Source organism: Phacochoerus africanus, chromosome 10, assembly GCF_016906955.1.
Source record: "Phacochoerus africanus isolate WHEZ1 chromosome 10, ROS_Pafr_v1, whole genome shotgun sequence".
In the NCBI taxonomy this organism is placed as follows: Eukaryota; Metazoa; Chordata; class Mammalia; order Artiodactyla; family Suidae; genus Phacochoerus; species Phacochoerus africanus.
This window is the reverse complement of record NC_062553.1, coordinates 134,372,601-134,516,779: the sequence shown is the minus strand read 5'-3', so window position 1 is coordinate 134,516,779 and position 144,179 is coordinate 134,372,601.

Below are 144,179 nucleotides of genomic sequence, written 5' to 3'. Positions count from 1 at the left end.
GTCCTGCAACTTTTTTGTTTGTTTGTTTGTTTTTTGTTTTTTGTTTTTGCTATTCTTATATTTCAGTGTCCGAGTTGCTGAAACCTGTGGACAGGAAGATGGTCTCCCACCCTGGTTTCAACTACCAGCTTCAAAAAAATTTCCAGGAAAGCCAGAGCTGAAAATCATAAGGATTCTTAAATCAACATGACCAGGATCTTCCTGAATTGCTTTCCTAGTCAGTCTTCTATGAAATGACTGGCCTGCTGTAATAGGTAGGCCTCCCACCAGTTAGTTCACAAGGTCTGTGCAAGGAAGCTGTACCAGCTCGCTATGAGTAATGACCTTGCTGTCCAAGGGTTTTCTGGGGTGATGTCCAGGAGTGCCCTATTTGAGGTTCTGGATTCTCCCTGGATGAGTAGGTGCAAGATCCCAACCTCCTCAGTTCTTCTAGTCGATCCTTCCCTACTGGACAGGATCAAAGATGGCCAGTTTCTGAGCCAGGAAGCAAGTGTTAAAGTGGCTGGAGAATGAAACCATGCCCTTTACACTGCAAGGAGACATTCTCCACCTTCCAGAAAAGCCCACATCTTTTGGACCTCACTACCTCACACACACACCAAAAAAACCTTCTGTTTGCTAAGTAATGAACCCTGGTTCTGTCTCTGTGAAACTAGTCAATCATCTTTGCACAGTTTGGAGGGGGATATGAAGTCAACCCACCTTCACCTTGAAAACTACAGCAACCATAGGGTCTACCTGCAGGCAATGATCAACGTGTGGAAAATCTACCGTTCGCAGAGATCGCCATAAATCTCCAAGGGACACTTTTAGGAGGAAAGGGTGAGTGTGTTATATACCCACAGACTTAATGTCCAAATGGGGATGTCTTCATCTGTAGGACAAGGACCTTCACTGCACTACCTCAAAGTAGGAAGGCTCCAGCTGAACCGTGTCACTAGCTTGGTGTGATTCGGGGGATGGACAGGGCCAGAAACCAGAGTGGGGGGATTCAGTACTAACCAAGCATGTCCAGTGACAACTGGCTTGGTCTGAGATCTGAGGAAGAGCAATGGGGCTTGTTAGCCACCACGAGTTAAGGAAATCTACAATTAAATGCTACAGCTGGGAGGGCAGGCGCCAAATGTTAAACCGCAGTGTTATCAGGAACTAGAGAGATGAGCCGTGGTTGGGTCACTGGGTAACCCCAGTGAATTCTGTTGGAGAGCATCCTCCTTGCTTAGAGATGTTCTTAGCAGGTCACTTACATGAGCTGCACTCTTCTGACTGTGACAGTGTAGTACACTCATGAACAAATCACCATTCAAAGTCAAATTCAAGACATTTTCTTTGAAATGCCAGGCCCTGAGCCCGATGCTGAAGAATACCAGTCACATGCAGTCATATTCCCCATCCTGCGATAACTCATGGTCAGCTGAGAATTATGTTCATTTAGGAAGTACTTTTAACAAGCCACTGATCCAAGGGCAGAGGATATAAAGAGGTAAGAGGCCCTGTCTCCCCTAGGCTTAGGCGGCTGCATTAGATAGAGAGGGGCAAATGAGATGAAGAAGCTGAGCTGTGAAGAACTGCATGCACGAGAGGGAAACAACTACTCTTTGAAACCTTGCCTTTGTTGAAGGGGTCTGGTTAGAGAAACATCCAGGTAACTGCCCGCATTTTGTGCCCCCAAAAGGCAGAGAGCCCTAGTGTTCAGCTGAGCACCTGGGCATAGTTCTGATACGAAACAGTGGTGGAAGATCTGGAAAAAAATGAAATTCTCTTCATCATGGGGTGACCAGCATGTGGAATTCAGAGGGCAGTTAGGAGAGAGCAGATGAGAAGAGAGCAGGTGGGAGAAGGAGTGATCAAGAGGCAAGAACCTGGACGCCTTTCAGAATAGCCTGGCCTGAGGTAGAGCAGGCCGAAGGTGTGTTAGAGACACAGTGCCTACTACTTTATTTGTAGTTGTATTCCCTGTCTGTCTGTCTGTCTGTCTGTCTGTCTATCTATCATCTACCTGTCTATCTAGTGAAGAGAGAGATTTTTTTCTCTTCCGTTTTAGAAAAATACAGTGCTTCAGATGTGGGGTGATGCTTTGTGCAACAAAGTCCATTGGCAGGATGGCAAAAAAGTCCACACATTAGTGACTGGAAGCAGAATCTCAAAGCCAGAAGGGATCATGAGAACAGAAGCCTTTTCATTCTCCCTCTTCTTCCCTCTCGCTCTGAATGCGGAGAGGGTGGTACTTTATAAAACATGTGGAATAGGTTCTGAACCAGTCTCATCAAGGTCTTAGGAGTTCACGTTGTGGCTCAGCAGGTTAAGGACCCGACAGTGTCTTTGAGGATGAGGGTTTGATCCCGGCCTCGCTCAGTAGGTTAAGGATCTGGCTTGCCATGAGTTATGGCATAGGTCCCAGATACAGCTCAGATCCCATGTTGCTGTGGCTGTCGCATAGGCCTCAGCTGTAGCTCCGATTTGACTCCCAGTCTGGGAACTTCCATATGCTGCAGGTGCAACCCTAAAACAAGAATAAACAAACAAATAAATGATGTAGTACATATATACAATGAAAATTATACAGCCATAAAAAAGAATGAAACATGTCATTTGCAGCAACATGGATGGACCTAGAGATTAGCATATTAAGTGAAGTTAGATAATGAAAGACAAACATCATATTATATCACTTATGTGTGGAATCTAGAAAAAGGATATGAACGAACTTATTTGCAGAACAGAAACAAACTCACAGACTTTGCCAACAAAGTTATGGCTTCTAAAGCAGGCGGGGCGGGGGGGAGGGATGGACTGGGGGTTGGGGATTGGCATATGCACATTGTGGTACTTGGCACGACTGGCCAACGGGAACTTGCTCTATAGCAGAGGGAACTTTACCCAATAGTCTGTGATAATCTGTATGGGAAAAGAATCTGGAAGAGAATGGATGTGTACATGTTTAACGGAATCACTTTGTTGTACAGCAGAAATTATTACAACCTTTAAAATCAACTATACGTCAATAAAATTTTCAAAAATAAAAAAATTTAAAAATAAAGTTTATTTGTATCACCTAAAAAAAAAAAAAAAGACCCCTGTTGATATTTTGGTTATCTTTAAAATTGAAGCCAAGAAGGCTTTCTTTTATATTCAGAGTCAGACTATGGAAAGATTTCAACCTGAACAATAATTTATTTGAACACTGATAATAATTATCTTACAACTTTGGCTAAAACACTTTTAGAGGAATTTTGTTTTTATGTAGTAGACACTTTTTAATTTGATTCATTTTAAGCTGGGTCAGAATTTGGGGTAAATATAGTGAATCTGTGACTTTTTAAAAATGGTATGACCGACTCAGGAAAACATTCTTTCACAGAGTTGGTTGGTTAAAGAATATGTTGTCCAGATACTGGCTCTGCAGATTTTTTTTTTCTTTCTCACAATAATCTTGTGTAAGTGTGTAGGTGTTTTAATTTATGGTCAGTAGTAGACGTTTGAGCCAGAAAAACTGCACTTAATTTTTGTTGCTGAATGTAAAACATCTGACCGTATTTGCCAAGAAAACCCAATTGCCTTGCTTTGTTTGCACAAGCAAAAGCAAAAGTCCAGGGTATATCCATCTGCAAATCCACATCAAAGGCTTTCCACAAAATACAGAGAGGGTGACATGTATTTGGAGAAACAGTATGAGATCCTTCTGTTACTAGGGCAGTGCTGGCTGCGGCTTTCTGCATGAACTAATCACGGCCAAGGGCAACTGAGGTTTCTGTGTCTTTCTTGCTGAGGTAGCTGGTCTTTGAGAACTGAAGTTCACAGCCCTCTGTCCTTGGCCCACTCCCCCACCCTTTAACATCTGTTACTGATGGAGAGTCAGAGCACATTTTCTATGAAATGAAGCCATGCTACAAAACTTTCATAAAGTCAAAGATTTTGGGAAAAAAAGGAGGAAAAAGTTATTAAGTAAACACATCTTTTCTGAGACCTGATGCTAAACATGCCATCACCTCGTAGGAGTTTATGCAGCGCATGTGAAATTTACTCTGTAGAATTATGGCCTCAATGCTTGACCCAAAAGTCTCTATTTCTTTCCCATTATTAATTGGATCCGGTTTTCTTTTCTTATAAGAGGCAGCCACAGTCGTGCTTTTTAGAGGCAAGGGTGTAATTTGGATCCCCCATGCATTCCAAATTGCTCAGATTCTAAGTTAGGTATTCTAAACAAGGGATATGTCTTTGCAAGCATTGCAAATCCAGAATCATCTAATATTTTGAAGGACGTGATTCACACTGCCCCAAAACTGCGACTCTATTATAAGTTGTAAAGTTGCTTCCCTTCCTTCTCTTCTTCCTTTCCCCTTCTTTCTTTTCCCTTCCCTCATTCTTTCTTCCCTCTCTTTAGCCCTTTCCTTTTCTTTTCTTTCCTTCGCTCTCCGTCTCTCTCTCTTCCACCTCCTCCTCCTCCTTTCCCTCTCTCATCTTTTCCACAACATCACTTTAAAAGTTTTATCGAAATGGAACATAATGCAGAAAATTGAATAAATCAAATCATACGGGTGTAGCTTGGCAAATTTTTACAAAGTGAACAACCCCGTGTAACCAGCATCCAGAGCAAGAAATAGAACTATGGTGTCCCGGAAATCTTCTTCGGGTCTTTTGCAAATTATTCAGCATCCTTCCCCAAAAAAGCCTCATCACTGTTCTGATCTGTAACACATTTCTAAACTTTATATAATTGGTTCATATAGTACGTACTCTGTGTGTGACTGCCTTATTTTATTCAACATTATGTGAAATGTATCAATGTTATTGCTTATAGCTTATTCATTTTCTTTGATGTGTGATTAGAAAAAACTCAGAACATTTCGAAAAACATTTTTTTCATGCAATTTGGTTTTTAAAAAATCTGTAAATAAGAATATGGCATGACTTATTCATCCATTCAATTGTTGATGGACATTTGTTTCAGTTTGGGGTTTTTTTTTTTTTAAGCTGCTGAGAACATTCTTGTACATGTTTTGATTTCCATTGCGTATATAACTATGAGTAGAGTTGCTGGGGCATCTAGAATATGAGTATGTTAAGTTTCTTTAGATGCTTCCCGAGTTGTCCCAAGTGGTTATTCCAAGAATTCCAGTTACTCTACAACTTTGCCAACACTTCATATTATCAGATTATATTTTGCTTTGTTTTAGCAATTCTGATGGATTAGCAGTGATTTCTTAGTGTAGTTTTCGTTTGCCCTCCCTGATAATAAGGATGAGTGCCTATTCATTTGTTTATAGGCCATCTAAATATCCTTTTTTTGTGTGAGAAGTATCTATTTAATACTAAAGAGACAAAGAAAACCCTAAAAACAAAACTGTTTTCTCCTTAGAACACTTCTGAATGAAATGTGTGGGTTTTTCAGACATTACAGTCCTCTGGTTCTCTGCAGACACAGTCTGGGTGGCCTGCAATTTCATGCTGGCCCTGTCTACCCGGAGTTCCGCAAGTTAAATGGCTCCATCCTACAAGACTGCCCCCACTTAAGATGTCAAGTGCAAGTCCTAGGTTGTTACCTGTACTGATGACTGACTGGCTGTAAATTGGAGATTCTCAAACTCCTCCTTACATTCAGTAATTTGCTGTAACAACTTTACTTACTATTACTGGCTTATTATAAAGGATACAACTCAGGAACAATGGAATGAAAGAGATACTATGGGAAGGGATGTAGGAAGGTGTCACCAACCCGAAGCTCTCTGAGCCCCATAATTTGGAGTTTTTATGGAGGTTGCATTACTTAAGCATGATTGATTCAATCACTGGCCATTGGTGACTGAACAATCTCTAGCCCCCTTTTCCCTCCCTGGAGGTTGGGAGTGAGACTAAATGTTCCAACCCTCTAATCATGTGGTTAGTTTCTCTGGTAACCAACCCTAATCCTCTAAGAGTCACCTCAAGGCATAAAGGTATGATGGAAAAGGGATTTTTTATGAAAACAAAAGATGCACCTCTCATCCCAATCAGGAATTTTTAAAGGTTTTAGGAGCATTGTGCCAGGAACCAGGGATAAAGACCAAAATATTTTTCTTATTATGTCACAATGTCACAAGTCTTTTGCCCATTTTTAGTTTGTCCATCAGTTCTTATTGATTTGCAGGAATTCATAATATAATTTGCATAGGAATCACTTGGCAGATGTTTGTTGCAAATATCTTCTGCCATTCTGTGGTTTGCCTTTTCACTGCATCTTTAATAAAGTTCAGTGTATCAATATTTTATTTCTATGATTAGTTCTTTTTTGTCCTATGTGGGAAATTATTCTTTACTCAGAGTTCATGAAGATATCCTCCTTTGTAAACTTCTAGAAATTTTATCGTTTTTTACATTTCACATTTAGTCCTTCCTTTCACTTTGGAATGACATTTTGGATATGGTGTAAGGTATAGATCAAGATTTATTTGTTCAGATGTGGATGACCCACTGACCCAGCATTACTTTTTGACCATTTTTACCCACTGCAGTGTAGTTTGACTTCATCACAAGTCAAGTTTTCATATATGTGATTTATTATCTGTTTTACTGGTCTTTTGTTTGCTGTTTGTCCTTGTACCAGTACTACTCTGTCTCAATTGCCTTAGCTTTTTTTTTTTTTTTTTTGCTGCACTAGTGGCATATGGGAGTTCCCAGCCCAGGGACTGAACCCACACCACAGCAATGACCTGAGCTGCTGCAGTTAATCACTGTAGCTTTGTAAATAAAATAATACTAGATAACTCATAGTGTAAGCTCTCCAAATTGGATTTTCCTCAATATTGTCTTGGATTTTCATGGCATTTGCATTTCCATATAAACTTTAAAGTAATCTGGTCAATACACCACCTCCCACGCACACTTTCTGAAGTATCAGTTGATGTGAAATTGGATCTGTAAATCAGTTTGGGAGGACGGTATTCACTTTGATTCCTTTCCTCAGCTTAAGATATAAACATATAGGCACAAATACAAATGTTTGTATAAATACGAGGTTGAAAGTAGTGTTGTAATGTTGGCTCATTAATGCACAGTGCCTTAAATATGGTATTTAAAGACACTTTTTTTTTCCAGAATGACTTTTTGGTCAATTTGTCATTCATCCTCCTTCCTGCTCTCAAATGTCATTGTGTAAGTGACCTGCAGGAAAGTGTGTGTGGCCGGGGGTGGGGTGGGGGGGTAGGTAGAGGGAGGAGACACAGTGTCCACTGGGGGTTGTTCTGCCTACCTGTCGCTGCATACCAGTCAATCCAGAACTTAGTAGCTTAAAACAGAAACAATTATGCCATTTCTCATGGTTTTATGTGGGTTGAGCTGCCCTTCTGTCCTTTATTTGAGGCGACTCAGATAAATTGTGACAAGGTTGCAATTAGACTGTGCCAGAAGCTGAAGTTCCTCTATCAAGGAACAACTGGGACCCTGGGACAGCTGGCATTTGTCTTACCATGTTGCCTCTCCATGTGGCCTCACAAGCAAGAGAGCTGGACTTTAACATGACAGTCTTAGGCTTCCAAAAATAAAAGCTCATGAATTACCTGCCTTCCCAGATATAGTATGGGAGGGGTCTCTACAAGGCTGTAACTACTTGGAAGCATGGCGCATTAGAGACCACCTTTGGAGATGAATTGCCTCAAGGAGCATGTCAGAACCCCTGGGAAAGTAAATGCATTGTTTGACTTGGAGATATTTTAAATATTATAATAAAATACAAGGGAAATGAGTAAAGCTATTAGTTTTGTAATTAAAAAGGAAAATTAAACCTTGATCACTTTTTTTTTGTTCAGGGGAAATAAACAAATTACAGCCCATAATTATCAACTGAGAGGTATGACCCCTAATTAGTCATATTAGAATCTTGGGGAAGGATGTCATGAGTTTTTGTTTGTTTATTTGTTGTTGTTTGAGGAGAAGCAGCACATCAGAGAATAGAATGACATGTTTAGCTCTTAGCAATTAGGCTATCAAAACAAAACTCTATAAGCTGATTTTCTCAGCTCCAACTGGAGTCTGCATTCACATCAACTTTCTGCTAAGGCAGAGTCTTTTACTATGTATTTTTATTAGATTAAAATAACAGAGCAACCTCAGGACTAAGCATATTTGCTTTCAGAAGTTCTTTCTCCAACACGTCCCCCTCATCCCCACAAACATGTTCAAAGTTGAAATTTTTGCATTACTTTACAAAAGAACACACAATTTTTTTAATTCAAATGAACCTACTTTCTCTTTATGACCATCCAACTTATTCCCTGGACACAGAATTAAAACAATGAAACTCTCATTAGTTTTCACTTTCATTAGTGATAACATCTAAAATTTCAGACTTTTCTTTAGCTGGGAAATTTTCAAGACCACTCCCCAGAGAAATTGCACAAGGTCACTGAGCCTCTCATTAAAGAGCCTGACCCTTGGGAAGGTGTGAAGAGGCATTTTTCCAAAGACGATATTTTCACTACCCCACATGGAGTTCTACTTCCATAAATAAAACAGCCTAATTTGAGTAAGTTAGGTCATTTAAAGCCAATGTCCCGACACTGCAGGCTGTTCTAAACAGTACAGGGTGATATATGTACGATGCAGCCAACATTTTGACTGAAAGAGACTTTTCAATAGCACCTTAATAAGCCAAAGAATAATGGAGCGAAACATTTATTTGAGAATGACTATCTTTTTTGAATAACACATACTGGGTCAGTTGATTCACACTCTAGTCAAAGTAGGACATAAATACTCTTCGTCTCCAAATCTCAAAAGCCTAACTCATTGCCTGGCATTCAGAGAGTGTTTAATCAACATTTGATGAATGAAATAATCAATCAATCAATTAGAGAATACATCATATACCCTCTAACCTTCCTATTATCCCTCAATTGGAATGCTCAATGCTCTGTGTCAGCTAGTCTTTAACTATGTCTTGATTTGCTAGAGCATGATATTGGAAATTAGAATTGTGACTTGGCTCAATGACTGAGTTTTGAAAAGCCCATGTTTTCTTTTGCCCCTAGCTTCTAAACTGTGATAGCCTGGATACTGTTAAATGTTAGTGAATCATGTTCCTGAAGGATAAATGGAAAGATACTCCATTCTGTAATCATCATTTGGCTCCTATCATGTTTTTCCACATTCAAGATAGATAATGGCCAAGAATGTTCATGAACTGATGGAATACATGAACTCTTAGACTGTAGAAGCACAGAGAGTTTGGAGAAATCTAAGTAAAAATAAATCCAAAAAGCTGAGAAATTTTAAACCATTCAAGTTCGGTAGAAAAAACTACACTAACTCTGTAAGAGAGAAAAGTCAGCTTACTTTTAAAAAATAATAAACTTCCCATTAGCAACACTAGAGGCCAAAGAACAATGAGATACCATTTCCAAGTGTTAAATTATTAGTTAGGTAGGAGAGGAAAATAAAGATATTTTTAAACACATACTGAGAGAATTGACCACACAGACAATCGCCGTAAGAAGTACTAAAGGATATGCTTTAATAAGAAGGGACTGAATCTAAGAGGAAAGAGTGGATTGTGTGAAACAGTGTAAACAAACTTATTAAACATGATTTAAAATTTTAATAAGCATTGAGTTTTTATTTTTATTTATCTTTATTTTTCTTGGTCTTTTTTTTTTTGTCTTTTCTAGGGCTGCATCCATGGCATATGGAGGTTCCCAGGCTAGGGGTCTAATTGGAGCTGTAGCCACTGGTCTACGCCACAGCCACAGCAACATGGGATCCGAGCCGCGTCTGTGACCTACACCCACAGCCAACAGCAACGCCGGATCCTTAACCCACTGAGCGAGGCCAGGGATCGAACCCATAACCTCTTGGTTCCTAGTTGGATTCGTTAACCACTGAGCCATGACAAGAACTCCAGCATTGAGTTTTCAAAATAGAAATTATAAAAAGATACATGTACCTCAATGTTCCTGCAGAACTATTTATAATAACAAGACATGGAAGCAACCTACATGTCCAATGACAGAAGAATGGATAAAGACACATACCTACAATGAAATATTATTCAGCCACAAAAAGAATGAAATAATGCCATTTGCAGCAACCTGGATGGACATAGAGATTCTCATACTGAATGAGTACGTCAGACGGAGAAGGACCAACACCATGTGCTCTCAGTGATATGTGGAATCTAATGAAAAATGATACAATAAAACTTATTTATAAAACAGAAACAAACTCACAGATTTCAAAACCAATCTTCGGGTTACCATAGGTGAAACCATTGGGGGGAGGAAAGAATTGGGAGGGTGGGAATAACATATATACACTATTGTATAAAATAGGTGATTAATGAGAACCTACTGTATAGCACCGGAAAATCTACTCAATAGTCTATAATAACCTATGTGGGAAAAAAGAATGGATATATGTATATGTATAACTGACTCATTTGCTGTATACCTGAAACTAACACAACATTGTAAGTCAAGTATACTCTCATAAAATTTTAAAATAACTAAATAAAGCATGGCCACTAAAAATAGAAAAAAATAAAATTATATATAGTCATTCAAAAAATAAAAATGAGGAAAGACAAAAATGCATGCACGTTTGAAACAAGAGAAGATAAAAATGTTAGAAAACAATAACGTGGTTACAGGAGTTGGTGTCCTGAGTTAAGTTAATATAAGGGTTTTCACCTCTTTGAAAGGAGTATAGAGATGTTAACTTCAGACTTTGTTAAAGCAAATACATGTGCTAATATTTTAGGGAAACCCATGAAAAGAACAGAAATATAAGAGAAATTCCAAGCCAGTAGAGGATGGGAAAAGAAGATTAAAAAAAATAAATTTTCTAATGATTCATGGAAATTGTAAATAAAAAGAAAACACAAAATAAAATAACAGCAATCAGGCCTATTAAGTCAGTTATAATAATACATATAAACAAGTTAGACTCAATAGTTTAAGAAAGACACTCAAGACAGGATTTTTTTAAGTCCAGTAATACGCTATTTACAAGTGACAATGGGTTTTAAAAAGAAATCCACAGAAATGACGTTTATAACAGAAAACATGTTGACACTGAAATTTTGAAAATAAAGTAATAAAAACAGAGTTATTGGGGAGTTCCTGTCATGGCACAGCAGAAACAAAACTGACTAGGAACCATGAAGTTTCAGGTTCGATTCCTGGCCTCGCTCAGTGGGTTAAGGATCCAGCGTTTCTGTGAGCTGTGGTGTTGTAAGTTGTAGATGCGGCTTGGATCTGGCATTGCTGTGGCTGTGGTGTAGGCTGGCAGCTATAGCTCCGATTCGACCCATAGCCTGGGAACCTCCATATGCCGCGGGTGTGGCCCCAAAAAGACAATAAATAAATAAATAAATAAATAAAATAGAGTTGCCAGGAAAAAAGAACTAAAAGTGAGATAATGTAGCCATATTAATACTAGAAGATTATAATTTAAAGTAAAAGCATTATTAGAGATGAAAAGAGTCTCAATTTCATGATGAGAGAAAGTTACCAGGGAGATCTAAAAATTCATAGCCTGTATGCATCTAACACTATAACCTTGAACTATTTAAGCAAAAAATTAACATTATTACAAGTAGAAACAGAAACTTACATAATCAAATAGGGATATTTGAACATATTTCTCTTAGAAATTAAAAATACAGCAACCAAAAGGTAGTAAACATATAAAAGGTTCAAATAACACACAAGGAAAATCCTATTTATCAAGAAAGATTATATCTATAGACATATACAGCTGCATCTGGAAAAATTCTCTAAGAAATTTTTCTAAGCCACTAAGGAAGTCTCAAAAATTACCAAATAAATAATATGTCTGAACAATGTTCTTTCAATACAGTAAACTAAAAATTAATAAAAGGAAAATATCAAGTAACCCATGAGTCAAAAATAAACTAAAAATGATATTAACAACAGACACACAATTAAAAACCCTATGACTCAAAATTTGTGGGATACAGCTAAAATGATATTTAAAGGATACATTTATAACTTTAAATGTACATTAGAAGAAAATTGAGAATTAATGAGCAAAGTACAAATTCAAGAAGTAAAAATATTCACAGCAAACTAAACCTAAAGAAGTTATTATAAGAGGAAATGGTGAAAATAAAAACATTAAGTAATATTGTAGAAGACAAGAATCACTAAAAAGAATCGACCAAATCAAAAGCCAATTATTTGGGAAGACAAAATAGTCAAATTTTAATAAATGTAACCCAAGTGAGGGTGGTAGGGAAAGGACTCAATATTAGGGATAAAAAAGAGAATGTGCCTACAGATAAAAATAAAAGTGATAATATCAGACGTGATTAGGACTAATTTTATGCTAATACATTTGAAAATGTGTACAATATGAATAAATTTGTGGAAAAAAGCATAAATTACAAAATTTATTCAGCAAGAAACTGAAACACTGAACAGACCTACAGTCATTAAAGAAACAGGAATAATCATCAAAATTTATTGATCCCGGGGTTACTGTTGTGGCTCAGTAGGTTAAGAACCTGATGTAGTGCCCCTGAGGATGCAGGTTCGATCCCTGGCCTTGCTCCATGGATTAAGGATCCAGCATTGCCACCAGCTTTGGCAGAGGTCACAGATGTGGCTTGGATCTGGTGTTGCGGTGGCTGTGGTTACAGCTGGCAGCTGCAGCTTCGATCTGACCCCTAGCTGGGAACTTCTACATGCTGCAGGTGCAGCTGTAAAAAGAAAACAAACAAACAAACAAAACTTGATCCCAAATAGAAGCAAAGGGCCCATACAATTTCACAAACTTTTCAGGCATGTTTTACCAAACTTCCAAGGCAGGGGGAGAAACTCCAATTATATCAATTGTTTTGTGAACTAGAGAAACAGGAAAGGCTCTGTAACTTATTTTGTGAATGCTAATACATACTTCATAGGTAACCTGGATTAGGAAAGTACAAGAAAGAAAATGTATGAGCTATTCTCAATTATAGAAGCAGAAGTCCTAAATAATGTACTAAATATTTCAGTAATATACATTTAAATTAATTATGACCAAAGAAGACTCATCTTGGGACTTAATGAATGATTTAACATTAAGTAATCTATTAAGTAACTTAACACATGGAATCTCTAAAGGTGAATTTATTGTCTTAAGTGTAAAAAAAAAAAACAATCATTACCCAAAATTCAACAACCATTAATCATCTAAAAAACCTTATACTAACAAGAAATTTAAGGGAGATTCCCAAACCTGTGAAAGATGTCTAACAAAAGCCTCAGATATAAATACCCTTCAGCAGTGAACTGTAAAGATCATACCTTTCAAGGTCAAAGAGAAATATGCCCATTACCATTACTGCTATTCAATCTTGTATTAAATGTCCTAGCCAGTGCAATAAAGCAAGAAAAATAAAAGATATACAAGAATTTTATGAAGAAGAATATTCATTATTGTTAAAGGAGATAAACAAGAGCCTAAACAAAAAATATACCATGGACTACATAAAATACATAATATCATCATACATCAAATATATAAATATAGATGATGGAATGGAAAAGTCAATATCATAAACATGTCAACAGTCCCACAAGGAATGTAAATCAATTGCATTTTCAGAAATATTCAACACTTTTTTCCTAAAGAAGTTGATAAGTTGAATTATAAATAAAATAGAGGAATAAATGGCTGAGAACATAAAATTAGATGCAGCATGAGGATTAGCCTACCAAATGTCTGAACTCTGATAATAATTAGTACTAAATAACTAAAACAGTCTGATAAGGTGTGAGGACAGATAAGGAGACTAGAGGAACAGAACACAGCATCTATAAGAAGCCTCATGGAGATACTGGACTTTGATGTTTATGATAGAGCTGGCATTACAATTGGAAAATAAAATAAACTATTCCATAAGACATAATGAGACATTTGGTCATCCCTATGGGGAAAAAAAAAGTTCTGTCTCTTCCATACATGATATACAAAATAAATTCCAATGTGCTTAAAAAGTAAAACTTGAAAGCATAAAGTGATAGCATCTTAAAATACAAAAAAGGCATAACCCTTAAAAGACTAATAAATATAAGTAATTCTGTATTCCAAACTTCATTTCTTTTCAGTCCTCTAAAGACATTCACAGTGCATGTAACAGACAATAGAGTTCAATCTAAAATATATGAAGAATATATGAAGAATCCATATAAAATAAAACGTGTGTATGTGTGTGTGTGTTCGAGAGAGAGGGAGAAGGAAAGAAAAGAAGATGAGGGAGGAAGGAAGGAAGGGAGGGAGGAAGGGAAGGAGGAAGAGAGGGAAAGAGGGAGGAAGGAAGAAACCCAACAAAGAGAAAAGCTGACACTGATCACACAGGCAACAGAAGAGCTAAGAGGCATAAAAAAAGATGTTCATCCTTAATTACCTGGAAAATACAAATGAAGACAATATTGGATATGCGAGCAGATTTTTAAAAAATCTAGTTTTCTATTTAATACCTTCTAGAACTCAAATGAAATTCTGGGAAGTGCAGAAACATTACAGTGCATATGAGACTTTAACAGAGAAGAAATATTCCATTTTTTGACAAACTATCAAGTATCCAAAACCAAATGTATGCTAAGGGCAAGGAAGGACAGCTCTTTAAAATATTTTCTGAGAGAGTTCCTGTTGTTGTACAGCAGAAATGAATCCAACTAGGAACTATGAGGTTTCGGGTTCAATCCCTGGCCTCACTCAGTGGGTTAAGGATCCGGTGTTGCTGTGAGCTGTGGTGCAGGCCGGCAGCTGTAGCTCTGATTCCACCCCTGGCCTGGGAACCTTCATATGCTGTAGGCGTGGCCCTACGAAGAAAAAAAATGTTTCTGAGAAACTTCCATTCTGGTTCACCCTCCCTCTCCTTTTCTGGTGTGATTGCTTTTTTCGAGGCCAAAGATCAAACCTGTGCCATAGCACTAACCAGAGCCATAGCAGTGAAAACACCAGGTCCTTAACCTGCTGAGCTACCAAGGAACTCTTGTGATTGTTTTTAAGCAAACAGGGAGACCCACTCCATCACCACTTTTTGCACTGAGTGGAAGATTTTCAAGAATAAAAAACATGAATGTAGACTAAAATTTGTGCTCCCATTGGATTAGAATGTACTTCAAATCTCTATGATACAGGTTTGTGCAATTTAAGCTTTTTATTATTATTTTAATGTTGAAACTGAATTTTTATTGCTCAGTTTGTAAGGTAGGTCTAAATGTTAGTCATATAACATCCTCAGTTATTAAAAAGAATTTAATATAGCTCTTCAGTTTCACAGTATCAGCATTGAACTCTAAAATTCGTATTAACACCAGAATGGGACTGTACTATAAAGTAAATGACATTTCTATACCAACTTACATTGGATAAACTAGGGAAATGAACCCGACTGTTGTGCTGCAGGGGAAATGAATCCGACTAGTACCCATGAGGATGGGGGTTCGATCCCTGGCCTCCTTCAGTGGGTTGTGGATCTGACATTACTGTGAGCTGTGATGTAGGTCACAGACGTGCCTGGGATCCCACATTGCTGTGACTGTGGCACAGGCCAGAAGCTGTAGTTCCTATTCAATCCCTAGCCTGGGAACTTTCATATGCCATGGGTATGGCTCTAAAAAGAAAAAAAAAAAAAAAAGATAAACGACTGTGTGCCAAATATTCTATTTTATTTTATTTTTTTTTTACCTTCCAAACTTCCTGTAGGTTGACTAGGACTATGTATTCTTTTCCCATTCCATATAAGAAATTAAAAGGGCATTAAACCTATGGTCTACTTATTGCTGAATCAGGTAAAGCATTTTAGTACGTTTTTATGACATGAAAGCCCGAAGAATAGTGTAAAATAGTAACGTCCTTAGGATGAGATGACAATCAGTGAGAAGAGTAAAGGGAAATGTGTGCTTGTCATGTGCTATTTTTACGAACATGGTATATCAGAAATGTCACTCTGCCCAGTGACTACTGGACTCCGACTAACGCCTCTAATCTTTAACCTACCATCCTCCTCATATCCATACCTACTTATTGAAAAGCTTAAGGCCAATCCATAAGTGAAATCATTCCTCTGCACAAAAGCCTTGGCCCCGTACTACCTCAATCTTTGTTTTTAATTTTTTTGGCCACACCTGTGACATTTGGAAGTTGCCAGGCCAGGGATTCAACCTGTGCCACAGCACCCACCTGAGCCACTGCAGTGACAACACTGGATCCTTAACCCACTGCGCCACAAGCTAATGCCCACCTAACTTTTATTGATAAAATCCCAACAATAGTTCATCTACACTTAAAAGTTGAACATGGTTATCATGTCTATTCCCACTTTGAACTCATAGCCGATGCTCCAAAAATGTCTGTTCTGCAAAGCAGGTAAGTAGGAGCTGCCAATTCATGTGGGCAAAGCGGTAGCAATGGACCAACTTTCTGTTTAGCACAGATAATATTTGTTCGGCCACTCTCATCCCCAATACACTTGGAAAATTCTAGATCTTATAGTCAACTGAAGGAAACCACCCTGCTCCTGCTCCAGGACAGGCTATGTGGACGTCTGAGTAGAACCCAGAAATAAGTGTTCTTCAGGAGCCCCTCCAGGTGCACCATCACACAGACTGTCACTAAAGCCAGCCTAGAGTCCAATACTGTTTTGCTCCCTGAAGCACCCAGCGAGCCAGAAGCCACTGCTATGTAGCAGCTCAGATCAGCAACCCACCCACAGTGGCAGGGAAAGTTCCACTCAGAACCGTGGAGCTGACAAGGCTGGTTTTGATACCTGCTATGGTTCATCCCTCTGTCTTTCCCCTTTTCTGTCCAGATCACCTCTTCACTCTACTAGTATCTGCTACAGGAAAAGAAGATGGTATTGCTTAGTCTCATTCCCTTTAAATCAATTAAAAAATTAAAATATTTAAAAAATTTTTAAATCATTAGGATATTAGGAGACAGATGAGGGAAATTTGAAGGGGAAATGGCTTCCCCCTCTGTCTGTAATGTGCCCAGGATGGGTTGAGTCTCCTAGATCCACTTTGTACATGATACAGATGGGCATTTTCCGCTATACTAATTAACTCAGCACAAACATCTGAAAGGTGACAATCCACTCACATAGTCAATTTCACCATTGGTCACTAATTTAATGCTGTAGCTCTTCTGGGAGTATATTCAGTTTTTATTCATTAATTAACCCACATAATCAATATAGATTGAGAATCTACAACATTGGAGGCCCTGTGCTAGGTGCTAGATGGAAGATGAGAAACAAACATTCCTTACCTAGTTATCACAGGAAGATAAGTAATGATTATAGTCAAGCACTCTACAGAGGAATGATTTCAGTGAAGAGTGTTGAGATTGTTATTTATAAATGAGAGTCTCACTCTTCAACATATTTAAAGCACCTGAGAAGAGGATGCTAATTATACAGGCGTTATTACAGTCTTTCTCTGAAGACCTCAAAACATTTGTAAATATTTTCACAAATTGTGCCTGAGAAATAAGAGAAAAAAAAAACCATGGAGGTCAATAATTTAGAAGCTATAGAATTTAAGAGCTGAAAAGCACGTCAAAATTCAACTCATCAAGCCTTCTGGTTTTACCTCGTAAATGTAGAAAGCTGCAAAGAGCATTACTCCAGTGCTTAAAATAAGAAAAAATCCAGACAAGTGGCAAATTAACAGCTTTTCTTAAATCCATTTGAGAGCTAAGGATTCAACAACTAAACTGCATTCTGGAAAGATAGGCACCTGTTGGTACAAACAGTCCTGAGCACGTGCTTACCTGAGGCAAAAGCCACTGGATTATATATAAGCCAGAAAACTGATTTGGTGGAAAATTGTTGACAAATTGCTGGAGGTGTGAAGTCCCTGGGAGATGGAGATGGGGGATTTTTGGCCCTCTCCCAGGATTTTCTCCTCCACAGATTCCTCAAGATGCTCACGGGAGCGTCAGGGAGACATTAAGTTTCCTTCCTGGTGTCTCTACTAAAACTCTTCTCAGATCCATCTTCCCTCCCTCCTTGGTAAAAAAAAGTCTTAATCTGAAGAGGAAAGGGCAGCAAAACTGTCACCTTAGTCTGCCCCTTGAAATCCACTGCATGTGGAATAAGGAAACAGGAGAAATAAAAATGTCCTGACTCTTTGGAAAACAAGTACATGCTAAGACCAGCTGGAGGAGGAGCAGGAGGACTTGGAAAGTCCCCAGATTCTGAATATCTTCCTTGGACTCAAGTTTAATCATAACATCAGAGAACAAACACTTCCTGCCTCATACTTCCTACCATGACACTAGCAAGTGCTGAGCAAAATTAGCAGGGAAATACTTCTGAAAGAGCTGCAAGGGTAGGTTCCCTCTGGGGAGGATACCTGGAGAAAAACTCTAGTATGCAAGTCTACTCCCTGAACACAAGACATCACCAGAAGAATCTGAGCCCAGTGGAGGAACCATAGCAACAACACACTTCAAACCCAGCTGAACTTCTGACCGTATTAACACAGACCACCACATTAAAGACCCAGCTGAGGGAAAGGTGTGCTCATCTCCAAGCATAAAATATACTTCTCTCAGTGTGTGCTGTCATATACAACATATCTTTCATGAGTAAATTAAGAGGCATAGGGCAAGGCAAGAAAAAATAACCTGAAGAGAAAAAGCGATCCTCAGAATCAGACTCAAACTATGCTTCTGTCTTACAAGTTTAGACAAAGACCAAATTAAACCCAAAGAAAGTAGAAGGAAAGGAGATAATCAAATCACTGACTATTGTGTTAAAGGATGGAAAAGGTAGATAACAGGCACTAAGATAGGTAATTTCATCAGAGGGATGCAACTGAGATTCAGATGGAAACACTAGAGATCAAAAGCACAGTAACAGAGATAAAGAATGACTTCAAAAGTTCCTGTCACGGCTCAGTGGAAATGAATCTGACTAGCATCCATGAGGATTCGGGTTCAATCCCTGGCCTCACTCAGTGGGTTGAGGATCTGGCACTGCTGTGGCTGTGGTGTAGGCTGGCAGCTATAGCTCTGATTCAACCCCTAGCCTGGGAACCTCCATATGCCATGGGTGCGGCCCTAAAAAGACAAAAAATAAAATTAAAAAAAAAAAGAATGACTTCAATAGGCTTCTTGGTGGACTCAACATGGCTGAGAAAATAACCTGTAAACTTGAAGACAGGTCAATAAGAATTATCCAAACTGAAATGAAAACTGAAAAACGCAGAGCATCCGTGAGATGTAGAGCAATATCAAACAGTCTGACATACACATCACTGGAATCCCAGGAGAAGAGAAGGAAAGAATGATGTGTAAGTAATATTTTTTCAAGTTTTTTGAGGTATAGTAATAATAATGTAAGAGAATTTTCCAAAATGGATGACAAACACGAAACAGATCCGAGGAGCTCAGAGAACAGGCCACATAAATACCTAAACACACCAAGACATATATTCAGACAACAAAAATGCAAAAATATTTCTAATTATAAGTAAAGAAAATCCACACCAATTTTCCTCATGAACATAGATACCAAAATCTTCAACAAAATACTATAAAATTGAGTCAAAGGATATATTAAAAAGATAATGGACCATGACTAAGCAAGCTTCATCCCAAGAATGCAAGGCTGGTTCAACATTTAAAAATCAATCAATGTAATCCATCATATTAGTAGACTAAATACAAAGATCTAGGTAATCACGACAATATATGCGCAAAAAGCATTTGACAAGGAGTTCCTGTCGTGGCTCATAGTATTAAGGACCCAACACTGTCTCCCTGAGGATGCAGGTTCAATCTCTAGCCTCGCACAGTGGGTGAAGGAACTGGCATTGCTGCAAGCTGTGGTGTAGGTCACAGATGCGGCTCAGATCTGGTGTTGCTATGGCTGTGGTGTAGGCTGCAGCTACAGCTCCAATTCAACCCCCATCCCAGAAACTTCTCTATGCCATGGTGTGGCCATTAAAGAAAAAAGAAAAAGCATTTGACAAAATTTAAATTTCATCCTTATCAAAAAAATTTTTTAAAAACCTCTTGGTAAAGTAGGAATGGAAAGAAATTTCCTTAACCTAAAAAGAGACACTTTCAAAAAACTCACAGCTAACATCACGTGCAATGATGGGAGGCTGAACGTTTTTCCCCCTAAGACAGAGAACAAGGCAAGATGTCTTTTTTCATCACTGCTCAGCATCGTGCTGGGAGCCTTACCTAGTGCAAAAAGGAAAAGGGGGCTAGGACTGGAAAGGAAGACATAAACTGTCTCTATCTGAAGATAACACAATCGTCTACATTGAAAATCCCCAAGAATCTATAAAACGTCTTATAGAAATAGAGTTTAGCAAGAAAACTGGGTACAAAGTCATTATAGATATCAATTACATTCCTGTATACTAGCAATGACAAATTGAAATTTGAAATTTACAAAGCAAAACTATTTACAGTAGGATCAAAACAATAAAGTACCTAGGAATAAATTAAAGAAATGTGTGCAGTTTGTAGTTTCCATGTGTACAAAACATAATGAAAGAAATCAAAGAAGAACTAAGTAACTAAGAGAAATGAAATGTATCCATGAACTTTAAACTCAATATTGTTTAGACTGGAGATCTATAGATACGATGCATTGCTAATCAAAATCTCAGGAAGCTCTTTGGAGATATTGATAAGCTGATTCCAGAATCTACGTGGAAAGGGAAAGGAATTAAAAGAGAAAATGTGATTCTGAAAAAGAAGAGCAAGCTCTTTAATTAATATGAGACTACTTTCGCTTTCTTAGTGTTGATAACAGCACCATGGCCACGTAACATGTTAACATTAGAAGAAACTGAGTGCAAAGGATGTGGAACCCTGAATACCATCTTTGGAATTTTTCTATAAAGTTAAAATTATTTCAAAATGAAAGTTAAAAAATTTCAGTTCCACTTCCAATTCACCAAATTGGTGAATTCTTAGAAACCAAAATTGGGACTCCTGAGCCTGATGTCCTGGTTAAGCCACGAAACTGTATTTTGCAGATGGAGGTTTTGCAGATGGGCTCAGGCAGCATCCTGCATCCTGCTGACCGGTTTTCTCCCCTCTCCACCCCCGCATCAGCCCTGCGATGGCTCCGCCGAGGACACTGGCGATCAAAAGAAGACAGCACTTGTGCCATTGCTCATGCTTTCCATGTAAACAATTTCCCCCTCATCCTGTTTTCCTTAAAACTTTGACCTAATTTCTTTCACATGCTGAGCTAATTCTCGTGACTGTTTAAAGGCAGCTAAATATATCAGGAAGGTCTGCTCAAGTTCAGAAACGGAGACCCCATTCATTCAAGTGCTGCACTTTTGAATCATTATTTCTTCAAATGCATGACACAAATACGTTCTTGTCTCTCTTCTATTGATAATTTTATATTAAGACGTCGTTAGAAAACAGCATCTGGGCTACTTTTCAAACCACAAACAGCTGAACTCATTTTTTTTTTTTCCTGTCATGAAATGGATTTTCGATGAGCAATAATAGCAAAGAGCAATGTGTGGCGTTTAGAAGACTGAACGGGCTGCTTTCAATGAAGTCTGATGACCAAGTTGTTTCTGACACTATACCAAAAGCACACATTTATTCCTTCAGAAAGTTAGTGAGTTTCTGGGTTCATTGTTCAATAATCTTGACTCCTGGGTATTTCTTCCTACATGGGAACCTTTGCTTCTGGAGAGGCTCCTTCCCAGCAGGCCGGAGAAGCAGAATGTTGGGAAGACAACATAGGTTTACTAAGCTGGAGACACCCTCGCTATCTTTCTTCCAGTTTTCTTCTAGCAGCTCTTTTACCCATATTCTGTTTCTACCAACAGAGAGGCAACAGTCCCGATGCCTTGGACAGAGAGTAAAGGCGTGGGAAAAGACCTAGACACCTTCATTCACTAGCAGAAACTATGAAAACAAATGAGACTTCTCATTGATCTGAAGATCAAATAAGTGAGCTTTGGCAAAAGCCAAAGCAGGCAAGCTCCTTGCTCAGAAAACTTCCAGTCTCCCCTCTTTAATGATCTTTCCCCTCTCCATGTAGCATCTTTCTAGATTTCAGAGACAGAGCACCTTCCAGCTCTGTACTCTCTATCAAAACTTATTTTCAGGCAATATCTACTATCATTCATGCACACTTTAGTGTGAGTGAAAGCATTACATCATCACCTCCAGGAATACCTCTATTTAGAACTGGAGTCCTAATTGAGGAATAAGTGATATGTTTCCAAAAATTTATAGATATTGGTGATCCTAAAAGAGGAGTGGACAGAAGCTAGACAGAAAGGAAACTTACTGCAGTCTCGGAAATCCATCTGCCCCAAGGCTGGCACAAATGAAAACACCCAAAGGTGTTGTTTAATACTTATTCAGGGGAGTTCCCGTCGTGGTGCAGTGGTTAACGAATCCGACTAGGGACCATGAGGTTGCAGGTTCGATCCCTGGCCTTGCTCGGTGGGTTAAGGATCTGGCATTGCTGTGAGCTGTGGTGTAGGTCGCAGAAGCAGCTTGGATCCCGTGTTGCTATGGCTGTGGTGTAGGCCAGCGGCTACAGCTCTGATTCAACCCCTAGCCTGGGAACTTCCATATGCCGCAGGAGCGGCCCAAGAAATGGCAAAAAGACAAAAAAAATTAAATTAAATTAAAAAATAACTTATTCAGGTTAAATATCAGGGCAAGTATTTTTTTTTTTCCTTCTCTCATTACTCACCTTGTTGTTGCTTTAATCTTGGTTCAGTTTGACAAATGGGGATTTTGCCAGGGGATTAAAGAAGGAATGAACTGAATTCTACCCATCCTCAAGGCCTGTGCTGATGCCCTTCCCAGTTTAATGTGCCATATGGTTTGGCACAGTGGCACTTCCCCCTCCCTCCTAAAACACCCCTTCGCTTGTGTGGCATCCATCATTTTGCTTGTTGACTTAGTTTCATTTTCTGTTTTTCTGGCCTGCTCAACTGCCTGTAACAGCATTAAATTATTCTTCTGATCTTTCTGTTTCCCTGAGTTTGCAAACTGGAATTTATGGAAGTCTTTAAACCTAAAGGGCTTTCTGATAAAGGCAGATGCCAATGAAATGATCAAGGTCAAAGGAAAATTGTACACTTTAGGGAGGCCACACCCTTGATAGAAATGCTACGTCTTCATTTTTATATGAGAAGGAAATGTTATAACCAGTAGAGAAGTCAGTATCGACATTTAGAAATGGAGTGGACCTCAGAGATTGTCCAGCCCAACTTCATTTTACAGCGGCAGACACTGAAGCTTTGAAAGGCTGAGTTACAGAGGTATCCAAGGGAAGAACTGGAACTTGAACTTGGCACACTCAACTCAACTCACTATGTGTCCACTGCCATGTACTGACTTTTTAAACGACATATTCTAAATGACAAAAGAAGTAGAAAATCGGGAATACCCACTCCAGAAAAAAATGCACCCAACACTTCCTCGCTTCCTCTTAAAACCAAAGTCTTACTTTAGAGAATCTGTCTAACATTGAAATGACCATCTGATCCTGAAAGGCGCGGTGTGATGTGCGGGAAGCATTTGATTTCTCCATCTCTCCCATCCCTGCCTATGCGCCGTCTCCAAGTCCTCCTGCTACACCCTCGGGGCGTCCTTGTCTCCATCCTTTTCTTTCATTCATATGCCACTCCTGTAGCCCAGAATGTTCCAAAGTTACACTGAAATTTTTGGACTCGGTTTCTTAACTGTTAGTCGGGTTGGAGTTCCTCTCTCCCCCCTCCAGTCCACGATGATAGAAAGAGTCTCTCAATTAAAAACAGGAGGAGATGGTAGCGCAACGCATCCTGCAGAACAACACTGAAGACTGGTCTTCTGTTGATCTAAGATGATTACTTCGTAAAAGACTTTCTAGCATACAAGACACAGCTGTGTCCAACTCAACGTGGATTTGTGTTTATTCAGATTTTCCTTGTACAATTTCAAGTTAAATCTCAAATAAATGGTTCCTTATGTGAAAAAAATTAATTAATTAATCTTCCTGAAACATCACCTTCACTATAATGTTATCATCAATGGAACCTCTGCTTTGTGTGTTTGTTTTGTCCTGTGTTTTGCCGGCCCATATAACTTCTCTGGAGGAGAGTAACTACAAGACTTGAGGGGTACAGAAGAATGACTAGAACTTCAGGAATTGTCACAAACCAAAGGCACGCCCATTCTACTTCTGTTTAAATTACTTTCCTTTCTGTTCACACTTCCCCAGGGAGAAAGGTTAAACGGTGCCACATCACCTACCACCGTTTTCCTTCTAGCCCTCTGCCTTGACATTGTCATGAGTTACCTGCACTTGCCACGCAAGTAAGTCACATGATCCAGCAATGCTCCTGGGGGTTTCCATGCTTTGGCTTGGGTTATGACTGTGTCCTTTCAGGAAAAAAATCTTCCTGTCTACACAGGGAGGCAGCATAAAGGATTTGCCTTCCCATTTCGGGAAATTGTAGTTATCTTTGCAAAGCACTTCCTTCGGGTCTTTGTCACTTTGACTCACATCAGAGAAAATGAGGCCCGGATGTTGGACGTTCTTCCAAAGACCAGTTTTTGCCACTCACGCTGCAAAAGCTCCTCCATAGTTAACCACCACGTCTTACCTTCCTACAGACATCATGTCTCCTGAGAAAAAACCCGTGATTGTTCCCACAGAAGATCCCGCCCTGCTTTACTCTTAAGGTGAACGTTATCTTCAAAGACTGGGAGTTTTTTTCTTCCTGAAATTAGTAGAACGTGGAAGCAAATGAAACAATGTATATAAAACCAGCTTCCAACATGTAAATGTTAAGTAAATATTTTAAATGTTTTCCTATGTTATCAGCAGCATGATTCAGCTCAGTACTTTCGAGTGAGTCTGATGGACCTCAGGGCCCTCGGTACGACCTTACGCACACAAGGATGTCAGAGCCCCATCATCCAAGGCCTCATCTCGCAGGAGAGACCGTTGTGTAAAACATCCACTGTAATGAGACAAGGACACCGCAGTTAGATATGACAAGTGCTAAACGGGTGGATGACTAAATTGTCACATCAGTTTTCTCACAGTAAGTGTAGGCTCTCAAGCTACATATTTTTTGAAGTTTTGTCAATCTACCTCCTTATAAAATAGAAAGAAGATGAAAAATAAGCATTTTGTCAACTTGATCTGTTTTGTTTTTGTTTGTTTGTCTTTTCTAGGGCCGCACCGTGGCACATGGAGGTTCCCAGGCTACGGGTCTCATCGGAGCTGTAGTCGCTGGCCTACAGCACAGCCACAGCAATTTGGGATCCGAGCCTTGTCTGTGACCTACACCACAGCTCACACCGGATCCTTAACCCACTGAGCGGGGCCAGGGATCAAACCCACAACCTCATGGTTCCTAGTCAGATTTGCTAACCACTGCACCCCGAGAGGAGCTCCCAATGTGATCTATTGATAGTGGCTCTCAAAGAACTGGCTTGGGAAGGATTCTAGCCTAGTACTGAGCTCAATTAAAAAACATTTTTTTTGATTAATTGCTGATGGCAGCCTTCAGCCTAGGAGTAGGAAAAGGAGAGCTGCATGTCATATATTTAAAATAGCCACCTCAAAGGGAACCCTCCTACAGTGTTGGCGGGAATGTAAACTGGTACAGCCACTATGGAGAACAGTTTGGAGATACCTTAGAAATCTATACATAGAACTTCCATATGACCCCGCAATCCCACTCTTGGGCATCTATCCGGACAAAACTCTACTTAAAAGAGACATGTGCACCCGCGTGTTCATTGCAGCACTATTCACAATAGCCAAGACATGGAAACAACCCAAATGTCCATCGACAGATGATTGGATTCGGAAGATGTGGTATATAGACACAATGGAATACTACTCAGCCATAAAAAAGAATGACATCATGCCATTTGCAGCAACATGGATGGAGCTAGAGAATCTCATCCTGAGTGAAATGAGCCAGAAAGACAAAGACAAATACCATATGATATCACTCATAACTGGACTCTAATATCCAGCACAAATGAACATCTCCTTAGAAAAGAAAATCATGGACTTGGAGAAGAGACTTGTGGCTGCCTGATGGGAGGGGTAGGAGGAGGGATCGGGAGCTTGGGCTTATCAGACACAACTTAGAATAGATTTACAAGGAGATCCTGCTGAATAGCATTGAGAACTTTGTCTAGATACTCATGTTGCAACAGAAGAAAGGGTGGGGGAAAAATGTAATTGTAATGTATACATGTAAGGATAACCTGACCCCCTTGCTGTACAGTGGGAAAATAAAAAAATTTAAAAAAAAACCTAAAAAATAAATAAATAAATAAATAAAATAAAATAGCCACCTCTAGTCTGTAATACACAGCTACGATGCCAAGCTTTCACTACCTTATCATAGATTCTAAGACATCATGGTCACTTTTGCTGAAATTCTATCATTTACAATTCACGAAGCAACTCTTTACAGGGGATAGTTAAGAAGAGTGGCCCCTTCATTATGTCCTTTATGATCTGAGAAATGAAACTGGTAGCGAGGCAAGTCAAGGATGGACTTGATTCTCTGCTTTAAGGACATGAGTCTTCCAGCCGATATCTGATCCCATCTCTATGTATTTGTCTCTCTGCCAGTACTATGACTTGCATTAGAACGTACTGCCCACCAAATAAAGAGAATGCGCTGTCTAATCTGAAAATAGTTAGATATGTTAAAGCCCAATGGTGATTGAAGAAATCGCAAATGAAAAATTCAAAAGATTTAAATTCATAAATATTTAAATTATTTTTTTGCTTTTTGGGACCACATTTGTGGCACATGGAAATTCCCAGGCTAGGGGTTAAATCAGAGCTGCAGCCTATAGCCTACACCACAGCCACAGCAATATCAGATCCGAGCCGCGTCTGCGAGCTACACCACAGCTCATGGCAACACCAGATCCTTAACCCACTGAGGGAGGCCAGGGATCAAAGCTGGGTTCTCATGGATCCTAGTTGGGTTGTTTCTACTGAGCCACGAGGAGAACTCCCTAAAATGTATTTAAATATGTCAAAATCACACACACACAAAAGCAAACAACCCGGTGGGCAAGGAAGACCATTCTCTAAAAATATGACAAAGAATTGATATATTTAAGTTGTATGACCTCATCTGCCAAGTTAGAGGCTTAAACCTGCAGAGCTAAACGGTCATTTATAGTCATGCTCTCTCCCCCAAACTACCCATGAATGAAAGCGATTCACTTATTTCAAAGAATAGCACCTGTTTGCAAGTGCCTTATGGGGGAAAGAGTGGCTAATACTATCAGTGCGGTAACAGTACCGACAACAGGTCCTATGCCTTCTGGTGTATCCTCCGCCAGGATCCCACGACCACCCAGAGTGGTTTAGCACGTACAAACATGGCTAAAGCAATGAGTGTGTGCCAGGCAATCTTCTAAAGACCTTACAAATATTAATTTATTTGATCCTAATTACAACCCACTGTGGCAGGGACTACTACAAGGTCCACTTTGTATGTGAGAAAACAGAGGCAGAGCGGTTAAGTCACTTGTCCCAAGCCACACAGCTAGTGAAGTGGAAGATCTGTACTGGAATTCAGGCAGCCTGGCTCTTTACGCACCCCTCAGAGGTACCCGCCGTCAAAGACGCAGCTTGCCGGGACTCCCAAAGAGAAGACTCTTTCATCTGTGTGCAAAGTCCCATCCATTTACCTTTGGTTTTATTTGCCAACCTTGCTGTGCAGTAACTGAGTCCACACAGGAACATATGACAGATAGAAAGGGCGCTCGGCGTTCTGGGGGCAAGAAAGCTCATTCTCTGGGAAGATAACACATGAAAAAGGAGAAAGTACTGATAATTCTGAAAGAGGAAAAAAATAAATCACCAATATATTTGTTACAGAATGAATTGTCTCCTCCAAAATCTATATGTTGCAGCCCCCCCACCCCATGACTGTACTCAGAGACAGGGACTTTAAAGAGGTAAGTAAGGTTAACTGAGGCACAGGAGTGGGCCCTGATTTAATAGGACTGATCCCTTACAGGAAGAGGGAGAGACAGCAAGGGTGCAGGCGCAGAGAAAGGCCACTGAAGACGCAGGGAGAAGATGACCATATAGAAGTCAAGGAGAGGAGTTCCCATCGTGGCTCAGTGCTTAACGAATCCGACTAGGAACCATGGGGTTTTGGGTTCGATCCCTGGCCTTGCTCAATGGGGTAAGGATCCAGCGTTGCTGTGAGCTGTGGTGTAGGTCAAAGACATGGCTTGGATCCCGCATGTCTGTGGCTCTGGCGTAGGCCAGTGGCTATATCTCCGATTCAACCCCTAGCCTGGGAATCTCCATATGCCATGAGAGCGTCCCTAGAAAAAGTAAAAAGATGAAAAAAAAAAAAAAAAAAGCCAAGGAGAGAGGCCCGCTGACAAACCAACCCTGCCTGCACCTTAATTTCGGCTTCCAGCCTCCAGAACTTCGAGAAGTAAAGTTTTGTTGTTTAAGCCTCCCCATCTGTGGTATTTTGTCATAGCCTTAGCAGACCATGACAATATCAAGGAGAAAACGTGGTTAACTTTCAATAGAGTAAATCAAGAAAATGATAAGAAAATACAGATCACCTAAGGCTAATAAAATTTAAATCTTCTGGGAGTTCCCACTGTGGTGCAGTGTGCTAGGAATCCAACTGCTGTGCCTTGGGTTGCTGTGGAGGCATGGGTTTGATTCCTGCAGTAGGTTAAAGGATCTGGTGTTGCTGCAGCTGCAGCATAGGGGATTCACTCCCTGGCCTGGGAACTTCCATATGCTGTGAGTGTGGCCATTCAAAAAAAAAAAAAAAAGCAAAATTTTCTGCAAGTATGTAAAGTTGTATAAATCACCTTAATACTGATACAGTATCCATTCTTGGAAATCAGGAAATCAGTCATCCCTGGTACAATTTCTTGGGAAATAATAAAATATTAAAATATACTTCTTTAATGTGGTTTAAAAAAAAAAAAAAAAACACCTGTCTGGAACCATCTGCCAATATTGTGCTCATTAGTAGAACTGCAGCCAGGGGACAGGTCCCAAGCTTGTGGCCCAAGGGCCAGATAAGACCTACAAATAAGCTTGCTAGGCTGCTTCATTGTTTTGTTTTTAACTTGCCCTAGTTTCCAGCATTCGAAAGTCGTATTTTAAAACTTCCTCATTTTTGGCAAATGGGGCCCACATGACAACAATTCACTGTCGCTAATCAGGGCTTCCCACTGCAAACCAGCCATGCACACTCAGGTTAGCCAGTTTCCAGGACAGTCTCCTGTTTCCTCTGCATGAAGAACAGGTGACATGGTTTCATGCTGCTTGAGTTGTTCCTTTTTACCTTGGCCTGTGTCCCTTGTCTCCTGTGAGGCTTTTGTAGGTATTTGAGTTTACGTCACTTCTTTTTCTTTTCCTTCTTTGAATTTTACTGGAATATAGTTGACTTACAAAGTTGTGTTAATTTCAGGCATACAGCAAAGTAAATCGGTTATACATGTACCTATATCCATTCCTTTGCAGATTCCATTCCCACGTAGGTTATTACACAGTATTAAGTAAATCTTCCTGTGCTATGCAGTGGTCCTTGTTACCCAACTATTTTATATATAGGGGTGTGTCTATATGAATCCCAACCCCTAGTTTATCTCCCCCCCTGCCCCCTCACCACATTTCCCCTTTGGTAAACATAAGTTTGGTTTTGAAATCTTTGAGTCTGTTTCTGTTTTGTCAGTTCTCGAGCATCATTTTTATTAGCTTATAGTCTCATATGGCATTGGTCTTTCTGTCTGACTTACTTCACTTAGTGTGATAATCTCTAGATCCATCCATGCTCATTACTTTTTTTTTTGTCTTTTTTTGCCATTTCTTGGGCTGCTCCTACAGCATATGGTGGTTCCCAGGCTAGGGGTCGAATTGGAGCCGTAGCCGCCGGCCTACGCCAGAGCCACAGCAACGCGGGAGCCAAGCCGCATCTGCAACCCACACCACAGCTCACGGCAACGCTGGATCCTTAACCCACTGAGCAAGGCCAGGAATCGAACCTGCAACCTCATGGTTCCTAGTTGGATTTGTTAACCACTGCGCCACGACGGGAACTCCTATGCTCATTACTTCTTTAAAGTCTCATCAAAGTTAGGAATTAGAAGGTCCGTGATCACCATTATTATTCAACCTTATTGTGAAAATTTTAACCAAGACATGAAATCAAAATCAAAGACATAAATATTGGAACGAAGAAGACATATTTGTAACCATCTGGAAATTATATGATCATGTGTCTGGCTAAACTAATTTGAATACTATTAGAAATAATAATGTCCAAGATGGTATATTACAAAATAAACACACGTCTAGCAATAGCTCCCCTAGTTAATACTAATAGTCAGAGAATACCACGAATTTTAAAAATTGTGTTCATAATGATAAATCACTTGGGACATAAGAATTAATCCAATGGGAAATGTTTTGTACTTGTATGAATAAAACCGTGAAATTTAAAGTCCAAACAGGAGTTCCTGTGGTGGCGCAGTGGAAACGAATCTGACTAGGAACCAAGAGGTTTCAGGTTCGATTCCTGGACTTGCTCAGTGGGTTAAAGATCCGGCTTTGCCATGAGCTGTGGTGTAGGTTATAGACACAGCTCGGATCCCACATTGCTGTGGCTGTGGTGCAGGCTGGCAGCTACAGCTCTGATTGGACCCCTAGCCTGGGAACTTCCATATGCTGCAGGTGCAGCCCTAAAAAAGAAAAAATAATAATAAGAAAGAAAGAAAGAAAACAAAGTCTAAGATGATGTAAGAATTTAGTACATAACAATAGTGACATTTTGAACCAAGGGAAAAAAGTGTGGATTATTCCATAAATCATGATAGGCTAATGAGCTAAGTCTAATTGCAGAAAAAAAGTTCTAGCTACAACTTAAGTATACAGAAATCAAACGCCATAACAAAGAAGAAAATCAAAGTTAAAGTCATATTTATTTTCAGAGAAGAACTTTCTGAGCAGTGTGAAAATAAGAAAATGACAAAATATGTTGATATGGTAGATATGGAAACAAAATTTAAATCTTCTATATATTAAAAAGATAGCATAAGTAAAATACCATTATGAAGGACAAACTAAAAACAAAATTTGCATCATATCCTAACCAAAGGGTGCATATTTTTATTACATCAAGAGTATTTGCAAAGTGATAATAAAAGGAAAACATTAATAAAAATAAGCTAAGGCATGAATAATAATTTGTAGTAAAAGGAAAAGAAATGGCAAACAATATATTTTTATACATCTAACATCACTGGAATACAGCAAATATCAGTCACAATTTTTGTTATATCAATACTATTATATATAATATCAATATTATTACGGCTATAAAGTATCATTCACTCTAGAACCATTAGTGTTTTGGGATTACATTTCTTTTCTTACATACATTTCTATTTTCCTGAAATAATCTTTGCTTCCTACTTAGATGTTTGATCTTTTGAATGGTTCCTAAATTTCTATTTTCCTGAAATAATCTTTGCTTCCTAGTTAGATGTTTGATCTTTTGAATGGTTCCTAATTATCTAGTCTCTTCCACTTTCCAGCTGCATTATTTTCTCATTTTTTGAGTCTTAATTTTAACTTTCAATCTTTTCCCAAATGTGTTGTTTTGGCCATACCTGGTATTATTTTCTGCATCCATTTCTTAGTCCATGAATGTTTCTTTTTACCTCTCTTATTGTTTCACCATCTAATATCTTCTCTCATCTCTTAGAAAACAATATTGATATTTTTCTTTTACGCTTTCTTCTACTTTCTGTATTGTTTTCAAATCCCCTGACTTCCTTCTTCTCTGCTGGTTTGGATCTTGGGCTTTCATAGTAGAGCCTTTTCTCACAGGTTTCAAGATCCCCGTCTATCTGTTCATTCTGTTTCAAGAACTAAAAAGCTGATCAGACACGCTGAGGCATGGGGAGGTCTGCCAGTTGGTGGTTAGTGAGTCAGAAACCGGGCTATCTTGCTAGGGCGCTCTAAATGATCAGTGTTAAGTCTTTTTTTTTTTTTTTTTTTTGAGTCTTTAATTTCTTTAGATACTATCCCTCCAGTCTCCTCGTGGTTTGCCAGTGTGCTGGGAGTCAAGGGAAAAGGGTCTGGGCCAGAAGGATCCCCCCGGTAGGTCTCTTGGTGCCTCACCCTTGCCAGCTCAGGGTCTGGGTCTGGGGCTTCTGGAGTTCAATTTTCCAGAGAGTAAACCTTTGGTTATCTGGTTCCTTGGGGATGGGAGCTGAGTGTTTATGAGAGATGTGACCAGAAATCTGAGCTTCTCACAGCTCCTTATGAAGTCTCGCAACCAACATCATGTTTTCAACCTTTTCATGCACCCTCTGCACAAATAACCAGCGCTTCTAAGTGCTGAGCCTTTCAGGGCTTCTGTGGCTAGAGGGGCTCTCTTCCTAGTGGCCTCTTTAGACTGAGATTTGCCCTCCTCTGCTCTGCCAGGTCTGCTATCATTTGTCCATCAGCTCTCCCACTTCGGGCATTTTACTGGCATCTCTCACTGGCTGACTTTCCAACTCCGTTATTTTCATTTTTTTAATTCTTGGGAGCTTGTGCCCCTCCTGTTCTTCATTATTACTTTAGTGGGAGTTTAGAGGGAACTGGGATAAACTTTTGGATTCAGCTTGATGTATTTAACAGAAGTTACAGTTGCAATTGAAAAAAGAGTAGATAAGTCATAGGATGTATTCACAGCATTTTACAGTTGAACGAGAGCTTAAGTATCATCTACTTCAAATTATTGCTTTAAATGTGGGCTTTAAAAGGTTATGGAGAATAGGAATGAAGTACGGGGAGTATTTATGTTATTAGGAGCAAAGTCAGGATTCTCTTCATGTTCATCTGTGGCCAATGCCTTTTGCTTGAGGGTCAGAACTGCCAAGGAACTGCGACCCACTGGGAACTGCCCTCACTCATAATGTGCATGAATAGGCTTTTGTACCTGTTTTCTCTCCCTGGGCTCCATTCCTTGGTCATAACTACTGGAACAAGGGTGATGATCAGATCCAGTCTGCGCCCAAAATTCTCTCCCATAGAAATTTCAACTGAAGACCCAGAGATACTCGCTACACTGAGACGGTCTTCTTGGTGGGGAGCAGGAAGAGCAGATGGGGGGGGTCCTTCTGGACCTCCTGCACCGCATGCCTCTACTAGTTTCTTAACCCTACATACACTGAAAGGACAAAAAAGGGGTGTGTGTGTGATCTTCTACCATCTACCATTTACCATTTAGACTGGGTTTGTCACTAGGCAGTACGTTTGCCACTCTTACTTCTTTTCCTTGGATGAAGTCTTAATGGCTTCAGCCTTAGTAGAGACAAGATCTTACAGATAAGATCTGTGTTTCTCAGAGTGGACTCAGTCTTGAGTTGCATCTTATGATGCTCCCAGTCCCTGAAGATGACAATTCTCCCACGTTTATGCTGCTGTGGCTTTAAGTAATTGTCGAAGGACAAAAAGTGTTATAAGGAAAGTTGACAAGACTGAGTACAGACACAGAGAGAGAGAGAGAGAGGAGCGCACATAGGAATGTATGTGAAAATAAGGAAATAAGCTACTAACATGCCTGTGTAATTGTGTTTGGAGAATGGAGGATGATTGATGAAGACGTGTCTATGACATGTACTTTTTTAAGGGAAGTAACAACGAAAACAAAAGACACCCAGTGCAGCTGGCCCCCTACTGCTGTCCTTTCCCCAGCTCTTTCTGGGGTGGATATATGGCTTCAGTTCCTTTAAAGTGTCAGCTGGCGGCTGCTGGGGCTCTCTGTAACTCTCCAGGACTCTTTGGTTTCTTAGAGCCTTAAAAACTTTCCCAGCGGCTTAAAGAAACCACACACATACACGTACTCGAAGCCCATCGCGAAAGCGGTTCCAGTGTGTTGGTTTTTTTTCTCTCTCGCTTTTGGAAGCTGATTGTTTTTATCTCCCAAGACTTGCATGCTTCTACGGTGTGAATCTGGTTAAAGAGGCGGTCATGACAGAAGCAGAGAAGGCTGCTGGTGAGTGGAACAAGGGAAGGCGAGTTCTCCAGTCCTGACTTAACGATTCACACTGGGGAGACGGTGCTCCCTGGGTCCACTGTTCCTTTTTCCTAAGCAGCCGGAAGCAGGTACATCTGCCCCTTCCAAAGACCTAGGTCACATTTCCATGACTTCCAGTAAAGCAAATACGGATCATGAAAAAATGAAGGCACAGAATTCATAAAATGTAAGCAGGACAAAACAAATGCAATATATTCATTTTTATGCTTTCCGGTTCTTGAAACAGAAATCATGAATAAGTATTTCCAAATCCATGGTCTCATTTCCCCGTGCTTCTCTGAAAGCCCTCCTTACACCCACCCTGCTCCCAGGCAGAAGTGACCACTCGGTCCCTTGACCACCCATGATGGCATGATAGTGACCTACTGTGGGTCACAGGACATTGCATTTATTTGTATACATACTCATGTCACTGCCACTCCCCGCAGACAATAAGCCTCTTTTTTTTTCCGTTTTATTGAGATACCATTGACATTAGACTGTGTAAGTGAAAGGTGTACAGTATAATGATTCGACTTACATATATTTTGTAGTGATTAGTATAATACATTTAGTTAACATCCATTTTCTCATATAGATACCTCCAAAAAAGAAAAAAAAAATCCTTGAGATGAGAATTCCTAAGATTTACCCCCTAACAACTTTCCTATCAACCACACCACAGTGTTATAGTCGTCCTATGACACATGACATCCCTAGTTCTTATTTATCTTACAACTGGAAGTTTATATCTTTTGACCACTTCCCTCTAATGCCCCCCTCCTCCCATTCTCCCACTCCCTGTCTCTGGTGACTACAAATCTGAGCTCTTTTTCTATGAGTTTGGCTTTTCGTTTGTTTTAAATTCCACATATAAGTGAGACAATGTAATATTTGTTGTCCTCTAGCTTAATGTTCTGCAGGTCCACCCATATGTCACAAATGGAAGGATGTCTTCATTTTCATGGGTGAATAACATTCCACTGCGTGTGTGTGTATGTATATACATGTCTTGGTTATTATAAACAATAAGGAGCATTTTAAGAGAATGAAATTTCTTATTTATCCTTGAATTAACACATAGTACAGACCGACACAATTAAAGCATTTAATATTGAAAAATAATATTGGAGGATTTTAACGTATAGAACCATTTAATTTTAGTCACGTTTTCCACCCCAATCACCACACATATCCCCAGCCTACCATCTAGAAGAGACATCATCGCAATGCACGGAGCCATCTGATCACCATTCCCGCTCGGTTACCCCAAGACTTGGTGCTGGACAAAGAGGAAGTTGGGGCTTATTAGACCTGAGTTCTGACTCTGTCACTTTGAACTAGTGGTTATGAAAAAGTTACTCAACCCTTTGAGCCTCTATATGCCTATCCGTAAAATGGTAGAGTATCTTGGAGGATGACAAGAGCAATTAAATGAAACAGTCAAGTACTTAACATGTTACCTAGCTCATAGCAGGAGCTCAGAAAACATTAAAGCCTCTATAATAAGCAACAACTTTCTCTACGAGGAAATTTTGGGGTGAGAGGCAGACTCCTAATGAATTCCCTCCTCCTTTGAAAAAATAATTGATAGGGTTTTGTGGGATAGGCTTTTTGAAATGAAGAGTACCTGCTGTATGCCAACTACTTTAACTTTATAATTGGGGGTACTGAACTAAATTTTAGTTGTTTGAGAATATGTCTTCTATTGAGACTATGACTTTCTTAAAGAAAGGACTTCCAAGGAAGTCAGAGAGAGGAAGAAAAATATGACGATGTCATTTATATGTGGCATCTAATAAAAATGACAAAAGAACTTATTTAGAAAACAGAAACAAACTCAGATTTCAGAACCAATCTCATGATTACCGCAGATGAAACTGCTGCTGGGGAGTGAGGAATTGGGAGAGTGGGAATAGCGCATACCCATGACTGTGTAAGACACATGATTAACGAGAACCTACTGTATAGCACAGGGAAATCTACTCAATAGTTTGTAATAATCTACATGGGAGCAAAAGAATGGATATATTTATATGTAGGACTGATTCACTCTGTTGTTCACCTGAAACTAATACAACACTGTAAGCCAACTATACCCCAATAAAATTAAATTTAAAAAAAGGGGGGGGGAAGGGACCTCCATAATTTAGGAACTTAAACAAGGACTCCATAAGTATGTACTGGATGCCTGAATTAATACAGGAATAATCAATGCAGCTAATAATGTTTACAGGAGAGAAAAGGGTTTTTTTCCCACCAGAAAATATAAAAATTCCTCTTTAAATGTCCACTGTTGGAAAGACTAGAACGTTGGGGAAGATAAAGCAATTCTTTTCAGTTTAGATGTATAATTTTGGTATTGTGATCCTGGTCTAGACCCCAGCAAAGAAACCTGGATTGCACTTAAAATCTTAACTGCATGAGCTATTTTGCTCGTTGGGGGGTTTCCTGCTTATGACTCTATCAACCTCACGAAAGCGCGCCTCCAATAATGTGGCTCTAATAGCTAAATTGCCCAGGCTTGAGAGTTAAGAGACCCTGCCACAAGTCAGCTTTGTACAGCTGAGCATCTTACGAAAGAATTGGAGTCTTTGCAGTCTTACCTTTACAAAGAGGTTAACAATGGTGTCCCTCATACCTGTTAGAATGGCCATCATCAAAAAGACGAGAGAGAAAGAACTCCGGCAAGGATGGAGAGAAAAGGGAACCCTGGGGAGAATGTGAACTGGTGCAGCCACTAAGGAACAGTACAGGAAGGGTCCTCAAAACATTAAAAGTGAAACTACCATATGATCCAGCAATTCCACTGCTGGGACTACATGCAAAGGACATGAAAACACTAACTCAAAACGTCTGGCGTTCTCATTGCGCCTCAGCAGGTTAAAAACCCGACATGGTCTCTGTGAAGATGTGGGTTTGATCCCTGGCCTCGCTCAGTGGGTTAAGGATGTGGTGTTGCCATAAGCTGCAGCTTAGGTCACAGATGAGGCTTGGATCTTGTGTTGCTGGGGCTGTGGTGTAGGTGGGCAGCTGCAGCTCTGATTCAACCCCAACCTAGCCTGGGAACTTCCATGTGCCCTGGGTGCAGCCCTAAAAAGAAAAAACTTATCTGCACTCCTGTGTTCATAGCAGCATTAGTTACAATAGCAAAGACACGAAAACTACCTAAATGTCCAAACAAGTTGTGGTGTATGTATATACAATAGAGTATTATTGGGCCATAAAAAAATGAGGAAATCTTGCTTTTTGAGACAAGATGGACAAACTTTGAGGGTGTTATGCTAAGTGACATAAATCAGGCCGAGAAGGGCAAATGCTGTATGATCTCCCTAATGTGTGGAATCTAAAAAAAAAAGCCAAAGTCATTAAAAAAGAGATCAGATTTGTGGTTACCAGAGGTGGAGGGTAGAAGGGGGGGGGGGGGGCGGAGAGAGGAACTGGAGGAAGGTGGCCAAAAGGCACAAACTTCCAGTTTTGAGATAAGTACGTTCCAGGGATGTCACACACAACAGGATGACTGTAATTGGCACTGCTGCGCTCTGCGGGGAAAGTTCAGCGAGGTAATCCTCAGAGTTCCCATGGTGATCATTTCACAAAGCACGTATGCCAAACCACCGTGCTGTACACTTTATCACACTGCACGTCAATTACATCGCCCTAAAGCTGCGCAAGAAATTTTACGAAGAGATGGTAGAAATTGACAATTATGAACAACCCTTCTGACTCGAAAATTGGAAGATTATCCCACAATAATGTTTATCCAGGGGGAGGCTGAAATATTAGGCCATTCAGAAGCGCTGGGCGGAGCTCCCTGGCACTGCACACCCGCCCCCACCCATGCAAGGCTGGGTCTGCCAGCACGGGGGGCCCCCAGATGACTGTGGCACATGTGGCTGTGAGTTCCCTGTGTTCTGGCTGCTGCTTTGTGAACCCAGAGCTCTTTGGCTTGGGTTCTCAACTCCTGTTCCTATGCCTCCTCTTTTTCTCTTCCCCTCCATTTTTTTTTCTTTCCCCTGTACCAGTTTTTGTTCACAGTGCCATGAGTAAAACTGCTTCACAATTTTCTCTGCTTCCTGGGTCCGAACCCCCAGCCTGAAGGTGGGGTCTACTGGATCTGTCTTTCTCTTTTGAGTCGCAGAGAGAAACCCGAAATGGGCAGGAGCTGGAGCCAGGGCTGGGCAATGAAGGTGAGATTAACAATTAGCCCTGAATATAGATGTGTTCTAGAGTATTCGAGGAGGCCAAACGCCATCCTTGGGAGGATGGCAGAGCCCCATCTGTGCGGTAGAGAGACGTTTTGAACTCTCAGCAGGGAGGCAGCCTTGCTGCTCCAGTGCTAAAGGGGGGAGCTGTCCATGATAAATACAAACTTTCAAAATCTAGAGCAATGAGAAAAAGTCTTTAGCTGCTCTGTGACAGGAAGCACGGATATGTAAATATACAAACCTCTTACTCTCAGGGGATAAATATTAGTCAAAAGGATCCCGGAGTTCCCGGCGTGGCGCAGTGGTTAACGAATCTGACTAGGAACCATGAGGTTGCAGGTTCGGTCCCTGCCCTTGCTCAGTGGGTTAACGATCCGGCGTTGCCATGAGGTGTGGTGTAAGTTGCAGACGCAGCTCGGATCCCGCGTTGCTGTGGCTCTGGCGTAGGCCGGTGGCTGCAGCTCCGATTTGACCCCTAGCCTGGGAACCTCCATATGCCGCGGGAGTGGCCCAAAGAAATAGCAAAAAGACAAAAAAAAAAAAAAAAGGATCCCTCCCTGTCTCAAAAATGTTGCTGGAAAATTGTGGTGCGTTGGTTTGAGAAGACAAAGATATTGCTAGAGGTGAAAACAGATTTTAATTTTTCTTTCCCTGAAATGAGGTCAAGCAAACTCTTGAGTGCATGCTTTCTAGAATTGCTTCATGTTTCAAAAACTCTGTCTTCAGCCCATATTCTTTTTATTTTAGCTCCTTCCTGGGAGGCGAGAATAAATTGGAAAGGACTTAGCTCCTAGCACAATGTCTGGCAAGTAACAAGCCCTTCTTAGATGCCCATTTGATTAGGTATTTGATGAAGTCAGGCAAGTTGACTTGTTTACCAGAAAATAAATAGAAAAAAATCCAACAGCAGTTCTTTACATATAAAATTGTATTTTCAGGAAACCCAAAGTGGGCATAAAACCTGACAAGTCTATAAAGAAGTCTTCTAGCTAAAAAAGGGAACTGCACCTTAAAAAGAACGAAATAATAATTTGAGAAGATGCTGGAGAAGGCTTAAGGGCAATTCTGTTTCTCACAGTTGCTTGAGAGGCAGAATCAGTCCAGCCTGGGTGATGTCACAGCCACCACGGCAGTGCTGGTCTAGGGTAACGGGTGCCAGGAACACGACCTGTCATTTTCAGTGATGATCATAAGATGTGTCACTTACTCCGCCATAAACCCCACCCATTGGAAACAAGTTTTCACCCTCCGTGTGCAGGGAGGATGTTGAAGCCTCGTTATTTCAGCTCCTTAGGCTTCAGCCAATGTGTAAATATAGAAGCAAGTTTAAGGAGCCAAGGAAGAGAATGATGATTAGTCCAATAATACTAATGAGTGGAATGGAATTAGGAATGTGTTTAGCTAATGCTGCCACCGAAGCAGATGACTTAAAAAGGAGAGGCAATCCACAGGCTGATCATTGATTTAAAAAAAAAAAAAAAAAAGACCAAGACATAAAACCCACATAAGGTAAGATTCAATGAGAAAATGTGTGTGTGTGTGTGTGCGCGCGGGTTTTATGCTCAGTGCATTCACAAGACTCTATGTGGATACCAGGAGGCTACTCCACGCCAGAGAGAACAGTCCACGCACAACTTCTTTGTTCTGCTCCCTCATTTAGAGCTTTTCTTGGTCCATAAAATAGAGGCATGTATACCTCCAGCAAATACAGACCGTTCTGTACCACATCCCCCGACTTCAGCCGAAAGGGTGCGGAAGGATCCAGAAGCGGGCCCGGCAGGGTGGGGTTTGGGGGAGAGGGAGCGTAGAGAGTACAGTGACAGCCATGTGAACTTATGAAAGTCATTTTTCCGTTGCACCTCATTAAATGTTGTTAACACCGTCCTTATCAGACCCACCCCATCCTCAAACAAAAGCCATTTATTTGGGAGTGGACACAGTGCTTATTTATTTTAAGGGGTCTGCCCCATTTTCAATGGTCGCAATACCGCTTCACCTCCCTCATCTGGGAATGCTGGCACTTCAAAAGAAATTAAATTTCTTGTGACGGCAAAAGGGAGGTTTAGAAACTGGCTCTTTCCTAAATATTTTTTTAAATGAATCTAACACCCAGGTTCCGCCCAAGCTTTAGGCGGGTTTTGCCACCAGGATTTCTTTCTCCTCTGTAGCGCTTGCAGGCTTTTTGAGCTCTGCTGCGGGCAGTCCAAGCCCCTCGGTTGTCAGCGTCCCCAAAGGTCCTTGTGCCTTTAACCCGGAGGAGGCGCAGCCGCGCTTCTCTCTGCGGACACAGGGAGGCAGTGCGGGGAAAGCGTGGCTTCCTCAGGCCCCAGGAGCAAGAGGGCTGCTGCCAGCTTGCTCACCTTTTCCACTGTCCTGGCCCTAAAGCATCCCCAGTGGCTTGTCTAAATTTCTCATAGCTAAGAATTTTCAAAGGAAAAAAGCAGGTTGCCGACCCACCAAACAAACCTCGAAGGAAATTCTTTTGAACGATGTGTTCCGGAGACAAAGACACCATACAAACTAGGAAAAGTGACAATTATTTTGAGCAGTTTTATCATCCATAATAGAGCCTGTATCAGTCGCATATGTAGAGCTTCCTTGCAGATCCTGCCTGCCAAAGAGCACTTACCAAGCACTAAAAATACATCCTCTCCCTGAATTCTTCCTAGTCCCTGAGATGATGATAATCACGGGACCTGCTTCCATGTCATCGGGAAGGAGACTGAGGCTGGAGAGGGCAAGGTCACGTGGTGACCCGTAAGCAGTAAACTGGGAGCAGCAAAGTCAGGATCTCCACCTGCCTCACCTGACTCTAGGCCAGCAGCCAGGCATTTCACCCCCTCGCTCAGATGTACACAGAAAGAAGAGTCCCCTCCCAGAGCTGCTTCTCATAATAATCCTTAAAGGAGAGGAAAGTAGGAGGCATCGCCTTGTTTTTGCCTGGTGTAGGAAACAGGACATTGAGTTAAAACCTCATGGTCAGAATCCTTGCCTGGAGTGTAAGCCCCCATCTGGCTCTCAGGTACTCACACCCACCCACCTCTCCTCCCCAGGGTCCCCTCCCCAACTGTTGTCTGAGACCAGACTTTGGCTCTCCTTCTGCTTTCTGCCGCCAGCACTCCCACGGCTATCTTCTCCCCTGCCTACGCCTGGCACCTGTCAGTGAGTTTTCAAAACAGGTGGATTTCTCCCCTGTAGACGCTCCTCGACTGCCCCCTTCTCTTCATTCTCACTGCCATCACCACCGCTGTTATTTGTCTCTTTCCTAGAACTGGAAGTTTCCAAACGCAGCCCTCACTTCCATTTCTTCCCTGTCCTAATCCATCCCAGGCCACGCTCGAATGAAATCACTGCTCCACCGGAAAAGCTTTGCTTCCTTAGACGCACACAAAGGCTTTCTCCAGGCAGTTACAAACACGGCACAATCTGACTTAACCTCAATCTCCCAAAACAGCCCTTCCCTTCACGCATGCTTCACCTCCGCCAGTGGCTCCCCGTGCGAGCTGTGCACATTCTGCTTCTTTATAGACGCTGTGCTTGTTTGTACCTCCAAATTCTATACTCGTCAGAATCTAAGTTAAACACTGGGTCCTTCTTAAAGCCTTCCCTGATTCTCTGAGAGACATGTCATTTTTCTCTTTGAAACTCCTATCCAGTGAAAATTCTTTAAAAATAGATTAAGTCTAAATGGTGCATAAGTGAAAAAACTTCCCACGCACCTCTCTGTTAATCATCTCTTGAATTACAGCTCTCAGTATACGTAATAACCTCCTCTCCCAGGGTGTTTGTACACAAGGGCAGGAACCAAGTCTCTTTTCTGAATTCACAACAGCCTCAGAACAGCTTTCATGTATTTAGTGTTTGGTCAATGGGTTATGGAGAGAGGGTTGTGGTTAAGCCAAAACAAAACTTTCCCATTTACCTCCCCTGTGCACGATACATACATATCAAATATTTAGTTGGATCTTCTGCCACTCAATAAATTATTTTTTCACATGTACTGATCACATAATATATGTCAGTGGAGTTCCTGTCGTGGTGCAGTGGTTAACGAATCTGACTAGGAACCATGAGGTTGAGGGTTCGGTCCCTGCCCTTGCTCAGTGGGTTAAGGATCCGGCGTTGCCGTGAGCTGTGGTGTAGGTTGCAGACGCGGCTCGGATCCCGCGTTGCTGTGGCTCTGGCGTAGGCCGGTGGCTACAGCTCCAATTCGACCCCTAGCCTGGGAACCTCCATATGCTGCGGGAGCGGCCCAAGAAATAGCAACAACAACAACAACAACAACTACAAAAAAGACAAAAAGACAAAAAAAAATATATATATATGTCAGGCACTGAACCAGGTGCTGTAGTAAAGAAAACAGACATGTCCCAAAGTCCTAGGAAAGACAGGCAATAAACTACCAATTTTTGCAAATAATGATGGGACTATAAAAATATGCAAAGCAGGTGAAGTGTCTGAGGAGGGGCTGGGAAGGAAACCTGCTCAGGCAGAGAGTCGAGGAAGGCTTCCCAAAGGATTAAAGAGACCAGAAGAGTGAGAGGCCAGCCATTCAAAGACCAGGAGGAAGTTCATTCCACACACAGGAAATTGCCAGAATAAAAGCAGAGACGTGGGGGAAAGCAGGTGCTTTCTAAGGAACTGAAGGAAGACTGACGCGGCTGGATTATAAGGAAGGGATGGAGGAGCTGATCAAGATTGGATGGGAGAGGGAGGTAAGGACCAGACCGGGTGGAGCTTATGGGTCCTGGCAAAGAAGGGGATTGGCTATGAAGTCTGCGGGAAACCACTGCAGGGTTTAAGTGTGAGAATATTAGGATCCATTTGTGCTTTTAGATCGTTCTGGCTGCTGTGAAGAGAACCGATTAAAGGAAAGCAAGACTAAAAGTAAAGAAACTGGAAGTAAGAAAAGATGCGACTTAGGCGTGGAGGACAGACCATAGGGCTTGTTAAATACGGCACATGAGGGAAAGAAAAGAAAAGAATCAAGGGCAGTGCCTGGGTTTCTGACGTGGCAATTGAATAATCACTGTTACCATTTACTAAGAGAAGAAAGAGTAGAATGAGTTTGAAGGAAAATAAATCCATTAGCTCTAACATCAAAGCTCTCTTAAATCATAATTATTCATAGGATGCACAGGATGCCCACATGTTTTGAACACCTATCGTGTGCCTGACACTGCATTAGATGCTAGAGAGTAAATAAGGCAGTTCATACTATCTGGAGAAGAATACCAATATAATTAAAAAAAATTTTTTAAGCCAAATGGCTCATAGGAAGGTGTGCAGGCAGGCAGGCTGCGCTGTTGGAGATTTCATATAATACAATACCACTTTTAAAGATTCCTTTCCTTGGATGCTTTGTTCAGATTTGAAATACACAATTTACTTACCATTTTGCAAATGAATCCTAGGAATTCAGGAATGTAGAAGCCCAAACCAAACACACCATAACTTTGGGAACAGCGGCTCACAGTTTGCTTTCATTATGCTTTTAGCTTCCCCAACCCAAGCCCATAGCATCCTGCGTAGACAAGTGCGATTGGAGCGTGGTCTGAAGTCATGGTACCCAATCCTTGTTTCCGTGGCTGGGCTTCTCACAACGGGTGCTTTGTGTTTTTGAAGTGACTACTTTAAAGAAAAGAATGAGATTACAGAAACTAATCCTACAACCTTAGCAAGAAGAGTGTCAGACCAAAAAAAAAAAAAAAATCAAATTGGGAAACTGCTTAAAGTTATAGTTAAATCCTGCTTTTCTGTCTGAATAGAACTTATGCCCTGAAAATCTTCTGAATACATGCCATAGTTTATGATCAAATCATTCAAGAGAATAACCCATATAAGGTTAAAATGTTGCTTCTCATACTGCCTCTGTCTAAGGTTTTACCTGGAACTTCCCCAGCATATTTGCAATGAATTACACAACCAAACACACCGAACATTTATTAACTGACCATGTGTGGAAAACTTAGACACTGAGTCCAAGTCAATAAAATTAAAATTTGGCCACAAGACCTTTTTTAAATATCAGGATCGACTGGCAATTTATTGATAGCACTCTCAAAATCCCTGACTCTGCCAGGTTTTTTTTTTTTTTTTTTTTTTTTTTTTTGTCTTTTTGCTATTTCTTTGGGCTGCTCCCACGGCATATGGAGGTTCCCAGGCCAGGGGTTGAATCGGAGCCGCAGCCACCGGCCTACGCCAGAGCCACAGCAACTCGGGATCCAAGCCGTGTCTGCAACCTACACCACAGCTCACGGCAGCGCCGGATCATTAACCCACTGAGCGAGGGCAGGGACCGAACCCGCAACCTCATGGTTCCTAGTCGGATTCGTTAACCACTGCACCACGACGGGAACTCCAGACTCTGCCAGTTTAAAGCATCATACTGTTAATGTGATCATATTTTGCTTTATACTTGGTAACACTTATCCTCTTTTTTAAAACATGCCTAGAATTAGGTTCATTAATTTTCCTAAAATATAGTTTCCCTGGAAGCCAAATTCTAACATGCACCTTCCTAGTGCTGAACGTTGTATTTTCCTTGTTCCTCTCCTTTCCCATAGACGCTTATCCCGGCTGAGTCTCCAGAGGCCTTCACTGTTCACTGAGGCCAGCCAAGAGGCTCCCGACCATATGCACCAACTAAATCACCACGCTTCTCCTCCGGTCACATGGAATATATACACCAGTCATCTGTCTCCCTTTGATCTTCAGCTAGCACGAACTCCTTCTCACCGAGTTGTCCTCTGTGGTTTGTTTTTGGTATTTAAACAGTTTGGACATCTCTAAAAGTGGAGTGACACTGACACCGAGATAAGGTGCCAATCAATTTATTAAGTGACTTTGTACAAAAATGGCAAACTTAACATGACCCTGGAGCATGACTGATGCACCCAACAAGAAGCGTGAAGAAAGCCATTCATCTGTTCTTGCCTCGCCTTCCTGAGGACACCATTTGTGTGAGGCTCTCCTCTGGGGCCGGAGTTACTCCAACTCAACAGAAGTGATGTGACTTTTTAAACTTAATTTTAAAAATTGTAATTGCATTTCTTATTTCTATATTTCTTTTTTAGTTGAATTATCAGTGGAGGGTAGACCATGAGGATGCATCTTCTAAGATGAGGCTTCACTGTTTTGCAAGCCACCGAAATTACCAAGCTTATTAATACAGGCAAACGATTGCCTTTGGAGTGGATAAGCCGTGCGATCCTGCTGTATACCACGGGGAACTCTATCTAGTCACTTATGATGGAGGATAATGGGAGAAAAAGAATGTACATACACATGTGTGACTGGGTCACTTTGCTGTACAGCAGAAAATTGACAGAACACGGAAAACCGGATATAATGGAAAAAATAAAAACCATTTAAAATAAAAAAATTACCACGCCTATCACAACTACACTAAGTAATTTCCAAAGAGAGAGAAATGAAGGATAAAACACGTGTGTTTCATCCATCTCAACCCACTACATCCTGGGGAGCCTAGAGAGAAAGCCAGCCTAAGAGTGCTGAGGGTTTTCAGCATTTTGTGTTTCAAAGCAAAGCAGATATTGTATATGTAAATAAGAACTATGGTTACCTTTATTCTTTATTCTAAATGCCAAAACAATAGATTACTTTGAAATAAAACAGCAAAAAATTAGTATGACCTTTAGAAATCATTGTTTCTAATAAAATCGCTAACTCTTAGAACAAATTGGCCTGTCTCACAAGACCAATTTTACACAAGGTGGACTCAATCATCCCTGTGTAGTAGGACCGAAGAGCAAGTACGATTTAAAGCAGTTGCCTACTGGCCAAACACAGCACAAAGACGATGCCCGCAACTGAGAGTTGAGAAAGCATGCCACATTTAAGGGATGGGTGAGAAAGAGAAATGACTAAACACAAAGGATGATCAGGGCAATAGCTGGAGAAAAATATATGATAAAAGTCAATTAAAGTGGGAACTCTCAGATGTCAGGGTCCAAGAAATGATAAGAATAATTCAATTATTATTGATCTCTAGGCCCAGACAATATGGATTATTCTGGCTCTCCGAAAGGAGGTTTCTGGGCCTAAAAAGATCCCTTTACCATCTCCCAGCTTACATACCACCCTCTGTTATGGGTTATATTGTTTATTTAAAAGATCTGTTTAAGTCCTCACCCCCGGCACTACAAATGTGACCTCATTTGGAAACGGGGCTTTTATAGAGGTAATCGAGTTAAAATGAGGTCAGGAGGGTGACTCCTAATCGAATATGACGGGTGTCTTTATAAATAGGGGGAATTTGGGTTCAGAGACAGACCGGCAGCGGGAAGACAATGGGAAAACACACAGGGAAAAGACAGCCCTGTCCCTGGAGTGAGGCATGTTCCAGCCAAGGGACAGGACTGCCGGTAAACCCCAGGGGCTGCAAGAGGCAAGGAAGGATTCTCCCCGACGGTGTCAGGGGGAGCATGGCCCTGTGAACACCTTGATTCTGGACTCCCAGCCCCTGGAACTGTGAGACATAGAGTTCTGCTATGTTAAGTCCTTCAGTCCTTGACACTTTTTTATGAAGCCCTAAGAAACCAATCACGCCCTCGCATGCGGAGGTTGCCCCATGATGCAGGACACCTGTTGGACGTCCCCCAGCATCCACCGACCTTGATCCCCAGGCAGAAAGGTTTACAGGCCAGAAAGATAGTTTTGTATCAAGCTGTTCTTGGTCTGGTCCTTACAAGGACACTTTTCTTGCCGTGCTTACAGACTGTCTTCTAAATGGACCTTTCTTCCCACCCCTGACTCATCCGCCCGTTGGCAAACGGCCTAGAACAAGGACTGTGTGGACAGCAGGTGTATCGATAACCCACCGAGCAATGGAGGAGATATAAGGGGCTTGGGGTTGGGATCCCAAGTTTGAACGGTCCATAGCTTATATCATAAAGTCACTGCTTCCACGAATATTTTCTAAGCATATTTTATGTCAGTCTTTGCGACAGATGGGTAAGTACCTAACTGTGAATAAGACAGACAAAGCAGCTGCCCCCATGGAGTTTATGTTCCAGCCTGATTTCACTCAACTCCACACAAGGAAATCTTTACTCAAGTCAATCAAGACAGTTTAATCCTGCTTACACTGAACTTTGAAAGAGCGGGATTCCTTATGTGGTTTGGAATGATTCGAACAGCCGTTTAGTTAATATCCGTCTTCGACAGACCGTTAGTCCAAATAAGCCGATGTACCGTTTCTCAGAGCCTGACCTGATAGGATGAGTTACCACACCTCCTGCAATCAGTGTGCTAGGGAGCAGGCATGTGTGTGAAAGAGAGAGTGGCTGGGACCAGAAACATAAATTGTGCTGCTGAGAATTATACGTGCAGCCGGCTTTTCTGTGGTCTTGACTCTCATGACAGTGCCCTCCTCTGGAAGCTGTTAGGAAAAGAGCTAATGTCGGCTGTGCCACACAGAGGTGATGGCGAATTGATGAGCCTGTAAAGAGATTCGCAGGCGAATAGGGAAATGCATTGTTAATGCTATTAAATATTACTTAGCCTACGGCAAGCTGCATGTTCAACAGTTTAAACTTTAATTGCTAGCTGATGCAGAAACAAGCCTGGATAGATGTAAATCCTATTGAAAGCTAATATCATTTTGGCTGCTCAGATGGATTAGCAGCCACTACAATTAGCAGCATGTGCAGCTAATGATATTAGGGGAGAATTCATCATGCACCAGTCTGGGCCTTTAAATCTGAAAAGAAGTTAAGGCTCTTCTCCCCAGAAACACCCTGCTGGGAAGTCTTGCCAGCTGATGCAGCAGACTCCAGGGGTGAGCCAAGAAGCTTAGAGAATGGGGGAGAGAGAGTCCACCATCACCTTGAATTGCCCCTCTCTATCATCCAGGCTAACAAATTGTGGCCCATGACACCCCCTCCCCATTCTCCGCAGAGGGCTGCTGGACCACAGACCGGAGGCACAAACATCCATCGTTGGTTACTGAGCATATGCTTCACTCTGGCTACTGTGGTTATAATAGGGGGAGAAAGAGCAGGGGCTTTCATGAATTGCAGCACCACCAGAAGCAGGCGGCTGTATGAAGAACTTACTAACATGTTTCTGACTACATAAGAAAGCTCCAGGGAGGTGCAGTCGGGATCCGGCACTGCCGTGGCTGTGTAGGCTGGCAACTGCTGCTCTGATTCGACCGCTGGCACAGGAACGTCCATATGCTGCAGGTGTGGCTATGAAAAGGAAAGGAAAGGAAAGGAAAGGAAAGGAAAAAGAAAAGAAAAAAGGGAAGGGAAGGAGAAGAAAAAAAAAGAGAAAAGAGAAAAGAAAGAGAAAAAAAAGAAAAAAAGAAAGTCCTAGTAAAAATAGTTCTCATTTACAACTCGATGACTTTAGAGTAATCTCTGGGAACTGACTTATTTTGAGCTTAATTTCTCTACCCGTTCTATAAAAATAAGCATATACGATGCCTTTCAAAGTCACAGCTCAAAGGTACAAGGGAGCGGGTATGGGGAGATGTGATTCCATCGTCTTGGCTGGATAGCAAGCCTTCCATTGCTAAAGATTTACATTCTGACCCTGATAAATGTTAAAATCAAAGTAATTTAAGGAAAGGTTGGCCTTTATTAGTGAAATTTCTAAAATACGAAAGACTGCAGTTTCATTAATTTGATTGTGAAAAACTACTGTAGTCAGTTATAGTACTGTGGAACACATCATCGTTAAGATAAGATGGTCACTAACACATAATTTTAGATAACCTAAGTTTTAAAAGAGAACTGTTTCATAATCAAAATTCTAAATATTCACATACAAAGCCATTAACATCATGAGCCGTGAGACTGCTCCTTTTAGACAGATTCAGCAAGGATTATAAACCCAAATTTTTAACTAACAAAACCATGTGTACACACAAATTCTGAATATATTATATACATTAATATTATATAAATATTAATAATATCACATATTAATGTAAATAATATTATGTATTATTATGCATAATATGTTATTATATTTTACTATTATATATTATATTATATAATATTAATATATGTAATATATAACAGTTAATATAACTGTGAAAAAATTTTTGAGGCTTGCTCTTTTGCCCTGTTAGGAAGACTATAGAATGGAGGCTTCCCATGTGGCACAGCGGGCTTAGGATCCAGTGTTGTCACTGTAGTAACTTGGGTCACTGCTGTGACGCAGGTTCGATCCCAGGCCGGGGAACGTCCACATGCTGTGGGTGCAGCCAAAAAAAAAAAAAAAAAAAAACTATAGAATGGGATACATCTTAAATATATTTCACACAGGGAACCTATGCTACAAGAAAGTGATAAATAAAAGTCTAAGGAAATAAAGGTTAGGGTATTCCTTTCTTTCTCATCATTTAAAGAGAAACTTCTGCCAATTTTGCTCATCTTGAGTTTGTTCTACAGGGATCTCATCTTATCATGGAGAGCAGGCCTGCATGATAACTGTTAGTACAGAGTGAAGATGACTTGTTGTCACAAGCAATCCCTCTCATGTTACTTTGAGAAGGCTACACTCCATAGAGGTTCAGACATGTCCGCTCTAATGAAAACCTCGATGCCATCACATGTACCTCTCAGCTGTTTATACTGAGGTGACTTCGGAGTTTTGTTGGGCTACAGAAAATAGATGGCATTTCCCATTAATACAGTCTTTTTTGCAATAAATTAGTTGATATCAAAACTTTCCTTTCACCAGCCCTTCTCTACCCTGCACCCTATTCAGAAGCATGCCTCTATACCTCCACTAAAGAGGATGGGGATTCTAAGTCACATGAGATGTCAAGTCAGAGAAAGGATATAAGGCCAATCTTTGCATATATCGAGAACCACAAGAGCAGTTAAAAGGGGCTGTACTCATTCGTTCTGATGTTCAACAGACATTAGCTGAGGAGCAACTGAGTGCCAAACATGGTGATATAAACATACCTGAGGTATTGCCTTGCCATTAACAAGCATGTGGTTTAGGGGGGACAGGAGATGAGTCTAACTGAGACAGAAATATTCACAGATTCTGTGGGATCTATAACTTAGACAGGAAATAGTCAGAGTCTAGCAAATACAGGTGAGATTCAGAGGTAAACTCCCTGATGGGGAGTAGCTATGTGGGTTTCCAAGAGGGATTGCAGTGTGGGGCTTTTAAGAATTAATCCTTAGACGGCAAATGGCTTGATTATACACATCAGATTCACCTGAAGATTCCAAGAGACTTGGGTCTGGGAACCCCAGGCCGACTAGGTAGCTCTGAGCTGCTTCTGTGACCCTTGAGTCTCCGGCAGGGAAGATGTTCTCGCTACAGCCCACTGCTCAGCCCACTGGGCTTCTGCAAATCTCAACACCCTCTGTCTCTCCACAGCGGGGGGTCAGCACGATAGGCCCAGGTTTATCTTCACACCTTGTGTTCATCACCAGTCAGCTCATTTCTCACAGCTATGAATGACTTGGCTCAGGAATGCTGAGTGGTAAAACAGCTAGAGAATAGATCCGTTGCTTTTCATCTCCCTCCTCCGTCCAAAACTTAAGTGCAAAATAGCTTGAATCCTGTCACTGGTCTTACAGTGTAAGCAGAGGCCAAAAACTAAGTGCTTATGTTAATTCACCATGATGTCCGTTTGTAGGTAGTAGACAAGCAGAGAGGGATGTTTTAAAACAAATGGAATGAATGGCCACCCCAGAAGGCTCATGCTTCCTGCATGTTGGGAGGGATCACTCCAGACGTAAACCTTGGATGCAACGAGTTTTTGAAATGAAACCTCCAACATCTCAAATCCAGCACATCCGAGACTCATCATCTTGTAAACTTGTTTCTCTTCCTGTTCCCTCCAGCTCGGCATCACATAGGTCATTTAACCAAGAGGACTAGAGTTTTCCTCTGACTCCTTTGCTCACCTATCAAGCCAAACTGGTCAACAAAACCCATCAATCCTCTACATTCAGTGTGTTTCCTCCCCCCCCTTTTTTTCCACGGTTGTTGCCACCTTAGCTGCCCTGGTTATAACTCTCTGCTGGAGTAAGGACCGCAGTTAACAGTCTCTTGCCTCCAACTTTCTTTTACCTCATCCTCACCTTCCATACTACCAGCAGAATTCCCTTTTTAAAGTATGTTTCTTAAAAGTCTTATGCTCTAAAACTGACTCACAGATACAGAGAACAAACTGGTTACCAGAGGGGAGGGGAGGGGGATGATATAAGGGTAGGGGTGTGTGGGGAGTACAAACTATTGGGTGTAAGACAGGCTTGAGGAGGTATTGCATAACACAGGGAACACAGCCAATATTTTGTAATAACAATACATGGAAAGTAACCTTTAGAAATTATACAAAAATAAAAAAATTAAATTCAACCTATGAGATGAATAGAAAAAAAATTTTAAAACATTTGCTCTAAAAGACAGAGTATAAAATCCTAAGGGTTTCACAGACCTAGAGAGCAGTCTTGTGGTTGCCAAGTGGGGTGGGGGAACGGGGGAGGGAAGGATTGGGAGTTTGGGGTTAGCAGGTGTGAACCATTGTAAGCAGGATGGATAATGAAGACCCTACTTTATAGCACAGGGAACTACATTCAATACCCTGTGATAAGTCATAACGGAAAAGAATATAAAAAAGAACACACACACACACAAAACTGAATCACTTGGCTGTAGAGCAGAAACCAACACATCATTGTAAATCAACTATACTTCAATAGAAAACGAAAAGAAAATCCTTTAGGGTGGTATTCAAGACACCTTCCAATTTGGAACCGAGAAACATTCAAGGCTCATCTTCCCCCATTCTCACTATGAATATGTGAGGCTAAGCTCTTGCCAAGCCGGATGGCTCCAGCTATAGGACAGTTTCATACCCCACGTCTTTACTCTGCCGGAGCACCACTGCCTTCACATCACCCCGCACACCTCGACCTGGGGAGATACCCCCCTCGAGGCTTGCCGCCTACCTAGTTCCTTAGACCAGTTACTCACTGAGCAGCCCTTAGTAGAAAGACTCAACATATCTAACAGGCAAACCACAAATACTTCATAACTTTTTCCTTCAAAAACATTTAGTGAGGGCCAACTACGTCCCAGGCACAGTAATAGAGGCCAGGAACACAGAGGTGAGCAGGGCAGGTAAGATTAGTTTCACGGAACTTCAATTTTATTTCAAAATAAACAAATAGGTGAAATATACAGATAATTTCAGACACAGGAACAGAGTATTGTACTGGAGTAGCTGGGTGGGAAAGGGGCAATTTTAAATTAATTGTCAAGGGAAAGCTTCTCTCAGGAGGTAGTATCTGAGTTGAGACCCAAGTAATAAGACAGTATCTCCCAATATCAGTTTTGGTTTTTTTACTTTAGCTGAGTATTGGCATAGAACATTTCAGCGAAACTAAAACAAAGCAAAAAAAACAAGACCCCAAAATCTCACCTCCCCTTCCCATGGAAATGGCAGAGGTGCAAGAGCAAGCAAGCTCCATGGTGCAAGCATCTTTCAGGACTCTGCCTATAACACATCTGCTTTTATCTCATTGGCCAAGGTAAGTCTCAAGGTCAAGCCCAGAAATATGATGAAGGGCAAAGCTGTAGGGAAACAGGGATGGAAGGAACATTTTGCTAGAGTAGCAAGTAACATACCTGAATTCTAGTGTTGTATTTGCCACCAAATGTGTTGTGTTAAGCCTGTTACTTTCCCTCTCTGAGTCTTAGTATGCTTATTTGTAAGAGGAGGTCATTTGATTAAATAATTCCCAGATTCTTTATGGCAGAAATTGACAGAACATTGTAAATCAACTATAATAGAAAAAATAAAAATCTTACCAAAAAATAAAAAGAATAATGAAATAAATTTCCCAAGATCCCTTAATTTAATTTAATTTCGAATTGAAGATCCTTTAATTTTTCTTTTTTTTTTTGTCTTTTTGCCTTTCCTGGGGCTGCTCCCATGGCATATGGAGGTTCCCAGGCTAGGGGTCTAATTGGAGCTGTAGCTGCTGGCCTACCCTAGAGCCACAGCAATGCGGGATCCCAGACACGTCTGCAACCCACACCACAGCTCACGGCAATGCTGGATCCTCAACCCACTGAGCAAGGCCAGGGACTGAACCCGCAACCTCATGGTTCCTAGTCAGATTCGTTAACCACTGCACCACGAAGGGAACTCCCAAGATCCTTTAATTTTGGACAGTCAGGTAGCATTAAAGCATCTGTGTGAGTAAATACCCAAAATGTCGTGAAAAGAACTAAAATCTACAAACAGCTGATGTAAATGCTGTGTTAACCTTAGTGCGATGCTGCTGAGTAATCAAGGAAACTGAAGGAAAAAACAAACAACCCACCATGGGAAGGGGCAGGAAAGGATCACGGTTCATTCGTGGACTGCTCCTTGGGCAATGTTGCACCCCTCCAGACTGGATGGTTGTGTCCTCAGAAAAGTATAATGATTAAGAACTCGGGCCCTGGAGTGAGCCCTAAGACACAGGGTGGGGTTCCTGGCTGCCCCATTCACCAGCTGAGTGCCTTCTCTTTCTTTCAGGGGATCTGTTTTCTCATTAAAAAAAAAAAAAAGTACTAAGCGTATATACTTCATATCACTGAGGTGAGTGTTAAGTGAGATTCTATACATAAAGTTTAGGAAGGGTGCCTGGAACACAGTGCTCGATAATAATATCAGCTGTATATGCTACTTGTTTAAGCCACTTCAAAGCCAGGTGTACACATGTGTATATAAATATGTGTGTGCATATGTGTGCGTATTATATGTATGTATATGTAGTGGCCACATATGTGTATACATAGCACGTGCGTGTATATATCTAAATACACCACTCCACCTGAGTCCCTACTGTCTTACATCCAACCCACCTCACTCTTCCTGGTCTCTGTAGACATTTGCATTTTCAACCTCTACTTCAGAAAATTCTAAGGGTTCCTCCAGTTTCTCCAAATGAGCACTGGCCTCCCGATGGGTGTGAAACCACTATGGACTGGCCTGTCATCTTCTGATGGTTCTTCAAGTGGGTGAAGGAAAACTTAGAAGGAAAATATTCCATTTTTTTTAACACCCAGAAAAGGAAGCTGCAGCTCATTTTTTCCCTTACTGTAGGCTTTTAGGCATCACGGTTATGAAATATGGCAGCAACATTCTTTTAAATCCTTTTAAGTAGCAGTCACCCTCCCCCTCTCCTCCCTAACACCCCCCTTCCCCGATACTATTAAGCCCTTCACAGGTATCAATCGTCGGGAAGTAGGAAGAACTGCACTTTAAAAGGATTTTAAATAATGTCTCCAAGAAATATAGCAGCAGATTGTTCAATGGGGATTATCAGCCAAGAGTGTGCTGGAAAGGGGAGGGTTCTCTTTTAAAAGGTCTTGAAATAATGTAAGCCTACTCCTTGGCAACATTACTCAGAACCATTTAAAGAGCAGAAATCTTTGCTGCACCAACCTACCAGGAGTGTGCATCCACAAAAGAGACAGGAGGAAGACACAAGGCAATAATGTTCCCATAGCCTTGACGTGGTCATAGCACAAAAATTCAAGCTTCATCCAAAATGTTGAGAGTACCGAAGCCTTACCTAGCAAAGGGATCCTCGTTCCTTTCAGGCGCAAAGTTCAAATAACCCTAGAACGTACTTGAAGATATATTCATGATAACGTGAGAAAAAAGAATCTACACATATATGTGTAACTGGGTCACCCTGCTGTACAGTAGAAAATTGGCAGAGCACTGTAAACCAGCTGTAATGAAAAAAATAAAATCATTATATGAAAATAAAATATATATATATTCAAATATATTTGAATATATAATAGGGGGAAATACATTTTCTCTGCTTCTGAGAGGGTCTTAAGAGAGAAGCTTTACTTTCTCTTCTCCTTCACATCTTCATAAAACCAAATTTGAGGTCAAAAATCATCAAAATCTAGACAGCCTACTCTGTCTTTTTTCAACCACCCCATCACCAACTGTCTTCCTGGTGCAGTCTCCTGACACCTGCAGGATGGGCAGACAAGGAAGTCTCTGCAGCAAGCGACAGAAGTTAAGGGTGGAAGATCTGAGTTTAAAATCTGGTTCTGCCACTTCTGATGACTTCAGGAAAACATTACTACCCCCACTGAGCTGCAGTCTTCTTAGCTGTAAAACAGACTTAAACCATATCCACTCCTAGCCCTCCTTGTTCCTCGGGTTCATGGAATCAAAATGTTGTAAAGCAATCAGCTCCACACCCAGTATTTTCTAAATGCAAAATACATGGTACTCAGGGAGCTGAATTTGGAGCCCTTGATTTTTGAGTGTAATTTTAGTTGTTTAGTGTACAGGAGGGGCCTGTCTTGATGCATCCACTTGGTAAGCCAGAAGTTGAGTCTGATAGGCAGCTGGCACCAAGGACAGTGAAAGGATGGTTTTAAGGATGAGTGTGTGCTGTGTGAGAACGGGGCATCAAGCAGAGCTTTCCTCTTGAGATAGAAAAATGAACAACTCAAATATCAATGCCGGCAAGGGATCCCTTTGGCCATTTTACAGGCAGACGTTGCACAAATGGCAATAGAAGGAAACTGTAGGAGAATGATGTTTCTTTCTTGTCTCAGAGATCAAACATAAAGCAGAAAAGACAGCTCAAAGACTCACTGTTCTCCTTTACAGCCCAAAAGAATTTCAGAAATGAGAAGAACCTTTACCCAGTGGACCCCCAATACATTACATTCTTGAGAAACTGTGACATGGTAAAGCCAGGATCAAAGAACACCCTCAAAGAAGGACAATGAGCTGACAGGTGAGTAGAAATAATGCAGCACAAATGATCTGAGGGAAAATGATGTTCCTTTAGCATTCAGACAGTGGAACAGGTCTTGTGTCATTGACCACAATGACAGAAAATCAAACTGAACCCCATTAAAGAAAAAAAAGCCATCTATTTTAGTTAGCCCAGCGGGCGCCTGAAAGCTCCTCTCAGTATGAAAAAATGGGAGGGCACTTGAGAAGATGGAGGTCTTGGTTCTAATGACTATGTTTGCACCTCCTGGAGCGGATGGATCTCTCTTTTAAATATGAAGGATTGATTTTGAAAATAGTCTTCTCTGCGGTGTTAGTTCCTTTCCTGCCTTTCAATGACAAGAGGACATGATTGGGTGAGGACCCTTTCAGTTAAGGAGAGGAACCAAAACAAGGAAACCATTTTTTTTTTTTGAACAGGAAAAAGCTGGCAGGACCTTATTTGTTCTAATACTTTAATTCCAGTGTGTTAAACGACAGTGCCACTGTAGGGGACATTTCAGACAAAAGCATCCGTGATATAGGGGAAAAAAATCCTTGGAGATTTGATGGAAGCATTTCAAAGAACTTTTCACAAAATTCTTGCTACCTGGAAAGGAAAAGTAGACATGATCTCTTTAACCCTTTTTCTAGTTGACACTTCAGGTATCTTGGTCTTTCTGGCCATCACCTATTATAGAAGCACACATGGACTCTCTGGTCCTTATCAAATAAAGCAAAAGTCTGAAGCAACACCCAGATAATGAAGCCCCTCCCACCCCACCCAAACACTCTGGCTTCAACTATGCTACATAAAATCTGTAGAGAAGCTCCAAATTTTTGATGTCGATTTCCATGAATATTGCCCACAGCTGTGCCGTGATAAACGGAAACTATTTCAAGCCATGGGTCCCAATCCTCTTTGTCGTCATCATGACTGCAGCTCTGCTTTACCAGTGAACGTGGAAAGGGTTGCACTTAACCTACTCCTCAAGTGCGACGTGCAAAAGTATTTTTTCATAGACACATCTTGATTTCAACCTTTTTTCTCAACTTCTTGATAGATGCCTGATAACTCACAAGCCAACTTAAGACAATCAGCATCATATCTGATCTTTAAACTTTATGCACGGAGAAAGCCATGTTCTGAACACGATTTACCTGCCTGCTCACACCTTATAATGGACTTTATAGCTTGGTATAAATATACAAGAAGTGTATAATAACTATCGCCATCGACCAAAGCGGAGATATACATTTGTTTACTAAAAACAAGGTAAGGAACCATTCTTGTAAGGATCAGACCTCAAAGCCTGGTTTCACGTGCAATCACAAGGAGCAGAAGAGAGGTAATGCTTTTTAAGTAGTGTGGTGTTATTAGTTTTAGAGCCCTTAGTTTGGCATTGGGAAGGAGGAAAGGAGTTGTGGGTATGGAGAATGACTTCAGAAAGTTCTACCACAACTCAAGAATGACAAGGTAAAATCCAGCTCTGAGCCCCAGTACTTGGAAAAAGGGTGAAATCACACAACAAGATAAAAGGGAAGAGGCATATGTACCCATGTTAGGTACGAATCTTTTGTGGCCAGTACCACAAAACCAAAGCCAATGACTCCTTGAAATACTGGCAAGTGCCTGCCCTTGGCATTGATGCTTTAAACAAAGAGAGGAATCTGAAAGGTAGCAAATCTGACTCCCCCTGCGTCAGATAAGCTACAGTGCTTGCCTCACTCAGCCTGGTGCCTGTGTTGATTCCAAATCATATGAGGCGGGTAGGCTCACAGCTTAAAACAGCCCCATGGCATCTTGATGATTAACTCAGCAGCTTGAGCTATTCCAAATGCTGCTCTCTTGTCGGAGAAAAAGAATAAATACATTGGGTGTGAGTGATGGCCAGCGAGGGAAAGCTGGAATGTTTGCTCAGCCTCAGTGTTCTGTGAGCTGAACAGCTTTCCAAAGCCACTTTTTTCTCCCCTCTCCAGATGTTCCTGAGGAAGATGCAAATGAGCATATTTTAATATTGCAAAACTGACAAATCCTGCTCAAGGAACCTAACAGAATGTCATCAAGTCCAACAAGTCCCCTTTCTGATGGAAAAAGTCTGTATTGCTATCAATCATATAATCAGAGGGTTCATAACAAAATAGATGCTGTTTTCTTATTTCAGACATTTCTCAAATAGTCTCATGAATATCATTTATTTTTTCACAGTTCTGGAGGCTAGAAAATCCAAGATCAAGGTTCCTGCAGGGTTCACATTCTGGTGATGCACTCTTCCTGCAAGTGGCCGCCGTTTCCCTGTGTCCTCACATGGCCTCTCCTCCATGTATATGCACATAACATAGGAAGAGAGACAGACGGAGGGAGAGAGAAAGAAGGAGGAGGAAGGACGGGAGGGGGGAAGACAGGGGAGAGAAAGATCTTCCTCTTATGAGGCCATCAGTCCTACTAGACTATGGCCCCACCATAATCTAATGTGACCTCACTTAACTTTAATTACCTCCTGGAATCTCCTATCTCCAAATATAGTTTTGTTGTTGTTGTTTTGTAGAAGTTGCATCTTTATGTCAAATATAGTAAAGAGATGACATATTCAGATTCTAAAATGAGCATAACCAGTCATGGCAGAACTGAAAGTTGGTTAATGGGATTTGATGTTCTGCATTCATTCAACTTGCAGCATTCTAGGGTTATAGGCTTTCACGTGCAAAGACTTCATGGGGATGACCCAGAGGAGGGCTGTACAGCCATTGACCTAAAGATGCTTCATGTCTGGACATGAAGAGAAGTGTGTCAAAACCAGACAATCAAGCATGGAAGAGCGGAGAAAGCTCTATGACAGGTACACATGTCCGCCATTGACCTATCAGGTGCGTACGTGGGATCTGAAGAGAAGGCTGCCCCTGCAGATGGCTGCAACTTCATGCAACCTGTGCACAGGGGGGCCAGGTCTCCAAATATAGTTTAAATATGAACACAATGTGGTCCACAGAAGCATGCATTAAGGTTCAGTCTTCGTGTTGAACACTTTTATAAATTTTGACAAATGCATAACGTCTTATATCCACCATCACAGTATCATACAGAATAATTTCCGCATCCTAAAAATCCCTGTGATTCACTTATTTACCCTTCATTCCTCCCCCTGAGCCCCTGACAACCACTGATCACTTTACTCTTTCTACAATTTTACTTTATCCGGCTATTCTGATCACTGTAGACAAGTGAACTGAGCAGAATTTCTAAATCTAAATTATGTATTTAAAAGTCTACATACATAATCACTCAAGGCATCACCGAAAAGAAGGTAAAGACTTTGAACTAAAAGAACTTCTAGGTCCTATTTCAGTCTTAGACAGTGTTATGATTTATCCTTTGACTTTCCTATCAAAGGAAGAAACAACTTCTAAGCTCCCGTTGATGTGAACTTAGTTCTGAACCTCTGCACGTTATCTCTTTTCCATCAAAAAACAACGTCTGGTACCTCCTTTTATTTTCTCTGCTAAACTTAGAATTCAGGACTAGATTCATATTTATTAAAGTATGACCAAACTACAACTGATGTTCAAAAATGCAATTACATGTATGATCAGCTTCAAGAAAATCCTATATAAGTAAATTCACTCTATTGACCCATTAAAAAATCATTTACTGAAATATTTATTTAAATGATGCACTCTCCTAGTGCATTTAAAATTAGATTAAATTAATAAGAATGAATTTGACATAGCAGTTCTTGGATGATTTACAGCTATACCTGTACTAATAAAACTCATCAGCCTGGTAGAATAATAGAATAAAAAATGGAAATCTAGTTTTCCATATTTATTTGCAAACGCTTCCATGGGGAGATTGTTCTTCACTAGGAACCAAATCCTATTTATGTAATAACTCCGTCTCAATCTGTGTGGGAGTTTGAAAACCTGCGTGCAAATTCTCTGACACACCTTCCATCAAATTTGGGTCAATTTAGTGACAAGCTTGTACTCAAAAGAATGCAGTGAAGATGATGTTGTATGAGTTCAAAGGCTAGATTCAAAAGGACCATATAGCTTCTACCTGGTTCTCTCAGGCAACTCACATTGGGGAAAGCATCCCACTATGTAAGAAGAGTGACCACCTTGGTACTTCCATGTTGGGTTGGCCATCTGCAGGTTCTTAGGTGGCACTCCCACCTGAGCTCAGCCACTGAGCCCTCAGATATGTGTGGGAGGAGCCTTCAGGTGATTCCAGACCCCAGCTGTCATCTTCAGGTCATCTGAGGTCCCAGGCATCATAGGGTGCTGCTAAGCCATTCCTACTGAGCCCTGCTTGAGTTCCCAACCCATAAAATACATGAGCATAAAAGAAATAATGGATTCTTGTCTTAAGCCACTAAGTTTTAAGGTGATTTAGTATAACGGCAGTAATAATTGGGAGAGTTTGGTTCCCCCAAATGCAGACCATAAATAGGATTTGGCTGCAGGTAGGTCATTTGGAGGCTGATCCCAGGAAGCATCAGATGGAGGGTAGGGGAGTGGGACAGGGAAGGGAGAAAGCCAACGTCAGCATGCCAATAAGCAAGTTACCACTGAGGTCATAAGGCATTCCTTGCTGCTGGGGATCCCTGGAAGATGGTGTAGAAAATGCCTCCAAGTTGTCCTGCCTAGTGAGTGATGAAACTGGGGTTTTATCCATCATTGGCTGAGAGGTGTTCTAGGGTGTTAACATCCAGGTACCTGACCATGCCACGCGCAGGTGAGCCCTCCCCTGCAGAGTCACAGGAACGCGTAGTAAGAAGTTGTGGGTTGGGAGTGTTGAGGGCAGTGGGGATACAGGTGGAACCTCAAACACATGAAGCGTGCGTTCTTAACCAGAGTCCACTGAGCCATGGCTGGGTTTCAATAACCCACCAACCTCTGAAAATTACATTGGAAATTCTGCATACATGAGCACGTGTGTATTTTTCTAGGATGGGAATTCAAGATTTCATCAGCTTCTTCAAGTGGTCTATGAGGCAAAAATGCTCAAGAATAAGGAACTAAGATAATAAAGAAAGTTATGCAACTTCAGCCCACTTTCTTACACCAGCTAATCAGAATCCATACTAATTGCAGTTGCTGTGAAATAATAGATAGGTATTCAGTAATTAAACAGTCTTATACAGCTGTATTAAATAATGACAACAAAATCAAAATTTGCTGGTAAAAAGATCAATTGTCATACCATTCCCTTGGCAGAAGAATTTTGGCAGATGAAAAAACTAAGGAATATCCAAGAAAAAGTAGTCACACTTCAACCACTGCCAAGATATCTGGTTTTGCAAACAATACTTTGACATCTGGTGGACAAGGGAATAAGTTATATCTTTATGTATGGTCTAATAGTAACACATTTGAAAGCTCCGTTCTCATCAAGAGTGAACACTTTTTATGAATATAAAATAATCATATTACAACAGCATTGATAAGAAGAATGGAAATCAATAAAATGCATTGATACCAAGAAATTCTCAAAATATCAGGCATGTTCTCAGCATCAAACTTAAGCAAAGTTTCCTTCTCTTAGTCAAATTCCTCCAAAGGTAGGAGACCAGTTCCAGAGAAAAACCAGGCAAGTATCCTGCATGATGAAATCTGCTCCTGTTATCCCACCTCTTCAGTCAACTAGTACTTAAAGATTACCCTACTGCTTCTTATCCAAAACCACAGCCAGTGAAGGGTACTGTTTTACAAATTTTTAAAAAAATTATGTTGACTTTGACACACTGTTTAAATGTATAGCTGTCCGACTAGTCCAGTTCACCACTAATCACTTGGGCTAAATACTTCTCAAGAATTCTATGTGAGTTCAAGGATAGTAAGGGAAGAATGGATTCAAATAAGGATAGCTTGTAAGTTCCTAATCCAAAAAGTAAATGATGCTACTTTTAACTCTAGAGTTGCAGATGATATCACATGATTCCCTCTGATGAAAGATGTCTGCCACTTATGTCTGAACCAGCTGTTTCAAGCTATCTGTCCTAGTTGTTGCAGCTGTAAAGAGCTGTACCTCTTCCTCCCCACCCTCCATGCACCCTTTCATAGATAGGTTCAGACATAAGTTGCAGACATCTTTCATTGAAGGGAATCATGAAACTCATCCAAATATTGCTTTTCTGAGAGTGTCATCAATGATAATTTTTTACTCTGAAGCACATAATTAGATTTATTTATTTATTTATTTATTTATTTATTTATTTCAGGGCCACACCTGCGGCATGTGGAAGTTTCCAGGCTAGAGGTTGAATCGGAGCTATAGCTGCCAACCTACACCACAATGTCAGGATCCTTAACCACTGAGTGAGAGGCCAGGGATCGTACCCCCATCCTCATGGATACTAGTCGGATTCATTACCACTGAGCCACAACGGGAACGCCCCATAATGATTTTGAATCATAACATCTACTGCCACATGCTATCATTTAAAACTCAGTGGATATCACTTTCTTGGGCTCACTCGGAAAAAAATACACAATTTCCCCCTCCAAACATCTGCATTAGCATGTAGTTTATGTTTTCCTAGGATAGGGTGAGTTACAAGATGCAAGCTTCTGAAAATATTATCTGATGTGAATTAGCCCAGGTAGGGAAAAAGTCCTATATCTTTCTATATATAACCTATATATAGAAGACACAATGCTATGTTAATATTTAGCCCCCCAAAAGATTGTGTTCTAGTGTTACTGGGGGAAAAAAATCATAGGATATATCTCCACAGCTCACCAATTTTTGTCAGTTAAAATAAATATTATTTTAAAAAATTATATTTGAACTGTTTATTACTCTGTATAGTGCAATAAATTCCACAAAAATATTAAGCCCTCATCTATCAAAATTAAATACCAATGAAAAACCTATGAATACCAAATTTTTTTCAAAGGCTTAGGTCAATCAGCTATTGGCAAGACAGACTTGAGAAAGTTGTATTGTTATTATCTCAGTTATATATGCTTATGACTATCTCACCAGATGATTAGACTTTAGATGAAGCTTACTGAAAGCATTTTTTTATTTAGTAAAGCATCAGTAGGTTTCATCACTTTTGTGTCATATAGCAAGTATGACTACCTTTTTACTAATTTGCCTGATTTTATTAATTTACTGAACTACTTAAACTATTTGTATATGTAGACATAATTCTTAGCTTGTGTGTAAAGACAAAGATTAGAAAAGAAAATAAATCATAACGATTTTTTTCAGCTATGTCTCAAATGGGTTTGACTAGTTAAGGAACGGTGTTGACCACAACACTGCATAAAAACTCAACCAGGAAGAAGGACTCACATGTTTAAATCCTTCTTCTCTCACGTGGGGAGGAGGAGATAAGCAGTGGAGGGCCAGTCTGGGGGCATTCTCTAGGCAGAGCTAGCAGAGAGCATCTTTTACCCAAAGGTGCAGACAATCAAAATCCTAGATGTGCAGAGGGTCAAGAGCCAATGGGAGACATAGAGGAAACCAAGTCTAAAGCAGAGAGGAGAAACTACATAGATCCTCAAGAGCAGATTAAGAAAAAAAGATGATGTCAAAACAGAGCCCAGGAAACACAAAGAAGGGTGATGAGGATCAAGACAAGAAGAAGCAAAGGGTCTCTGGGCAACTGCATGGGTCACGTGTCCCTTGGCTGATTTTTGTGTATTTGTGGGTGATTTTGTTGTGTTGAACCAATGAGGGGCAAGACACGTGTGGGAAATTGTTGGGCAAGATCTGAGTGATTTAATGCTTGAAACGCCTGGAGGTGATCATTCTCAACTTCCTGCTAAAACAGAAGCTGGTGGAACGGAAAACCAACTACCAGACTCATGTTAAATGAGAATGAAAGTCATGAAGGCATCAAAGCACAAGACTGAGGTCAGAAATCTGGCCAAGAACAAGGAAATGTTCGGTTTGGCACCCACCTCTGCAGGCTTTTTCCACGTCAACCACCCATTCTGCTCTTCATACAGAAAATGGAAGTAGGAGGGGCTGATACCGACTTAGTGCGATGAAGGACCATGCAGATGAGTGTGTGAAGTGCACGGAGCTCCTGTCGCGGCTCAGTGGCTAATGAATCCAACCAGGAACCATGAGGTTTCAGGTTCCATCCCCGGCCTTGCTCAGTGGGTTAAGGATCCAGCGTTACCATGAGCTGTGGTGTAGCTCGCAGATGCGGCTTGGCTCCCGCGTTGCTGTGGCTCTGGGGTAGGCCGGTGGCTCCAGCTCCGATGAGACCCGTAGCCTGGGAACATCCATATACCACGGGAGTGGCCCTAGAAAAGGCAAAAAAGACAAAAAAAAATGTACGAGTGCTTCTAGATACCGTTCTCGACAGAACTGCACTTTATAAGACAAAAACAGATGAGCAGTATTAAACTAGGGAGTGTTACATGAGAGAAAAATCTGTAAATCACTTATATTTAGTGATAACATCCCTGGGCTTACCAAACCACAGACTAAGAACCCACCAAAACATGCACATTGTAGGTAAAATTTCAATGTTTCCAGAGACCCTATTTTCTGAGTGCATGATCAAAAAATTAAAATGAAGGAGACAAATATGCGTTTTTTAAATAAGAGTATTAGAAGTGATGGGAGTATCCAGAACACTGTAAACCAATTATAATGGAAAAAATAAAAGTCATTATAAATAAAAAAAATTAAGATAAGACAAAGGTTTCTATCAGGTGTAGATACAAACCAAAGCTGTCCACCTGAAATCTTCCATCAGGTCCTGAAATATCCTTAACTTGAGGGTGAATACTTAGCACATTAAAAAAAAAATTGAAGACCTTTCATGATAGACTATCTTCCCATTTTGAAACAATCAAGAGTGTTTGGTTATTACCAACTACCTGATAATCCATTCGACAAAAATATAAAGAGCATTTGATGAATTGTCATCACTGAATGATTGGTATTAAGCCTAGATCTTATCCTCAAGTAGTTTGTAGTATGTCAGGGAGGAAAGACAGAAACTCAACAAAGGATCAGAGAACAATTTGGTGTTAAACTATAACACTGACTCATGATTATTGTTCTTTTAGGAAAGAAAGGACAAAATATTGGCCAGAAACATCCATTTGAAAAGGATGATAACAATGGAGAAAGCAGAAGAAAAATTGGAGGAGCAGGAAGAGATGGAGGTTAAGAGTCATTACTCTGTGCTGGGCACTGGCTGTGTTCTTTACATACGGTAGCTGTTTTTTAAACTCATCTTGATGACACTAATAATAATACATAATATTTTTGAATGCTAGACAAAAGTTTACAAGTACTGACTCATCCAACTCTTACCATAAATCCTATAAAATAGGTGTTTTTTCCCCTCATTTTACAGAGAAGGCAATAGAGGAAAAGAGATGTTATGTAATGCGTCCAAGACCACAAAGTTAATCACAGGGCTGAGAGAAGAACCAGAGCAATCTGTCTACAAAGCTGCCTTCTTACCTCCTTGCTAGGTATGCTATTCCTAGTCTACAGATGTGAAAACAGACTCTAAATTAGGGCTGCGTATAAGTTTTAAGGGGTTGGACAAATTTGCTTCCGTGCATCCTCTAATGCCACCTGATGGAAATTTCTTACCACCTCTGAGGAAAGAGTCTCTCTTGTTTTGACCAATGACCTCACGGAGGGCTCAAGATAGGACAGGGCTCTACTTGACTGCTCCCACCAAAAAAAAGTCACGGGAGCAGAGATGAAGGCAGGAAAGAAAAGCCATATAGTTCTTAAGTACCCTGACTGGCTGAACACTTACATGCAAGACATCCCTTTGTCCTCACAACCAACCCGTGAGAGTTTACGCACTGTCGTTTTATTAAGACTCCTGAGTTCTGCCTCAACTACCTTTGTACCTTTGGTTGGGCTCCTTTCTAACAAGTATCTAAGCTTTTATAAGATAGAAGCAGGTAAATAATGAGGGGAAGAAGAACACTAATAAAAGTCATAATAAGACTAATGGAGAATTCAAACAAGAATAATGAACACAAAGAAATTGCAAAAGGCAGACAAAGAAATATCCTGATGTTCATTTGGTAGAATCAAGGCAAACAGTCCTAAATTCCTCAGTGGTTCCTGAGAGCATTGTTGTATTATTAAAAAGTTTAAGAACCAAGGTTACAAATGATTATAAGTCACAAAGATTAATCTATATTTACTTTATTTTAGAAAATATTTAATATGTTTTGTTAGTTAAAGCTTATAAGATGCATGAATTAGCCAGCCCTCAATGAAACAAAAATCCCAACAAAATAATTTATTCCTTGATGAGATTAAAGATTTCAAGATTTCCCTGCATCAGATGTTTGCTCAGATATGAGAAGCATTTCTTAAAAGAGAGAGAGAGAAACTCATGAAGGCTAATGATTACAATGTATATTTCTCCCAAGTTTGTCTATGAAACTACAGTTGGCACTTTATTAAATAAAAATCCAGTAAGATGTAGTGTTAAATTATTTTCACAGGGGCTGGAGCAAAATCTGCATTTATAATATCTATGTATATTTACAGAAATTATTAGAAAATCAAAATCTCCAGGGGAATGCTTAAGCAAACCAAGGGGATTGATTGACATTCATTCCCTCTGGGTCTCGTCTTTGGAGAATATACTCAGGTTTCTATACATCTAGAGGCACAGAGGGGGTTATACGAAAAAATGGAGTGAAAGAATAAAAGCATACACACTGCGCGGATTGTCCCACCATAAATGGCTTTTCAAGTTGCAAGACAAGGATGAAGACTTTGTCCACTTTGTTCTGGACGGCGTATCAACAGAGAGTAGACCTTCGATAGCTCGGTGGAGGACAAAGCTATTGCATGCCTGTAATAAGGACATTAATGAATGTGACAGTAGACCACAGCTTGTACAAACTTCTGTGCTGATACCATTCTCTGTCCAAAGACAACAAGTCATGACAATGATGAAAATGAAGCAATGAGGGTGAAATCAATCAAGACGGCAAGAATACAGAAAAGAATACAGATGGGGGGCTTCTGTGCCTCTGAGATATTTAAAACGACTAATATTTCAGATGGATAGTTATTACCAGCCCAGAGCCTTTTCTTCATCCCTCATTCTGTATTCTCTTACCCAGCCCAAATGGAATCAGAAAACCATCAAGGCTGCATTTGATGAAAGCTTACCTTTTGGAAGACAGTAGAGAATGTTTCAGAAATACATCACTATGGAGAACTGAAAGCCAGGCAAGGACTGTGACTTAAGTTTAGAAAATGATCTGCGACTAAATACAAACGTCACACGCATGTATGTGGTGTTTATTACATGCCAGGCACTTTGCTAAACCTAGGATTAAACAAGGTAGACAAGATCACTGTCTCTCTAGACTCTGCATTCAAGTGACAGAGATAGAAAACTAGTCAAATAAACGAAGAAGCAAGCTAACAAATATGCACACACTGTCTGCTATGAAGGAAACACAGAAGGTGGGGCACTAGAGTAACTGAGGGAGACTCTGGAAGACACGTGACCAGGAAAGGCCTCTCAGAGAAGTGACATTTGAGCTGAGATCTAAAGGATGACCCTGTGAAGAGGTGGATGCTGCTGGAAGGAGAGGAACTGAATATTCTAGAGAAAGCGAAGAAGAATGCCAAGACCAAGAGGTGGGGAAAGATCAGAAGAATTTAAAGAAGGCCAATGTGGCTAAAGCAGAGTGACCAAGAGAGAGAACAATATGAACGGAGGTGACAAGAAAGGGAAGAGGCAGTTCTTACGAGCCAGGGGTCCAGTCCAAGCTGCAGCTGTGATCTGTACCACAGCGGCAGCAATGCCGGAAACTTCAACCACTGTGCCACAGTGGGAACTCGTGCAGAACATTTTAAACTAAAATTTTATTGTAAGATGATTGGCACCCAGGAGTCAGAGGGGATGATCACCCTCATGCTGGTGGCAGCTGAATGGAGATGGAAAAAAAAACGGATGTGAGATCTGATTTTGAGTTAAAATAACACACTTGCGTATGGATTCATGTTGGGATGGGGCATATCAAAGACGTCTCTTAGGTCTTTGGCTTGAGTTACTGAGATGAGAAATGAATGGAAGAAGAAAAAGAGGGATGGGCATATGGGATCAGGAGCACCACACCGAACATGCCACACCACGTAACCCACATACAGTGTATATCAGGAGGACCATACCATGTAACTTATATGCAGAGGCCGGGAAAAGGTGTCCTAAATTACAGCCTTGGGATTCTTAACCACATGGTCAGTAGAAGACAGGATGCTACGTAACAGAAATTAGAAACTCTAAGTTTGAGTATTTATTCTACCACTTACATTAAAAAGACACAAAAATGGACATTACGGGTCATCTAGTCTTGCTTCCCATTGGTCACAGCAATGCCTTCTTATAGATCCAGCGGTCAGACCTTCACACTCAGTGCTCCAGAAGGCAGGCACTCGATTTTAGGAAAGCTCCAGTTGTTAGGAGTCATCTTAATATTGAATCAATATTCAATGCAACTACACACAGCACACTTAAGATGTCTCAACCACACAACTGCCCCTGGTACTCCCTTTCTTGCTTCTGGTGTTTAATTTGCATCCTAGTTCTAGCCATGCTCATACCTACACCCAAAGAGTCAAAATTCTAATTGTAATTATTTTTAATTACATTTATGATTAATTCTAATTACAATCTTAATTAATTCACCACTGTAAATTCTAACTGTAATTTGGTAATTATACTAAGCCTTTGTAATTGCCTTAATCATTTTAATATTCTGTAATTATAAAACTTCAATCTCTTTCTGGTTCAATTTTCCCACTTATGTTAGAGACAATATTGCAGATTGCTTAGGGTTTCTAAAAAAAAAAATCATTGCAAAAATCATTTTCTAGTCTGTTGGCTTACAGTTACTGAAGCTAAAATATATAGCTGAACAAAAAAGTGAGCAAAAAAATTCATTTCCACTTGCCCACAGATCTTCCATATTTCAAAATTTAGCTTTCGACTGTCATTTTCTCATCTCCTCTCCTAAATTTTTTTTAAAATAACCACTTAGTTGCGTTTGGGAAGTAGCAGAGTTCAAGTCATGTTGTTCAGTGTCATGATGAACGAGAAATCTAACAACACAAATGTGCGTTCCTTTTTCTCCTCCTCCGCTATTGTCCCCAGATTTGGTTAAGCTGCACGGTTACATTTAAGGCTTTCAAGGACAAATTCTACTAGAATTCTCTTTTTCAAGACAATTGAGTGGTAAGAAAGGCTAATGCAACACAGAAAAATTAGAAGGTGTCTGGGCTGGGCTGCGTGCGGCTCATTCATGATCATCTAGCTTTCCAAACAACGAGGAAGTGATCCTAAATGGCTGTTGATAGAAAAGGGATATTGCTATTCTGGGCTATTTTTCATTACCTAATAATATGTAGCAATGTCTCTGAGGCACTGAGATGGTTACACCGTAGCCGCATGAAGGGACCCAAATAAAGCTTACATCTCTTCCAATGAAGGCGCTAACAGTTGAGGGTTTCTGATGGCTCACGGCCACACAGTGTTCAGAAGGCCAAGTTTCAGTCTATCTTCAATGCTAATTTTACACCAGCCAGTGAAATCTCCCACCAGGCAGGACTAGTCTTTCATAAGAACAGTGTGTGCTAGAAACAACTGCCTATAATATATTCACGACCTTAGGAGTAATCACATAATGGTATCTCTAATGACATCTCAAGGATAAATTCTCCTTGAAATACAGCTTCTTCCAGAAAATAGAATAAGAGGGACAGGAAGGTATAATAAGGATTTGGGGGTCCCGGGTCATTGGCTTAGAAGCAAATCTGGTATGCATTAAGCAAATGTTATATACTCTGAATATTAAATGATAATTCACATCAAGGTAGGGGGATGGCAGATGGCTAGTCTGCTTACATTTCAGATTGCTTTCCTGGTAACATAAAGATCATCAAGTGTGTCATGAACCGACTTACAAAACAGTCAAAGTGAAATGAGAGAAAAAGTGTACAGGTGCCATGGTTACCAATGGACGCCGCTAAGTCTTCACGGGATTCTACACGAGGGAAGCCTTGAGACCGTTTCAGCCTCTCCTGAATCAATGAGGTACATCATGTGCTTTGTCCTTTCTCCTTCCTTCACTTTTGCCACCACCAGAGCCCCCCGTGTGTCACTCGAGAACGCTCTCCCGCACACACACTCCTTGGCATTGACTGATTCTCTCCTTTCAAGACTAGGCCCACCGGTCAGAAGAGTCTTCCCTGGCCAAGCTTTCTAACAGGGCCTTCCGAAGCCCCTTTCTAGCCCATCCCCCTCGTGACCATGTCACAGCATCTGCGTTCATCCGTAACAGCGTGGTTATCGGTTGGCTTGTTTAAAACCTGTCCCCCCACCCGAATGACTATAGCTCCAGGAAGGCAGGGCCACACCAAGTCTGATTTGCCACCCTAACCTTATTGCTTTGTGCAGTGCCAAGCGCCCAGTTATTGCTTCAAAAAACATTGGAAGCATGAATGAATGAATGATGAACCCAGCTGAATCTAAGCACACACCCTGGATGGGTTGCTTCATCTGTGCTGCTGAAAAAAAGTCTGAGAACCTGACCTTCTGGCAGGACCTTAGGAGCACCGTCTAGTGTGTTGAGGAAGAGAAACAAAGGTTACGCTACCCACGCTGACTCTTTCCTGGCACTGGATGCATCAACCAATTTCGGAAAGCACATGTCATCGAGTTACCCACTGTGCACCGGCTACCGAGGAAGACTGTCAGGGATGGGGGAGGTAGTGATGGGGGTGGAGGGGTTAGGGCGATTGGAGTGTTTACACATCACAGCAGTGTGAAACCAATGAGTTCTTCTGCCAACAGGATTCAATCTCTGGATAGGGCTGAATTAATCTGATCTATAAAAGAAAAATCAAAAGTGTGCATTCTGGGGACTGAAAGATGTACACGCAGGGGTCTGGCAGTGGGGGAGAGGACGGAAAGGAGGTTGATAAACAGGGACCAAAAAAAAAAAATGTTGGCAGCCCAAAAAGGTGCTGTATATTAGCTACTATGATCTAAAATGGCCCAGCAGAGATCAGCGCAACATCTGCCTCGCTCATTTCCTGCATGTCTACATATTCATGCCCAGCTTTCCGAATTCTCTGGAGGCACTTGAGTGTATAGGAAGATGAGTTCCAATGAGCTGCAGCCTCCTGCTTTGCTGAAGGGACACAAAAGGAAATCCTGCCTCTCTGATTCAACTTCAGCCTCAGCATTTTTGAGCCTGTACTAACCAAAGCAGGTTTTAGGTACCTTTGAATGAAGAAATGGAAGATAAAGCAAATACATGAGCTGGATGAATGTGCCCTTACTACCTTAGGGGCATCTGATAGAGAAACGACAAGGGCCCTGTACCCAGAAGGACCTGGGTTTCAATCCTGGCTCCAGTTCTTATCAGCTATGCGGGTAGTTCACTTACATGCACTCACCTCAGGGCCTCCATCTGTTAAATAAGCAGCTCAACTAACCTCCGTGGAATCTGGACTCGTGATAAGTACTCAATAAATGACACAGCGTTTATTACTTAGAACAATTCAAGCACTCATCAAGCTCTTTTTCTTCATGACCAGTTGCTCAGGGATCTGCCTGAATTATTGGGAGAACTGTATCAGCTCTGCCCTCAACCTTGGCTTTGATCAACAGGTCACAGGTTCTTGTCTCTGAACCATACACTGAGTCGAATAAATCACTTTCACATTGTTGAGGCTCTCTTTACATACCTTCTTTTTCATCAATCCTATGCCCCGCCTTCCCTCAGGTCTCATCTTTCCCTCTATCAAAATTCTCCTTATTGTCGAAGGTCGAGTTCAAAAGCCAAGGTTTCAGTCAAGCTTTGCTGGCTAGGCCCGGTCAGATATGATCTCTTTTTTCCTTTGTACCTATTTCTCCATTTATTCCTGCATTCGGTAAACAATCATTGAGAATCTGATAGATGCCAGGGAACTTGATAGATGCCCAGGATCAAAGGACAGATGCCTAGAAACAAAGATGAATAAGACCCGGTCCCCATTGTCCCAGTCCAGTGAGGAAGACCAAGAACTGGACAGATGATTGCATTCAAGCGTGATACAGGCAATAAAGGTGTGCACATGGCACTCGGAGCCCCTGGGGAGCCTCCTCTCCAGGAGCAGTTGCTTATACCTCTGGTTGACATTCACTTTGATTTTCTTTGCCTCATAGTTTATTGCAAACAGAACCATCTTCCTCATTACATTGTGAACTCCTTGAGGCCAGATGCTGTCTTATTTGTCTTTGTATTGCTGTAGTGTCTTTCACAATATGTTGCAAATAGTAGGTGTCCAATAAAGGTGTTTTGAATATAGTATCAATATGTGGATGAAATGAAGCCATCAGCAATGAGCACTTGCAAATGCCTTGGTCTGTCTTGAAATATATATATATATATATATATATATATACACACACATATATATATATATGTATGATAAATATATAAGATAAACATATATGTATAACATTGTTATAAGAAGTGGAGTGTTAAAGCCTGAGTTCCCACCAGTCTTTAATATGTGTGTGTATTAGGCAAAGTACTTCATCAGCCTGTGTCTCAATTTCTTCATCTGCTAAATGGAAGTGATAATAATAGAATCTACCACTTAGAGTTGCCATAAGAATTAGAAGAATTAATTGACTCACTAAAATTACTTAGAAAAGTGCTTCTAATAAACATTCGCTATCATCTCCTCTTCCTAAACATCATAGCTTCTGATAAACATTTCGTCTTCCTAAACAGACCCAAAGACTTTCACTCCTGTTGAACATGGACTATTGCAGGCTGATCAAAAATTTGTATTCCACAGATAAAGCACTTAATTTCAATCTTTTATAGTTTTCGCCAAGTCTAGCTGCAACGCAAGTCTCTCACAATCCAGAAACTGCTGATTTGTAACTTTCACAATATTCCTTTACCTTTTTTTTTCAGTTCATTATTTTATTATTATTATTTGTTAATAGTTATTTCCCCAGTACAATTTCCTTTACCTTTTTTAACCACACTAGAAAATAGACTGCCATCTTGGGAAAGTCCAGTTTAAAATTATCAACTCCATTCATTAGTCAACATCAATGTGAAAAGCTTTGACAAAACTAACAAGTAAAAATTCCCATTTACTGTGTTGCTGTCATGTGCCATGTTGTTTACATATATTGTTTCCAATGCTTAGAAGAGCATGCAAGATGGACAATGTGAGATCCATTTTACAGATGCTAAAATCGAGGCTCAAGGAGATTAAGTTCTTCCCTCAGAGGATCCACTGGGCAAAAGCAGTTTGACACAGCCCAGCTCTACCTCCCCCAGTCCATTCACTTCATACATGATGCCTCTCACTACCTTTAGTTTGTTCTTGGCTTCCTTCCCCTCAATCTGCTCTTTGAGCACCATGAGAAAGAGGAAAGTTCCAGACAGAAGTAGAAGTGGCAGAATATACATCTGATCACTGAAAAGACTTCACCTTATGATTGCAACAATTTTGTGTTATTCAAGGTGGAAACAATATTCCAAGCCTCCTGAGCTCACTCCCTTATTCCAGCCAGTTCTATAGCAAGCAAGGTTCACCGACATATGGCTATGGATAGGACTTCCGAATATGGGTAGCCATGGCCTCTCTTTGCCGTTTTCAATATTTAACGGCCACTAAACTTGGTGTATCCTTTTTCCTATTTGTGAACTCTCTCTGCATGCTAAAGCCATCAGCTCCTGTTCTGTCCACTGCAGAATTACAGACAGCTGGTCACTGCCATCTTTCCAACTATCCTTCAAGTGGTCTAAGGCGGCACAGCCCAGGAGGAATAGAACACAAGCCATGTGTGTAAATTTTAATTAACTAGTAGCCATTTTAAAAAAAAGTAAAAGGGGACAGATGTAATTAATTTTAATAATAGTTTCCTATCACTGCTGTGACAAATCACCACAAACTTGGCGACTTAAAACAACACATTTGCTCTCTTGGAGGTCTGGAGGCCAGAAGTCCAAAAATCAGTATCACTGAGCAGAAATCAGCTTGCATTCGGGCTGCTCTCTGTCTGGAGGCCCTAGGGAGGAACCATCACTTTCTTCCTCCAGCTGCTGGTGGCTGCTGCCATTCCTTGGCTTATGGCTTCGTCACCCCAATTTCTGCCTCCATCTGCACAGCACTTGCCCTCTGTATGTCCAACTTTCTCTACCGTCTCGCATAAGGATGTGTGGGATTCCATTTAGACGCCAACTGGATAATCCAGGATAATCTCCCCATCTCAAGAACCTTAACTTAAGCCTTAACTTAGTCACATCTACAAAGTTTTTTTCCCAAATAAAGTAACATTTGGGGGCTCCAACAATTAGGGCCTGATATATTAGGGGGCCATTATTCAACCTATTATAAAGAATATATTTTATTTGATCTAATATTACCATTTCAATATATAATCAATATTTCACACTGTCTTCCATATCTGATATGTGTGTGTGTGTGTGTGTGTGTGTGTGTGTGTGCGCGCATAGTTACAATACATCTCAATCAGAACTGGCCACATCTCACTTGCTCAAAGGCCACATGTGGCTACTGCAAGGGACAGTGCAGTTAAGAAATGCTTTAATTTTCTCAGCAAAGAATTTTCTTCCCTTGCTCAAAAGCCAAGAAACTTCTACCAGATTCTTCGATAAAGGTGTTTTTATTCAATTTTTTTTTCTTTTTATCATCATGAGTATAATTCCTATCTTTCTGCCTCATAGGGTTGCTGAGCAGACTAAATGATGAAAGCTTTTAAGGAAATGTAAATCACTCCCTAGTCTTTTCAAAAGCCACCCAAATATATTGCCAAAGTCTCCTGTCCAGTATCTCATGGTCATTCAAGCTTATGTACTTGGCGTAACTGAGATCGGCAACAAAATAGCAAAAATGCAGAAGTGAGGTCACTCTGCAGACTAGAGCTAGAAGCTTGGGCAGTACAGTTGGTCATGGCTAAAGAAACACAAGAGACACAGAATCCACGTTTAAAGAAACATTGAAAATAAATGATCACATTTCAGCCCAGAACCTATTCATGTATTCACTCATTCAACAAATGTACCATGTCCTAGGCACAGCTCTAGGGGCTGGGGAAGGAATGGTGAGAGAGAAAAAAAGATAGGGTCCTTGCCTCCTTTCAGTTTAGAGTCTAGAGAGGAGACAAAATAAATTAAATGGGAAAACTGCGACTGTGATCTTTTCTAACCAGGAGCAGAACATGGTTCTCAGAGAGGGAGATTTTGACCTTGTCAGGGGTGGGTCAGAGATGATTTCCTTAAGGAAATGATGATCAAACTAAGACATGAAGTAAGAATTAATTCAGTGAAGAGGAGAGGAAAAGACGCTGCAGGCAAAAGAAACTCATGAGCCAAGTCCCTTCTGTGGAGGGAATCGTGATGAGACGTGGGTCAAAAGCCAACACGGGTGGGGTGCAGACAAGCAGCAGGAGGACCAGGCACCGAAGGAGACCAGAGAGCAAGGAGTGACTCAGTTATGTGACCGCGGAAGAGAGCTGTATCTTTTTCCTACAGTAAATTGTAATCCACTGACAGGTTCTGTGCTTTGAACAGATCATCCTGCTGGAGTGTGAAGAGCAGATTGCTGAAGGGACAAGGGTCAATACAGATTGGAGGGGGGACAAGAATATGTCCTGAGAGGACCGTCAGGGGCTGTCACAGAAGTCTGGGCAGGAGACGATGGCATGCTGGGAAACATGGACTCATCCTTGCCTCACCTGGTTCTTTTATATCCCACATCTAATCCACTAGGAAATCCTGTCGGCTGAATCCAAATGAATCCTTTTATCACTTCTAACAGTAAAGCTGTGATCCAAGCCACCATAATTTCTCCTCCAGACTGTATCAATTATATTGTCCAGTCTCCTTGCTTCCAATACTGACCCTACAGTTTGCTCTTCTACAACCAGAAGCCAAAGGAATTCTCCAAAAAGGTAAGTCAAACAATGTCACTGACCAACCAACACCTACCTCACTAAGAACAGAAGCCAAAGTGTTTCTAGGTGCTTCCTGATCTGGCCCCCAAATCCGACCTCATGTCCTACCACTCCCTCCTTTGGCACAAATGGTCAACGTGGTCTTCCCTGAATAAACCAAGCATCATGCTGACTCAGGGCCTTTCACTTGCTGCCCTTGCTAACTCAGGGCCTTTGCACTTGCACTTCCTTGGCCCAGAACACTCTTTTCTTATACCTTCAAGATCCCTGAGCTGAAAGTCGCCATTTAAATCTCCACTTAGCCCTGCAGCATTTAGGTCCCTTCTTTGTACAAAGAAGGGGCAGGAGCAAGCCTCAGAGAGAGCTGAGACTGTATGAACAGCAAACACCAAACGCTGAGGCAGGAGCTCAAATGAGAGCAAGGAAGCCAGCCAGGCAGAGGCATGCTGGTGGGAGAGGGGTGGGAAGGCCATGCTCCGGGTAACAAGGACCAGCTCATGCAGAACTTGCACACACATCTTTATAAGGCCACGTAGAAAGATGACACGTCACTGAGATGACACGTCACTAAGATGACACATCATGGACATGAGACGTCACTGAGGGTCACAGCAGAGGAGTGATGTGAGCTGACGCATCTTAACAGGTGTGTTCCAGATGCTGTATTGAAAACTGACTTGGAGTTCCCGTTGTGGCACAACCGAAACAAATCCAACTAGTATCCACGATCTCTGGCCTCACTCAATGGGTTAAGGATCTAGTGGTGCCATGAGCTGTGCTGTAGGTCACAGACATGGCTTGGATCCCACATTGCTGTGGCTGTGGTGTAGGCTGGCAGCTGAAGCTCCAATTCTACCCCTAGCCTGGGAACTTCCATATGCCAAGAATGCAGCCCTAAAAGGCAAAAAAAAAAAATAAAAGAGAAAATTGACTTAAAGGGGGCAAGGGTAGAAGCAGGGGTCTGGTTATGAAGCTATTATAACAAACCAGATAAGCAATGCTGGCAGCTTGGACAAAGTATATAGCTGCAGAGGTGCCGAGAAGTCTTCAGATTCCAGATGTACTTTGAAAGCAGAGCCATCCAAGGTTGCTGAAAGAATTGAGTGTGTGATGTGAGGGAAAGAGACGTGGGGCCCGGGCAGCTGGAAAAGACTGGTCATGAACTAGAATGGGGGAGACAAGAGGTTTGGGAAAGCAGCAGCCAAGTCTTGGATGTCCTCCAAGCAGAGATGTTGAGAGGCAGCTGGATGCACTCAGGGGAGAGGACTGGGCTGGAGGTGGAAATCTGGGAGGCGTCACTGCATAGAATGTATATCCAGCCTCGAGCTTGGGTGAGATCACCAAAGGGACGGCAGTTGCCTGCAACTCAAGGAATCCTCTATAAAATGGAAAAGGAGTAAATTCACACTTGCGACGCACAGAGAAAATGGTCACTCTGGGCTATAAGCTGCTCGGGGGAAGGAATGGCCAATGGGCAGGTGAAGGAAACGGAGGATCTCGGGCATGCAGTTTTGCCAAGGGGCTGATCTCCTGCTCACAAGAACCAGTGCTGCAGTTAACCTCGCAGAGAACGTGCACCCAGATTAGCTCCCTGGGCCCAGCTCCCTGTCATAAAGGACTCAAGTCTCCTCCAGGACCAAAGCCCTTGTATGAATTACAATGCTGAGGTCAGCCCTGAGTTGATTTATCGTCCTGGGCCCAATGTTACAGCTGCACTTCCTCCAACCACACCACTTTCCCGTTTACACTCAGCCCCAACGACTCGTAAAAGCTCCTGGGTCGTAATAATTAGAATGATGAGCGCCGCGGTCCCAATTCTCCGGCCATGGACAAAGGCGAGCTGCTGTAAACCCGGAGAGGGGAACCCTCCCAGCCAGTTCCAGGGCAGAGCAGACAGTGGGCCTCAGGTCTCACCTCTGCTTTACGGCTGGCTTGCTTCTCTACGAGGGTCTGACCTGGGTCAGGAAAACGCAAGTCTGAGCACCCAGTCGGTGGGGGTGGCAGGTGATAAAATGCGCGCACGCGCGCGCGCGCGGGTGTGACGGCAAAGAAGGGTTTCTCAGGTGTCAAGTGCACACACATTAGTGAGACGACTCTTCCCACTGCTTCCACGCCTCCAGCAACACTGTCACCACGGTCATCGTCACCAAACAGGGTCTGACAGCAGCACGCCCAGAATCCCAAGCCACGCCCTCCCCACTGTGTCCTCCTCTGCCCCACCCCCACCCCCAGCCCCCAGCCCCCAGCCCCCAGCCCTGTTCAGACTCCTCGTCTGAATGAGCAGCCGAAGCCAGACCTCAGGCAGCCCAAGCGAGGCGACGCTCCCAACCCTCTCCATGTTTGACCCCTCCCTGGCCTTCCTGCCCCATCTCCCGCACGTCCGCAGAGTAGTGACGCCTTGCTAACCTATGGCTCCTGGGTGCTAGCTCACGGAAACATTTCTCCATTTTGGTGGGGCTGGCTAAAAATCTCGGCTGAACTGAACTTCAGAGCTTTTGGACTGAGAGACGCATCTTGAGCACCCCAGGTACCGAGTAGATACGACCCAGAAAAGCAGCTAAGAGTGACAAGGAGGTGGAGTTTCCACGGGCGCTATGAAAGACTTAAAATTTGTGTGTGTGTGTGTCTTTTGTCTTTTTAGGGCCGCACCCATGGCATATGGAATTTCCCAGGCTAGGGGTGTAATCGGAGCTGTAGCCACCAGCCTACGCCACAGCCACAGCCACAGCCACAGCCACAGCAACGTGGGATCCTTAACCCACTGAACAAGGCCAGAGATCGAACCCGCATCCTCATGCTTCCTAGTCGGACTAATTTCTGCTATGCCACAACGGGAACTCTGTTAACATAATTTTTATAGAGATAAAACTCTTTGTTCAAACGTATTCATTTAAGGAATAAATATGTGAGGTCCACCAGCTATGTTCCAAGAATACAGCTGAGGCATGAATGAAGTGATAAGTACCAATAAACTGAAGATATAATGATGAGCAAAACAGATATTTCCTGTGTTCATGACAAAAAGTACAGTGGCAGAGACGGAGGAAGCAAACAAATCCTCCATACCATGTACGCATATTACGTGACATGGAGGGAAAGAGAGGGCTATAAATGGAAATAACATGAGACCTCTTTTAGTTTGGATTTGGAGGGAAGAGGGGCTCATGGAAGGTGCTCTTGCAAGGGGATCATGTAAACTAAAGCATGAAAGGCGTGCAGACGTTAGCCAAGGAAAGAGAAGTGTGTGATATGAGAGAAGCATGTGCCAAGGTCCTGAGGCAGGAAAGAAGCTGGAAAAGACTGGTGACAAAACCAGGGCAATGCAAACCAGAAGAGCAACCAGCTGGGGCTGGGGGGCCAGAGGATCAGCTGCACAGGGGCCCGGGGGACAGCTTAGAGAGATGGAGACATTCTGTAACTTGATTGAAGAGACTGTTACATGACCACTTGCTATTTGCCAAAACTCACTTAAAATCCCTGAATTTTATTGTATATAAGTTACTCCTCATTAAGGCTTGATGGGGGTCAGTGAGCTTTTTAAGGTTTCTTTTTTAAGCCTCAATTTAAGGTTCACATTAACCTGACTTCGCCTGATATACAAACAAAGAAGAGAAATGCACAGAGCTATTAAATTAAGTGCATTTGTCTATGAATTTATTTACTTGTTCATTTATTCAGGGCTCATGTGTTTTAAAAAAGGATTTAAGATGGAAGGGGCAGATTTGGGATTCTAAAGACTGTTTGATGTTTATATTTTCACATCTAAGATTAAGGCATGTGAACTTCTGAGCCTCTTTCCTCATTTTTGAAAGTGGGGAGAAAACATCTCTCGTATCAGGTAACAAGGGTTATTTCATTAAATGTTCTTGGAAGATGTCAGTTCCAATAAATACATAGTAAATCATCCTTCACCAGCTTCCTCTTTGGTATCTGAAAGTCAGGCAGACCCACTCCTGGGCATATATCTGGTTAAGATGAAAACTCTAATTAAAAAAAAAAAAATCATGCACCTCAGTGTTCAGAGCAGCACATTTTACAGCAGCCAGGACCTAGTAGCAAACTAAATGTCCATTAACAGAGGAATGGATAAAGAAGATGTGGCACCTACATACAATGGAATACTACTTGGCCATAAAAAAGACTGAAATACTGCCATCTGCAGCAACATAAATGGACCTAGAGGTTATCATATTAAGTGAAGTCAGAGAGAGAAAGAAAAAGATTTATTACTTATATGTGTAATCTAAAAAATGATACAAATGACTTTATTTACAAAACTCACAAAGAAAACAGACTCACAAAGAAATAGACTCACAAAGAAAACAAACTTATGGTTACCATAGGGGAAAGAAGCAGGGAGGGAGAAGTTAGGAGTCTGGGATTAGCAGATGCACACTACTATATATAGAATAGATAAACAAGTATTTACTATATAGCACAAGGAAATATATTCTATATCTTGTAATAACCTATAATGGAAAAGAATCTGAAAAAGATATATATATATATGTGTGTGTGTGTGTGTTTAACTGAATCACTTTGCTATACACCTGAAAATAACACACCACCACAATACAGTAAATAACTGTTCTCCAATTAAAAAAAAAAAAAAAAAAAGAGGCAAGCAAACAAAAACAAGTGAAGAAAAAAAAATTAAAAAATTCAAGCTGATTGCCAGGTTGTTCTGATAAAATCAACATCCACAAGAGGTGACACATGACTAGCATATTGTCATGGCTGTGGGTACCTCCCCGGCAGGATCCTGGGGGGCAGAGCTGAAGCAGTGGGGGGTAGGCACCAAGGGTGCGTGGGGAGTGTCACCTCTAGCTTAACTTGTCTCCTGCCTCACCCCAACAGGCAGAGACATTATCACTCAGAGGCCCAGGACATACATGTTCATCCAGAATGTTCCCTCTCTGAGCTCTCATCCACAGGAAGGGACAGAACAGCATGAAACATTTCCAAGTCTCTCCAAAGAAAAGTGAAACAGAGTTTGCAAAAAGTGAAACAGAGTTTGCAATTTAGATACAGGAGAAGAACCGCATACCTAAAGAACCTCTCCAGTTTTGCCCAAGCTCTGTTTTCTCTCTTCTTTCATCCTTTCTGTTAACTCCTTGTCATTTTGTTTCTATGACGTTCTCCAGTGGTAAAGACGAAATTTCTGACTTTCTAATGTCACACATAGACTAAATTCATTGTTAAAGGCTGAAACAATTCACTCTGACGCCCTTTGGTTTTTAATCGCCCAAGCAAACTTACTTTTCAATGGATAAAGGCCACCCTTTCAACCAAGTTGGGGTGTCTCTGGAGCCGGGAAATGTGTTGACCGTGGCCATAAAAATGCACAGGCAGAGGGCAGACAGGCCGGTAGCTTCGGGGAGGCTAACCAGACAAAGGCGGTGTTATGTGTCGCACAGCCCTTCGCTGCAAAGGGATTGTTTAAGTGGAGATGGCCTCTCGACAGTCACACAAGAGGGAGCCTTCATGCGGGAATAAAGGCTGGCCGCCCGCCGCGGAAACCCTCCATCTGTCGCCGTCCCGTCGCCGGACGTCCACGGCCCCGGCTGCCCTCATTGAAAACACGGATGGATCTGTGCCCCACATGGTCACTTTTCGGAAATCAGCTTGTGTTCGGGCAGGACCAGGCCCAGCCGAGGCCTGGCTCCTCCAACCAAAGCGGCATCCACGTAGGGGCTTTCTGGCTGCTGCCGCCTTTGGATCACTGGTTCCTGATATTTTCCTCACTGACCCCCCCCCCCCGCCCCCCGCCCGCCCCTTTGGATCATTCTCGCCGTAAGTATGGCTCACGATTTGTTAAGCTGCTCAACTGCTTTCACTTTGGGGCCCCATCCAAGCCGGGGGCTGAGGATTGCGCCTTCCTCTATGGAGACGAAAAGTGAAACCACGGACGCGAGCTCTGAGCTCTGCAGGGGGAACGGCGTGCACATGTGCAGGCCCGGCCCCTGCTGTCCTCTGAGGGTTCTACGATTCAAAAAAAAAAAAAAATTCCCGTCATGGCGCAGTGGTTAACGAATCCAACTAGGAACCATGAGGATGCGGGTTCGATCCCTGGCCTTGCTCAGTGGGTTAAGGATCCAGCGTGGCCATGAGCTGTGGTGCAGGTCAAAGAGTGGCTCAGATCTGGTGTGGCTGTGGCCGGCGGCTACAGCTCTGATTAGACCCCTAGCCTGGGAACCTCCATATGCCACAGGAGCAGTTCAAGAAAAGGCAAAAAGACCAAAAAAAAAAAAAAAAATTGCTCCTAAGTTTCAAAAATTGGAGGGAAGGGAGGGAAGGTCCTTGCAATGGCGAATCAGGAGCATGTAAGGCCCACCCCCACTTCTGATTCCTCCGCCTTCCTCCAGGCAAGGCCAAGCCTGCAGGTGTCACAGCAGAGGCAGACTTGAAACTTAAGCAGCGGCATCTCCTGAAGGGGCACAGAAGTGGATCCTGAGCTAAAAATGTTGCACGACTCAGCTTCACCCCTTTCCTCCATCCAAGCAGATGAGGCAAGTGTTTCTGTCCACTCCTTTCTGCACCTAAAGGAACCTGAGCCACCAGTCCGTGAAATAACACACCAGTCTCAAAAAGAGGGGCTAGGGGCCCCACTCCTCAGGAATAAGTGAGAGTCATTCTGGGAGATCACACGTGCCTGAAAATAGCCACCTGGCTCTTCCAAAGAGCTTCTGTGTCCCCACAGGGCAATGACATGGTGGGGCTGGGGAGGGATCTGGATTCATGTTCACGCTGCCTGAGCCTGAATCACATGCACTGATGCTCTGTCACCAGGCATGAAGGGGTTGCTATTTATTTGCTGGAGGGAAACAGTGAGTCACAGAAGTTGTGTGAAGGTGGAATCCAGAAATCAAAACTTGTTTTCTGCTGTACCTCTTCAGGCGTTTGATCAGGCCACCGAAACACATCCCGTCTTAGAGGAAATGTAAAGATTAAACCGTCTTTTGCACAAGGAGACTGTTGAAAGTTATTAAGACAGGTGGTAAGCAGAGCTAAGTGGTTCAAATTACTAAAGGCTCTATTATTTAGCTCTCCATTATTCCTACAATGATGTGTATTGAACGAGAAATGCTGTGGACGCTGTTATCCCGTCTGATGCGCTCTGGAACACCTGACCTTTTTAGGCTGGCTGGACGAAGTTACTGAGCACTGGGCCAGTTTCCTTCCAAAAACGCCTACAAGGAAGCCAAAAGAGAACGAAGAGGGGTGTTGAAGTCGCATAAACACAGCTGAAGAAAGCACACTGTCTTGATTTCAGCTTGAAATCTGTGTTAAATTAGTGATAGGCAGTGTAGCAGCAACACTTCATTTCTTAAAACGTCAATTGTGTTTAGGTTTTATTGCAGCTCTGTTCACTTCTGCGGGAATTAAAAAACTGAAAACATTTTAAGCTTGCCCTAAAAACTCATACATCCAGAAGATGAATTTACTGATTTTATTCATTTATTTGTCTTACATTCTATGTCCTGCGTAGGCAGGCAAGCATATTTATTTTGTTCATTGTGGACCCCCATATTATAAACAAAGAACTGTTTTGAGATGTTAAAAAAAAGTCTCCAATAACCTCTGAGAAGAGTTAATGTTTAAAGTACAGTATGCAGATGCTATTGGAATAGTTTTAGGGTCCTAAAGATATTTTTTGACAGGGAGCCCAAATCAGGATTTACATAATGGATTTGGGTCTTGTAAGAGGGACTCATAACTCTTGTTCATTTTCTGCATGCTTTTTCTTTAATTCAAGTTCACCAAAGCTAAAAATGGGGCTAATCCAAGATAAAAGTAGGGACAAGGTGATTAAAATGTTCCTCTATTTTGATAAGGGCACTGGGTTAACAGGCGAATGCCATTGTTGATGTCAGCATCCCAAGCCAAAGATAAACATGGCTGGGCTTCAGATTTGGGTGACATTTTTCTTTGTTAATGAGCATTTCTTTTTCTGCAAAGGGAAGAAAAGTTTTATCTTAAGTTTCATGGCTTCAGGCCAAGAGAGAGCTTTTCTTTCCTTTCTGCCTTCACCTTTTAACAAAAATAACAAAATTCCTTTTTCATATGTATCTTTGTTAATATCCTTTTACTTCCATCTCATTAGGACTTTGTACTTCCCACTTTTGTGGCAGGGTGGGGGGAGTAGTTTGGCTTAAATTAATGTTTATTTTAGCGCTTTCTCCTGAAACCCCCATTTAAATGCGTCCATGACTGTGAAAGGTACCAGGATTCTTGAGGCTGAAGTTGTTAAGGAAGCATAACTCCATGGCTGTGTCTCTATGGACATTTAAAATGTGTTTTCTGGAGTTCCCGTCATGGCGCAGTGGTTAACGAATCCCACTAGGAACCATAAGGTTGCGGGTTCGATCCCTGCTGTGAGCTGTGGTGTAGGTTGCAGACTCGGCTTGGATCCCATGTTTTAGTGGCTCTGGCGTAGGCCAGTGGCTACAGCTCTGATTCAACCCCTAGTCTGGGAACCTCCATATGCCGAGGGAGCGGCCCTAGAAAAGGCAAAAAGACCAAAAAAAAAAAAAATGTGTTTTCTTTTGTTTGGGTGAGATTTACTTTCCCGCTGCCTGGCTGTTATAAGAGTAGAGTAAGTCCAGTCATTTGTTCCAAAGAGAATGTGGTTTTTCGCCATGTCCTTGGCCTTTAACACCAGCTACAAAAAGATGGTGGAATATACCAGGGTCCAAGCACAGACACTTGGATTTGGGTTCACGCTGGGTATTTTGGTAACCCTTCTTCCTACCAAGAGACGCACACATGGGGAGGGATTCTTGTCCCTTTTAGCAGGGGGAGGAACTGGTTTTGGCTCACATAGTAGGATGGTGCCATCTGGTGAAAAACTAACGGGGCTGGGGCATCAGAAGACTCTGAGTGGGCTCCTTCTGCCACCTAATATCATCTCTTCTCCATCGGGAAGTCCCTTTACTGTGTTTTTTCTTTGACTACGTCTTTGGAAAGATTAGGTCTGCCAAACACAATAGTTACAGGGAAGAACATTAAATCTTTATCCTATTTTCCCCTTCATAAACAGTCAAATGAATATTCCAGACAGCTACAGATGACCATGCTATCACAAAAGCAGTTATAAAGCAACGAAAGAAAGTTGGTGTTGCAGTTACCTTAGATAGCTTGACTGAGGGTAAGGATATGGTTTCCATGAGGCTTCTTGAAATATTAAAAGTTACCTTATGCCCCAACTTTCCTTTTTTACATGCTCATACTCCACGTGAGCTCAAGGCCCAAGGTTGGGAAATATTGGCTTATTTTACCAGAACCTCAGTTCCCTCGTCTTCAAAATGGGGGGACATAACAGCTTCCAGGCTGACCTTAGCACAAGGTTTTTATAAAGAATAAAATCAAATCACATGTGTTACGGTGCCATACAAGATGCTGGAGATCAACATAAATCATGCACTTCACAGCAGTATCCACAATAGCCAAGACATGCAAACAGCCTCAATGTCCCTCGACAGATGAGTGGATAAAGAAGACGCGGTATCTATACAATGGAATATTACTCAGCCATTAAAAAGAATGAAATAATGGACCCAAGATCACCGTGTTAAGTAAGTCAGAAAGAGAAAGATAAATACCATATGATATCACTTCCATGTGGAATCTAAAATACAACACAAATAAACGTATCTACGAAACTGAAACAGACTCCAGACATAGAGAAAAGACTTGTGGTTGCCAAGGAGGAGGTGGGGTGGGGAAGGGAAGGATTGGGAGTCTGGGATTAGCAGATGCAAACTAGTATATACAGAATGGAGGAACAACAAGGACCTATGGAACTATATTCAATATCCTGTGATAAACCATGATGGAAAAGAGTATGAAAAAGAACATTTATGTGTATAACTGCATCGCTTTGCTGTACAGCAGAAATTAACACAATGTGATAAATCAACTATATTTCAATAAAATTTTAAAAATACAAATTATGCACTGAGGTCATAGAGAAGCAGGAAATATGAAACATACTTCTGGATTAAAAAAAAATTTTGTTTCTTAGGAAGATAAGATATGAGTCAGAAATCATCTTGATTTTTCACTTGACTGTACTAAGGCCTTCCACGTGGAAATCTGTTCTTACTTGAATGTAAAAGCAGGTGAACATCCGAAAACCATTTTCTGAGCTGAGCAGGTAATCTGTTTAATGTGAAATTGCCATTTTTTTTGTTTTGTTTTTTTGTTTGATTGATTGGTTGTTGGTTTTTTGTTTTTTGTTTTTTTGGCTTTTTAGGGCCATACTCGTGGCATATGGAGGTTTCCAGGCTAGGGGTTGAATTGGAACTACAGCTGCCAGCCCACGCCACAACCACAGCACAGCCAGATCTGAGCTGTGTCTGCAACCTACACCACAGCTCACAGCAATGCCAGATGCTTAACCCACTGAGCAAGGCCAGAGATCGAACTTCATGGTTCCTAGTTAGATTCGTTTCCACTGCCCCACGATGGGAACTCCAAGAGACTGCCATGTTTTGAGTAAACACAGGCACCACTTGGGCACAGTTTTCAGGAAAGAATGCTGGTTTGGTGGCTACAGGAAACACATTTGCAGAACCTGCCGTCCTTTTTTGGGAAATGGTTTCATCCATGGTCCTGGCGAGCAGTCATGTTTGTACTAAGTAATCATGCTTCTTGGCCATAGATAATTGGACCAGGAGTGAACACCTATCTTATGTGACAAACGAAACACCTCAGATCCTCTCTTGTCGGATTCTGAACTGTAACACTCAAAACCTAGTTAGGCAATGATGGGCCTTTACACTGAAAGGCCAGAGTCACTCCATCCTTTGTTCATTTCTTCATTCAGTCCAAAGGTAGGTACTAAGTACCTGACAGAAACCAGACACTAAGCTGAGTCAAGGACAGAGTCAGGGTGCGCCAGAATGTGTGGGTTTAAAAAAAAAAAAAAAAAAAAAAAAGCCAAGGTAATGCATACCGTAAATCATGGGAAAGAAGAGTATGAGACGGCAAGGGGAAGGTTTGCAGAGATGAAAGGAGAACTGACGTGGCAGAGAGAGGCAGAAGACCACAGGCTGCCTGATGGTCTCCACCTCTCCTGAGCCCTGCTGTGGCATCGGGAACATTCCCTGAGATCCTTTTAATAAATCCTCCCTTTCCTTAAGCTTTTGTATGTGGAACGTGGTTCCTTACAAGCAAAAAATGCCCTGCCTAAAACAGGGGCCATTGTTAATTTTTATGTAAGCTTGAAACACTTTTCCCCCTAGAGTGTGGAGATGTTTCAAGATCAAAAAGCACTGAAGTCAGGAATCGAATTTGGGGAGGAGAGAGGAGCTGAGACAGCTCCCTGGCGTCTCACCCTGGAAAGTGCAGGAATGGTACGAAATAGGGTTAGCGTGTCTTTTCCTTGGGTCCCAGCACTGGCAGGATATGGAGCTAACGAGCAAATGACCCAGATGACGAATTCCATTTCCGAGCAAGCACATCTCCTCCGGCACAGACGGATTCTGATTTTATTTAAATCCTGCTCAGAATTAAATCCCTGCGACATCCAGCTGAAAAGGAGAGCTGGGAGGGAGATGGAGAGGGAAGCAGGTTCCCGACTTGTGATGCAGTGGCGCTCAGTGGGGTCCTGCTGAGCATCTCTGAGGGGAGGCAGCAGGCAGGATCCTGCTGCCCATGGGGCATGTGGGGGAGAAACCAGAAAGGGTGGGGCATTTGCCATGTGTGGTTGTCTTTCTGGACACCTCTGTCCCTGAGTCACTGCCAGTGTAAAGACGTCAGAGGGCAGCTGATCTGAAGAAAGTCCTAACTGCATCCAGAAAGCCTTGGGGATTTTAAGTAATCATGGTCGAAATGTTCCTTTGGGCTAGCCTGCAACGGGTCCCAAAGATGAACTGGATTTAAAGTCCCTTTTAGGTCCTGAGGAGAAGGGGAGACCATCTTTAAAGTTGGCTGCTCAGCCAGCATCCTCTCATTCCTGGGCCATTGCTCACTCCCCTTCCTAGGGCTAGCTCCCATTTTCTTAAGCTTCCAGGCTCTCATGAAGTCTTACCTGCCCCTCATAAAATTCAAAAGCATGTCTCAAAGTCATTCACATCTAAGCACAGAGGCGTGAAGAGGTTACAGGTGAAAGAACTCCCAGAACAATGCATTTCAACATAAGACAAAACTGACTAGAGGATCAACCTCCGGTATGAGAATTCAAGCACCTGTGGGTTGCAGGACAATATACAGAAGGCAGGAGGGACCCTCCTGGGGTTAATGCCAGGGGCTGTACCTCTTCCAGTGACAGTGCATCCAGGAAAGCATCGGCTTACACTGGGACCTCCCTGATGCAGCGAATGAGAATGACTGAGAATCACAGGAAACTGACCCTCACCACTCACTCCTTCTCCACCTCTCAGGTTGCCCATCACAGGGCTCTCTTCCCAGAATTCCTCAGCATCCCTAAAGGAAGAAAGAAAATCTCTGAAAAGCTTAAGTACCAGACAAGCTCTGGAAAATCACTTACAGCTTCAGAATGCTAGACATAGGGAGTAGTATCAAAATATTGGGTTGATGTTCATCCATTGGAAAAATGTAAAAGCCCAATGATTTTGAATGATGGAAGGTTCTTAGCAACACCTGGTCTTCCTTCTTCCTGTTCATGGGCCCAGTGAGCCCATCTGCCCCAAATCTCCCCGCATCCATATGTGCACTGCAATTGCTTCCAGCCCACCACCCTCGGCAATGCATATGGCGTCCTTATACCAAAACCAAAGCAAGTAGACTGCTGAGAATTCACTGGAGGTTTGAAGTTAGATGAGGCAAGGGCCAAAGACCATAGGGGGAAAAATAATGAGCTGATAATTCATATACACAGTTAGAAGCATGATTCACAAAGCAGTTACTGTGCTGTCCAGTTTCTGTTTGTTTTGTATTTTTGACTCGTGAAAGCAGAATCTTTTTGTTTCTACTGGAGAATAAGCCAAGTCTTTATAATACCTACCTTCTCACATGTTATAGGAGTTCAAGGATGATGTCTACCCCTGCAACACTGAAAAGTCTGTCTCTGTAGTTTATGTTCCCAGTGGGAGATGCAACTTCATTGTTTAGAGGCAAATAGAATAATCCTTTGCACCAGGATTCTTCCAGAAGAGGTTTGTTCTCATCCTCTTTGAACCTACCTTCAGTTGACTTAATAGCATCCTGGCCATGGAAGTCATGTCCTCTTTAAGACAAAGTGAATTTTCTTGACATAAGGTCCTGAGGAACAGTTTCAAAGGACAGGAAGTTATGGGTTTTAGGAGGGAGCAAATGTCTGAGGGGATCATTGTCAAGCCAAGGAGATTTGTCTGGGTTTGCTGTTCATTTCCATGACGGCCAGGACGCTCAGTTTCTCCATTTTTCTACCTGCATAAAGTAAGGCTATTTGGGGTTTCTTTTGTGATAGATTTTGCTGCCTCTGCCTTCTCAGCCCTCCAGATAAAGGTAGAGGGGGACCACCCAGCCCTTCTTGGGGCACATGCTGCATTTCGTCTCCCAATCACACAAGCGACGTGGAGCTAATGCGATGCCAGCTACTCCTACGTATACGGTCTCCTGACTCTGGCCCTCATGATCCCCGGCTGGTTTCTTCTCGTTGCTTCTGCATCCCTCTTGCTCAGACGGTTCTTACGGGGAGCATCCGTCCAACAAAGAGGGGACACCCTAATGCCATTATGCTTGGCACCACAACTAGTATCCACGGCGAAAACCATTTCTAAAAAGGCTATTATTCCATTTATAATCTGCTTTCATGACGGCTTTTAACTAACTCGAGGAGGAGCTGCACTAAGGCAGAAAGGTTTGTGACCCATCTGTTGAGTGTATAATTTCCTTTTCATTGGCTAGCACAGCCCACTAAAAAAAATATTATTAGGTGCACTAACTCAATCAGCAAACAAATGACAGGCAGATGGTCCTCAAAAACAATACTGACCGTGAATGCCACAGAGTCACAAAGTGGGCCCCAGCTTTGAGACAGCCTTTGTCTGAAAACACTCCACTGGGTTAAGTGATGCAAAATACGACGGAATGAGAGAGAAGCTGTGTGTAAATGAGGGAGAAGTTAACGGCCTCTGAAGTGCTCCGTGAAAGGCTATGATAATTTTACTGGGGAAAAGCAGGGGAAAAAAAGGGATCCTACTTAAATAATATATTTTTGTGATGGTGCTGAAATCCGACAGATCAGGTTCACAGGACATTTCCCTTCTAATTCTTATTTAGTCAGTGGTTTTTTGTTTTTTTGTTTTTTTTCCTTTAAAGAGCCCTTTATCTGACAGAATTTTCTCAAGTCATGTCTTAGCCCAGTGATACAATTTGTGAGTAGAAGTTTTGGTATGAGAGAATTTTACTGGTTGAATGAAAGGCAGGCAGACAGGAGAAAGAAAGAAAGAAACAAAGACAGAGGGAGGAAGGAAGGAAAGAAAAAAGAACAAAGAAAGAGACTTTAAAAAGATTTTGAAAAGTCAGTGAGGTCAGACAGTGGCACTGGTGATTTCAAAGAGAGTTTAGTGCATTGCCTGATACATATTAAGCACTCAACAAGTTACCAAAAATGACAATATACATACATAGTATATATACAGTATGGATATGTGTATACACTATGCACATTGTATGTTATGTTATATATTATCTATAGATGATCTATCTCTATGTACACACACAGACCATAGCCGCAGACACACACATACACAGAAAGTATAGACGTAAAACCTTTAACGGTTGGTAAGGGTGAACAAGGAACTAGCTCCACATCCTGGACAACCTACCATCCTTAGGGCATGAGCCTTGGTTAGTTAGTTCAGTAAATGGTTCAGAATATGGATTCAGCAACCCACACATCTCCCTCACGGGTGGCAGCACGACTCTTTCCTATAACCTCCAGACTGCTTTTAGACGAAAAAAGAAGGAAAAGGCACAGCCACATCTAGTTGACATTTTAAATGTTTCTCCCCTGTACAAATAATGCAAGCTTGCAGAAAAAAAAAATTGAGACGTATAGGAAGATCATCAAAGACCAGAAAGCAATCACTCAAACCCCATCACTCAGAATAACTCTATTAATAATGGGTAATAAATCCCTCCTGGTACTTTTCCTTTGCATTTTTATTAACATATTTTAAATCATAACTATTTCACATTCTTTTTTTTACTTAAGTTTATATCGAAGCTCTTTATAAATATTATTTTAAACAGCTGCATAATATTGCACAGCGTGGAACACAATCTTTTTAACATCTTAAAAAGACACAATTACCTGTGTATCTTGCCAGCTTCATAAGTTTGGGAAATTAATATAACCTCTGAGCTTCATTTTCAATATTTGTAAGTTGATATAATAAAAAAACATCTATAGGAGTTCCCGTGCGGCTCAGTGGGTTAAGTACCTAGTGTTGTCGCTGCTGTGCTGTGGGTTCAATCCCTGACCTGGGAATGTCTGCATGCCAAGGATGCAGCCAAAAAAAGGAGGGTGGGGAGGGGATAACAATCTTAAAATTTTTTTAAATTAAAAAATAAAAAAATACCAAGAGCTCCCATTGTGGCTCAGCAGGTTCAATCTCCAGCCTCACTCAGTGGGTCAGGGATCCAGCGTTGCCCTGAGCTGTGGCGTAGGCCGGCAGCTGTAGCTCCTATTAGACCCCTAGCCTGGGAACTTCCATATGCCATGGGTGTGACCCTAAAAAGACAAAAAAATAAAAAATAAATAAAAGTAATTATGGGCTTCAGAATAACAAATTATCATTGAATGACATTCTCAGGAAAGCAATATTTGGATGAGTCACTTGACCCCTAGCCTGGGAAATTCCATATACCATGGGTGTGACCCTAAAAAGACAAAAAAAAAATATGTATCTATAGCATTATATTGCTGTGGACACTGAATTAAATACCTCACATAAAGAGTTTAGTACATTGCCTGGTACCTAGTGTGCACTCACAGTAAGCACTTGAAATTACCCATGAAGATAACTTATACATAAGAATTCTTATTCACATTGCAGATAATTGCCTTAGGAAGTAGTCCTCAATATGAAATTAAGGACAAAATGTACAAACATTCAGGGAGTTCCCGTCGCAGCTCACTGGAAATGAATCCACTAGAATCCATGAGGATGCAGGTTCGATCCCTAGCCCCGCTCAGTGGGCTAAGGATCCAGAGTGGCGCTGAAGTATGTGGTGTGGGTAGCAGATGAGATTCCGATCCCGAGTTGCTATGGCTACGGTGTAGGCCAGCGGCTACAGCTCCGATTTGACTCCTAGCCTGGGAACTTCCATATGCCTTGGGTGTGGCCCTAAAAAAAAAAAAAAGAAAAAAATATATATACAAATATTCATATGTTCTTGTTACATACCCATAAAATTCTTCTATATATGTGTATCGCAACAATTTACCCCCCACCAGGAATGTATGAGTAAACCTTGCCGACAGTGAGAATCATTTTTTTAAAACTTTGATAAGTTAAAATATGGTATCTCATTACTCATTTAATTTGGGTTTTTTTAATTTTTTATTTTTTTCAATGTTTATTAAGCATTTATATTTCTTTTTATGTGAAATTTCTATTTGTATGTTTTGCTGTCTGGGTCATTTCAATTTCTTGTTCCAATCCATTCAGAGACACAGGCTCCCCATACCATCTCCCCAGTGTCTACTTCAACTCTGCCCGCCATCATCTCATACCCACCCCACATAGGGGCTGAACAGCTTTCCCACTTGCCTCCTCCTCCTGCTCCCCTCCCTGTCCTCCCCTGTCCCCCTTCTCCTTCTCCTTCTTTTTCTTCTTCATCTCTCTCCCTCTGTCTTACACACACACATACAATATGCTTCTCAATCTTGGCTAATCTGTAGGATCTTATTAAAATGCAGAATCTGCAATTCTAATAACCTCCCAGGACAGGTTGAAGATGTTTGCTCTTTAGCCTACTGGGTTACTGGAAGTATCCTATCCTTGATCCAAGCTGTTAGAGCCTAAGAAATACATCCCCATTCATGAGTCTCTATTCTTAAGTGGAAAAGTCTCCAGATAGGATGCTCCCAAGGGAAAGACAGCTGGTTGCCAAGAGGCAGCCCCCCCCACCCCAGAGTGTAAATGTCCATTGTTCATGGTCCTGACACAGCAGTCTGCAATCTTCCATTGTGGTGGCTGATGGCAGAATTTTGATCAGCAGTTATCCATTAGTTTTGGTTATACAAGTCCACAGATACCTTAGCATCTATTAGTTTCTCCACCATGATCTATTAGCCAGCATCCCAGCTCTTTGGGTTCCCATGTCCTGCCGACCACTCTGGCTCTACCGCCCTGTGTCCTCTATGGCCTTCCAGGAAGCAGGGTGTGGTGGTGGAGGACTCTGCTCTCACGCCTCAATCCATTCTAACAGTCCCTCCTCCCTGAGCCTTCTGACTCTTGCCCCAACACTCTGCCAAGGCAGTCCAGGGTCCCCACCTTATCACCATGGCCAAGCATCAAGGAACCACCCAGGGTCAGTGTGGGACCAGTTCCAGGTGTCCTTACCAGCTGCCTGAACCTTGAGTCATGAGCGCGTGCTTCCAAGTCAATACATTTTCCTCTTCCCAGCTTTGGACTCTATTCCCATCTCCTACCGCTCTGGTCCAATAAGAGAGCTGCTCCCACAAATGTTATGCAGGCTCCTGTCCATGAATATGAATCACGATGGATGGGACTTTGGTGTATCAGCCATTTCCTAGTGGAGGAGAGACCGTCCCCCTGCTTGAGTTGTGCCAAAACCTGCCCACCTTTCTCAGTCTGGGGCAATGAGGACAGACAGGGAGATCATGGGCGGGGCAGTGGCATCCTGTAGGACTTCGGCCTCAGATGATGTCTTTGCAGGGTCTCCAAGCAACGGGAAACTGGCGCCCTCTCGTAAGAGGGGAGGGAGCTGCTTCCGCCAGACCGAAGGATTTAGGGGAAACGAGGGTTTAAGAATTTCAGGCTTATGTACAAAAAATTCCCCCAAACAGAGGTCATTATCCTGCCCCTTTAAGGCCCTGACTTTGTATATGTGGTGTGGGTAGCCTGGTCAAATCCAGGCATTCAGTGTTCTTTGCAGTTCAGCTACCCTCATAATTAGATCCTGACACTGGCTCTGAGTGGCTGAAGAAGACATGGATCTCCTTAGTCACCATCTGATGTTCAGGGGATGCCTGCTATTTTCTCTTTTCAGGGCTCTTAAAGGAGTTAACAAATGCCAACCAACTACACAGTCACAAGGTGACCACAGCCCCTCTAATGCTAAAGTGCCACAGCCTCTCCATCCACTACAGGTGTCTGTCTTAGCAATTGCGATGCTGCACAGTTACGCTGCTCACTTGCAAGCAGCGACAGGGTATTTGTGGTAGTCTGACGGGTGAGGGATGCAGCTCAGAGTGGCATCCTAAAGCTCTGCATTCTGGGGACTCCCCTACTACCAACTGTCTCAGCCTGAGGTCAGTCTCTGAAAGCAGAGCCTGAGACAGTTAAGAATGTGATAAAGAATGTGATTCCGGGAGTCCCTTGGTGGCCCAGCGGGTTAAGGATCTGACATTGTTGCTGCTGTGGCTTGGGTTTGATCCTAGGCTCTGGAATTTCCAAATGTTGTGGGCGTGGCCAAAAAAAAAAAAAAAGAAGAAGAAGAACGTGATTCCAGGGTCCAGATTTGTTAGGGTGAGTGGACAGGGAAGGAAGAAACTCCACCCAGGGATGTATCACTAGACTGGCCACTACTAGAGGCTGCTGGTGCTGAATTCCATGGGACCATCTGAGGAATCATAAAAAGTACCTCCAATTTGTCAGCCCAAATGATGAAGTGGGGGAGCGAGTATCTGTCAATTCCCAGTCTTGACTATCAAGGGAGGCTCCATAAGTCTTAACACCCTCATACCTGCAGGTCGTGTAAGCACAAATGAGCGCATCAGAGAAGACTGGGCAGTTTATCTCACTGGGGTAAAACCCAAGAGAAAGTGAACAACTGCCTTGTCCTTCTTAGGCAAACAGCGTCTACTGTCTCCATATATTTTCTAGCATTGGTTGGAATAGGAAGAGCTGATACAAAGTTAAAAGCACCAGCTTTGGGGCTCCTGATAAGGATCCAATGTGGTCACTGCATGGTTTGGGTCACTGCTGTGGTGCAGGTTTGATCCCTGGCCCAGGAAATTCCAAATGCCATGGCACATAAATAAAAAGTCTAGCTTTTAACTGTATGCTTATTAGGTAAAATCTGTTTACAAAAATCTGATCCACTGTTCTCTGGTCTAGGTTTTGGCCTGCTAGGGGCATTCCTTTCATCTCTTAAAAGGCTCAGTTCTGCCATGATGATTCCTACAGTTTTGGTTTTGGTTGTGTGAGCTTTTTGAAGTACATTTCCAGGTATTCTTTGAAACCGTCCAATTGAAAAGGCTTGTAGCCAAGACTTACAAGGTTATCGTTAAAAAGGAGACGCCACTCTGCCTCCTCCAGATTCTTATTCCACCAAATGTGTTTCCTGTTCAATTATGGAGGGTCCTTCCCTTCTCTTTGATCCTTTTCTCCACCTTCTACCTCTTACTACCTAAGTTCTAATGCTCTGGACCACGTGCCTATTGGCATCTCAGGCTGAAAGGAGACGGCTGAACACAGAGAAAATCTGTCATCATTACTCACACCTAAATATCTACTATTGAAATGTGCACATGGGAGAGTTCCCGCTGTGGTGCAGCAAGTTACGGATCTGGCGCTGTCTCTGCAGTGGCTCAGGTCGCCTCTCAGGCACAGGCTCGATCCCCGGCCTGGGAACCTCCACATGCCACGAGTGCCGCCAAAAAGGGAAAATAAATGAATAAAATGTGCACATGGGAACAATCATCCTTAATTCCAAAATTTTGTAGGAATAAATGTGGGGGCTATTGGGCTCCTCATGGGAGGAGACTATAGAATGGACGGGAGAGAGCTCTGTGAAGCGCAGGTGTGCGGTGCCAGCAACGAGCCTGACGCCTCTGAGCGTTAACACATGGTCCCTCCGTCCAAGGTCTGTATATGCAACTCAGCTGCTGGGCTGACAGAAGATTTGGGGTTGTTAACACACACTTCATTAAAATACCAGCTAAAATCCAAGTTCGAAATCCCACAGTTTGTGTTAGTTGATAAAACTCAATTGCTTCTAATTACAGTTAGTGCAGCTTTAAACTAATATTTTGTTGTCATAACGGGTTCAATATGACAAGTGAGAGTTGGCCCGCTGAACTGGAAACCCCGGGCCAGGGGGGCTGTGAGCACACATGCCATGTTCCCCATCCTGCCTGACTCGCTTTTCTGAACACTTTCTAAGCATTCAACAGAGAAAAAATGACCAGTCTTCAAATGCATTTTGAAAGGTGAGGACAGCTCAAACGCTGGATGTGATGTGCATCTCTGATTAAGAGGAGGAAGGCTGAGCTGGAAGGAGACAGGTAGTGTGATGCTTTCACAGAGCAGGCGCCATGACCAACCAACATCCTCTTCTTGCAACCCTTCCCCCCCACTCGCTTCCTAAAAGGTTGTTAAGATTGGCAGACTCGATACAATGGACGTCTGCAAATATTCGACGTTGTCGCCGTTAGCACTGGACGAAGCAAGGAAATCTTTCTCAGCCACCTCCTCCACTCCGTGTAACCCAGGGACCCTGGTCTTAAGCTTCTCCAGAGGGCTGAGCCACTCCCCACCTCCTGGCCCTCGCCCTTGGTCCTGCCCCCAAACCCTCCCGCCTTCACCTGACCCCTCTCAACCCAGCAAACTTCTCCTCAATCTTTATGTCTCAGCATAAACTCTAGCCCCGATGGCTAGACGCTTCCCTGATTGTCCGTGTTTAAGTTAGGCCTCTGCTGTGTATATGCTGTTATCATGTCCTGCAGGGCTCCTTCACAGCACTTTTATCAAAACTGTGACTATGTGCATAGTTGTTTAATACATCTTCCCTATTAAGCTCCAAAAGACGCACATCTCTTTCATCCTGCCTTTTCAACAGCCGTATTCAGAGTGCGTGGGGCATAGTAATTGACTGCCTAAGTAACCAATAAGAAAGCTGAGAAAGCTGAGCTGATTCTTACAAGTACTGAAAAGAAAGACGAAGATACCAATATGGAGACACTGGCTAAGGGCAACATAACTTGGTTGGCGAAACACATCTCATTCAACACGGAAGAAAGGAGAATCTTCTGGGCCTTCGGGAAGAGACCTCAGAAGCTATAAAACCCTTTTGGAGAAACTCAGGTATATATACTGACCAATTATTCTCTATTAGGAAGGACAGTCCTAGTTTTCAGTGTCTGGTCGCACATGAACAGGTGTCCTCAATTGGTCCATATCTAAAACATCTCTACTTCCGTCCAGGGACTTCTCACTCCTTGACTCGCCATAAATCCCATCTTGGCCCTGAGCTTCATGAGATACTTTAAAGGTTTCAAGCATAAGCTTCTCCTTCAAGCTTCTAGCAATTAACAATAAAGATGCTCACGGCGAGTAAGGTCCTAACAATGAGAATAAATGTCAAGGGGAAGGGGTAGCCTTTGACTGACCAGTATCCCCTGTACCTTCTCTCGCAGTGACTTCCTGATATCTTTGGTGGGAATGATAGTTTCCAGGGACCCTCACTGGTTTTCTATCCTCTCCTGGCTAGGCTATTCAGTGGCTCACCCCCTGGAATTTGAATCTTATTATTATTATTATTATTATTATTTTGCTTTTTTTTAGGGCCTCACACATGGCATATGGAAGTTCCTAGGCTAGGGGTCGAATTATAGCTGCAGCTGCTGGCCTATGTCACAGCCACAGCCATGCAGGATCTAAGCCATGTCTGTAACTTACACCACAGCTCACAGCAACGGAATATCCTTAACCCACTGAGCAAGGCCAGGGCTAGAACTTGAACCCTCATGGATAGTATTCGGGTTCATTACTGCTGAGCTACAACAGGAACTCCTGGAATTTGAATCTTGAACAAATTAACAGTAAGATAGAAAATGATTGGAGCTCAGCCATTTGATAAGAAGCACCCTAGAAAGACTACCAGAGAAAACTTTTTTCCTAGACTTCAATATCCTTCCAATAATGCCCCTTTTACTTAAGCATCCAGTCTGTTCCTACTCGTCTCAACCAAAGTATCAACCAAAGTTTCAGTCAGTCACTGACTGATTCAGTGACTGCGAAGATGTGATGAAAAGATGAAAACAAATATCTCATGAGGCTTTATAGAAATCTTCTCAACCGTGACCCAAGATGTTCTAAGATTAGCACAATCATTTATTCAGATAACCTCTCTAGAGTTAAGTAGTTCAAACTCAAATCTGTTCTCAGTGGTATCCGTTTAACATACAAAATCCTACTGCACCAAACAATACTACAAAGACCAGAATTATGATTTACCCCAATCTCTACTATCTGGCCTTATATTGTTATTTTAGCTTTTATAAGCATGTGTTGGATCATGTGTCTATATTTAAATAGCTGAAAGTTCGAAAAAAGACTTCTGTACAAAAAGCCTACAGTTTTCACAATCATTGTTAGTTATTATAACACTATTACTTCAATAACAAGCATTTACATATCAACTGAATAATAGCATTTTATGAGATAACTCTTAAATATTTCATTGTAAGTTACATCTCCAATGCTTACGTAGAGTATTTGAAAGTGCTATGCTACATAATCAACTGCCCCAGGAGTCAGTGACTTAAACCACAATTATTTATTCTTGTTCATACCTCTGTAGGTCAGATGAAGGTCAGCTGAAGGTCAGCTGATAGAGACTGGGTGACTGATTCAAGCCACAGGACGAGCTGCACTTGGCTCTTCACGGCTGTTTGGGCTCAGATCTGCTCTTCAGGTGGGCCGTCCCTACCCCACATGCTCAGGAGAAGCTCTTTTCCTGGTGGTGGCAGAGGAAGAAGATGCCAAGCCCACTGCACAAGCACATCCCAAGATTTTGCCTATATTGCAGCTGATAACATTCCATTGTCTGAAACACACCAAATGGCCAAGCCCAGTATTGACAGGGAAGGGAAGTATATTCCATAACATGGGAGGAGAGAGGACTGTATTATTTCCTGCATAATAGTCTAAACTTCCCCCAAACCAGCAATGCATCTGAAAGACATACCTTGCTGATACAAATAATACTCTTTTGCTGACTGGATATCATGGTAATATATTTGGTCATTCACAAATTCAAGGGCTTCAGAAGTGATACTGAAATTGGTATTTCGAACAATATGGAGGTACCTTAGAAAACCATACATAGAACTCCCATATGACCCAGCAATCCCACTCTTGGGCATATATCCAGACAAAACTTTCCTTGAAAAAGACACATGCACCCGCATGTTCACCGCAGCAGTATTCACAATAGCCAAGACATGGAAACAACCCAAATGTCCATCAACAGACGATTGGATTAAGAAGATGTGGTATATATACACAACAGAATACTACTCAGCCATAAAAAAGAACAAAATAACACCATTTGCAGCAACATGGATGGAACTAGAGACTCTCATACTGAGTGAAGTAAGTCAGAAAGAGAAAGACAAATACCATATGCTATCACTTATATCTGGAATCTAATATACAGCACGAATGAACCTTTCCACAAAAAAAAGAAAATCATGGACTTGGAGAATAGACTTGTGGTTGCCTAGGGGGAGGGGGGAGGGAGTGGGATGGATAGGGAACTTGGGGTTAATAGATGAGGACTATTGCCTTTGGAATGGATTAGCAATGAGATCCTGCTGTGTAGCACTGGGAACTGTGTGTAGTCACTTATGATGGAGTCTGATAATGGGAGAAAAAAGAATGTATACATATATGTGTAACTGGGCCACCCTGCTGTATAGTAGAAAATGGACAGAACACTGTAAAACAGCTCTAACGGAAAAAAATAAAGATAATTATATATATATATATAAAGAAATTGGCATTTTGCTAACTGGCTGTCCAAAACCTAAGGCCAAAGCCGAAGCAAGACAGCAGCCTAAGGATGAATCCCAAGGCCAAAGCTGAAACTTCAGTTCATCTTGACCTAACTTGCCCAAAGCTGCAGAGCTTCGTAGTAAGAGCTGAAAGGTTTAACTCAGATTTTCTCACCTCAGATTCCGTGTTCTTAAACACCAGGCTGCGGGGCTCCATGGTAAGCATCATGTCTCCATGTTAGAAAAGAAAAATTGGAGCATTAAATATTTACTGTACGCCAGGCTTTGAGCCAGAGGACTTAGATATATTATTTCATTTTATCCTTAAATCTCAAGAGGTCAGGGGATTTTTTTCAGAATTTACAGATAAGGAAATAATTGCCAGGAAGCTTTAAAACTTAACTTTTTTGAGGACAGGCAGGTAGAAAACCTAAATTTTGAAACCAGCCCCATCTGACCACAAAGCACATACTTTTCTGTTAAACGACACAATCATCTCAAAATAGTGCTCAGGACTGAAAGCTTGTACCTGAACCCACGTCTCCCAACTCAGTGATTGCTCTATTATTGTTCCAGCAACTATATTTCCAAAACCCTAAGTTTTGTTTTAGTACATGGTTTAACAACTGGTCAAAATATTTGAATTTAATACTGTCCAACACATCCTGGTTGCCATAAATATATGACCTACCCCCTTATTAATTCAACCACCATCTGTAACTTTTTTCAATATGAAGCGAGGATAAATCATGTACATTATTTCAAGTGTATTCTTTTACCATTAAGAACAAATTTACATTGAAACAGTGGAAGAGGTCTAAACGTTGATCAAAACCTTACATTTATGTTCCGTTGTCTCCATGTATGGAACAATGCTGCCTCCTGTCACTGATGATAATAAGAAGAACAGAAAAATATGCTTATAGGAATTCTCAGTCCGTAGAATTTAATCAGGATTCTTTAAATGGACACATTAACACGTCTTTTCAGATTACTGTATTTTGATAGACTTTATAATGCACTCTTCAAGAGAACGCCACTTTTGTAAAGCTCGTGGCAAGGTCAGCACTATAAATATATTTTGTGTTTCAAAATAGAAAACTAAACCTTTCTGGAACATTCTATGCTGGGTTTCCTAGGCTCTAATTATAGAGAACTTTAAAACCAAAGAGTTGGCTATTTTTTTGGGTAATGATTCATTGTGAATACTATCTGCCGATTAACTGAAATTAGATTGACCACATCAAAATTTTTAAAACACAAAAATCTTTTGTTATGCCAACTTGAGGTGATAGAAAAAATAATGTAAGAAATTAAAGTGTTTTCCACCTTTATTGAAATATAATTACAAATAAAAATTGAAAGTCTTGTGGGGAGTTCCCATCGTGGCTCAGTGGTTAACGAATTCGACTAGGAACCATGAGGTTGCGGGTTTGGTCCCTGGCCTTGCCCAGTGGGCTAAGGATCCAGCGTTGCCGTGAGCTGTGGTGTAGGTCACAGATGCAGCTTGGATCCCATGTTGCTGTGGCTCTGGTGGAGGCCGGTGGCTACAGCTGTGATTAGACCCCTAGCCTGGGAACCTCCATATGCCACGGGTGTGGCCCTAGAAGAGACAAAAGAAAAAAAAATTGAAAGTCTTGTGAAGAAGACAATACAATAGAAGGGAGTGCGCCAGTTCTGAGCAGACTTCCGGTGGCCCTGCATGCTTTGGCCCTCTCTTCTAGAGCCCTGCCCAGACACCCAATGACCAAGCGTGGGTTAGCCTGCTGGCATATGAAGGCCATATCGGGCAGGAGGGTTCTGCCAACTCAGCCACCCCAGCTGAGACCATCTGGAACTAACCAGCACCCAGTCCACTTGGCACTGACCTTAGCCATGCATGAACCAGCCAAGACCAGAAGAACAATGCAGCTGAGCTCTGCACCAATGGCTGGCTTGCAGAATGGCGAACTCCACAAATCCTTGTTGTCTTAAACCGCGAAGTTCTTGGGGTAGGGTAGTTTGTTATCTCCAGACAAAATGACAAAAACCAAAATAACAGCATAGCCCCCGGTGGATTGTAAATTCCATGTCTCTCTTGTCCACCCACGCATTTCTAGTACCTGGCACAGCAAATAGGAGGTGCTTAATACATGCACAATTGTGAAACAAATGAATAATAGATGAATGAAAAATATGCAGTCTCATGTTTTTGAGTTTTGAAGATAATTTGATCTTTATGCAATGTGCAAGTTTGGCGCCAACTTACAAGGATAGGTTTTGTTTTTGACCAAGCTCACTGGCTTTTATTCAATATAACGTTGGAGCCAAGACTGAAAGCCCAGTCTTTCTGAAAATAATAACTGGGGGGAATAAGAAGTAGCAGCAGTAGTAGTGATAGTAGTAGCAATGGCAGCAGAAGCTAACTGGGAAATCCAGCCCTTTCATCTGCACTTTATGCTGATCTTTCCACAATCCCTTTAAGGAATCTCCCAGAGTTATCGGTCAAACTGAAATAACCCAATCACAGGATATCCACCAGGACGGTTTTGACCCGTTTTTCCAAAAAAGTAAGCTTGTGTTGCATTGTGTAATAAACTGTTACAAAAACCTTTCTGGAACATAAAAGTTATTCTGGCATCTGACTCAAATTTACTGCGAGCATTCTGGAAGAATTTCAGTAGGAACAGAAAGGCCGGGCAAGTGAGTAAAGTCATTTCAGAACCATTCTTGAAGGGTAATGCCAGCATTCCAGAGGGATTTCAGCGCTCAGCTAGAGGGCAGCAGAATTATTGCTGAAGTATTCCTTGTGGAGAGCTTTAACCTCATGACCGAAGTGTATTCAAAACATTTCTGCTGTGATAGTAAAAAATATATGTATCCATGCTGTGCATTCCCAGAAGGGCATTCCGGCCTCCGTAAGCACAGGAGCCAGGAACTGAAAAAGAGCTGAGGGGGTGAATCAGTAAAGGGCTACCACAGAGATTTTACTCTAAATACTGGTTGGGGAAGCCCCATGGCCCCCAAAGGTTAGAGACATTAGATGTTTTATAGGGAATGTGCTCAAATGAATAATTCATAGAAAAAAATGCTCCCAACAGCAGGCAAGTAGGATTATACAGTAAAGTAAGAGACCGCATCAGGAACAACTGTTCAGCTCTCTGTGGTCCTTGTGCCAAGCCCCACATTACTTCTTCACATGTGCACAGAGTGCACTTGGCTCGGTACTGGGGGTGGGGTGGGGTGGGGGAGGGAGAGCAATTGTATCTCAAGCTAACTGAGCATGTGAGAGGCCCACAGAGTCAACAAATATTTCTTTAACCTCTACGTGTTCGGTGGAGGGGAGCCAGCATCCACTTGGTCTTGCTGCTTCTGGTCCTGTGCCTGTCCCGTCCCCACGCTACACAGCTCAGAGTTCCTCCCTCTCACCTCCCCAGGCTCTCAGTGTCCAGAACTGAATCCCGCCCCCAGCCCTCACACTGCCTCATACGTACTCTTTTATTCCTGATCTCAGTTCCTTTTTGTGGTTTTTTGCTAATGCTTACTCACAATTTCTATTTATTTGTTTACTTAGAAGCTTTCATACCAGGTATTTTTGTGTGTTTTGTTCACTATTATAAATTTGGTGCTAAACACAGTGAGTACATAACAGCTACTCAATGAAATTAATGTTTCGCTTAGCATGATACCGACTTAATGAGATGAATCAACTGAATGACCCAAAGTGACCAATGTTGGCTCTTCCTCAACTAAACAAAAATAGAGCTCACTAGAGCCAATATTTTATAACTACAAATGAAGTGTAACTTTAAAAATTGTGAATCACTGTGCTGTACATCTGTGGCTTATATTGTACATCAATTATACTTCAAGTTTAAAAGAGTATATATGGCAGAATAAATCTCCACTTCTGGTTGCAGAAGAGTCTGTAATTCAGATTGACAAGATGACTTCTTTACAGTTTACTTAAATGACTAATTTCTAACTATAGCAGAATTACTGATCATGAAGTGAGGGGTGTAAAGCGGAGAGCAGCAGTTGAATTATAAAGAAAGATGACATCAAGTAAAGAACTTTTGTGCTTCTTGAAAAAGAAAAAGAATTAGACGAGCTGACACAATCATTAAATGACAACGAGCCATCCGCAGTGTTGGGAGATCCATGTAATAACATAAATACTATTGGTTTTGAAAATCTTCCTTGGTTTCAACATAATTGCCATTTCCACTTATTTAAAACCAGAGTTAACTTTTGATGGGTTTATTTCCAGCCAATCCTGCTAATGTTTCAGGAATTTTCATGTTCTGTATCATTTTATATGTACTGTCATATAGAAAGCATTTATATTTTTTAAACAAAAAATGTTTTATTTATTTATTTTTATTTTTTGTCTTTTTACGGCCACACCCATGGCATATGGAGGTTCCCAGGATAGGGGTCAAATTGGAGCTGTAGCTGCCAGCCTATGGCACAGCCACAGCAACACCAGATCCAAGCGGCATCTGTGACCTACACCACACAGCTCACAGCAATGCCGGATCCTTAACCCACTGAGCAAGACGAGGGATTGAACCTGCTTCCTCATGGATGCTAGTCAGATTCACTTTCACTGAACCATGACAGGAATTCTGACCAAAAAAAATGTTTTAAAACAGAGTTTAGGAGTTCCTGTTGTGACGCAGTGGTTAACGAATCCGACTAGGAACCATGAGGTTGTGGGTTCGATCCCTGGCCTTGCTCAGTGGGTTAAAGATCCGGCATTGCCATGAGCTGTGGTGTAGGTCACAGACACGGCTTGGATCCCGTGTTTCTGTGGCTCTGGCATAGGCCAGCGGCTACAGCTCTGATTCGACCCCTAGCCTGGGAACCTCCATATGCCGCAGGAGCAGCTCCAGAAAAGGCAAAAAAACAAAACAAAAAAAACCCAGAGTTTAAATCTTGGTTATAAATTCCTGTTCTATGCAAATTCAGTGTTCAAGATGGTGGGCTGCAGAGGAAGATGAAAGTCAACTTTTAGTTAGAAAAATGTTGCTTCTATTTTCACTTCAAATTAGGCACTGACTGTGATGATGATTTTATGGAACTGGTTCATGTCTCTGGAAGGAGCTAAGACTCCTTTCCAATCAACTCTTCTTCCATCATCCCTCCCTCTCACCTTGAGAGACCCAGTAATCCTATGGGTGAGTCAAGTCCAAAGATATGAATTAGGATACTTATGCTGCTGAAAGTATCAATACACATAATGAAAATTAACCACTGTTGGGGCACACCCTCTCCTTCCTCTCTGTTTCTTAGTGTGATTTACCGTTTGAATGTGAAAAACACAGACTGCTAAGATTTGGGCATGAACCTAAAGAGAGGCAAATCAAGGAGGTTCTTGGTCATTGGATTCCAGTTCAGGGCAGTCAACTCCAGGCTGAAGACATACTATGATTCTGTGAGCTACAGTCTGCATCACTAGAAACCATTCTTGGTTTGAGGCAAAAGAGAGGGAAGGAGTTTGAGGAAAACTGAGAGAGTCTGATGGGGGCACAACCTTGCCATATCATCCACAGGATCTTTATAGGGTTTAGGTGCTTGCTCTTGGACTCAAGACCCTGGATCCTGGGAAAATACATTAAACAACCAGTAATGCAACATATTCCCCCAAGGGATTTGTTAGTAATGAAGTAGAAGAAGTTAAGTTGATTAAATTCTGATGGAGGTGGTGGTCTACAGACAGCAAGAGCCCCAGGGAGTGGACAGTCTTTACTACCATTCCCAGGGAGCTGCATGCCCAGGGAGGGCACATGTTGGGAGCAAGACTTTTTCAAAAGGCAACAGAAGATGGCATGGGAAAAACAGAATGTGGTGGACAACGGCCATGCAGCAGTATGATGCCTCTCCGTAACTCCACGGACTTTCAGTCAAGTTATTAACACCACCAAGTTCATGAGTGGGCTTCTTGTTGAAAATTATAAAGGGGATCCAATGTGTGTACTTCCTTGGGCTAGATCCCAATCAAGAGGGCCCAGAGACAAAGGGCCCTGGAAGAATTACACTGTGGAATTGGCACAACTCATCAGGAAGGGGCCAGACTTGCACCGACTGTGATGTTGGGTGGGAATCAAGTCCACCTATAACTCAAGGAGTAAGGGAGCCTGGATGATATTTAGGTTAATGATCAAGGTCCCCACCTGGGTTCTCTCATTGAAAGGACTCAACTGTATCTTGCATTTAATCATCCTCCTAGAACTTGAAAGAGGGGACTTTCTCCAAAATTGCTGACCTCTGTAGGTAGACCAAAAGCCACCATACCAGTTTCTGCAGAGAGTAAGTCAGCATAAGCTGAGAACTGGGTGTGGGAACGTAGGCATCTATTAAAGCAGCATGTCCTCCACGTGACGAAGTAGCCTGCCCAGCACTGGTCCCAACAGGGCAGCACAGCATGGGAAGGTCATTGATTAAGGATCCCATTCATTTCTCGATGTTAACACGGAAAGTCATATCACCTGACAGCATATGAATTAGTTTTCACTGACACTTATTAAAATGTGGGGTTTTGAGGCTTAGACAGAACCTAACTGAAAGGGAATCTCAGAGAGGAGAGGCCAGGGTTCTTTATTTCAAAAGGCAACTCAAAATCCCTAAGTTCATTGGAGTTTGAAAATGACCGCTCTTTCTCCTTTATGCCCACAATGTGAGCTGTTTCTGAATATGCCCACTATTACTCTCATGTCCTGTGGCCAGATGGCCAATGTCTGCCAGGTCCTTCAGTATTCCCATCCTGTCTCTACTGTTGCCACTCAAGTAACCTCTGTGAAACACAGGATGCATCATCAAAATGATGACATTGGTTAAATGGCTTAAAGGATTGCTTAATGGTCTATATTTCACGATATTCCTACCAAAACCTCCACTCCCAAGTTTCTGACATTTATCTCCCAGTGATATACCATATACAGAACAATTGGCCTTCAGAATGATTGGTGTATCAAGAAGTATTCAGCACATGCCATGTCCTCAGCACTATGGTACAGGGGTGCAAATTCTTCAAAATATCCTAAAGCTCTAAGAAAACATCTCTGCTCTCAAGTTACTTAAAATACAGTTATAGTCCATAGTAGTCAGAGTTACCGAAAATTATAATAAAGCATAACAACACCAGTGATAGCAGACAAGCTGGTGGGAATGTAAAATGATGCAGGCACCATGGAAAACAATATGGCAGTTCCTCCAAAAATTAAAAACAGAATTACCACGTAATCCAACAATCCCACTTCTGGGTATATACCTCCCGAAATTAAAATAGAATCTGGAGGAGGTAGTTGCACACCAATGTTCACAGCAGGATTATTCACAGTAGCCAATAGGTGGAAGCAACCTAAGTGCCCATCAATGGATGAATGGATAAGCAAAATGTAGCATACGCATACAGTGAATATCACTGAGCCTTAAAAAGGAGAGAAATCGTCACGTTACAACATGGATGAGCCTTGAGGATATTATGCTAAGAGAAACGAGCCAGTCATAAGAAGACAAATAATTCAGAGTTTTACTGATAGGAGTTATTCAGAGAAGACAAATTTATAAAAACGGAAAGTAGAGATATGGTTGCCATCGACTGGGGAGGGAGAAATGGAAAGTTAGTTGCTCAGGGCTGGGGCCTGGGAGAAATGGAGCACTGTTGTTTAGTGGGTATTGGTAAGTGTTGCAAGGTGAAACATTCTGGAGATTGCGTGCACAACAGGGTGAATATACTTAACACTACAGAACTAGACACTTAAAAATGGTTAAAGTGGTAAATTTCATATTAGGTATATTTCATCACAACAGTAAACAATTATAACAAAACAAACAACTTGGTTGCTTTTTGGCTTACTTACCTTTGTGAAAAGCCTCCACCCCTCAGGCAGCGGCCCACCATAATATGGCACCATTCTACCTGGACATGCTGGATGCCAGTGTGTACGCTGCCCAGATCACTTGAAAATTTTCTCACCTGAGACAGATTTTCTAAGCTTCTCAACTTGGCCATTTTCCTCCCACAAAGGTTGGAAGGCTCTTCTCATGGGTTCCCGCTGGCGTTCTTCCTCAGACAGCCTGGAAGGAAGACAGGAGGTGGATCAGCACTTTAAAACACTGAATGTCCTTCAAGGACGCACCTGGTCCACAGAGGCCATCACCCCAAAGGTAGGTACATTAATCATCTTCGCTGCTGGAAATGAAGGAGGAGAAATAAATAAACAGCCCATCATCATGATCGGGTATCAAAAGTTCATTTTAGGTCATACCCCCATTAAAACAAATTCCAATGCTGTCAGGAGCAAAGTCATGCTTCTTCTGTAATTTTTTTTAATCAGTAATTCATGCTGGGAGGAAGCACCCTCCCTTTGAGATCCATAATGAGTGTCCCCGTCAATTTCTCTACCTTTCCATTTTGGGTGTTCTCAAAGAAAGCATAGAAAAGTGCCCCACATTTACCCCTGCATTAAGTGCTTCTGCCTTAAATAAATATTAAGTCAAGTTAATGCCACTGGTTAGAAAGTCAATAACCTAGGAAAGACCATCAGCATTTTGCTCTGTGTTTGTGCTTTATCATGTGGAGTTATCATTCTAATGTTACTAATTAAATCTTTTTAAATGACTCCTCTTCTTTCATATGCATCTATATAGGAATGTTAACTACAGCTAAGAAAGAAGATAAAGATAAATATTTGCTCTCTCACCTGCCCAGTGATAACGATGGCTAGTATCTTGGGATGTGCCTTATAAAAGATTTTTTTTCATGGATACACACACATAAGTAGATGAATAAAATATTTTGGAAAAATTAGATCCCATTGCCCATTTTGGTAGGCAAATTTGGCAGGATTTTGAGGTAGCCTCCAAAATTTTCATAGAATTCTGAAGTAGCCAGATGCATCCCAACAATATCCATTGACCTCCAGGGACTCCAGAAAGACTGTTGGGGCAGGGGAAGCGCAGGCCCTGCCAAGCCCAGGAAAACAGCCCAAAGCGCACATCCTATTGATGAAGAGGAATCAACACCATTTTTATGCAGAAAGGACAAAACATTATTTTGACTCCTTTAAATGGATGGATTATAGAAAACGAGAAAGGATAAAGGAAGATGGACTCCACTTCCCATTCTAAGAGGTAGCTAGGGAAAGAGGCCACTACCTGCTTGAAATCAGCAGTTCTTTAGGAAAAAAAGAAGTCAGGGAACTGCTGTGGACAAAATACAGTTACAGCTATTAGGTTGGAAGATAAGCAGTTTTTTTGTTTGTTTGTTTTGTTTTTTTGCCTTTTCTGGGGCTGCTCCGCGGCATATGGAGGTTCCCAGGCTAGGGGACTAATCGGAGCTGTAGCCTCCGGCCTACGCCAGAGCTACAGCAACATGGGATCTAAGCCGTGTCTGCAACCTACACCACAGCTCACGGCAACGCCAGATCTTTAACCCACTGAGCAAGGCCAGGGACCGAACCCGCAACCTCATCTTTCCTAGTCGGGTTCGTTAACCACTGCGCCACGACAGGAACTCCAGATAAGTAGTTTTGAATCAGAAATTCTCTAGGTTCCATCACATTAGTGTTTTTAAAATATGGTAGCTCAACTCCCACCCTACCCCACCCCCCCAAGGTCTAGCCAGTGACAAAGAGCATTAAAATAAAACTTGAATAAATAAACAAAATCCTGAGCCCACATTCTATGCGAAGAACAAAACAAAGCCAAAATAATTTTTTTTTCCTTCTAATAGTATGCCCAAAGAAGAGAATTTTTCTCACACTGTTAAACCCAGCTATCATCAGATTCCCATGGGTAGGAATGTCAAGCTTACTAGTATGTAAAAGAATTTAGATGGCTTTTCTTCTTTGTTGAAAATAACAGTCCTTTGAAACCCAAGGAAAAATAGGTTAATGCTGAAAAACTTCTGATTCCTGACAGCGTCCGCTCTTAGAAGAGTTTATTTTTACTTTGGCCATTATTATTTATTCACAGTAAAAAGATTAGACACATCTCATTTTCTAATATGTTTTCTTTAGTCTCAGAATACACATTTACATTAAGTAATTCACTTTTCTCAATGGATTTACTTCTAAAGAGATGGCATATATATACATATATCATCTCGAAAAGAAATCTCTGACCAGCGTGCTGGATTTTCCTTCCTGTTGTAGATGACTATAGAACATGATAACATATGGGTACTTGTATATATGTTTCAGGTATTGACAACAGTCAGCATCTGACTGTGATTCTGAGAGAAAGGGAGTCAATCAACTGAGCCCAGCAATTTCCCTGGAATTCCTCCGGGGGCACTTTCCAGGCTGACGTACCAGGAGGGGGAAGATGAGTAGATGCTCATGACCTCTTTGAGTTGAAAAGACAATCACGGAAGTTCAGGCGGGCTGAGAGAGCTAGAATTTGTGGGCCAGAGTACTAGAAAAGAGGGAGCTATCCAGAAAAAGAAATTTCCAGAATGCTTGTAAGCACCCTCTCCAGCTTGTTGCTGAACATTAAGCTAGGCGTGTGCAGGATGAAATTCCATAAAGTCAGACTGTCCACCACCAGGGTGCTGTCAGCAGCCAAACAACTGCTCATGCAGGCCTGGGAGATAAGGGAGTTCTGACAAGCCAGAATGGACAGCCCTCACTGAATGTCTGGGGCATTCGGTACATACCCCAAAAGAGCCCTGCCTTAGCAGTAGGACTAAACCAGCCTCAGAGTATGAGCTACTCTAAATTTTCTCTATCAGAACTTTAAACAATCCTCAGAAGGATCAAATGGAACAGCAGATGACTTAACTGCCCACCAGAACAAAGCCCAGTACCCTTTAAAAGAAGACAATAAAAGCCAGACACTTAGCAATGTCAAGTTCATGATCTTCAACCCCCAATCAAAAATGACTACACATACCCTCAGAAGCAGGAACATGGAACGTGAAACTAGGAGAGCTATCAGTTGATAAACACAAAACCAGAGTCAGAGACAAAGAAATTTCAACAGGTGTTACTTATAAATGTGGCCAAAGACAAACGAACACGATGAGGAGGAAAACTACTACATACACACAGAGACGTTATTTTTGTATAGTAAAAGTGAGTTAGGTGAGCTTAACATAAATATAAGCACAGAAGAAGAAAATGCCAATGAACTCATAGACATAGCAATGCAAGTTACCCAAAAGGAAGCTCAAAGGGGAAAAAAAAAACTAGCAAAAAGAAAGTTAGCTAAACCTCAGAGATGAGTGGGGCCATTTAAGCAGTCAGACACACAGCTGGAGCCTCAGAAGGAAAGACAGGGAAAAAATTAGGGGAGAAGCTTTTGAAGAAATAAGAGGCAATTTTTTTCCCCCAAACTTGATGAAAACAGCAACCCCACGTATTTAAATTTTCAATGAGTCCTAAGCAGGATATCTCAAAGAAAACCACAATGAAGCACTTCATAATCAAATAATACGGAGAAATAAAGTTTAAGCCACCCTGTGTACAGAGGGACAAAGATGCTCTCAGACATCACAAAAACAACGCAAGCCAGAAGATAATGGAATAGCATCATTTAAGTTCTGGAAAAAGAAAAAAAGAAAGCTGTCAACCTAGAATTCTACATCCAGCAGAATACACTGCCAAAATAAAATACAGTCATTTTGAACAACAAGCAAAAGAAAAGCTGAGACAATTTGAACTATAAGGATTTGAACTGCTCCTGAACTATAAGAAATAGTAAAGCAATGTTTTAGGCTGAAGAAAAACGGTTCCAGATGAAAATGTAAAACCAAGAACAGTGGGAGAAAGAAGCCATGCTGTCTGAACGGTGAAGATCACAGGGTGTAGAATCCTGAGATTGACACTTAATGGAGCATCAGTTTCCTCCTCTGTAAAATGAGGGTAGTTAATGCCTGCATTACAGAGGTGTTGCAAAGATTCAATGACATAAGGGAGTCAAAGCACTCAGCACAGTGGCTGGACCACACTATGCCTCAGATCACAGCTATTATTGTTATGAGCTATTAAAAGTGCCAGAAGATTGTTGTTAATAACTCTTGATGAATACGTTCGCACAAAGTCCCATAAATGCAGAAAAAGAGAAAGGGTGTTCAACCTTAAGCTTTATAATTTATCTTGGAGACATGTGATAGTTAAGCACATTAGAATTACTAAATATCTTAATATCTTAGTATTAGAGATGTGGGGAAACAAGTATCAAGACTTCACATGTGAGAATGGAAGATTCCCAACTTCTGGATAAGTGACTGGACACTATCCTATTGGTTTGTAACGTAAAAACCTCATAATATTTCTGACTATTAGGTAAATTTGGGGCTTTCATTATAAATCCATAAAAGTTGTCAAATAAAAAATAACTATATTTTTTCTTGATTCTTTGTTTCATTAGGAGAAAAGAACTTAAGTACTTACCTGCTTATGATTCTACAAAATAACCACTGCAATGGATATTCTTTACCAGCCACACTTAAGACCAACATGCATGTGGAAGAACATAAGGAAATGAACTATCCAACTTATAAGTACTTGAATGGATCAAATACCCATGTATGTAAAATACAATGTAGTAGCAATTGTAGCATCAGGCCCAACTGCCTGGGTTCAATTCCTATTTCACCCTCCTCAGTCACTGTGGCCTTGGGGAGATACATAACCTTTTTTTCATCTCCGAATGAGAGAAACAAGAGTATCTATCTCATAGGGTTGTCGGAAGCCTGAATCAGTTATGACCTAGTGTGTTTGGGATGTTAAGAGGTTGCTACTATATTGCATAAACAGTGATGTGAGGGCTGCATTTAAAGTTACAGAAATTGTTTATTAATAGTGACACTGCATAAGTCCATTCTCTTTTCAGAATGTATTTCAGGTTTGAAGTTCCTATTTTCAAACTGCCTAAAGGTAAAACATGGTTGTTACTAGCATTATTTCTAGCATTTTAACGTGAAATACTGGCTTAATTTGTTTGTAAAGAAGGGGACAATCCTTCCAACCCAAAGTTCCTACAAGGCTCATGACAGCATCTGGAGTGAAGCGACTGCTAATGTTCCGAGAAGACAATCCTTGGTCCGATTGCAGTAGCAAGCTTTGCTCTAATCATTCAGCTGAACAAACAAAACCCAGGATTTAGTTATTTTCCCAGAAACTAGATAAACAGCCACTTCCTTTTTAGTGTCTCTTTTTAAAGCAGGAGGGTCCACATCTCTCCTAATCATCACTTCATTCTATATTTCTATTTTAAAAGCTGCTTTTTCTAGATTTTTGCTATTTCAGGCATAAAAAATATCATACGTACATATGCCCTTTAAATAATGTATGAGTGTAAATAACATGCTGTTTTTTACATATAAATTTTAAACCACAAATTAACTCAATGGTCTTTTCGGGGTCAGTGGTACACTGTCAGACTTACTCGGTTATCTGGACATAAACCCACTCAGTAAGGATACTGGAACTGGAGGAGGCTTAAAAAGCATCAGAAATGTTGACCACTCTGGAGACAGGCTGTTTTCTATCATCTTTTTCAAGGACCACATGGTCTCTCCCTGTTTCATAACATCTCTGTTTCTCTTGGCACATTTGATCTATTCTTTTTTGCCACCTGACTTCTGTCCTGTGATAGTTTCCATTCCGTTATAGCTTTGACTTACACATAACTGCTATGGGTTTTATCTTACAGCTTCTCTGAATGTACCCCTCAGTTCCAATCCTAGTATTTTTCCTGTTCAATTCAAATTACTGGAGAGAGAGGGAGATTTAAATATCTGATGATACAGCTTACTTGAGTAATCAATACACTTATGGTCAAATTATAGATTGGCGAGTCAGGTGCCCATCCCTGGTCCAGGTGGGAGAGATCACATGGTACAAACCACTACCCCCCCACCCCCAGCCCTCCATGTATTGCGTCCATGGGTGGGCAGCTTCCACGCGGAATGTGGGCAGGCGGTCATCAGAAGTATATCTAGGAAATACAGAGAAAACAAGCCATGTCCAGGCTACGCTCCGTAAAAGACGCTGTTTACTTGATCTGCCCACTCTTTTGAACTGGGTCTTGAATGCAAATGTTGGTTGAGTTCATGTTGGTCAGATATTTCATAACAATATTTCATAGGCTTATTTTAGCATAAAACGTCACACATCAAAAAGCTGCAAGTTGAGAATTACTGAACTCATACCTAGAAACAAATTATAAACAATTCATTTAATGGTAAATTTAAATCTAAATGTAAATGCAAGTTACGGCTGGAAATAATCTTTCCATGTAGCCATGGAAAGCGGTTCCTCATTTAACGAAACCTTGAGTGCTTTGGGCTCGGTGAAATTTTTCCTTTTGCCATTATTATGACTCTATGCTAGCTGATGATTCACACCGACATCCTAAAAGTTCCTGCGAGGCTGACTGCCTCCGTGTGTCCAGGCTATGTTCACTGAGGTGTATCCTCAGCCTCTGAGATAACAATTCTTAATAGTGGACCTTTAAAGTTCAATTTTATGAATTGCATCTCTGCTGATCTAGACACTTCTTTCCTTGTTCATTACTGCAGAGAAGCATGCAAATAATGCAGATACAGTAACTGCGATATGCCTTATTCCCCATGTTGCTAGGAAATACATATCCCTAGATTGTCTGGTTTTGTTTTCCAATTAATATATTTTTTACAGTGCAATACTTCAAACTTATAGAAACTATGGAAGAACTCTATAAAGGAACTGCAAGATTCCTTCATCCAAACTACCAAACTGTTAACATTGTACTATGTTCTCTCTCCCTCTTCTCTCTTTCTCTCTCTGTATATACATTTTCTCATTCATTCATTCATACAGATTCATTCATTCTCCTGTCAGCGCCACTTTGATCACTTTCTCTTTTTCTTGGCTATTACATAATACTCCAGTGACCGTCAGTTTTTAGGTCTCCTTTTATACATGAACAAGAGTTTCTCTAGGGCTGTAATCCTCAAATTATAGTTCACAGATCCCTGGAGGGTCCCGAAGAGTGAGTTCATGAGGGCACAATTATTTTCATGCTAACATTGAGATATTATGTGCCCTTGTCACAGTGTTGACATTTGTCCTGAAGTTACAAAGGTCATGGTGGGTCGCACCTCCAGGTCTTCATCAAGGGAGTGACGGCAACGAGTACTAGTTGTCATTGTCTTTCTCACACTATGCAGTGTGGGGGTTTTAATGCACTTTATTTTTAAAATGTGTTTTTGCTGTTGTTGTTGTTGTTTTGCTTTCAGGGTCACACCTGCGGCATACGGCACATGGAAGGTCCCAGGCTAGGGGTCTAATAGGAACTGCAGCTGCCGGTCTAAACCACAGCCACAGCAACGTGGGATCCGAGCTGCCAACTTCGACCTACACCACAGCTCACAGCAACGCTGGATCCTTAACCGACTAAGGCCAGGGATCGAACCCACATCCTCATGGATACTAATCAGGTTTGTTACTGCTGAGCCACAGCGGGAAATCCTAAAATGCCTTGATTTAACTTTGATTTTATACATGAATTTTATTTTCCATTATTATTAATTTTATTATTATTAATAAATTTGTTAATTTATTAGATCTAGACCCCTGAGTACACATCTTTTTAATATTCTGTGTGATGAAATGGGAAGAAGCATGAAGCATTTCTGCTGCAAATGAAGTAGGATGTTTGCTCACCTCAAGGAAAAGCACTTACATGATTGTCTAATATGAGAACTGAGCCAGACGGTCTTTTCATGGAAAGTCACTTCACTTGAAAGTATAACTAATTCAGACTCAGATATTTGCCAACTTCAGTATCTGAACAAACTGAGGTTGTGACCTTGAGAAAAACACCTGACAGCCTTTGCTGCCCACACTAAAACTTGAGAATGCAAATAATATTTAAAATTTTGGAAAACGTATATCTGCCACCATGAGTTTGACATCTCCTTAATATCTAAAGTTTTTTTCTGATAAGATCTGTGATGATATTAGTGACTGTTATCTCATAGTATAACAAATGTATCAATGTTTGGAATATCTATATAACTCAGTGAACCAATATTTTGCAGATGACTAATACATGATGTTACAAATTATGTAGGAGTCAAAGAGGCCCTACCAGGGTAAGATAGGCCAATGCATTGTAACACAAAATATTTCCTAATACGGTTTCAAATTTCCCATGACTACTATCCTTTCGGAAATTAATGTATGTTAAGTTTCGATGTGATATCAAAAAAGAACATCCATAAGTATCTGAGACAGCTGTTAAAATAATACTTTCCTCTCCAGCTATATATCTATGGAAGCTAGAGTTTCTCCATATGCATCAACAAAACAACATAGTACAGCAGCCTGAATGCTGGAGACCTGAGAATCCACTTATCTTCTACAAAGCCATATCTGAAAGAGATGTGTAAGTTAAAAAAAAAAGTCACTCTTATTCTTGTACATGTGTGTTCTGGAAAATAGAATTATTTTAAAAGGTGATTTATGTTAACATGTAATAGATTCGTTGTCCTTGTTTCTACATAAATTAATTAATGAACCTGGCTTTAATTTTTCAGCTTTAAGTTCTAATATGGTAGGTATAACCCATATAAGCAAGAACTGTTTGGGATTTTCTATAATTTTTAAGAATATAAGGGGCTTCTGAGACGGCAGAGTTTGTACATAGCCTCTCTAGGCCATAAATCTGGAAATGAATTTGTGAAGCTGTAGGTTACGCTTGTCTTCAACATTGCTAGATAATGTCAAGTTGCTCCCCCATCCAATCTCAAATTATAGGTCCCTATATGCAAGGTGAGAGATGACAGCTTTACGGAATTATCATAATGCATCCTTAACATGAGTTAATTTGTTATTAAGCAGAAATTGTTGGAGTTCCCCTTGTGGCTCAGTGGTAATGAACCCAAGTAGTACCCATGAAGATGCAGGTTCAATCCCTGGACTTGCTTGGTGGGTTAAGGATCTGGCGTTGCCCTGAGCTGTGGTGCAGGCCATCAGCTATAGCTCTGATTTGACCCCTAGCCTAGGATTTTCCATATGCATGGGTGCGGCCCTAAGAAGACCAAAAAAAAAAAAAAAAAGCAGAAATTGTTTAGGTATATTGCAGAAACTATTTAAGACAGCATTAAAACAATTTGGTTCCACTAAATGCCATCTTTATATTATTAAATAAAAGAAAAAGTCAAATAGCATCAAATCTTTTTGAATAAGTATAGAGGTTAAAAGAACCCAAAGATGTTAAATTTCCTTACAATATTTTATTAATAATTAAGTCAAATAGGTATACAAGACAACCAATAAAGTGAAAATATTATGTATTTCTCGTGTGTAGCTACAATATATAATTATTCAGGGAGCCTACGCACTGATTAAAAGAGGTGCAATGATTAAAAGCATGTGGTCTATTACCATGTAAAATAGGTCTGGGATTAATTCTACAACTGTTTGATATTTAAAATGAGTGTGTAATTCAGTATATTAAAGAGTTTTATGTACATACAATAGGAAACTATTTAAGATTTCTTAACATTAAAATATAATGCAAAGAAGAGGTAGAAAGAAATTATATTAATTCTCCCAGAGCAAGCCATTATAATAAGCTGAATCATACAAGTTTTAATTTTAAATTTACGGGTTAAAAAGAATGAAAGCCTTTAGGTCTCGATGGAATGAGGTAAGATTAAAAGCCCAAGAGGGAATTTTTTTGGAGATCTCCTCTACAGACAGCACATCACCAGGGTCTCAAGGAAGAAATGGCCTTTCAATCATACCTCCTGAAGGCATAGGGAATTTTATCATGTCTCATGTATAATGAAACATTAATGTGGTTCTTCTTGACGGATATAATTCTGCGTGAGTCATTCACTTCCTACGCCAGTTCTCACTCATTTTAAGACCGATCTGGTTTGGTACTTCTACTGAGAATTTGTTTTCAAAATGGTAACTGAATCCATGGCGGGGGGTGGGGGTGAACATTCTCATTTATAGGAGGAGTTTTCTTTAGAGAGTAATATTCACTGGACTCTGTATTCATTGAACTAAAGGGTTTAGTGGATCATGCTTAACACATCAGAGAATCCTTCCTCTAATTCCCCTTCAGGTTCAGAAATGACATGAACTATTCTTTTTTTTTTTTTTCTTTTTAGGGCCCCACTCACAATATATGGAGGTTCCCAGGCTAGGGGTCCAATCAAAGCTGCAGCTGCCAGCCTACACCACAGCCACAGCAACGCCAGATCTGAGCCCCATCTGCAACCTACACCACTGCTCGCAGCAACGCCAGATCCTTAACCCACTGAGCAAGGCCAGGGATCAAACCTGCAACCTCATGGTTCCTAGTCAGATTCGTTTCCACTGCACCACAACAGGAACTCTGACATGAACTATTCTTTATGAAAATTATATTCATTAAGACATTTACAGTAGTGAGAACATACTTCACTTTAATAAACAGCCTAAATTCGTGGCAGAGGTCTGCCTTAGTCAGAAATGTTCACCATATGTTGGGGCCTCATGCCGCACCCAGAGAAAAGCTATCTGACACTCAAAACCAACTGTCCGTGCTGGGCCCCTGAAGTGCAGTGCAGATAAAAGGCAAGCCCGCAAACACACTGATGCAGGGATGGCTCCATCCCACCTCTTTTCTGCAAGGTGGACCCAAAACTAGTTTAGGCTTAGAGCTATGACCTCACAAAGGATACACACAACTGAAGGAATAAAAACATTCAGGAAGCCACCCAATACAGATAGCTTCACAGCTCTGCCCTGTGGGATTTTATGAGGAACACCTATGAGCCAGTAGGCCTTCCAGCCCAGGAACGCAGCTCCGACTTGCATGTGTGGCTCTGGCTGTCTTGCAACAAGGCTGAGTAAGCCAAGAGCGGGAAGAGAGGTGGAAAGACTTCCCCTCCTCTCTCATCTTCTTTACTCTCTGGGTAAAGAGAGTAAAGAGAAAGCTAACCAATCTCTTTTATAATGCCTTTGACCTTTTTCTAACTTGTGTCTTAAAATAATCTGGAAGAAATACCGTGCCCTTCATGCAACATAATATTGGACTAAATCTGGTGAATGCGTATGAAAACAACTAGTGGGATTTAAACAACTTGAAATTGGAAATCCTCAGTCAAGATTCCTGTAGGCCATGGGAATGACCTGAAGACCAAGGCAAAATTCTGCGGATCAAACTCACGTGGATATTATCTCTGGACACAGTCCATGGAGTCTCCACAGTCACAGCTCCTTGACTTCCTCTCTCCCAACCATTTAGCCATTTCAGGATTTTCTGTCTTCTTTCTCCCTCACACCTTCTCTTGAAGTTACTTCTCTGTGCACCAGGACTATTTATTTCTACTATTACCTTCCCTTTAAAAAAATTCTCATTATCAGGCTCACACTGACCATTAGATTATTAAAATCTAATTATTATTATTAAAAGGTATGTGAGTATATGTTTCACCTAGACCAGCTTTCAGTATACCCTTAGCTGCCTTCAAATCTAAGTTGCCCTTTTCTCAGGCAGTTGAACCTGGCAGGTTATTAATAATTCCAAATTAAATCAGAGAATCAAACAGAAGAAAAACTGGTGTTGAAAACAGATCCATCTTCTCAAATGAGCAGGCTCACGATAATCACATTACCCTTCCCTCTCCGTATCCAAGTGGCCCGTGAAATCCTTAGTCACTGGTACACATGATCCAAGGGCCACCTGTTGGTTCAGATCAGAGATTCCTGTGCTGGGAGGATTTATTGCACAGGTGTGTTCTAGAGAACCTCAGAAGGCACAGGGATGTAGAGCAGTCAGGAGCCCCAAGGAAGCTCCAGGTACTTCCACTGATAGAGGAGAAAGTGCCAGCAAAGTGTGGGGAGCAATACAGACCACAAGATCCTTGAAAAGAAGTGGAACTAAGGAGAAGCCTGGGTCTTGTGAGGAAAATAAGAAATCAGCTAGGACATAATTGCTTCCGTAAAACTTCATAGTCTTCAACGAGCTTCCAAGTTATTAGCACTCCTTGAGGACCAGGAAGCACGTCTAACAGCAGCTGTCGACATCTCCGCCACTCTGGGCTCGATGGTATGCTTCTCTGGGCCCTTTCTCAGTCACCTTGTGATTTGTTAACTGACATCTATTCAAAGCCCACTATGGACCAGGCACCATCCTAGTCCTTGGGATGCGGTGGTGAGCCCCAAGAGACGCAACCCTGCCCAGAGTGCAGTTTGTTGGGAAAGACTGATACTGTATCTGTCCAACCACCACTCCTCACATATAAAACTGAAGCTGCGGCAGTGCTATGAAGGAGAAGCAAATGGTATTCTGAGAGCACACGATAGGAACTGGGCAGATAAGGGAAGGCCTCCCTGGGGAAGCAAACTTGGACTTAAAAACGGAGAAGAATAGATGTTAAGTGGGTGAAAATGGGGGCAGGGAGCGGGAGACCTTATAGGCTGAAGGAGGAATACATGCAAATGGCCTGTGGCAGGGGGAGATCACATAGGGTACAAGGGGCTGAAAGGCCAGGTTCACTGAAGACAAGAGAGAAACAGAGCACGGTGATGGTGCAAGAGAGCTGTGCAGGGGCCAGATCATTCAGGGCCTCGTCAGTCTTGTTAAGGAGTTTTTGCTTTATTCTAAGAGCAACAGGATGCCTCCAAAGAGTGATGGTACACCACCATCCGGTGAGTCCACCATCATTCTAGCTGCCACCTTGTGCATTTCATGCAACATAATATTGGCCAAATCGGGTAAATGAGTATGAAAACAGCAAGCGGGATTTAAACAATTTGAAATTGGAAATCCCCAGTCAGAATTCTCTAGGCTGTGGGAACGACCTGAAGACCAAGGCAAAATTCTGTGGATCAAAACCACGTGGATGTTATCTCGGGATAAAGTCCATGGAGTCTCCACAGTCACAGCTCCCTGACTTCCTCTCTCCCAACCACTTAGCCGTGTAAGGATTTTCTCATGTTCCGGCGCTTTGGATTGTCCATCACAGTTGCAGAAGCAAAGTGAATGGTAATAAGGGATTGATTTAAGGTCTGCCCTTGGATAAAATAATGATTCATTGACGTTTGTAGCATTTTATTGTAAGTGTGGTGGAAATGATTATTATCTTTAATGGTTAAGTGAGTAATTGATTATTGATAAATGAGTACTCTATTCCAGCCAGGATCCATCTTAGATCACCTGAAAAAGGATGATGTTTCTGCTCTTTTAATGACCATTAAGTGGTAAATAAGGAAGTGGAAATGTTTCATAACTTACATATTAAGTATCTTTGGTCATTTAACCACCTCTACAATGAGAGCAATAAGGCAGCCGGGGGTAGGCAGCCGACTTAAGGAAAGATCAATGACTGTTTTTCAGAGTTTTATTGAAAGTGCATTATAGATTGTCTTGCTTTTAACATTATTACTTCATTGAATAACGATATATGAGTAGGCTATGGGGAAAAATTAGAATACAGCTATGCAGGGCTATCTGTGTGACGGAATGAGAATTACATAGTGAAATGGCCTCCAGAGAAAAGTTCAATCCCCCTGCACTCTCTCTACCCAGTGCAAGTGGGATCGGCCTTTGGAAGAATTAGCCAAATGGCTGGAGTTTGTCTTTGTGCTCCATCTCCCTCCTCTTCGGTGTTCCTCTATTACCGTCCCATGTCCCTTCACAGTTACCCACCTGAGCCCCTCTGTGGCCGTCTTACACCCCATTTACCCCCACAAACAACTGCCACATCTCAGTGAGGTTATAATTCACATAAATTCCCCACCTGCCATAATCTCTCCTGCAATCACAATCGTCTACACAACTCCCAGTCCTTCAGTGTTTTGACCTCAGTCAAGCCTGAAGGATAAAGCAATGTCATTTAACCAATGTATATTACTTCCCATATGACCTAATTGGTAGAGGCTTCATTTTAATTAAAAAAAAAATGTCGCTACATACTTAATATTTCTAATAGTGGAATTTCAGGAGATTCAACAAAGTGATGTGGTTTCATGGACGATGTGTTGGGGCAGACGGGGGGCACGGGGGGACATGGGGGGACACGGGGGGCATGGGGGGACACGGGGGGACACAGGGGGACACGGGGGGCACGGGGGGACACAGGGGACACGGGGGGCCACGGGGGGGCACGGGGGGCCACGGGAGGACACGGGGGGGCACGGGGGGCACGGGGGGGCATGGGGGGGCACGGGGGGACACGGGGGGACATGGGGGGACACGGGGGGGCACGGGGGGACATAGGGGGACAATGTATTGCTGAAAGTGACTATCAGAAGTGGGACTAAATGCTGATTAAAGTCCAGCAGACCTGGGTTCCCTCTCCCTTAGTGGCTGAGCCACCTCAAAGCCTCAGATTCACCTGTAAAGTGGGCATTATTGCTTCATAAGTTCAGAGTGAGCATCAGATAAGTAACATTTGGATGTTGCCTAGTATAACCCACAGCATTGGTGGTAAAATGATAATGATAATAATAATAAACATGAGCACGTGTGTTATCATAGCCTTCTAAATAAGGACCCGTGTGGACCATCAATAATTACCTGATTTTTGCTGATAATTCCAAGGAAGAATTGAGTGGGCTAACCAAGAACTTTATGACGAAGGAAAGACTGCCTAGAGTTGGAACATCTGAGCACGACCATTCACAAAACAACCACCACTGACTCCAAGTCTAAACTGAAACTTCACTTGAGAACTATAACCTTGGCCTTGACCTCCAAAAGCAAGGGCATTATTACTAGCCTGTTAACATTTCCAATATAATTTGGGAGGTCATTCAAAGTCTAGATATTTATGTCAACCACAGAATGGTTCTAGGTGAAACAGGATAATTTCACTTTACATGGGTCATGACAGTCACCAAAAGACCAGGTTCTTTGAAATATTTTCTCTTAGAGTAATATCCATCATATTTGCACCTATCCTGTCTTCTGATACTTCAAAAGGTCTGCAGTATTTCCTAACTAAATACCTCAGCCCTCGCAAGTAAAAATATTTACCACCCTCTGGTCCTTCCCGTCCCCTAATCCTAAACACAGTAACACTGGCTGTAGCTTTGGTCTTTTCTCTCCCTCAGTCATTCCTCCTTCAATCACTCCTGAAGCCCATGGTAAATAATAAGATTGTTTGACTGGGGTTGGAAAATATTGATTTAGTACATCTTCTCTAAGACCATTTCTGGAAGAAAAAATATCTATAATGTAATGTTCCAAACATACCATCTTTTTTTCAAAGTGAGAGGAGGCAGAATCCAGCCATAAATTCGTTACTTCTAACCCCTGACCCCAAAGCTTCAAGCCATCCATATATCATACAGTGGGGAGTCAAAGTTCAGAGTCCCTTTAAATCATACATAGCAGTTACTCTTCTAATAGTCTATTGAAAAGAGCCACCAATCTACTTTAAATGAAAGAAGAAGAAGTCCATATTTACCACAGCCCCACTGCCATGCAGTTTCTGCAATGAAGTTGAAAAAATCATGGAGAGAGAGAGTGGGAGAAAGCAGGAATAGTGAACAGATGGGAATCGTGGGGATAGTGGACAAGGGCATTGCATTCAGTAATTGCACATTATTGCATTTCCACCTAGTATTTACCCAAGGCAGCAGTATTCAAATCATGTCCTCTCTCGACCAAGGATTCTGTACAGGTGCCCAGCAAAAGGCCAAGGGAAGGCTAAACAGGTAGATCTAGGGCATATCTGACAGCTAGAACAGCTCTGCTTTTATCACTAGCATCCATACATAACATCATACTAGAAAAAAATAAGAGTTCTATTTCTGAAAAGTACTTAAGACTCACTGATACAAGGTTCTGGAGGATTATTTGTTTGCTTCAGTAGACCAAAGATAAACAGGAAAAAATATATGTAATGGTCTTTGAGAGATCTTTAAAAATTGCCATACCTTGGCTATCAAACTGGAGATGAGAAAAATTATATGAGTGGCTAACATCCATCCATCACATGCTTATCATGTTCCCAACACTATGCTAAGGGCCTCACATGGTCAAGTCTCATAGCAACACCAGCAGGCAGGTTACGTTATGATCCCCATTGCGCAAGAGGGAAAATCTAGACTTAGAGAGGCTAACCTGTGTCCAAGGTTACACATCCAAAAGGAATTAACAGGGGAGGATAACTTGAAACAATGTCAAAATCTCAGCAGCTTAACACAGAGGTTTAAGTCTTCTTCACGTATCAATTCAATAATGTTTGGTAGATGGTCTTCCATGGGGTGATGCAGGGACCCAGGCTTCTTTAATCTTGTGACACATTCTCTAAAGCCTCAGGGGCCTCTGCTGGATTTTTGCATTTGATCACCAGAGAGATATTAGAGAAGTGAGAGTATTGCATGGGAGGTTTCTAATGGCCAGACCCAGACGTGGAATGCCTAATTTCTGCCACATTCCTTGGGCCAGAACTCATTGCAGGGTGTCCAGCTCCAAGGGAAGTTGGGAAATGCAGTGTGGCTATATACGCCCAGGAGGAAAGGGAAATCGGTTACTTGTCAATCTCTACCACAATGATAGGGGCTGGGTTCAAACTCAGAAGCCCTGAATCTTCCAAAGCCCATGACCGTATGGCATGAACTTGTCTCCAGTCATAAAATAAGCATTACGAAACGTGACTTCTAGAGCTACCACGTAGATTCTGGAAAATCTCAAACAACTGCACAGTACGTCCATTCATTAATTCCTTCAACGTTTACTGAACAGTCACTAAATACCAGGCAGATACTCATTCATTCACTTATTCAGAATTTATTGAGCACCAACTGTATGCCAGGCCAAAGTGGGGGCAGCAGCAAATAATAAGACAGAAATGATTTCTGCCACCATGGAACTCACACCTAAAGGAGCCGGACTGTATTTCTCACGTAAGGTATTTTAGTATTTTCGACCAAATCACGCACCACTGTGTGCTTTATGTACTTTCAGCCTCTGCTGTTTAGCCTGAACACATGTGGGGATGAAGAGACACATTTCTACCTGGGGATATTATATGTGGACATGCCCTTGCAAGGCAGAGACCGCCTTGTGTCTTTGCTTTGGTACTTACACTGATCTGGCACAGGAAGAAACACTGGTGTCACGGAAAAACCACCAGACCAGGAATCCTCTGGCTTAAGCTTTGTTCCTGCTCTGCGGCAAACTTCGACTATAACTTGGGCATCTTTGCTCACTGCCAAGTAGCCACCAAAACAGTTTCCAGGATCCTGTCCATCTCTAAAATGTGAGCTTAACGTTTTGAAGACACTTAGTCTAGTAGAAAGTAGATGAGACTGAGGATCAGCAGAGGCTGTAGCTCTGATTCTCCAGTTCCACCCAGAACTCATGCCCCATCTCTGGTCCTCAGTCTTTTCACTGGTAAACAAACAATTTTGAGCATTAAGAGCATCTCGGAGTTCCCGTCGTGGCACAGTGGTTAATGAATCCGACTAGGAACCATGAGGTTGTGGGTTCGATCCCTGCCCTTGCTCAGTGGGTTAACGATCTGGTGTTGCCGTGAGCTGTGGTGTAGGTTGCAGACGCGGCTCGGATCCTGCGTTGCTGTGTCTCTGGTGTAGGCCAGCGGCTACAGCTCTGATTAGACCCCTAGCCTGGGAACCTCCATATGCCGCAGGAGCGGCCCAAGAAATAGCAAAAAGACAAAAAAAAAAAAAAAGAGCATCTCTTCAAAGTCCAATGTTCTATCAGAATTTATAATACTCACTTTAGGCACCAAAAGATCAGGTTCCTGCTTCCATGTAATTTCCTACAGCTGAATCCTAAACAAGGACCCCTCAAGATCTGAAAAAGGCAGAACTCCTTCCATGCCCAGCAGGAGAAATTCTCTCTCCCTACCTGATTTAAGCATCTTTTTTCTCCCCCCAAATTCACAACCGTCCTGGTTTCACCTGTTTGGCGTAGTATTTAGGAACTCCCTATTTCAGCCCAGTTTACTCCGCTAATTCATTACTTGTTAGCACATTACTCTGGACTCAGCCTTCTGCCCCCTCAGCCGAGAAGACAAGTCAGAGCAAGGTGACTGGAACAGCTGAAACAGTGATGCTGTCTCTCTTAATAGTCCTGCTGTTCACTACATTATATTTATTTCAGGTTTTAATCAAAGTGGGGAAAAAACCATAGTCTTCACTATACAGAACAAAATTGCCCTAACGCTCTGGAAATCAAGAGATTAGGGACAGTGAAAACTCATAAAATGTTTAGCTTGAAGACCAGAAGTTAACCAGACTCTTGCTAAGAGACCAGCTCTATTTGCAACATCAGTCGGTCGGAGAGTCAGGGAGCGAGCGTGTGGGCAGGGCAGACGAGGGCCCTGAAAGAAATGTTTTCAACGACACAAAGTATAACTATGGTTATTTCGCCAAAACACAGGAGATGTAAACATTTGTCTGAGAGTGTCCGCAAGTGTGAAAATAAATGTAAATCACAAGACCAGGGTTTAATTGTTTCCAAGAGGCACCCGGCAGAGAGAATTCCCTTGTAAAATAGAATGGACCGTAAGTCAGAATCACATTGCTTGAACATACTGTCCACAGGCATTGCTCGAACACGGATTTTGATTTGGGCAGAGACGGGGGTGGTGGTTGCTAGAAACATTCTAGAGTCAAGAATGAAGCATTAAAAGTCTCAAAGCCAAAGGTCTGTGATGCCTTCATTCATTATTTAAAAGCAAATCTCTTTAAAATGAAAGACTGCCATTCCAGCATTATTTGGTTCCAGCCTAATATTCTCCAGATTCACTTTACTGGCGGCCAGCGAGCCTGAATGATGCTATGACTCCCTGCCCCATGGTGGCTGTGCAGGCTCTGAGGCCCCTAGGGAAATGGGAAAGTCAACAGCAGTAAGCCCATCCCACATGCATCATTTTTTTCTTTAAGTACATAAATCCTGCAGAAACTAATCCCTGCTCTTGCTATGCTTTCAAAGCCACCCTCAATGAAACCTGATAGACTTGGATAACTAGTTTTTAAATTGATAGTTTCCAAAGCATGAAAACAAAAAGTGGTGAACTAGGTGTGGGAAGAAAATATTAAAAGTTCATCGCCTCTAAAAAAAAAAAATAAGAGAAAATGGGCTTTACTAGTATGCTGCATATGGATGGCGATTAGTACATGCGTATAGTACATTAAAAATGACGATGTGCCTTGGATGAATATCAGTTAGGGTCTCAGCAGGGAACAGACATTATCTTCAAGGGAGTTCCCACTGCAGCTCAGCAGGTTAAGGCCTCTGTGAGGATGCAGGCTCAATCCCTGGCCTAGCTCAAGAGGTTAAGGGTCCAGTGGTGTAGATCACAGATGCAGCTCGAATCCAGTGTTCAGTGGCTGTGGCATAGATCTGCAGCTGCAGCTCCTTTCAGCCCCTGGCCTGGGAGCTTCTGTATGCTGCAGGTGTGGTCATAAAAAGGAGAAAAAATAAAAGTTATCTTCAAACAGAATAAATTGAAGAAAGTTTAAGAGAAGCACAATTGACACTAGTCTGGGTGTAAACATTTACTAACAGCAGCAAAAAAGGACGTGTTCTGGACAAGTACCTGCAGGGAGGAAAGAAGGAGGAAAGAGGAACCAGAACCAAAGGGAGAGGATTGGAGGAGCTGCAGCCTTCAGGAGAGGCAGCTGCAGCCTTCAGGAGAGGGAGCAAGCCAACCCACAGCTACGGAGCCGGGTGTGAGCCAGGGAAAGAGGACCCTGGCCTCAGTCTCTCTTATCCTCCAGGTTTTCTGCCAAATCCACCAGGAGTCAGAGGTCAAAAGAGTGCACTGATGGGGTCCATATGGACCAATCTCCCCACCCGGCCTGGAGAGGTACACAGAAGCCAGCCACAGAAAGGGTGCCCCCAAGTGTTTTTACTGATAGCGTTAATCACTGGTATAATCAAAAAAGTTCAGAGATCACTGCTCTAAAATACTGTCACTAGACACTAAGACTACGCTAGACAAAAGCTAAGTTCAGAAGACCTAGGCTGCCTGCCTCTAGGCTCCACGGCCCATAATGAATTCAGGAAGTCTGTTCTGCGTGAGAGAAGGGAAAGTGTAGCATTTGGGCCACGTGTTTGCCATCTCTATTTTGAGTTAGTTATAAGGCCAAATATACACTTCACTGGATTTTTTCATCCATTCGCTCTTTCGTTCATTTGTTTATTCATTGTCAGGCATTTTACAGGTGCTCAGAATACAAAGATAAATTAGACATGACAACTGGTCTCAAGATTCTATAAGTTTGCAGAAGGAGACAGATATACAAAGAATATGTAGAATAGTCCTGTAATCATGTCAAGAAATCAGAGCAGGTTACAATGAGTTTACTAAGAAAAAAATAGTTCTACTGGAGGTTGGGCAGTTGGGGGGCGGGGGGGAGGTCAAGAACTGTAGCATGTAGGCCTTTGCTTGGGGAAAATTGAAGGAGAAAATAAACAAAATATTCCAGGCCAAGGAAACATTATGAGCAAAATGATTGGCGAATGTGAGAAAGTGGAAGAACCTTAGCAGAGCTAAGACTCAGTATAAATAGGAGAAGGCACACAATGAAACCGTAAAGGCAGCCAGGCCAAGATTGCAGAAAGCCTTGTGGGTCAGCCTGGAAAGTGGGAATTTTCGTCTAAACTATTTTCCACTGGAGCTTATTTGGGGCAACTCTACCTCAACATACTTGGAGCAGTTACCTCAACTGGAAAGAAGAAATACTAGTCATATGCCAACACACAGAATCAACTGAAAAAGTCATCCTGAACCACAAAGTTAGTACCTACCCCCATTTTATGGTGAAAGAACCAACACGATAGAACAACAATTATTTCAGAACAACTGTTGTGAAAGAACAACAAATTTTTCCAAGACCAGTTTTGAATGCTGTGAACACTCTTTAAGGATTTCTAGATGACATCAGACAAACTGTGCGCTAAAATAACCTCGTCTGGTCATTAGAATTAAATATATAAATTTATCAACTACCTGTAGCAATGATTATCAAATAGAGTCTAATTAAGACATGGCAGGAAGTTCCCATGTGGTACAGTGGGTTAAGGTTATGGCATTGCCACAGCTATGGCAAAGGTCTCAACTGCGGCACAGGTTTGATCCCTGATCTAGGAATTTCCACAGCACAGCCAAAAACAAAAACAAAAACAAAACAAAACAAAAAAGACATGGCATCAAATAACCTTTTCTTCTTCAGTGTTTTCCTAGCTATTAATATGCACTCCCATTAAAAAGCTCTCAGTTCCATTGCAAAAAGAGCAGCGCCTGGACATTTTTCATGGATGTCAGATATTTTCACAGCATCACAGTCTTAATCATCCAACTATTTCCCAGTTAGTTGACCCATATGGGGGTGGGAGCATTGACTTTGGCATGTTTTATTTCTGAAAACAGAGGAGGCTAATTAATTTGCCCTCTCTCTGCTGATAAGTACTAGCACCAATAAGTCTGATTTTCATCCTGCTCCAATCACAAAATATCTGTTAATTGTATAAAGCGGTTTAGAGAGTGCATTGGCCATTTGACAACACAAATGCACAAAGAAATTCAATAAAGATGGTTTGCAACGAACAACGGAGTAAAGAATAAATTCTGAGAGCACCGAAAGTCGAAGTTGACCTCTTAAAAGAGTGCATCAAATGAATGAACAATAAATTTTCCATAAGGCAAACCAAAGCATATTTTATACAGCAAGAATTGTCTCCTCTGAATGCTCAACAAGGCACCTAATGGGTGCAATTCTTATCCCACATAATTCTCACAGACTAGATCTGCTCTTTCTCCAACACATCCACTGGCACTCGTATTTCATTAGGTTATTCTTGATCAATATTCCCATCATGACCAGCTAAAGCGCCACCAGGAGGGAAGCATTTGGAGGACACGCCAACAGTTGGGTCCTCTTGAGAACAAAGTTGTATTGCCACGTAAGAATTCTAAGGTCAATAAAGGCAGATGCCTTTCTACTCCTAGTCACTCTCCTAGAGACAAGCCAGTTGCGCTTCCCATGGTAGCAAAATCCCCAACAAAATTCTGAGGGGTTTTCATGGTTAAGATGCAAGCTAAAGGAGCTTCTGAAAGTCAGAACAATTAGGTCCAGCATCTATCCCGAGTATCAATGGCTGTAGGTGCTGGACCGCCCCGAGCCAGCAGGAATGCAATGGGAGGCACGGCAAGGAGGAGATAAGGAGATCAAATCTGTCTTCTCAAGAAAGCAAAAGCAGGTCCAAGAAGAGGATGGCGATCTCATAAGGCACCTCCTAAAACTCTCACTGCCTTCTTTCACCCTTGCCCAGTCTCCATCACCAAGAGAGCTGTAAGCAAGAGCCCCAGGGTCTCTCCCTCGTCTTTCAGTTATTCATCCTCACCTTATTTTTGTTGTAGTCTATGAAATCTGCACAAATGAAAAAGTTGCAAATGGATTGATCGTGAACTGATTTATGATCCTTATTGCACTAGAGGAGTAATTTTATGCATATAACTTCTTTTACAATTACCACCCCGTGATTTCCAAGGAGTTCACTGTTTACTGGAGGAGGCCATCAATAAGTGACACTTGCATATTCATTCATTTCAATCAGAGACTTTTAAAGACTCAGGGGAATAGTTCAGCGCCATTGAAAATTACTTTCTTTTTCATCATGTTTCCTCCATTGTTTTGGTTTGGTTTTGGGTTTTTTTTTTTTTTTTCCAGAGGAAAAAGAACCTCTGGTACAATCATGGTCTGTTTTGATTTTACTCTATTTTCACTTTTATTTTTGAGCAAATTACATTTTAGGGAGTCAAAAAGAAAGGCTGCATTTATTAAATGCCAACTATGCACCAGAAACCACGCTAACCTATATCTACACTAAGCATTGTCCTCTCTCCAAGATTATAATTATTTTGCTTGTCCCACTAATGAAAACACTCAGAGATGCACAAATATCTGCCCAAGGTCAAACAGCAAGTAAGTGACAGACAGGCTGGTGTTTGAACTCACATCTGTCTACCTTCGGAATCCATCTTCTTTCCATGATTTCACACTGCCCTCAGCTTTGGGGGATAAAATTCAACCTGACTTAGAAATACACACAGAGACAAAGAAAACAAACGTATGGTTTACCAACAGGGAAAGCAGGTGGGGACAAATTAGGAGCTTCGGATTAGCAGATGCAAACCACTCTATATAAATTAAATAACCAACAAGGGCCCATTGTATAGCACACAGAACTATATTTAATATCTTGTAATAACCTATAATGGAAAAAGAATATATATATTATATATATATTAACTGTATATATATGTATAACTGAATCTGAATCATGTTGCTGTATACTTGAAAAATTAAAAATCAACCATACTTCAATTTTTTTAAATTAATTATAAAAAACTCAATCTGTTTTATATTTCTCAATCTGTGCAAAGATTTTCCAGGGCTCTTAAAATAACCTGAGGCTGGTAAGCACACCCCAAAAGTCTTGTGAAGCACACATTCTCAATGATATTTTTTTCTTTCTTTCTTTTTTAAACACAACTTAATGGGGAGGCCCCGGTGCCCACCAGAATCTACAGGCCACGTATTCGAAGCCTGGCTTGCCCATGACAACTCAGACAAGCCAAGGTTACGCCAGAGAGGAGGAAACAAAGTCACCTGGTTTCGTGGCATTATGTTCACCAGTTTTTCCCAAACTTCAGTCCTTGCATAACATCTACGGCATTTTGCCATATCGGCACTTATGGAGCTATTGGTAACTTAGTACGTTTTAATCCTTTGCACTTCACTCACATTTTTATTTAATCTTATTCTAAGCAATAAGACATTGAGTTTATGTACTGTCAATATTTTTCTTATATTAAAAACATTTTTAGGAGTTCCTCTTGTGGTTCAGTGGGTTAAGAATCCAACATAGTGTCCATGAGTATGTGGGGTTTGATCCCTGGCTTCACTCAGTGAGTTAATGATGCTACACTACATTGCTGCAAGCTGGAGTGTAGGTCACAGGCAGCTCGGAATCCACTGCGGCATAGGCCTGCAGCTACAGCTCTGGATCAACCCCTAGTCCAGGAACTTCCATATGCCACAGTTGCAGCCGAAAGAAAGAAAGAAAGAAGAAAGAGAGAAAGAAAGAAAGAAAGGAAGAAAGAAGAAGAAATGTTACATTTATAAAATTTATATTTATATTTTTATTATATTAAAATGTTAAAGTACACACAGGAGTTCCTGATGTGGCTCAGTGGTTAATGAATCTGACTAGCATCCATGAGGTTGCAGGTTCAATCCCTGGCCTTGCTCAGTGGGTTAAGGATCCAGCGTTGCTGTGAGCTGTGGTGTTGGTCGCAGACACGGCTCGGATCCCACATTGCTGTGGCTGTGGTGTAGACCAGAGGCTATAGCTCTAATTAGACCCCTAGCCTGGGAACCTCCATATGCCATGGGAGCAGCCCTAGAAAAGGCAAAAAGACAAAATAAAATAAAATACACACAGAACTAATAAAATGAAAGCTGTCTGTCAGCACGCCATCCAAAATCTTTGGGAAGCACTGATAGAGGATAATTGGTTGTGCTTTTCTGCACTCACCCTTTTGCATATGTGTCACGTGTTTATGGTCTCATGATACATTTGTTTACTTATTCATTCACTCTAAACACATTTATTGAGCACCAACTGTGCATCTGACCCTGTCTGCACACAGACAGCCAGGTGGAAAGTGGTTTGGACCAGGGAGAGAATGAAAACACAGAGGCCAGGCAGGGGGCTGCTGCAGGGTTACTATAGCAACCCAGGGAGAGGTGAAAGGGACTGAATGAGGTCAGCAGAAATGAAAAGAAATGGATCAATTTAAGAGATATTTCAGAAGTAGAATCAACGGACCTTGGTGTTAAATTCAATACAGTGGGGTTAGGAAATGGAAGATTGAAAAATGGCCCTAAGACTATGTACTTATTTTAACTACATTAAATTGCAATCCTTTCCGTCTTTAACAATTTTGAGAACAACTGTAAACTCATAAGTAATAGGGAAAACTGGGGGGAGGAGGGATTCTTGTTTAAAGTGCGATATAATGTTTCACATATTTAGCGACCTATATGAGATTGGCCACCAACCAATAGGAATAGATGCCAGAAAGGCCCTAGAGGCCTTCTTCATCCCAAAGAGTGGAGGGAGTGGTAGGAGAAGTAGGTCCAAAAGGGGTTACAGGTGGTAGGAAGCTCAGCGTATAGCTGTTTACCCAGCAGCAGGGAAATATTTCAAGATTCAGCCAATGGTTGCAACCCTCTGGATTCTCAGCCTGCTTAATCCCCTTTCGAGGCTCCCATCTCTTTCAGAATGAAGTCCAAAACCATGCTGTTGTTCCCAAGGCCTGAACTATGCATCTTACAGCCTCACGTCAGCATTAAGCCTTCATTGGATCTCTGCTCGCCAACCTTTTGAAATTTCAAGCTGCAAAGCCTTTCCAAACACCCCTGCTTCAGCTAACACTCATCGGTCCCTCTTCCCACTCACTTCCTAGGGTCATTCTGTCCCATCTTTGATGTGATATCTCAGAGAAGTTTCTCCTGACCTTCCACATCAAGACAGGTTTTCTTTTTACATACAGCACCCTGTTTTTCATAGCGTTCAAGACACTAGGGGTTAAATAATTTGTTGGATCATTATGTGTTTCTGTCCAGCTCCCGCTTTGGACCCACTAAGATCCATGAAGACAGGAACCAAGCCAGCCTGCTCATCATCCATTCCCCAAAGCCTCATGGAGAGCTTGGTATCAGAGCTCTATGAAAGCAATGACCCAGAATAATTTCCTCAGCAGGAAAGGAGTAGGGACAGTGCCAATTCACTTATTTTTGTTGATAAATGAGTGGTTTGGGATATTTTGATGGATTTACAAACCCCCTATCAAATGCCAGGCACTGACCTCAGTACTTATTTTTAGCTCATTTAAGTTTCACTATACCCTGAAGAGTAGGTATTATTATCCTATTTTTAGATGAGGAATCCAAGTCTTAGAGAGAAATGGGCTCAGGGTTACTCAGCTAATAAGTGGCAGAGTCAGGATGAAAAATATTGCCCCACTATTGCTTCCCAAGCTTGGTTATTGAACCTCCCCTGGCATATGAAGGCACCACTGTAATCCCCAGTAGATAACAGATAACAAGAAGGTTAAAAGGTTTTGGTAGAAATTCTTACCGTGGGAAGGGATAGCTAGTGGCGTGGAATGAAATGAGACACCCCAAATAGCACCGTGGTTCACAGTATCGCTGTATTCCAGGGGGTGTTAGGGTAACAATGTCTGTAAAAGTGTGACTTTCACCCAACAATGATTCATTTACTCTCAAGGAATCCTGTTTAATAAGGACGTATATGGATAGTTTGGAAGGTTTTCATTGAAATCAGCTACCATTTTAACAGTAGTTGAGACGTCCAAGGAACCTATCTCTTTTGAGAAATTTCCTCTCCATCCAGACCAATAGGGCATTGCAGTGCTTCCTGACAAAACCAAAAAACTTGGCTCCAAATGCCTAGTTCCCTTCCAAAGCTAAAAGATACATAACGATCCAGAAAGAGAGACATCTAATCCACCGGTAACCAATCTGATTAGGATGCTTTTTCCTATGAAACTGATGTCCACTGCCTGGGGAAAAGCACCCTCATTCTGGCAGAAGTGAACCTCGTGAAACAGGTTGAAAAAAAGAGAAATTGAAAAATTGGTGTGACTAGTCTCCACAATGATGATTAAAAACTCACCTCATTGTTCTGGTTTCTCCCTTGGCCTTTCTTGTTGCATGTAGCTACAACTTTACTCGTTTGGCAGTTTTTCCTAAAACTTTGATTTCTAATAAGTGCCTTGTTGCAGTTTTTGAATGTTGCTTTTAGCAGAGCAGATATATCATAAATTTCATACAGTCATCATTTTCTTCAAATTGTCTGTGAGAATGCAGCATTTAGAAGAGTTGCTTGATGGAGTTCCCATTGTGGCTCAGTGGAAATGAATCTGACTAGCATCCATGAGGATGCAGATTCAACCCCTGGCTCTCTCAGTGGGCTAAGCATTCAGCGTGTAGGTCACAGATTGGGTGCAGATCTGACGTTGCTGTGGCTGTGGCGTAGGCCTGCAGCTGCAGCTCCGATTCAACCCCTAGCCTGGAAACCTCCATATGCCATGTGCGTGGCCCTAAACATACCGGAAAAAAAAAAAAAAGAGGGAGAAGAAAAAAATGTTGCATGATGCATTATTATAATGTCTTGCTATTACTATGAGATGAATATGCCCAGTGACCAATGATTGTGTAGGTCAGGATTTATAAAGAAGACAGAGATAATTTCTCTGTTAACATCCATCCTATGCTCCTTCCTGCATAAACAGAATGGGGAGCATATATGCCTTCTTAAAGCTCCATATAGGCCCATGTACCTAGGTGAAGAATTTTCCTAAAGTTCTCAAAGAAGGGGAAGAATCACCTTATTTAGGAGTCTTTTTAAAGTATCTCATATGGAGTTCCCGTCGTGGCACAGTGGTTAACGAATCCGACTAGGAACCATGAGGTTGCGGGTTCGGTCCCTGCCCTTGCTCAGTGGGTTGAGGATCCGGCGTCGCCGTGAGCCCTGGTGTAGGTGGCAGACGCAGCTCGGATCTGGCGTTTCTGTGGCTGTGGTGTAGGCCGGTGGCTACAGCTCCGATTAGACCCTAGCCTGGGAACCTCCATATGCCGTGGGAATTTGCCCTAGAAAAGACAAAAAAACAAAAAACAAATAAAGTATCTCATATATACTCTTTTGATTACTTATTTCAAACAATTAGTTGTTCTTATAAAGAAGTTACTTTGCCCTAAAATTATCTCAATCAATGCTAGTTCTAGATATTTATAGAGGATATCTTACTGGATTAATTTAAAAAAAGACTTTAAAAAAGTGAAAAAAAATTAACACAACTTGTCACTGTTCTTGAGGGATGTTCTCCTAATTGCATGTTAGATGTTACCACAAAAAAGTCCTTTTAAAAACTACTTAAAACACACACACACTTACACATAGTAAATGACTTTCATCAAACTGTAGCTTGGAATAGAATTTCTAAGGAGAGTATAGAGTACAGATGCATTTCAAAAAGTATGAAAATCAAACAATTTAGATGTGAAAGAAGATTATACACTCTGGTAAACTGCGGTAATGATTCTAAAAATGTATCTGATAATGGCAAAGATGCTTCTGAAGAGTCTGGACAACATTGTTTTGAAAAAATGTGAGTAAACAAAACACTGCCTGTACATTAACAATATTTATGTGATGTGACTCTATACATTATTATAAACAAATACCATAAATAGATACCTCTTTATAAACCTAAGGGTCTGTATATTTAGTTTGCCTCCTTAATTATTTTAGGGATCTTTTCATTAGGAAAAATGAATAATCACCTTATTTTGAAAGTTGGAATATGAATCTTTTTTTTTTTGTCTTTTTTTGCCTTTTCTTGAGCAGCTCCTGCGGCATACGGAGGTTCCCAGGCTAGGGGATTAATCGGAGCTGTAGCCACCGGCCTATGCCAGAGCCACAGAAATGTGGGATCTGAGCTGTGTCTGCGACCTACAACACAGCTCACAGCAATGCCGGATCCTTAACCCACTGAGCAAGGCCAGGGATTGAACCTGCAACCTCATGGTTCCTAGTCGAATTCGTTAACCGCTGTGCCATGATGGGAACTCCTGAATCTTTTAAAATAATTGCTATATTCCCATTGCCTAATAGAGTACCAAGAACGTTTAAATTGCTCAAAAAAATTAATGTATGAAATAATTAGATATCAATGGTACATTAAAAAGAAATGTCAGACAGACATCTAACCAAATCCACAAACATAATAAACTCATGACACCCCTGTCAACAGACCAACTTTGAGATTCCTGAGCCTAATAAAACACATAGACCATTTGAATGGAAGTAATACTGGAGGTCACATAATCCAATCTTTTTACTTTACAGGTGAGGAAATCATATAGCAATTAAATGCCCTCCTGCAGGAGGTTTGGACATAGAGCTCTGATTTTCCCATTAGATGGTATTGCCAAGCTGCTTTCCTTGTGCAAGTCATCCCAGTCTCGAGCTTATATTTCAAATTGAAAGCAAGCAGCATCTTTTGCATGAGAATGGGTTCTGTTGAGTAAGGCATAAATTAACTGGGCCCTAGGAGCTGAGAGACAGAAAGAGAAATACCAAATCAGGCAGATGCTCCCTAAGTGTTCACGATCTGCTATGGCTTCTAGTGACCTAATCAGGAAGAAATTTATTTATCTGCTTAGTTTTGACAAGGCTTCATTCATTACAGGTTTGGGTTCAGCCTACAGCCCTGGTCACCATGAGGCAGAACTCCCATACCAGAGGGCCAGAAGCAAAACACACACAGCTGACTTAGATCCCCATTCGGCAGATGTGCCCAAGAAAAATCAATACAAGGGCATCTCTTTCCTTGCATGATATATACTTTAAAATAAAAATACTATAGAAAAGGGATCCAGATTAGAGACAAAATGGTGAAGTAGAAGGACTAGAGCTCACCTTCTTTCACAAAAAGGACAAAATAACAACTAACTGCTGAACGACCTTGACAAAAAAGACTGGACACTACCAAAAAAGATATTCTACACCCAAAGACAAAGAAGAAGCCACAATAATATTGTTATCTAAGCAAATCCCACACCCCTAGGCAGGTGACCCACAAACTGGAAAATAACTATATCACAGAGGTTCTCCCATAGAGTGAGAGTTCTGAATCTCACATCAGGTTCCCCCAGCCTGGGAGTGTGGGATCAGGAAGAGGATCCCCAGAGCGCTGGGGTCTCCCACCAGGAAGCTGGCACAAGCCTCTGGACCAACCCCACCCACCATGGGGGCAGACACCAGAAGCAAGAAGGGCTACAATCCTGCAGCCTGCAAAAAGGAGAACACAGACACAGAAGGCTAGACAAAATAAAAAGAGAAAATATTAAAAGCAACTAGGGAAAAGCAATTAATGGCATACAACAGAATTCCCATAACTTTATCAGTTGATTTTTCAACAGAAACTCTACAGGCCAGAAGGGAGTGGCATGATATATTTAAAGTGGTGAAAGGGAAAAACCTACAACCAATAACATTGTACCCAGCAAGGTACTCATTCAGATACGACGGAGAAATCAAAAGCTTTACAGATAAGCAAAAGCTAAGAGAATTCAGCACCACCAAACCAGCTCTACAACAAATGCTGAAGAAACTTCTCCAGGTGTAAAAGAAAAGGTCACAACTAAATCTATATGGGAAAAGAATCAGAAAAGAATGGATATGTGTATATGCGTAACTGAATCACTTGGTTGTAAAGCAGAAATTATCACAGCATTGTAAGTCAGCTATACTTCAGTAGTACTTTAAAAAAATTTTTAAAGGCCATACTAGAGACAAGAAAATTACAAATGGAAGAGCTCACCAGCAAAGGCAAACACATAGTAAAGGTAGGAAGTCATTTGTTATCAAAGATGCTATCAAACCCAGCAATTGTGGGAAGAGTAGAGCCCATGCAGGCTACTGGAGATGCATTTGCAATTAAGAGACTAGCAACTTAAAACAATTTTATACACACACACACACACACATATATATATATTTAGAGAGAGAGAGAGAGACAGCTATGTCAAAACCTCATGGTAACCACAAACCAAAAATCTACAATAGACACACAGACACGCAAAAGAAAAAGCAGTCCAAACACAACACTAAAGATAGTCATCAAACCACAAGAGAAAAGAACCAAAGAAGGAAAGACCTACAAAAACAAATCCAAAACAATTAACAAAATGGCAATGAGAACATACATATCAATAACTACCTTAAATGTAACTAGATTAAATGCTCCAATCAAAAGGCATAGACTGGGAGTTCCCGTCGTGGCGCAGTGGTTAACGAATCCGAGTAGGAACCATGAGGTTGCGGGTTCGGTCCCTGCCCTTGCTCAGTGGGTTGACGATCCGGCATTGCTGTGAGCTGTGGTGTAGGTTGCAGACGCGGCTCGGATCCCGGCTCGGATCCCGCGTTGCTGTGGCTCTGGCGTAGGCCGGTGGCTACAGCTCCGATTCAACCCCTAGCCTGGGAACCTCCATATGCCGCAGGAGCGGCCCAAAGAAATAGCAACAACAACAACAGCAACAAAACGACAAAAAAAAAAAAAAGAATATAAAAAAAAAGGCATAGACTGGATGAATGGATTAAAAAAAAAAGACCCATACATATGCTGTCTACAAGACACCCAGTTCAGTTTGACGGACACATACAAACTGAAAGTGAGAGGATGGAAAAACATATTATATGCAAATGGAAATCAAAAGGAAGCTGGAGTATCAATGTCATAACAGACAAAAGAGACTTTAAATAAAGACGGTTACAAGAGATAAAGAAGGACACCAAATAATAATCAAAAGATCAATCCAAGAAGATATAACACTTATAAATATATATGCACCCCAAATAGGAGCACCTCAATATATAAGGCAATTGCTAACAACCACAAAAGGAGAAATCTACAGTAACAAAATAATAGGGGGGGGGCTTTAACATTCAAACAGAAAAATCAATAAGGAAACACAGACCTTAAATGATACATTAGACCAGAAAGACTTAATTGATATTTATAGAACATTCCATCTGAAAGCAATAGAATACACATTCTTCTCAAGTGCCCACAGAACATTCTCTAGGATAGATCACATGTTGGGCCACAAATCAAGCCCAAGCAAATTTAAGAAATTGAAATCAGGACTTCCCGTTGTGGCTTAGTGGTTAACAAATCCAACTAGGAACCATGAGGTTGCGGGTTCGACCCCTGGCCTCGCTCAGTGGGTTAAGGATCCGGCATTGCTGTGAGCTGTGGTGTAGATCACAGACGTGGCTCGGATCCCACATTGCTGTGGCTCTGGCATAAGCTGGCAGCTATAGCTCCGATTAGACCCCTAGCCTGGGAACCTCCATATGCCGTGGAAGCAGCCCTAGAAAAGGCAAAACGACCAAAATAAATAAATAAATAAATGAAAGAAAAGAAAAAAAAAGACAGAAATTGAAATCATATCAAACATCTTTTCTGACCACAATGCTATCAGACTCAGAATCAACTATAAGAAAAAACTGAAACAAACACAAACTCCATGTGTGTTCGATCCAAGCAAAGGATCACCAAGGAAATCAAAAAGGAAATGAAAAAAATACCTAGAGACAAATGAAAGTGAAAACACAACAATCAAAAACCTATGGGATGCAGCAAAAGCAGTTCTAAGAGGGAAGTTTAAAGTACTACAGTTTTAATGTAGCTTTGTAATGTGTGGCCATCACAAAGGACCCAGAACAGCCAAAGCAATCCTGAGAAAGGAAAACAGAGCTGAAGGAATCCAGCTCCCTGATTTTAGACTAAACCACAAAGCCACATTAAAACAACACAAAAACAGACATAGATCTATGGAACAGGATATAAACCCCAGAAATAAACCAAGAGACTTGTGGTCAACTGATCTATGACAAAGGAGGCAAGAATATATGATGGAGAAAAGACAGTCTCTTCCATAAGTGATGCTGGGAAAACTGGACAGCTACTTGTAAAAGAATGAAATTGGAATATTTTCTAACACCATATATAAAAATAAACTCAAAATGGATGAAAGAGCTCAACCCTTGTGTTGGCGGGAATGTAAGTTGGTGCAGACACTGTGGCAACCAGCATGCGTTTCCTCAAAAAACGAAAATGAGAACTATGGTACGATTCCGCAAACCTACCTCTGGGTACACATCCAAAGGAAATGAAGTCACTCTCTCAAGTAGATATCTGCACATTACTCATAATAGCCAAGCCATGGAAACCACATAAATATCCAGTGACAGATGAATGAATAAGGAAAACACACACACAAAGATTACTTAGCTGTACAAAGAAGAAAATCATGTTCTTTGCAACATATGGATGAAACTTGAGGGCCTTCTGCTAAGTGAAATAAGTCACACAGAGAAAGACAAATGCTTTATGACCTCACTTCCACGTATAATCTGACAAAGCAGAGCTCAGAGGAGCAGAGGAGAGACGGGGGTTGCCAGGGGTGGAGTGGTATTGGGAAAGGGCAGCTGTTGCTCAAAAGTGCAGACCTCTTGTTCTGAGAGGAGGACGTCCTGAGCTCTCACGGACCGTGTGATGACTGCAGCTAACGACACGGCATCGTACTCTTAAAACCGGACAAGAATTTACAAATCTTGAATGTTCTCCTCACAAAAAAAAGTATATTAGTAGGTGAAGTGGTTAAAAAAAAAAAATCACTGTGTCTCTCTTAATAGGGATTCAGAAACCGAAATACTGTTTAACAGCTCTAGCAGAACTGTCTAAATGATGAAAATTTTAAATTCCATTTGAGGGCGGCTAACTTACTTTCAAAGTACATAAATATCCCCCCAGTCTCCCTTTTTCCCCTTTAATCTATTATTTTGATCACTCACCTGAACATCTTCAGTGTATCCTAAATTGCTTTGGATTAAAAGCAAACAGGGGAGTTCCCGTCGTAGCGCAGTGGTTAACGAATCCGACTAAGAACCATGAGGTTGCGGGTTCCATCCCTGGCCTTGCTCAGTGGGTTAAGGATCCGGCATTGCTGTGAACTGTGGTGTAGGTGGCAGATGCGGCTTGGATCCCATGTTGCTGTAGCTCCGGTGTAGGCCGGAGGCTACAGCTCCGATCTGACCCCTAGCCTGGAAACCGCCATATGCCATAGGAGCAGCCCAAGAGATGGCAAAAAGACAAAAAAAAAAAGGATTAAGCTAATTTAAGATTGATGTTATGACAAAAGTAAGATCATTGCCCAAGAAGAATTTCACACATTTAAAGAAAAGTAAGAAATATCAATTAAATTCTATAGAAACTCCAGAGGTGGGAGAGGCTAGAGTAGGAGAAAAGTTCCTTGAGGAAGTAAAATTTAAGAGTCTCTAAACCATAAACAACATCTGCATAAAAAAAAAAAAAAGCAAACAGGCCATGTTAAATTTGCAAACAGGCCTCAGAAGAGACCCACTCACCTTAGGCAACAGTGCATATACAATTGGGATTCTAGCTCTATACATACAAAGCCTTCAAGAAAGGATGCTGTGGTCTCTAACAATACACACTCACTTCATGTAAGTACCAGACATCACCTTACATCACTTTATATAATCCTTATATCAGCCTGGTACTATCATATTGCCCTCTGCATAGACAAGAAAATTGGAGGTTGGAGAGGTGAGGTATCTTACCCAAGGTCAAGTGCCACTAGTAAGCAGCAGAGCTGAGATTTCAGCGCTAGCAGTCGGGCTCCAGTGTTTGTGCTCTTAAATGTTATAATTTTACCCCTTGGTTTGCCAGTTTCTACTTTTGCTCACTTTGTGGGCTACTCATTTCTTTACCACTTTTTTAAGTTAACAAAGAATTTTCTCAATACTCTAATCTTACAATTAAGGTTATCATTTATATTATGTGAATTATTTCTATTATTAAGGAAACAAACTTTGTGCTATAGAAAACACCACGATTCCAGTGGATTTTCCAAATGAAGGGCTGACAATATAAGCAAATGTGAAATTTCTCTAAATTCCCATGTAGTTTATGGCATTATGAATTAGTGGATTATTTGAGCACCAAAGGGTATTTTTTTAAGTAACAGGGATGACTTAAATAATAAAACATGATCTGGCATGAATTATAGTATCTGAATTCATTTCTCCAACGAGGGTGTTTGTGGGCCCAAGGTTGAAAGCAATTAGGTGTGAATTATTACACCATCTTCCATGCCCTAGACGGTTTTATGATGATTATAAAATTTTATTATTAATGGTTCGCTGTTTTTGGAGGAGTTGTTAATTTAAATGTATATATTTATATTGTTAATTAATGAATAGAACAAAAATTTGTTTGGTGAAATCTTTCTAGGGACCGGAAGTACCTGGGGAACAGAAAGGATGTTGCTGACTGCAGGTGTGGAAGCTAAAGGCTAGACGTGGAGAGCGGCGGTGGGCAGCAGTCAGTCAAGGCTGTTAGAGATCATCCTGGCCATCGTCTTTGTTTTAAAGTCTGCGAGAAGTAAGTTATTTCCCCAGGATCACACCACTAGGTAGTGGCAACGTCAGGTCCACTCAATCAATGGCACTTAGGATCCTGGCTCCCAGTCCAAGGCTTTTCATTTTCAACAGCGGAGGAAGAGGTGACATAACTGGGAAAGTGTGGATCACACTGTTAGAAAGAGGAAGCCAGGAAAAATCACAAAAAGTCAAACAAAACCTTTAGTTTCATCGGACTAACCTGAGGGTCAAAACAACATTTGGTTGTGTGCAGAGAGACACATAAGGGGTCAGGAAGACTTGCTCAAACATCCTGTTGAGAAGGTAGGTGAGGCTCCAGGGCTGTGGTACCAAGACTGTAGAAAAGCACGTGGGATAAAGGCTCTCCTGGGAATGCATTTTCTCTGTGTTGGGACCACAACTGGACAAACGAGTTACCCCAGAAGCCAGGCAGGTAATGACAGTTGTGAGCTCAGGGAATGGCCACGTCTAATTTCCAGCTGTGGACCTCCTCTTGCCAGCCTCATCCCCAAATGCTGTCTTCCTCCTGCTCACTGAAGGGTAAAATATTTCCTTGGACAAACTCAGTCAAAAAGGAGCAATTGAAAACTGATTGAATTTTTCCATAGGTTAGGCAAGAGAAAGGAAGTACAGTAAATAAAGTTTTTTTTTTTTTTTTTATCAAAGAAACTGGTGATAGAAGCAACCATGCAGAACTGCTGATATATTGAGCAGAAGTCTATCTTTCAAAATAGTAAAGCAGGGTCTCATTCCTGTTGGGATTCTCCAGGGGAGTCTTAGGCAAAGTGGAATTTGAAGCTGAGAATGGAAGCTTGTGCGTATGTATCTTTTCCTTCTCTTAGAACTTCAAATGTTTGCCAGGCAAAGCCGTACTGAAAGCCATTGTCAACTCAGTCTAACTGAGCAGCGACTGACAGTACTCTCTCAACTCAGCTCTTGCCTGTTTCTGGTGGAGTTACTGGCCGAGCTCCTGGGAACATGACTGCAGTCCTCCCCCGGTACTATCAGTTTCTAGACCGGAGGCAGAAGGAGTTCATCAGAGAAGGAACACGTTTTCCAGGATGAACATGCTTCACTGCAAGCTCAGTGCTGCATTCCACTGCTGTTGGAAATAAACTTATGTGCACCATGGCATCATCTAAATCCCTTCTTTCTAGAAAGCCAAAGACTTTCCCTTGGCCCATCTAAGTCAAACACAATATTCATTGGAGAGTTTTCCACTGCGAAACCTAGGACTATCATAAGTTATTAGGAAACTAGGTAAATCTCTGTACT